General features: G+C 48.0%; 5 protein-coding genes and 1 long non-coding RNA gene across 7 annotated transcripts; 2 read left to right on the top strand and 4 right to left on the bottom strand.

The window, feature by feature from the left end:
• Positions 1-86,683: 86,683 nt before the first annotated feature.
• Positions 86,684-98,951, bottom strand: NUF2 (NUF2 component of NDC80 kinetochore complex). The gene is made up of 13 exons (XM_051624945.1): positions 98,829-98,951; positions 97,596-97,670; positions 96,602-96,678; positions 95,848-95,909; positions 95,561-95,658; positions 94,911-94,984; positions 93,866-93,962; positions 92,873-92,935; positions 91,967-92,104; positions 90,912-91,052; positions 90,078-90,253; positions 88,101-88,236; positions 86,684-87,166 (listed from the first exon to the last, which is right to left on the bottom strand). Exons 1-13 carry the CDS (start codon positions 98,949-98,951, stop codon positions 87,038-87,040), a joined length of 1,389 nt encoding a protein of 462 aa, XP_051480905.1. The 3' UTR covers positions 86,684-87,037.
• A 235-nt stretch (positions 98,952-99,186) lies between these two features.
• On the top strand, positions 99,187-105,290 carry LRRC52 (leucine rich repeat containing 52). Its single transcript, XM_051625607.1, has 2 exons — positions 99,187-102,034; positions 104,958-105,290. Exons 1-2 carry the CDS (start codon positions 101,410-101,412, stop codon positions 105,206-105,208), a joined length of 876 nt encoding a protein of 291 aa, XP_051481567.1. The 5' UTR covers positions 99,187-101,409; the 3' UTR covers positions 105,209-105,290.
• Positions 105,291-105,856: 566 nt separating this feature from the next.
• LOC127387268 (uncharacterized) lies at positions 105,857-106,312 on the bottom strand. Its single transcript, XR_007890077.1, has 2 exons — positions 106,227-106,312; positions 105,857-106,126 (listed from the first exon to the last, which is right to left on the bottom strand). It is a non-coding gene; the product is annotated as an uncharacterized LOC127387268 (long non-coding RNA).
• Positions 106,313-106,474: 162 nt separating this feature from the next.
• MGST3 (microsomal glutathione S-transferase 3) lies at positions 106,475-112,623 on the top strand. 2 transcript variants are annotated; one of them, XM_051625408.1, is made up of 7 exons: positions 106,497-106,581; positions 108,545-108,618; positions 109,401-109,542; positions 110,183-110,256; positions 110,934-110,991; positions 111,995-112,067; positions 112,408-112,623. In XM_051625408.1, the coding sequence occupies exons 3-7, from the start codon at positions 109,426-109,428 to the stop codon at positions 112,515-112,517; spliced, it is 432 nt and encodes a 143-aa protein (XP_051481368.1). In that variant the 5' UTR covers positions 106,497-106,581; positions 108,545-108,618; positions 109,401-109,425; the 3' UTR covers positions 112,518-112,623. The 2 variants fall into 2 exon arrangements, with proteins under 2 accessions (XP_051481367.1, XP_051481368.1); XM_051625407.1 differs by lacking the exon at positions 108,545-108,618 and having other exon boundaries at positions 106,475-106,581.
• A 202-nt stretch (positions 112,624-112,825) lies between these two features.
• ALDH9A1 (aldehyde dehydrogenase 9 family member A1) lies at positions 112,826-121,427 on the bottom strand. Its single transcript, XM_051625315.1, has 11 exons — positions 121,139-121,427; positions 120,243-120,388; positions 119,017-119,146; positions 118,590-118,724; positions 117,927-118,123; positions 116,975-117,115; positions 116,077-116,265; positions 114,972-115,059; positions 114,471-114,612; positions 113,823-113,935; positions 112,826-113,711 (listed from the first exon to the last, which is right to left on the bottom strand). The coding sequence occupies exons 1-11, from the start codon at positions 121,320-121,322 to the stop codon at positions 113,617-113,619; spliced, it is 1,560 nt and encodes a 519-aa protein (XP_051481275.1). The 5' UTR covers positions 121,323-121,427; the 3' UTR covers positions 112,826-113,616.
• A 750-nt stretch (positions 121,428-122,177) lies between these two features.
• Positions 122,178-140,959, bottom strand: TMCO1 (transmembrane and coiled-coil domains 1). The gene is made up of 7 exons (XM_051625223.1): positions 140,846-140,959; positions 139,373-139,450; positions 135,738-135,797; positions 132,215-132,261; positions 131,544-131,611; positions 127,819-127,963; positions 122,178-122,516 (listed from the first exon to the last, which is right to left on the bottom strand). Exons 1-7 carry the CDS (start codon positions 140,913-140,915, stop codon positions 122,418-122,420), a joined length of 567 nt encoding a protein of 188 aa, XP_051481183.1. The 5' UTR covers positions 140,916-140,959; the 3' UTR covers positions 122,178-122,417.
• Between the last annotated feature and the right edge of the window lie 507 nt (positions 140,960-141,466).

The following is a 141,466-nucleotide window of genomic DNA, read 5'->3' as shown; positions in this document are numbered from 1 at the left end:
GCCCTGTTGCTCTCTGCAAGGCACTGGGGTGACACAATGTCTGTGCCTCCCCAGCGCCGGGTCCCAGCTGGTACGTCTGGCCCTGATTGCATCCTCCTCTCCCGTGCTCCGCGCAGCTCTGGCTTTCAATCCTGTTGAACTTCAGGATGCACAAACAGCAGTGCCTGCTCCTCCTTGCCCCACAGCTCTGCTTATCTGCTGAGCTGACTGTGTACCTCCTTATCTCTGGGGAGAGCCTCTGTGTAAATATTGCTGTAAATTCTTTGGCTTCCCTTCCAAGTAAGCGCTGCTCTTTAATGCCTTCCTTGTAAGACCTGCTTGCCCTACCCCAAGCCATTAGCTGTAACAGGACGTTAATAAGGAGGGGGTTTGGTATCTCTCAGGGAAGTTGACCTCTTTCACTAGAAGCAAGGCACCCATTAGGGAGCAATGATAAATCACAAGCCTTCCACTTCTTCCCCAGCAGGCACTTCTTTGCATGCATAAACACACACAAGAGGCACATACGCTCCCTGCATTAACTCTGGCAACACCCAAAAGCTCTGCCAAGCCAACATGCACAGGATCAGGGGGCAGAGAGCCTCTCCTGTTGATCCCCACCAGTGCTACCCCACCACAAGGCACCCTCCAGCTTCTGAGTCCTGGTGAGGTCTGACCTCCCTTGCATGGGTCTTAGCTACAGCCCTGCATGGCTCCCAGAGCAATGAGCCAGGGTGTCGTCACAGCACTGTCAGAGGCACCACAGATCTTCAAGCAGAACCAGGTGGACACCCAGTGGGTCAGGGCAAAGAGATCATCATTGTGCCTCCTCCAGGGCAGGACAGCAGCTGTGATCCCAGCACCTGCACCAGCCATGCTGGCTGCTCCAAGTCCTGTAGGACAGAGCACAGACCCTACCCAAAGCTCTCCTAAGCAGGCAGCATGTCTCCAGGCAGCCCATTTTTCCATTCTACTGAGGAGCCATTGTGTTTCATGTTGAATACAACCATTACCAGATAAGCTGAGCCAGCAAGGAAGACACAGCAGGCTCTGTAATCCAGGTATAAACCTGTACAGGGAATGGGACACATAAACCTCTGGATGTCACCAGAGCTGGGCTGCCACCACCCCTTGTCCCCAAGCACTCAGTTCCATCTGAGCCACTCCCAGATTCCCAACTGCAGACCAGCAAAGAGACTTACAGACACCAAGCCTCAAGACATTTTCCCAACATCCTTGAACCCACATTTTCCCACTGTGACAATCAGTTCTTAAAAAACCTTCTTCCATTCCACTTTTTTTTTGTTGTTGTTACATAAAATCAAAAATACACTTGGAGACCTTGTTGGCTTGAGCCTTCAGATTCAGACTTCAGTAGCTGACAACCACGTTGTTTTCAGTGCTGCTATTTAAGCAAGCAAAAAAAAAAAAAAAAGCACCAAAAGCAAAAAAATTTGGCTGAAAATTGACATGTTCTGAGAAAAAAAATTCTGCTCTGGCAGAAAAGAAAAAAAAAACCAACAACAATGCCTGTTTCACAGAGAATTGCTTTTGACAGCAAACTATTGACCAGGTCTAACAAGCAGGGTCGGGCTTGTTAAAGAAGGAGCACAGGTTTCCTGATCCATCCCACTGGAAGCCCGGGAGTGTGGAGCCAAGCTGCTCAGTGCTGCATCAGCAGCCACTTTGCTCTCAGCCCTTCACGACGGAGCTGGAGGGCATCGAAGCACCACACGCATCCTGGCCCAGGGGTCATGCTCCTGTGTGGCTATTCCAGCAGGGAAATGGAGCATCTTCCCGGCATGCCCTCCTCCGTGCTCGTAAACAGCCACCTCTGCTCATCTCTTAATCAATTTAAGGGAAGATTCCTGCTGAGCCCAGCACGCAGCTGGATGGATGGTGGCACAGGGAGAAGCAGGGGCACCTCCTGGTGCTGGCTCCCTTTGCCCCATCCTGATGCCCTGCCTCAGTTTCCCTGGTTTGATCCAAGTGCTTCCTCACCTTCCAACAGCCACAGGCTGTGGACATCATCTGCTAGGAGTTAAGTACTAACCCACCCTCACAACCACTTATTTTTTTGCTCAGTTTGAACCAACTAAAAAAGCTCCAAACCATCACCAACCGCTTCAGAGCGACAAGTCTGCTCAGAGCAGTATTTGATGACTGAAGGGCTGGATGAAAACGGCCAGGGATGGATGGAGAAATCCACTCTATTTCTGCCCTGCTGCCATGGGTCTGAGCACAGCTGCTGCTCCACTCCAGCCCCCTGCTGCTGCATTTAAAACTTCACCACTTTTCTGTGCTCACCTCCCTCCTGGCAGCTCAAGGGCTCTGGCTCCCTGGGGCTGTCATTAATCGCTGGTGATCAGAGGTCGGCTATAACCCTTCCACAGCAGCCTCTTGACTTCACTCTCACCCTGGGGGATGCACTTGGGGATAGAGGAAGAAGCCTGTTGAACTATGGCTTTTTTCCCCCCCCCCTTCCCTTACTGTAAAGCCCTCCCTGTCACCAGAGCAAGGAGCCGTTCACACTCGTGACACAACACCAGGAAATCAGGGCTCTCTCTTACTCCAGGCTTTGCAGCTAGTAAGTGACCTTGGGCAAAGTGCTCTATTTCTCTGTGCCTTCATTTTCTGTGATACTTGGAGAAAAAAAAAAAAAAAAGACAGGGAAGAGAAGGATTGCATTTCTAATACGGGTACTGGCTCCAAAGATGAGACCTTGAGGGTGAAATCTGGCTGTGACACCACTAGGAAGCCACAGAGCTTTTTTGCAGGGTCAGAGCTCTCTTCTGAGGAGCAATGCAACCAGACCCAGGCTTCAGCCAGGCCCTAATGCAGTATAAATAACCACAGAGCCATCAGAGGTGCAAATCCACTTCACTCTTCTACATGATAACACCCTTCCACAGGGATAGCTCATTTGGCAGATTATTCCCAGCCACGATGAGAGGAATGATAAGGATGTTGGTTCTTCTCACTGCTGTTGGTAAATTGATGGGAGGTGGATTCCACACAAGCCCATAAAATTAAGACCTACAGATCAATCTTTCTTCATCTGTTTTGCTGTGATTGCCTGGTAGGCAAAAATATGCAGAAGTAATGATGAGGTGTATCCAATCTTCTGCTGGTGGGATACAGGCTTCCATTCAAGGCCAAGGCTTTGAGATGCCCATAAAGGCAAACCTCCAGCCTGGTGTGAAACAGCTCCTTTTACATCTTGTTACACAGACTGGTAAATCATCCTATGGTAAGTCACTGATTCTTCTTGCCCCTTGTGCTGAACTGCATGAGGTTGGCTGAGAGGAGCTGGCAGAGAAGATCACGTGGGGAAGGATGGGGAGAAGAAGTCATCACCAAGACATCGGCTTGTTCTCTGCCTCCCTTGTGGTGTCCAGGGGTTTCTCAGCCATGGCCCCACAAAGAGAGATGCTGCCAGGTCACAGTGTAAGGGCACAGCCAGAGCATCCTGCACCTAAGCACTGCAGCAATGGACAGCTAATGTATCTGGTTGTCATGTGGATTCAGGGTGTCTGTCGCCTACCCACACATTCAGTTGCCCAGCCAGATCCTCAGCAGGTGAAAACTGGAAGGTTCAAGCCTCGCTGAATGGAAAACTGGAAACTTACTGAGAGCTTTGTCCCTCCTGGACTCTTAAAATTGCACCACTGAGAGGGTGACACCATCACCCCCACTGTGAGGTGAGTGAAACTGTGGGCACCACTGGGCCCTGGTAACAGAGCTGGGAAATTATGTCCATAAGTTTTAAATCTGTTTTATCTGGACAGCTCTGAGCCCTGTTGCAGGCAGCAGAGGAGCTCAGAAGCAGGTTTAGCAGCGGGTGAGAAAGCCACTTGACCTAAACATAAATGCAAGGGCTTGTCCCTGGTACAAGTTCACACTGGTGTTGCAAAAGTATCAGGCACGATACCTGCTGGAGTCAGGGATCCCCTCCAAGAGATGGGGAAGGCCTCAGCACGTGGTCAAGCAGGAAGCTCCTTGTAGAGGTGTTTTTAAGTTAATGCTGTAAATAAATCGATTACTGGGTCACTGGTGGCTGAAAAGTTTGGGGATTGAGACAGGTATCAAGGGGCATGGGCACCACATGGGCAGAGCCAGGATAGCTCAGAATAGTGGCAGTCTACCCTTCTCCATATTGGAGCAAGGAAAGGAGGGATCAAGGCAGGCAGTAGGTAACAGACAGGCAAAAAAGCCCTGCAAAGGGGATGAGAAAAAGGCTAGGGAAGACAAAAGTGGACAAGGAGTAAGCAAAGGGTGCTAGGACCAGCTGGGAAAGGCAGAGCAGTTGCAAACCTCACTTGAAAATCCAGATCAGCCCTCATCCAGTCTTCCCACTTGCAGTTATTCCATGGGAACCTACTCCCAGCTGCCCGAGTTGGAGGCTACAGGTTGTAGGAAGTGTCCTGTAGAGTTGACAAGTTTCTTGGCTATAGCTCTTCTTAACTCTCCCTACTTTGTTGGTAGGAAAAAGCACAACTGGCAAATCCTGCTGCATATTCTTTCCCAGTAGCATGGAAGTATTTGTCCATCTGTACACATCTGGAAGCTGGTGGAGTTCAGCATCAGCTTCACTTCCCCAGAAGAAGAGGCCAAAAGAAGACAGGGTTTTGTGAAAAATGAGGGTGTTTATAACCAGGATCTCTTTGGGATCATTTAAACTAGGATCCCCAGGAAGCCCTTGCATGGGTTAAACCCCATTGAGCTGAGTGCCTCAGCTGGCAGGAGCCACTGGTAACCAAACAGAGGTGCAAGATCTCCCTCCCAAGCAGCCAGAATTTGGGCTTTTTAACAAAAAGTTGCTATTCTGGCCACAGTGACTCCACCCACTTTCCTGGCATGGAGACAGGACCTCAGCAGGTGCCCTCATGGAGACCCCCTCGTGGTGCAGCTATCAAGTCCTGAAGGGTGACACAGCTCATGGGCCATATTTTGAATCCTGCTTACACCAGTACCAGTTGCTTGGCCCCTGGAAAGTTAGACCCACTTTGCATCTGAGCTGAGCTTTCCAGAGCTGGGTATGAACACTTCTGTCCCTGGAGCCTCGCCTGAGCTGTCACCAAAGTGAGGGGGAAGGAGAAATGTACTGTCAGGAAACGTAATCTCTGAAAAGTGCAGAAATCCAACTGTGGGAGGATTTACAGGAGTTCAAAACTAAGGGACGCCAGGAAAGACAGCTAAATAAACACATAGATCATGAGTCTTGAAAGCTGATGTCAAGATCATAAAAAATCAACTCCATTATAGGAGCAGACAGGTGGCGATTGGTGCAACCCCTACACACCATGTCCTGGAGCCTTTGGCTGGCCCTGTCCACTGGAAAGAGCACCCAGCAGATGTTTTCCTCATTAGAAATACTGTATCATTTATAATCCACAGCCTTGCACTTAAAGTGATCCCAGAGCCGTATCAAGGGGTAGGGAGGACAAATCCTTCCCATCCATTAATGCAACCAGTCCCCACCACTTCCTAGTGACACAGAGAACGGACTGTTCCCGTGATGTGCTAGGTGCCCTCAGCAACAATTACAGGACCTTAGAGGATTCATTTGATGCCACAAAGGTACTTGCCTATGAGTGCTGCTCCAGCATCACCATGCAATGGCACCAGAGATGTGTTACTCCCAGGTAGAAAAAGCCTCTCTCGATGCTGTGCCAGGCTCTGCTGAGGGCATTTGTAGATGTTTTGCCTTCTTCTCCCTCTTCAGAAGTTGACTGCGTCTTGCCAACACGTCCATGAGACGTCACTCAGGGTTTGGAGAGCAGCACCTACAAATGGAAAACCCATCACTTTCCCTCCCCTTTCCAGAAATCAGATATAGGGGCCCGTGAGGGAAAAAACTGAGCTTTAAAAACGTTCTGAAAATCTCTCCTCATCTTGGCACAAAACCCTGCTCTGCGCTTTGCTAGCAACAGGAATTCAGCACCTTGCATGCCTGGTTTTGGAGACAATAAACAGACTTTCTCCTGGCCAGCTGAAATTGCTCTAGCACCAGCAATCCCAACAGCCTGATGCTCCTCAGCAGTTCTCAGTGCCTCCCCTTCACCAACGGCCGATGCCACGTCCCCTGGGCTGGACACGCAGGGTCCTTCCCCTGCTGTCACTCTGCAGCCACCTGGCACGGCCCAAAGGGCACGTTCCCAGATAGGAGGTGCAGGAGACTGGCATGAAGGGGGAGATTTCCAGCCAGGAGCCAGAAGACCTGATGAGGTCTGATGGGCACTGAGCTGCCTCAGGTGGTTTCAGACACATGTGCAAGCAAGACAGATACCTTTGGGTGACACCACTTGGCTTCCAAGCTACAAAGTGCTACTGAGGCTGAGCTGGTATATCTGCTGAGGACTTCAAGGACTCCCTGATAACTCAGTGCTCCCTACCCATGCATCCACATTCCCAGGGGTAGATGCAGGCAGGACGTCCTGGCTTGCAGCACTCACTTTCCCAAAGGAATTCCCACTGAGGTTGGGAAAGGTGCTGAAACCAAGCTCAGGGCAAAGCCAAGCTGCAGGTGGAGGGGCTTAGCCCGGCACCCTCACCTGGGCTGCCCCAGCCCGGGCAGCCCTGCTGCAGGCAGCCCAAGCCAGCAGTCTCTGACCCCCCTCTAGTGGCTATAAAACATAGCAAAGTTCACGAACCCGCTTCCCAAGCCGCCTTCTCCAAGCGCCAGGAGGGGTCTGAGCGTGGGGACACAGGGTCCCAGGTCAGCTGTCCCCAGGCGAGGCAGAGTCAGGGCTCTGGGTCAGGAGAGCGATGCTCAGCCCAGCTCCAGCTCCCGGCACCAGGAGGATGCTGAGCAACAGAGAGAAGGTGATGCCAGGGCCACTTTCCAGTCTACCTCCCCTAATTGTTAAAAAAAAACAACCAAACAAACAAAAAACACAATAAAAAAGAAAAGCATAGTCCAAGCCCCCACAGAGCAGTGTGGGAAGCCACTGGAGGGGATCTTCCTACACAGTAGAGAGCCCTATGGGGCTCTGGGGCACAGGACATGTGGTGGGGTTGGAGCAGCCACACCCGAGGGGTGCAGATGCCCCTGCTGCAGCCCAGGGGCACAGCAGCCTTCAGGGATGGAGATGCAGCCATCTTCAACTGAGTCAGGGCCAAGGAAGCAGGCAGGGCTTCCTGGCCGTAAGGCTCACAGGAGAGCCCACTCTCTGATCCTGAAGGGATACAAGCTGGAGACACAACCCTCCTGTGAGGAAGCAGTGGGCCTAGGACAATGTGGTAGAGAGGCAACAGCATCCCCTGGTAGCTTCTTCCTCCGTCCCCGAGGACACAACAGAGGGACCAAAGCCAGATTCAGAAGAGGCTTTAGGAAACAACAGGCACAGCCCATCAGCAGGATGGACAAGAGCATCTCTACAAGGCTGGGCTCCCAAATCCCAAAGGCTTTCCTGCTGCAGCATGCACACACCCACAGATGCCCTCCCAGAGAGGCCCACCAGCCATGTAACCCTCCAGCATTCCTGAGGTTCATGTTCAAACTGTACCATGATCATTGAACGAGCCACAAAAGGACTCTTACAGTAAGTGCTGTAAAACATAGTGATGCTTTTCAGTCTGGTTCCCAAGGAAAGGGGCTTATGCAATTACACTGTAGGCTTGTGTGTTCCAATCACTTTGGAACCTGTCAGCTAATTTTAACCCAATTTAGCAGAGAGGCAGAAAACTCAGCTAGTTTTAGTTTCACTGGGCTGTCAGCTAAAGGACAGACACCTTCTTAGTGTCCTCCCTTGAGCAAAGGCTGCAGCATAAGCTCAGCCTCTTAGTAGACACCAGAGGCTCTCCATGACTTTAACAACCAACCTAGTGCAGGAAAGCAAGTTTACAAGAGCTCCCATCCCTCACCCAACCTCAAGACAAACCTGTGGGAAAGCTCTTTCTGGCCTGGGCACTTGTCTCATTTCTAAACCCTAAAAACCATCACATTTAACTTTTCTTTGGGAAGTTTCAATTTGTTTTGTTCCAAGTTCCCTGAAACTCAAAAAGTTCAAGCTCCTTTCACCAGGGATTACAATCAAACACCATCACAAGAAAAACTTGAGGATGCTTTTCACTAGAAATGAAGTTGCTGGCATTTTTTCCTGGATTTTATTTATATTTTTTTAATCCCCTGCTAGAGAAGGGCAAGAAAAAGAACAGAGTATTTTTAGACAGAAATGGAAAAAAAAAATCTCATTAAATAAAAGACAATCCAGTCACATTTGGATGGAAAAAAACATTGTACCAGCTACAGACAGTTGACACCTGCCAAACATCTGACCTTGAAAGATCAGGCCAGGTTTAGTATGCACAGAACAGGCAGGGTTTTAATGCAAGAGTTTCAGCTATATATAGGAGCAGATCCATTCTCATTCTTTAAAATCAAATGCAGAAGAAAAACCTTGGTGAAGCCAGGATGCTTGGTAGCTAGCATTCCCTGGCAGCACTTCCAATGCAGGAGGGAGCCCAGGAAAACTGCTCCGGGGTACAAGGTGTGAGACCATGGTCAGTGGTCAGCTCTCCAAGCACACTCTGCTTGTGTTTCACTGTGGCTGTCAAGATGAAATTAATCTTGCCTGGACAGTCAAAGTTTGGATCTGCCTTCACTAGCCTCTAATGAAAAATGCAGAGTGGCAAGGATTGGAAAATCCCTGACACTCAGCACCAGAGGGTACATTTAAATAATTCTGTGAATATAGATCAATAAAACTAATGTACTTACAGCTGCTGTGTGAAGTATTCAAAGTAGAATAAAAGTCATCTTGTATTACAAAGCCTTGTATTAATTCTTAGCACCTATTGTTTTACATATTCAATTAATCTTAGTCAGCAGATAGCAACTCATACATGATATTAAAAGCACAAGGCATGTGAATCTGTACTAGAGAGCCCAGACATCTTCATCACCACGAGTGAGCTCAGAGGAAGCTGTCACCGCCTGCAGACTGGGGAATAGGACACCATGGGGGCTGGAGACATCAGGGGATAGCTACAGCCATGCCAGGACCTCCAAATCCCTGTGCACGGTCTCCAGGAGAGCACACATCTCTGAGGGCTTCTGCAGAGAGGGACCTCAATGTATCAAGAACAGGAACCTGAGGAAGAAGCAGCTTCATAACAAGGGTGGAGTTGAAACGAAGACCAAGAGCAGGCAACCCTGGCCTCCAGAAGACCCAACCATTTGCCCGTGATGTTCTTTCAGTGCCAGCCAGATAAGTGGAGGAGGAGTTAGATAATCTGTAAGGCTGGACTAAGAGCCTTTCTGAGTCTTTGTCAGACCAGTTTGCCAAAACCTCTCTATTGCCAGCACCTCTCTGAGCTTCAGGGAAAAGCTATTCATTGAGCAGTCATTTTGGAGAGCTCCCCAGGGAATTTGGAACAGAAATCTGTTGGATCTAATAAAATATTACATTAGAGGTCTAGACCATCAAACCAATTACTCTAAAAGCTGTCAGCTGAGACTTACCAGTCCCTGAGTTTTCAAAAACAGCTCTTACCTTGGGCAACTTCAGCATGGACCTGAGACCCCTTCATGCCATGTGACTGTTGGTATTTGAGTGCCCTGCTCTGCTGTCAAACCAGACCAGCCTCCAAGCTGGACAACTGGAATTGGAATGTCTTTGGAAAGGTGGGCCAAGGGAATTGAGAGGAGACAAAGAGCTCTCCAGTATGTCCCATGGACATACAGAGGGCTGGAGGTCTTGACTCTAGCCACACCACAGGTCCCCTTCTCAACAGGTCTGACTCCAGAAAAAAAAAACATCCAGCCCCAACTTTTTTCCCTCTCTGGTTTTTCAGAGCACCACGTCTGGAGGCATCGACCAGCTCTCCAAAGGAGGACGTGCACATCCAGCAGCCAGATGCTGCTCCCCCCCCCACCCCCACGCAACTACCAAAACACTGCTCGAGCCTCTTCCTTCAGCAGAGGCCACAACCTTTATTGACACCCTGGCTGCCCTGACATCCCTTAAGCTGACAGTGACCCTCAACACAGGCCACTTGCTCTGATGCATCTGGCCTTGAGGGGCTGCTCCGCTCTCCGCCACCAGCCAAGGGAGCTCCCAGTGCCACTGCTGTGACACAGTGACACTGTGTGACACCCCTGGCCCTGCCTGTCCTCACCCTGCTCTGCCACGGGTTTGCCCAGCACTGCACACCCCAGCCCTGGGTGGTTGACCAGAACAACCATGCAGCAGGAGCCAAACACTCAGAACCTGCAGAGTTGCCCTGTAAAACCCATCTAAAAGACAAAGGAACACTTCAAAAAACCAAAACCAACCGCACCGCAAAACACCCAAAATGCAGCATCCAGTGTGATTTAGCAAACAGAGAGCACCATTGATAGAGATCTATGTCAGCCTCTTAATAACACGATGCTAGGCTCGCATCTGGACTCATTTTGCTTGTGTATTAATCATGTACGTTTTATATAATAAGCCCTGTGTGTTGCCACAAGGTAGGACACCCCCGTTCCCACATGGCAGGTTTAATGACTTTGCAAGGCTCACAAAAGCTCTGCTTTCTGAAAGGAGCCTGGAGTTGGGTCCCTACCAAAGTGAGGTTCTCAGGAGGTAATAAAACACCAAGGAGATGCTATCTAGTGGATTTGGAGCATTTAACTCCCTTGAAAGTCAAGTCGACAGCTGATTTAAAGTTTCCAGCTAGGTCATACAAAAGTCAACAGCGGCTGCATCCAGCCAGGTTCAGAGTTTGAATATTTATGGTGTCAATCTGAAATCCAGATAACTACAAATAATCTAAACCCATTAACTCCCCCCGCCCCCCATCCAGAGGAGAAAGCTGCTCTCTGGACATTAATGCCTGTATTGCTGGGGTTACCATGGGATCGTGGACAGAAAGCTCTCTCTTTTTTTTTTTTTTGTCCTTTTTCTCTCTCTCTTTTTTTTTCCCCTTAAAGAAAGGTTATTACCCATTGATGGCGACGTGTCAGGCAGTTCCCGCCAGAGGAGCCTGCCTTCCAGGAAAGCTGGCGTGGGCACCACGTGAGTGGAGCTGGTTGGAAGCACCGGGACACAGTCTTAATGTTCAGGTCAAATCCAGCCCACCAGGGAATAGCCTGATAAATTGCAGTCATCACTACCAGGCAGTGCAGAAGGGCAAGGCAATAATCATCGGACGCTGGCCGCAGGAGGAGGCACGCACATCCCTCTGTGAATGTCACCAAGAAAGGGCCCTCACCCAGGAGACCAGGCGACCTCACTCCTCTGTCCCTGAGAAACCCATCTGCCCCCCAGGGCTGGGCAGCAGAGGCTGCTTGGAGCATACAACCAGCAGGTTGCATCCCATCACAGGTACAGCAGCTTCCCAAGGGAGGCCTAGAGATGGGGTGGAGTGGCAGGAGGTGCCAAAGAATAAGGGGAGAACCAGCCAGAAATGCCAAAAAATAGAGGCTCTTCCCCTGGATTAGCTGAGCCTGAGCAGAACTGGCATCCTAGCAGGAAGGCTCTTGCTGAACAGAGCTGCATGGGGAGCAGAGAGCTCCTTCCCCACCCACCAGCTGGATCAAGCTGAGACATTATTGGGACACAGCAGCCCCTGGGGAGGCCATGCCTGGATCATGGCACAGATCCTTCCACAGACATCTTGCAGCGTGCAAAACACTGCGGCGGGTTAGAACAAGGGTTTCACCAGCAGGAATCTGCAGTAACACCCCAGACAGGAGCCATCCAGGGAGATCTTGGCACACTGCCTTTGGCCTCTCTGCAAAAGCTCCTGAGGAAATCAATCTTGGAGCTTTCAGTAGTGCTTTTGCATCTCCGTTGGCAACTTGGATGGCCCATCCATGACATGAGCTGTTCAACTCAGGCTTTATGGCTTCTCGGTGCCATAAAGGCTTGGAAGAAAGTCTTTCTTAGAAGAGAGAAGAGGTGCTGGCTGGTTAGCTGATGTGCCGAGGAGACCTTGGCACAGTGGGAAGGTACATGCAGCCCAGGAACTGGAAGCAAACACCTGGAGCAACGTGCAGCGCAGGCACAAGCCGCAGCATCCCAGATTTCGACACAGCCGCTGCAGGGACAGCCCCACACAGATGTGTGTTGGAACAGCCCTGCAACACATCTGCTGGTGCTTGCCAGAGCCATGGGCAGCTCCAGGCATTTGCCAAGTCCTGGGACTTGCTACAGCAAGGTTGTGGGGACTGCCAGCCAAAGGAATCAGCAGGATGCTGGCAAGGAGGGCAGAGCAACTCCAGATAAGAGCAGAACCAGAGCGAACTGAAGGGGTTATTCTGGCAAGTATCTTCCTATCCAGAAATATCCCCCTAAAGACCAGACTGAGTTTTTCTCTGCTGCTGGAGAAGAGTTAGTGCCCCTTGGTGAGTTTTAGGAGGATTAGTACAGGCATTAGAGTTAAAAATAGTTTTGTGACTGTGTTCATGGACATACGGGAACATGCCTAAATATATAACATTAATTTCCATATGTCATCCAAATGGCTGCTTAATAAAAGCAGGGACTGAAACAACTTGAAATGCAGTTTTCCCAACAGCTCATGTGGACTACAATGAGCACCATATTGCACAAACAAAGCAGCTTCTGGTGAAGGCAGCAAAGCTGCTGAGGGCTAGAAACATTTTGGTTTTCCACCTTAATTCACGTATCTGGAGGGAGGCTGAGAACCTTTTACCTCCCCAGCTCCCAAGCAGCTTTGGGCACAGTCTTTACTGATATGGCCTTGGATGTTATGAATTACAACAGTTCTTTGGGGCTGCTTTAGGTACCCAAGAGAAGAAACTTGAAGGTTTGAGAAGGGATAAACTTGAAGAGAAAGGAAGGCAGAGCTCCTGCAGCAGTAAATCATTCTACCTAGTGCACGATTGTGAAATTACGTTGAAAATTGATTTATCTGAGAGAAAAGGGAAGTTTGTTTTGTCTCTGTCCTAATAACTATTTGCAGTGTTGATATGTGTCTCTATTTTGACAGATTTGCAGGGCAAAGTTAAGCTTGAGTGGGTGGCAGAAGTCATTCAGGGTGATAATGAACAAACAATAATTACAAAGGCAAGAGGGGGAATTGGCTGGATACCTTAATTATGCATTTCCAGACTTTATAAACATTAAAGGATTTTACTAAATCAGGATGCTATTTTCAGAAAGGAAAATATTATTGTGTGGTTGGAGTGCCATCAGAGGAAGTATCAGTAAGTGGTGTGTGACTACACCTTGTTCTCTTTGGGCCTAGCAACATTTGGAAGAATAATCTTCCCTGTTCTCTCCCCACAGGAAGCAGCAACACATGGGAAGCTACCAGCCTCTACCAGGGTTACCTCCTCAGGAAGCAAAGCAGAGCAGGGACAGATCACACAGACCTTAACCCTCAGATCCTGGGTGCTCAAAAGAAGGGTCAAGCAACCCTTCATAGAACCATAGGATGGTCTGGGTTGGAAGGGACCTTAAAGATCATCAAGTTCCAACCCCCCTGCATGGGCAGGGACACCTCTCACTAGATCAGGTTGCTCAAGGCCCCATCTTCAGCAGCTGAAAAGTTCAGATTTGGAAGAAGTTACCAAAAACAGCATTCCAGCCCAAATCAGTTCACCCACTGATTTGTTTTTCTCAAACTGTTAGTGGTAACACAAAGACTTTTTTTCCTTGAAAATAAACCAAACTCCACTTCAACTTAAAAAGAAACGTTTCCATCTTCTAATTCTTAATTTCCACTTAAAGCAAATCCTTCGTTTCCAAACAAAATGCTTCCTCTAGAGTGAAAGTTTTGACTTGCCAAAAACTTCTTCCCCAAAAAGACTGTTTCAGGTCAAGCCAAAGCATTTTTGGACCTGCCAGCAAATTTGGCGACACAATTCTTTGTGCTGCTGTAATTAGTATGAATGGGCTTCCTTAGCACCATTGTTTCAGGAGCAGCTGTGCTACTTTGATGAATACCCATATTTTTGTATGTCACATGCATTTGCTATGGCCTGTTTATAAACTTTCAAATCATACAGTCAGGGAGCAGAACTGAAGTAATATCAGGAGACTTGGGCAATTAATCACAAACCTCAGACAAAGAGAAAAGACAGGGATCTTGTCGTGGGACACAGGACAAGGACTCAGAAGACCCAGCTTCAGTTCTTGGCTTGGCCAAAGACTGAGCTGGACAAAAAAAAATTACTCTTTTGCTGGCAGGCAAAAGTATCCAGAGACTAAGTAGCTTGCCAGTTTGTCTACTTAAATTCTAAGCCTTTTCACCAAAGGACTGTGCTACCTACTCATTTGCTGTGGAAGCAGGTAAAAAAATGTTCCACTGCCACACATACTTCGTGTATAACCAGGAAGAAATGCAGATTCAGGAGCATCAAAATTCTCTCAAATCACTCCTGACTCCTTCATGAAATGTTTTAATTCTTCGAAATCAAAAAGTCTAACTGCAACATTTCTAGCAGTTCAGTTTTCCTCATCTTAGAATGCCTTTTGCTTCAGATTAAATTAAAATATTTCAAAGTAAGTATTTTAGTGAGAGTACTTACTCCTAAATATCAACAAAAATACCTGTGTTATTGCTTTTTCAAAAGAAAACCACAAAAAATCCTATTAATTATCAAAACCTAAATGCTGCCATTCCTTTTAGCTTTCAATTCAATTGTAAACCCTCAAATGTTTGTTTTTCTTCTGAGCCTGGAAAAATGTGTAAGATTCAGACTTCCCAGGGAGCCAAACTGAGGTTTGGCTTTACCAGAGGGGCTGCTGTAAAGAAGTGAGCAATAAACAGTGCAAGTCAAAACCTGAAGCCAGAAGGATGGGGGGGGGGAGGTAGGAAGGAGTCTCAGGATGTTGGAGACAAGAGGGGCTACAACACTATCCAAAACATCTTTCTCCAGAAACCCAGGATCTGCACATAACTCACACAAAAACTTAGGAAAGAAAAAAAATCAATAAAACTGACCAGCCCAAAATATTTAAGAAGAGCTTAAAGACAATAATAACAGACATCTGCTACATTATAACACCTTTTTTTAGCAGGAAAAAGCACTTAGCAGAATAAACAGTTATCAGCACAGTATTTTGCTCTCTGCAAGAGACCAACACAACTGATGGTCACATGTGTGTATGTCCATGGAGCAGCCCCTCCTTCTGCTGGGGAAATGGAGACACACTTGTCTTTGCCAAGCTTGCATTTGAGCACCTAAGGAGAGGTGAGTGCACAAGACTTCATCCAGAGCATCTTTCAGAAGCAGCACTCAATCTGTTAACAAAACCTTTACACAAAATACATGGCCCCATTCAGCCAAATGCAGCCTTGCAGCAGGATCCATCCTGAATCCTCACTACACACTTGGCTGTCAGAAGTCCAAGTCCAGCAAGTCACAGGATACAGGAGACTCTGCTTCTCTTGCCCAAGTCAATAAACCATGCAGATGTGGCCCAGACTGACTCAGCTGCAGATCCTCTGGCTGCTGGGGACTCAGATGTTGACACCCCCAGATCTCATAGGGGGACACAGAGTCAAGCACCAGCCAGAACCAGATCAGAGCTCTGTTAGTCCCACCCTAACTCCATGGAAAACAGCAGCCACAGCAAACAGTCGTGCAAATGGAGAGCCATTGGCCACTGCTGACAGCCACCCACCACCTCAGTTACACATCCAAGCCAGTGCCTGCCCTGAGCAAACCATCTTCCACCTTATAGTACAGCAAAGCTTCCCATCCAAAAAAAACCCCCACACCTCATATAATCTGTTTTAATTCGATTTTCAGCAAGTGTCTTCAGTTCAGCTGATAATTGGTTAACGATCCCCATTAATAGGAGATGCAGACAGCACAACTGGCAAGTATCCCCAAGCTCCATGGGAGGGCTCTACCACCAGACCTTCTCCTGATGTAGAAAGTTAGGATGATGGCAGGAGGTGACAATTTTAACGGATGAGGGGCCAATAAAACTAAAGGCAGCCACACAGAGCACACGGCTGTGTGGATAACATTTCATTTCCAAGCAGGATGTTTTCTCAGAGGGCCCCATTAATTTCTCCAAGGTCCATGGGCCTCACTGTCTCCCATCTGTCTAGCTGGGAAAGAATATAGTGCCCTGCCTTAAACACTTGGAGACCTCAAGTCCCCTCTTGGCTCTCTGCTCAACCCACTGGTTAAGTCACTAACCCTCTGCAATATGGACACATTAATACTCAGCACTATGAAGGGAGTTCAAGGCTGATTCATAATTCACCTGGCCCAAAAAGACACTGGGTTTCTTAGGCCTGGGGCCATAACTTTAAAATGTAGGAGCTGTCAAAAAAAAAGAAAAAAAGCAAAAAAAGCCCAACCACCACAAACCCAGAACAGTAAAAAGGCTGTGAAATTTGCACACAGCAAAATTATTCCCTTTTCGCAAGGTTCATTGAAGGAGTTACTGTAAATAGCTCCTGCAATTCACACACAAAACAACATTTCCAGAAGCATTAATGAAGCATTTTTTAAAGCCCCCCCCCCCCCCCCCCAAGTTATTCCTGGCAGAAAAGGGGAAAAGATGCAAGCTGTGGAGTCTGTGACTGCATAAGGGAAGAAGCTGTCGGATCCCATCTGTCGATGAGGAGGATAAACGACCGCACGTATCTCTCCTCTGTGTTAGCTTCTAGCTCGACTTTGAGGAGAAGGAATGCTCTCAGGCCCCAGCTTTCACCAGAGCAGGCAGGGATGTGGGAATTTAATCCATGTAGGTCTTCTCCCACAGTCCCTCCACCCACACTTGGGGAGCGAACAGACTCCAGATTGGGTGCAAAATGACCTGGTGGGAAGGAAAATGGGCTTTCCGTGTGGCAAGAGGGACAGTGAAAAATTCTCCTCCACCAAAAAACCTCGAGTTGATGAGAGGCAACCCCCTGGTGGAGCCCAATGGGCTGCACTGAAGCCAGAGCCTCCCTGTGAGATTCCTCCATGCCAGCACTGAGCAAGACCAGACCAGCAAGAGCTGCCTGGGTATTGGGTCCAGAGGAAAGGGTTCAACACCACATCCTCCAATGGAGAGATAAACTTATTGGGTCCTTCAACATTGTCAAATAAAGAGACCTGAAGCCATGGAGCAGTGCAGACAAGTGCTGGCTGGGACAACAGGATCAGTACTTTGGCACATGCAAGGCTGGTGTTTGATGTACTGGGATTAAGAGCCTGCAAATTGCAGCATTCCTCCAAGGCTGCTTCACTGGAAAAGAGCTAAGATCAAGACCAGGAGGGACCTAGAGGTCAAAGTGCTACCAAGAAAAATAGCTAAACAGAGCCCAGGATTTCTCCAGTCGATGGCCCAGTCACCTAAAGCCAGCATTAAACCTGAAATAATAAATCTGAAATTCAGTTCAGTCTTTCCTTCCCTTGTTTTTAGCCAGCTTTTCTCAGCACAAATGCCATTTTATTTCAGTATCCAGTTAAAATCAGCCTGGCTCTCCAGGTTCAGGGAAACACTCATCACCAACTTCAACTTCTGAGGGTGCTGAGAACTAGATGGTCCACAACTGATTTGTTTTCTTTCAGAATTATTTTTTTTAACGTGTAATGGAAATTTGACAGAGAAGTGCTGGTGGGCTTTTTGCATAACATTTCTGGTGTTTTGTAGCCTGCTCTCAATGCAAGGGCAAAGTAGGACTCTGTTCAAGCAAGAGGTGGCCAAAGCCTTGATCATCTCCACTCCCACATGCTCGTGGGCAGCTAGAGGTGAATCCTTGGCAAGAAGAGCAGCCACAATTCCCTACTTCTGCTAACACTATCTCAGCTCAATTTGTGGTGTCCCAGCAACACAGGAATTGGTTTAGTGACTCCTGGAGCCTCTGGGACCTCCCAACACCCAGGAGACATTTTAGAAGCCCATAACTACAGCTGCAACCCTCTTCCTCATGAACCCACCACATTCATACAATAGCTGCTGTCACTCCTTGCATGTAGTTAAATCAGTGTAAAGAGCAGGACATTTTTAAATAGCTCCCACTCAAAATCCTGCTTTGGGAGTGAGAGAATCTCTCACTAAACTCCCTTGTATGGAAGTTGTGACATCCCAAATATTCAAGTGAAAGTGTGTGCATAAATGGCAACAACAGGACACAAGACTCTCCAGGTTGTGGCCTCACTGGGACAGAGACTGAAATTAAACCAAGAACCGTTTTCCTCCCCCTATGCTTTTGCAGCAGTGACATAAATGCACTTTGCAGGTAGGACAGGCAGGGCATCTTGCTCCCTAATCTTCCTGGCCACTCAACACGGGGTTTCTGAAAATCTTTTTGCACACTAAAGACAATATCCCATCAGGAACCCAAACAGAAATATGCTCTTCACCCCATTTTGAAGGTTACCAGTGAATAGAATTAACCTTTTAAAGGGCTTCACTGGGTTAAAAAGGAATGCAGTGCCCTGTATTGCATTACCAAAGAGATCCACTACTAGTTTCCTGATGGCCCATCTACAACCAGTTCAGCCCAGTCCCAGCTCAGACAACAGAAGGGACGTTATTCTGCAACTTTGTGAACTCTGCAATTAGCCCCTGAGCCAGGGGAGAGTTTGTCAAAATCCCATGACAGACAAACAAAAACATAGGAATACAGCTTTGAGGGGGAGATGATTTATCAAGCTGACCACAGACATCTCTCTCATTTCTTTCTTTAATAAATCCAGCCAAGCTCTTGGCTGTGCTCAGTATCTTGTCGTTGCTTTCGTCTCCCTCCAGGAATGCCTCCCACCTGCAGTTTTCAGATCCTTTGCAACCCTGGAGCCATTTTTTCCCCCCCAACATTTCTCTGTAAAGAGATCCAGCCTTTTCTCATGCAGGGGAGGGAAACTGAGGCACAGTAAAGCAAGCTGCTTGGCCCAATGTCAGGGAGGGGGGCAGCAATACCCACTCGTTTGGACTGGGCTGATTTATACTGGCTTATTCCTCATCTGCATGGTGAGCATCCAGAGCCTTCGCTCCCTCTCGTGAATAAGCTGTTCGGGAATTACTCGGATGCTCTTTGCCATCAGATTTTAATCACTGGGAGTGCCTTCCTTGTGGGACTCCATGGGGCTGTCTAGGCAGCCAGCCAAGCTCCTGAGAGCCAGGCCTCATCTAAAATACATATGCCAATTATTCTTAATAACAGCGGGCAGAGACCAGCTCAGCTCTGATCTTAACTCCAACTGCCATTGCCAGTGCAGCATTTCTATCACCATCCCCACGTCCTGGTGGTCCTCCCAAGAGGGACACTGCAAGCTCCAGGCTCTAGTGCCTCCTCCAGTCCTTGGAGACAACCCTGGGAAAAGACACACGCGTTGCCCTCTGAGGTCCAAGCAGGATGGTCTGCTCAGGTGGCCGGCTCTCAGGAGCACCAGGCACCAGCGCCAGGATGCTGCTGGCAGCCACGGTTGCCTGTGCTAATTTCATGCCCGTCCTCTTCATTCTCTGCAAAATTCCAGGCAGGCCTTCCACTTTGGCTGACATTCAAAACTGTCACCTCTCCGCAGACATTAACTTGGAGGCCTCTGTCATCCCTCACATTAAAATGCTATCACGGGGAGTCAGCACAGCTTGACTCAGCCGGCTAAGGGGCTGGCTCCGGCCGCGCTGCGAGGACAACCGATTCACGCTTGACATCCATGGTCAATTTGACAGTGATGGACACACTACTTAGGAGTCATTTGCTGATCTTGTTTCCCCAAGTGGGAGGTCATGCCATGGAGCTGCCTTCCCTGGGGAGGAGAAGTGGTGATGCTCTCCAGCCTCTCCAGGAGCAGACGGGTGCGGGTGGGCTTTTCCATCTGCTCGTTGAGCAGGAGATGATCTACAGAGCCTGCCAGGGATCCAAAACGCAGCCACCCCATCCTCCACGTGGTGAGGTGCTCACAGACAAGCATCTTGCCCCTCCAAAACAGTAATGTTCATTTCTGTGGATCTTACCCACATCCTTGCCAGAGTACATGCTCCTGGCTTGCTTACACCCCTTCCCTTCTCAGCCAGGCCAGGGAAGAGGTCCTCAAGTCTTCTCAACTGCTGCTTGAGTTTTCTGAGCCTGCTTGCTCTTGCTACACATCTTGTCAAAGGCCACAACAGATTGCTTTCAAGCCAGGAGGCACCTTTGCTCCCAGATAGGCTCTAGTCACAATACCCTGACCTTCCTTACAGCAAGGAGAGGCAGAGGCATGGCGTTCATGATGCTCTAAATCAGTTTTTAATGGACACATGCATCCTCCTTTTACCAGGTCATATCTCAGTCTGGAGGTGCTCACCCTATCACTGTGCATCCCTCAGATGATAAAACAGCCCTGGCAAGCCTCTAGAGATCAACACTGTAGGAAGGAGAGGGCTTTACAAGCCTTCAGCTTCCACCAGGAGTCCCAGGCATTAGGGTAGGTGCACCCAGCCCCAGGGTGGGTTAGCAAGGTGTGTGCTTATTTCAGAGCATTAGCTCCTTCAGTGCCCACAGGCCTTGTATGCACACAAGCTGGGGGACTAATTCAGCAGACACTTAACCCAAGCTAAAGCACACTCCCTGTTTGACTGAAGGCCTCTCAGCACCTGCACCTGCTGATGCCCAGGCACGTTATTGCCACAGCTTATTCCCAATAAGCTGGAGACAGCAGCAGTCTCCTATACCTCTGCATGCATCTCTCAAAACAAAGCCCACCTGCAGCTCAGGGGGTGCCAGCTCAGTTATTCTGGTGCATAAATTCCAGTTAAACCAAGTTGAGTTAAACTAAACAAAAACGCACAGGGAACTAGTTAAAGGTGAACTGAAAAGACAAGTTTCCACACAGACATGAAGCCACAAGCCACCAGAGCAGTGGTCCCCTGCATCTTTGTACCAGGAGAGGACAAATCCCTTATTTTGTGTTTCTAAAATGCACGGCGCGGTTTAGAGTCTAATCACCAAAAAACTCCCTTCCACTTCTTATTGCCCTAGCACAGTATCATCACAACACACTCAAATCCCAGGGCTGCAAAAGCTAATTTCAGCAGGGGAACTCAGCCAGCTCCCACTGGGAACCTCTTCCCAGCCTTTCCCAGTTTCTGGGAAGCCTGAGCTGAGCCCCGTCCTAAACACCCTGTAAAACAGATGTCTTATGCAGCGTGCCCAGAAGGCCTTCCCCAAAACTAGGCTCTTTTGGATCAGACAAAGGGAGCAAATTCCAGCATCCTCCAGCCCCCGCTGCGAACATGGCTCCTCCGAGTGCAAGGCACGATCCAGCTTGGAGAGTGTTCTCCCCACAGCTGTGCCTGCCTGGCTCGGGGACAGGGGCACGCTTCAGAGCTGTCACCGGTGCCACCTGTCTCGGATGAAGAAGGAGACTGAGGAGTTTCACTCTCTCCGAGAGATGCCCACAGAGTTGATCAAAGCCCTCAAAGACCTTCTCGAAGGCCCCGAGGGTGCAGCAGCAACGTCCCTTCACAAGACAGTTTGGTCCCTTCCCTCTCCTCCGAGCAGCCGAGCTAACACAGCCACCGAGCAGACCAGGGTGGGTGGAAAGGGACCGACTGACAGACGAGTCACAGATCTGATGGCTTCACAAGCAAAGCCCCAGGCCCTGACATTGCTACTGCTTGCAAAGCCGGGACAGCCTGGCTCTGCTCCACCACCCCCAGCCCCAGCAAGACAAGGACTGTGCTCGCCTCCCGGTTACTCGTTCAGTCCTTTTATGGGGAAGATCATTTTATAGCAGGGTCTGGTAGAGTACTCAGCTCTCCCTTCCAGACTCCAGCAGAAAGAACTTGACCCGTGTCCTCAGACCCTCTTAGTCATCGGGCTGAGCCGCCTCTCCCCTCCTCCCACCACCCTCCTCTTTTATGGAGTAGCAGCAGCAGCAGAGCATGGGGTGAGAAGTCAAGGGAAGGACAACTTGACTGATGGAGCTCAGGTTGTGGGGTCAGCGCAAGGCGTCGTGATCCGGGCTCAGACAGAGCCATTTCCTCTGCGATTTTATCCGCTGCGATTTTTATCTTTCGTCTGTTCACACGTCACGCCACCTGGACATAATACAGAGCAAGCTGAGCACTGGGCTCCAGACTTAACCCCTTCCCTGCCTCCCGGGAAAGCCAGAGGCCCCAGGCACGGAGCAATCCTGCGTTTGTGGCTTTGCCTGGCAACAAGGGGCTTTTCTTTACAGGCCCTTTTTATTGCCTTGAACATCTGTAAGTGGCAGGTTTATCCTTCTCTGCTGACCCCACGGACAACGTTATGCTTTCCCCACCAATTTCACATTCTCAACAGCATTCATTAGATGTGACTTTGTTGTGTTTATCTTGGGAGAGACAGGCTGGTTTCAGTTCCCCCTCTCTAAGCCATGTGAGCACAGCACTGGTAGCTTGCAGTGAGGGCTCCTCAGGTGACAGTGAAGACAATGAAAGTCAGGCAGAAACAATTTCCTCTCTCACTGCACAAAAGGTATTCAGCCTTAGCAGCTATTTATACAGGGTTGGACTAATGAAGACCAGCCCTCTGCTCCACTGAGCCCAAACCAAGACTGTGGGTGGAATTAGGTGGCATTTGACATGAGTGCAGGTGTTCAAACCAAGCTACGCTGAGTTATACCAAGAGCAAAGAACATTCTGAATATCTACAGGGAAACTGGCAACAACCACCCTACCAAAATCTCAGCCATTGAGCACTTCAGATCTAAAATCCTTTAGAAGGCAGATGAAAACCATCACCCTCATTCTGTAGGTAAGGACCAGCCTGAAGAAGGAAGGGGAGGAAAGGGATATTAAAGCCAGGACCTGTCCCAAATGCCATGTCTGCAGCCATAGTGCATGATACCTCACTAACCACTTCATCACCAGATATCCCCTCACCTCCACAGGCTAGACAAGAGTCCAAACGTCCTCACACAACATCCACTGACCTTCCTCTCAGGTCCGTGCAGCCTCAAATCCCAAGCAGAATGCAGCTCCAGCAGGAGCCATATGGGAGACCCAGCCTGTGACACATGGTGGAGGGGCCCTGCAGGAAGCCTAATGACCCCCAGAACATGTACCACCGTTCTGCTGCAGACAGGACCCACCTTCCCAGCTCTCCACCTTTCCTGGCTCTGCCAAAGAACAGAGGGGGCTGGATCCCACATCCGCCTAATTCCACCGTGATAAATCACCACCGGATGGGACAAAAGTAGAAACTGCTCTGAGAATGGGGTATTTTAAGGTACTTACGTTGTAGAGGGTTTTTTTTCAGATGTCCTTATTTGTTTCCCTTCTTGCTCCTGATAAGATAACAGGAGAGAGAGCTGCAAACTCCCTATTGTTCATCTAAAAAGCCTAGGGAAAAATACAAAGTGCAGCAAGCCACAAAAACTGCACAAGTCTTGGGGTTATTTTTATTTTCATCTGTGGCTTCTTAAAACCAGTGACGTCACTTTCTGAACTGGGGAAAAAAAATCTGGACAAAAGAACACATTCCCAAATAAAACCTTTTTGGCCTTCATGTGGCTCCCAACTAAGCAATCTATGGGTGGCAAGGTGCAATATTTTTCCTGGCCCTTTAAAATCAAATCAAAGCATCTTAGAAGGAGCTGTATCAAGTTACAGTTCTGGTTCTCTTTCAGAAGGACTATGGCAGAAAGCAGGGATGAGTTGTTTTTCAATACACTGTATGCAGAGTGAACACATATGAATGAATTCCAAAAGGTTAAATAATTCTCATGCAGAAAGTCAACTCCCTTTTGACATTAAAAGACTCCTTTATTTAGGGAGCCTGTTCCTACAGCAAGGGCTGCCAAAAGCCAGGTAGATATAGTGGGAAGGATCTGTCCGCAACGTCCAGCTCTCACACACCCCCAAAGCATCTGGCCTTGGCTATTATCAAGAGGAGTTCTCTGTATCAGAAACAGTCCATGCAGTTCAGCAGTTCTTATTTCCTCACAGGCCTGAGGAGCCAGGCATACAACTGACTTCAAGAGAAATGGGCCCACTTAGCTACACATCAATGTTCACCCAGTGGTGCATCAGCTCTTTGAGACAGGGACCATCTGCCCTGTGTCTGTGCACCACACAGCCCAGGGGGACACAGCCACGAGAACTCCCACAGTCTCTGCATATGTCCAGGTGTATGAAACTTAACTGCAGGATAAGGGCTGAAGTCCCAAGTTTTACCCAACCCCAACTTCACACAAATCCCCATTTGCCACAAAATGAAAATACCTCTTCTCCCCTTGCACAGGACACTGAATGCACAAAGAAGTTTGACCTCTGTGTACCTGCTTCAGCATGGACTTCAGCCTCCTGCTGTCTTCAGGTAATTCCCTTTGGCATCTCCCCTGTATTTTAACTGTTTGCATCAGTTGTCCACTCACTGGATTTGCTCCTGTAGGACATCCCTAAAGACAGAAACATTCCTACCACTCTGCGCTAGTGAAGACACAGACACCTGATGTCACCTGTACCTGATGTCACAGCTCAAGTGCCTGCATGCAACATTTACATCCCCACACACACTTCTCTCCACACACAGAAAATAACCCTGAAAAAAAAAACAAAACCCACAAACAAAATGTAAGAACAATTACAACTCCTCCCTCTAGTCTGGGGACACAGGCACTCCTGTTCCCACCACTTATTCCCAAAACAATATTCTGAATTTATTAATTTTTTTTTTTTTCAAGAACCCTGAGTTTCTGAGACATCACAACTTCCAGATCCAGGTTTCATGGAAAGAACCACACCGTGCCACCCAGCTGGAGGTAGCAAGCACTGCTGTGTCTGCACGTGGGCAACACCCCCCAGGGAACAAGCAGAGAAGCCAACCCCAAACCGTAGACCATTGTTCGTCCCAGCAAGCTGCCACAGGAGCCCTCCAGCAACATAAATTTTGGGGTGCCCTTGCTCTGTGGTCAGCCTCAAAGACATCTTATCGCTGGCCGTTTCCCCATGCAGCACAAATTCATGTCCCTATCATTAAAGAGACACATGGTTTATTTACTCATTACCATATCCAGCTGTTGGCTTTCCTTCTCTCCATATTTCAGGGTAAGTAGTGACTTGACATAAATAATACCCCATTCAGCCATGGCCTGAAAGATATTGTAAATACAAAAAAAAGTCTTCTGCTCCAATAGCTCTTTCCAAGCGCTCGGTCCAAACCCTACCTAGTATGGGAGTGGGGGGAGGTTGGGAAAGAGAAAACCCAACACCATTACCTAAATAGCCCCATTAAAAATGAGCAGAGAGTGAATTAGGGCTTTATTAAACAGATGACATTACATCAGGAATGATGGATCATAATGTTGCTTTTTGGGATTACAATGGGCACACGACCTCTTGGGCTGTAACCATTTGCCTCCTACTCTGAGCCACCATCAGGTGTGCTGGCCCCTCTCCCCATCACATGAACACCTGTGCTGGGGACCTGCAGGCAGCTGTTTCCCCGTGGCTCATGAACTGCCACAGCTTGGTGTTGTAAGGAAAGGGACAGAGAGGGCAGATCCCACCAGGAAGTCTGGAGGGGATCCTGGTTTTCGTTCCCAGCACTGATGGGCAGGGAAGGGCTGGATGCCTCCACAGGGAAGCACAGGGGGTTTTGTCCAGGTTTTCAGGCAGGAGGGTGCCTGGAGGCTCAGGCTCACCCTCTTGCCATGGTTTCTGCTGTGTCAGAGGAGCTGAGCAGGGTGAAGCAAAAAGCCAGTGGTCAAGCTCACAGAGGTCACTGATGCCTCATCCATCTTCACCTCTCATTTTATCTCCCAGCAAGAGAGATCATAGTCCCTGGCTCCCTCCACACCTCTGGCTTGTGCCTGTGCTCCCATGCATCCAACAGCCCAGCCATCCTGCCCCCAGGGCCACAGGTGGCTTCTCCTGAGGCTGTGCTGGGGCAGAGGGACAAAAGAACAGACAAACACAGAGCTCCCAAAGCCTCAGGAGAGGAATCCATGATGGGAACTAGATTTCAGGGTTGTGTCTCAGGACTTTTAACACCCAATTCACTTCCTTAATGAGGGCTGCACTGGGCCATATTGTTGGGATTGCAAGAATCATAGAAGTATGGAGGCTTCGTAGTGCAAGACAACTGGGACCATGCAGGGTGCAGAAAGGGGGTGTCAGATAAAGGACTCCAGACTGCAGCAAGACATGATCCTCTGGCACATTGTTTACCCACCACAAAAGAAGTTCCTCACTCCCAAAACACAACACACCAATTTAGCTCTTTGCTGGCTCTGTCCTTTGCAGAGCTCCTCATAAACTCACTCAATCTACCCCTGTCTCTTCCCTCTTGTGTTTAAATCATCTCCAGGGCAGGTGATGCACATGGACCAGAAAGAAGACCCCCCTCTGAAGATGGACTCCCCTCCCTTTGCCACCCCTTGCAGGACTGATGGAAGCACTGCTTGGCGAAGACCCAGGCTTCTCAGTCCCCACAGCCCAGCAGGAAACACGCCGTGGCCCAAAACCACCACACAAGATATTTCCACCTTGTGTTCCTCTCACCCTTTCCCCAAGCTTTGCCTGCTGCCTATAAATAAACTGGGAGAGCATGACACCCACGCTCCCAGATGAAGCAGCGCTGCGCCGCAGCCCCACGCAAGCCAACAGCTTCTGGTTTTACATCTTTGGTGAGAACCCCGCATCAGCTATCGACAACATACACACACACACAAAAGCCCCTGTGCTCAGATCCCCATTCCCCCTCCACCTTCTGCTCAGGCAGACCTCAGACAAGCACCCAGCAGCCCCATCTGCTCGTCACCTGCCACCGTTCGGGGAGCAGATACGTCAAGCTCCCGGCTCACGTTTCCACACGTAGGAGTTTGCTGTCTGAGCAATGAGGCTGCCTGTCCTCCCGTTGTGCTTTGCCATCCCCAAGGTTTTCTCAGAGCCTTTACAAAACACTGCATGTGTCAGCAGCTCTTATGTAAGTTACCAACCTCCTTGCCCCCGTTTTAAAGACTGGGAAACTGAAATGCAGAAAGCGGGCAGAAAGCAGAGGCACTTGTGACCTCCTCCATCCCCAGCTCTGTAGTCCTCTGCCCCCCAGGAGCTCCATTCTATTCCTCCAAGATATTCCTCTGTCCACTCACCTTTACTACTGTAGCTGCTTCTGAAAACAAAACAACAAGAAAAAAAACAAACAAACCAAAAAGCACCCACCAAAACAAAAACACCACAACCACGAATTTCAACAACAAAATCCTGCCAAGGGAAGTTGAGCTCTGGCTTTGACCCACAGTGGTGGAAAGGGTCAGGGTGTCTTAGTATGCCTGGTCACACTGTGGGAGGCCAGGGACCAGGACTCCTCACCCCTGCCTTTGCAGTCCACCCCAAACAGTCATTGGTGCCTCTCTTCCCCAAGGCCTCAGTTTGACCTCTCACCCTCACCACAAAGTCCTACAAAAAACAAGGGCATGTCCCCAGAAGCAAGTCATTAGTGTCATGAGGGATTCAGCAATCAAGGTCTCAGCCATGGTTCCTACCCCATGTGGGTGGCAGCATCCACAGAGGTCTGTGACTAACAAAAAAATAAATCCAATAACTAGGAAACTGGTAAGTTGGACAACTTAAATTCAGCTTTTACATATCAAAACTGACAATGACAAGCAATTCTTCTTCCACTACAATTGTTGCAACAGCATTGACTCTAATCTTAGTTTAAAAAACCCCCACATATCCACTCTAGACTTCACTCTAGTCTAGAAGTGAGTCAGCTCTCAAACCTCAGCTAGAAAGAAAGGCACTTGCTAGAAAGGATGTGGGAAAATAGAGGGTTAGATTAACCAGGCTCCTCTTGGGTCATGCTAAAATTACTACGATTGAAGTTAATGAATAGATTTCCTTTTGTTCCAGCTCAGCTTCATTCTGCAGCTTTACAGCCCTTATCCCAAGCTGGAAGTAAGCACTATTCAAATAAAACAAAGCTCAGCTTCCCTTTAACATTACCACCAAGACTTCTTCATAATAATATTTATAAAATAGCTATTAAAATGGGATAGGAGAGTAAAATCACATCTGTAAAAGTCAAGCACTGGGGTTACCAAAAAAAAAAAAAACACCAAACAGAAGTTACATCTGCCCTGCAATGCCAGTTCCCTTCCTGCCCATGTGTTTATTGTTTCAAAGCATCTTTAATGGCAGGGCCATGTCCTGCTTACTCCTCAGGACCTCTGACTCACCCGGGCTGGGGACTGGGCAAAGACTCTGCTGCTGCATTTCCTGACACCTCCTCATCCAGCTCTGAGCCCCAGTCTCTGCTTAGACCTGTTTGGTAGTAATTGCAGGGACTGTTTGGGTCAGGGCACATCCATTTGGATAGTTCCCACCTCTCTGCAGGGCAGGGAGGCTCAACCACACATGGCTTGGAGCTCTCCAGGACTAAGGGGGAGACAGAGATAGAGGTCACAGCAGAACCACAGGGGACCAACATAACACGACTTCTCAGTTTGGCACCATCTGTGCTTCTTCCAGGAGGAAGGAAAGCATTTTTGGGCAGCCTTCGGCAAGAGCAGTTTTCCAGGGTTTTCCAACTCTCATATGCAGCATGTCCTGCTCCCTTATCACTTTCTGCTCCAGTGTGATGGAACAGCTCAACTCCAGAAGAAGACCTGAACTCTGATGCCTTCCCATCCCTGCCCCACCACCAGGAAACTGGTAACAAGGAGGAAAACGCCAGTTACACAGCTGCTCTGGATCACTGTGAGGCTCTTGGGAGCTCTTGGTAGCCCAGACAAGAAGCTAATAAGGTGGAGACTTCCCCAAAAAGGTTAACTTGCAGGAATCAAGCATCAGTGCAACCACCAGGACAAATAGAGAGGAAAAAAGCTCCCAGGCAGGCAGGTGGCTTGTGCCAGGCACTGGAGATCACCACATGGATCAGGTTAATGCACAAGATCACAGGGCCAGGCTGCAATGGCTGACAGGCTGGACCTTCAGAAGTCCTGGAGATCTGCACACCCAGTGAGAGACAGGGCCACAGCAGCACCTCTGATCCAAAAGTTTTCAGAGTATTTTCCAGCTCTCCAAGACCCCAGCTAACACTGAGGAGGATCATTTCACTGCAGCCAGCCTCAGCGCTCAGCATATCTGTCTTTCAGCATAACCTCAGCCGTGGAGGTCACCCAACAATGATTACATCAAGCCCCAAAGAGCTTGTCACATTGGGAACAGACAGAATTGGGCTGCAAGGACCAGCAAGCCAAGGACCTGGGAGGGAGAACTACCCACATTTGGAGTCTCCAGCTGCGATAACTTTTTGATTACTTTTTTCAGCATCTTGATGGCGAGGAAGGGATGGGAAAGATTTGTGAGAGCAGGACGAACCACTGACACCCTGTGTAACACCAGCCAGAGCCTTTTAACTGTAACCCCTGCACTGCGCCAAGGGTTGACACTAATAGGACAACAGCTGAGCAATTAAAAGGAGAGACAACAAGATATCAAATCAAAGAGGCTCATGGACGAGAGACAGAAAGACCTAATTTCTGCTTGTTTGCTTTGGTGAGTGGAATATTGTCAGACAGACACCACGCTCAGGAAAAAAATACATTTCTATGTCACCACCAATTAGTGCCTCTTCTTTAAGAGGCTGGAATCCTCCTGCCTTTCTGCTGGACCAGGTTTTTCACATGGACATTACACAAAATATGGCAGAGCTTGGAGAGCAGCACATCCCTCTGTGCAGAAAAGTGGCTGGAACGAGCAGCTGGCCCTGCAAGGACCCTCATTTAAAGACTACTCACAAACTGTGGGAAATGAGAATTTACAGTCTGTTCACTAGGGAGAGAGGCATGGGGAAGCCTCTGAATCAGAAGGCAAACTCACTGAGGTCCTGTTCACACACTTCTCCAGCAGAGGTAACAACCAGTACAGTGTGGGAGTGGTTGTACTGGGTTTGGGGCCCCAGGTTTAGCTATTCTGAAACCCCTGCACATGGGCTTATACAACCCCAGTTCTGTGGATCCATGGCAGCCTGGAGGACTCTGGCTAGTGAGGAATAGCCCTCTCCAGCTAGGCAGGAATGATATCCCTAACATCATCCTGTGACCCACTCTCCTAACAAAGCCCTGCAAGGACTCACATAAAACTCACGGAAAAAAGCCATTGTCAGGACTGAGGATAAGTTCAGGAAGGAAAATCAAGGGCAGGGGAGGCAGCCAGTAAGCACAGACAGCCTGGTAAGTCAGACATCAAACCTGGTGTATGGCAGCAATTGAGAGAGGAAGAAAACCAGGACCGGAGGCTGAATGTCCAATCATTGCTTTCACTAGATTAGAAATGTAAATTCCCTGTGTCCTAGCCTGCCTTGGAGATATTGAGAGCAACAGCCAATTAGGAGTAATGAAGTAGCAATGACAGCAGCAACAGGCAAGCATCTCTGGGAAAGGAGTGGGTCTGGGCAATAGGTGCAAATCTCCCTCCCCCCTTGGAGAGTGTGTGGGAAGTGGGGCCAGGTCCTGCTCTCGGTTTACTTCTCTGCCAGTTTCATGCTTCCTAGCAAGTAGTGGTTGTATTACATTTCATCTGGGTTAACAGGATGGCTGGCACAATCCAGGGAGACACTGCTGGGAAGCAGGACAAGCAACAAGTCCCATGGGCCTCTCAGAAAGCCACAGACACAGGCAGCTCTAGAGCCAGAGGTGTGCTTTGCAGCTGGATCCTTGGAGTGCTCATAAAGGTGGATCATTCACCCCATGTTTGCCCTTCCTCACGAGGGTGTTAACACTCTCCCCTTCCAACCTCACTCAGGCAGTTTAAACCTAAGTTTTAGATTGCACTAGTCTAAGCAAGGGAAGGAAAGTGCTGGGAAACATCAGAAATCTGAAAAAAAGTGCTGGAGACAAAAAAAAAACCAAAACCAAACCACAAACCTGGAAAACACGGGGCAAGGGGAAGCTGAGAAACAAGAGATACAGAAGGGCTGGTGGGAAGGAGATGGAGCTACGTGGAGGCGCCTGGGTTATAGGCAATCTTACATCAGTTTATTAAAATATCCCATTAATCTTCATAGCACAATCTTAATTGCAAAACTCTTTCATCAGCCTTGTTATTTGTGCACCTGTCACTGGAGACACTCGGAGTTGTTTTGTCGTCATTTCTCACACTAATTAGAGGGGCTTGGGGTGGTTGGTGGGGTGGGGGGGGGCTGTTGTTTCTTAATTGTCCTCCAGCATGGCTCAGCTATATGGCAACACTGCCAATTAGGGTCCTGCCCTGTGTGGGGCTTGTAGGCCTGCCAGGCACATTACAGAGGACTAGAGGGGTTGTTTTAATTAAATACCCCCAGACTAGTAGGGAAATATTTAGAGCAATTTACCAATCTGCTGCAGAGTTGTTAAGCCTCCAATATATCTGCTTAATGTTCATTTGGGTATTTAATAATCTCCCTACCTTATCTAATCCTGTTTAAATCTAAAGAGATGCATCTAAGCTGGTGAAGTAGCTACTGCTTATTAACAGCTGCTGGTTATTAAAACATATTTGAGATGTCATCACCAGAGAGCAGTCCCAGTAGCAGGCAGGAGACCTGGTGCCTGCAGATGTATTTCTTTCTTAACTGGGGCTGCCCAGGGACAAAACTCAGTACTTTCATAGCAACCTCTGCTGTCACCACACTGGTACCCTTCATTTCCAACCTGCTCCATCTGCCTACAAAAGGAAAGGTGATGGCTTTATTGTGCAACTAGTCAAAGCCACAGGTTATTTATTTTAAGGTTGTTTTCTAAGACTTCAGCTACTCAGACTGGGGCATTGTTAAAGAACTGGATGTTTTGTTTTCTCAGCTTAATGGCAGTTGTGTGTTGTTTTGCTCAGCCAGTTCTTCACAGCTCTTCTGTGAGGCCCACAGAAAATAATTTGCCTGAGGACAGCCTGCAAGGCCAGAAAGGCTATTTTGCAAGGTTTTGTCCAGCTATCCTTACATCATTTGTATGTTACTAGGCTGGCTGTCCTGTTATTGGTAATCTCCTTACCTCAATCAGATGCACGGATCATTTCCCACAGCAATGCTCTCCAAGTTGCCTGGGCAATCTCTCCTTCATTCTCTCCAGAACAGGTAGCTCCAGCACACTTCAGAGGGGTGCCACCCAAAACTGATCAGGGCTGGTCCCAAAAATACTGCTGTTCCAGGCAACAAGAGCTTGTTATAGAACACACAGCTCCCAACTCAAACAACTTACACAAAGGGAGAGTCAAGCCAGCAATTTAACTGTGAAATGGCCTTCAGGCAACACAGACAATTTTTCTAGCACATTCAGGACACAAAACAGTAAGTCAGTCTTAAATCCTATGAAACAGAACAGCCTGGACTATTTCACAAGCACTAACCCACCCAAGTTTAAAGTACCCTCACTGCTGAAGCTAGAAAATAGCAGCTGTCTGTGTAAAGAGAGGGGAAAACTCTGCCAGCCAATTTAAAACCAGAAAACACATTTGGGAGAAATCTCCTTGCCCAGTTGAATGAGAGACACTGCTCTTGGGGCACAGTGCCCTGATGGTTTAATGTCAGCATCCTCAGCTGGGCGAAGTTCCCCATCCTTCTTGTCCAAGCAAGAGTACCTCAGGTTCTCACCACAAAAGGCTAATTTTCATCTTAAGCCTGGTGCTCTGCTTTTGGCCACCTTGTTTGGAGACAGAAACAGACCATTTGGAGAGAATGAGCCCAGAGGTGACACATCTGTCACACACGTTGTGCAGGAGCACAGCCATCCCAGTTGGTCCTCATTGATCCAAGAGCAGCTTTCTAACAGCCTGCCAGAAACGGGCAGGGAAAGGTTTTTTTCAGCCACATCCACCACAGAATACAAACAACAGGCTAAAAACTGAGGCAAGGAAGACTAGGTTAGACAGGGAGGAAAGAAAAAACCCAACACACTTTCTGTGCTTCTTGTGAGAAGCCCTGGAAGAAGCTGAGCAACCTCTATCCCCAAGGGTCTTTAAAAACGGATTAGTCCAGAAATGACATGGGTAGAGTTGATCTCCCTTGGGGCAGGGAGAGAGACTCACACGACCTTGGCAAGGTCTCTCCAACACCTCTTCTTCTATGGCTCTCTGCTGTAGCACACACAATGCTGAGCCCTGCCCCATCCCCTCTTTGCCCTACTGCAAGGGACTGGTTATGGTACAAGTCGGAGGATCCTGTATTCTAGAAACAAGCTAAAACCAGGAACGGTTAGTCCAGAAAAACAGTCCAGATAAAAAGCAGTGTCCTGGTCTGCAAGGATTGTTGGTCTCACTTGAAAAAAAGCTAACCCATTCCATATCCCCAGCAGAACCCCCAAACCCAAGCCCTCCTCCAGGAGCAAAGCCCAGAGTCCCCACTCCAGATCTGGATGACAGATGACTGGAGGCAAGCAACATGAACAGTTCTTTTTTGTTTGTTTGTTCTTTGTTCCTCCTCTCTCAGACCCTGGTGTTGTTTAGGATGTTTTGTGGAGGAGACACATCAGCACGGTGACGGATCCTGTCTGGTCCCATCAGCAGCCAGGCAGTGTGTCCCCAGAGTAACACGAGAGGACTGCCATTCCTGCAGGGAATGCTGCTCAGCAGGAGGTGTCAGCCTGGGAAACACAACAATTGTTTCTGTCCCGTTGGTTCGGTGGCACTTGGGAACTTTCAGGGTGGGAGAGAGGGGGAGAAGGCCAAGTCTGAACCCAGAGGTGTGCCAAGGACTTGCACTGAAGGAGAGGGAGCAGACTTCACACCCAGACATGATGGCTATGCCAGCTGCCCACCATGTCAAGGGGAAAAGGAAATATACTTCAAGTGGCTGTTTCCTACCGGACGTGCCCCACAGGGGAAGGAAAGGGACTTCCAAGCCCTTATCCCATTAGCTGAGACTTCCCACTCCACTCCCTCGTCACCTCCGTGTGCAGAGCTGCAGTCACAAATCATGGGCTTATTTAGACCCTTAAAAAAAAATAAAAGGATGCAACCGTTTACAATGTGATTTCCTTAATTCTCAATAAAGGATCCGATTTGCTTCCTCCATCATTCTCCTCTGGCTGAGCAGTGGTAGCAGGATGAGGGGGATGGCCTGAGTTAACACTCCAGTGCCCTCTAGCAACCACAGCTTTCACTGTAGCAGAAGAACTTCACATCTTCTTCCACAGGAGCATCAGAGGACTTCAAATTCTATGTGGCCACGTGGAGAAAAGCCTGGTGGAGACTGGCCATGCTGTTCTGCCTGCAAGTCAACAGGGATCCTGAGTGCAGAAAGATTGAGCTCTGTGCCAGACACACACAGAACATGAAGAGCACCAGCTCTCTGGAGACTCAGCCACCAGATCACCCATGCTCAACACCCTGAAGATCCCAGCTGAGCCTGTAGGTATAATCTTTGTATAACGCACAGGGAAAACTGCCTGCAAAAACCAGTCTTTCTGCATTTGGCTTACTGGGAGAGAAACTGGGTTCTGGGCTCCTTCTCTGCACAGGGAAGTGGGATGTGCTGGTATCAAGTACACATATACTATAAAGCCACATTCTGTGTCCTCTCTGCTGTTCAGAGCTACCCAGACCTTGGCTTTTGCCTGCAGGAGATGCCACAACATGGCTCTTCACCAGGTAGAAAGAACTAGAAGGAGCTGCTTGTGAACAGCAGGTTCAGAGGGAGAAACCAGCAGAGGCAAGCACAGAGCAAGTGATAATTTCTGTGCTGTGCAATTACAGCTGGGAAGGAGTAAACCCCTGGTGCACAAACCTGCCAACAGTTTACTGCCGACAAGGAAACAAACCCGACAGTTGACACTGGAACAGCAACTGATACCCTGTAATCATCTTAAAAATAGACTCTTCACAAACCTGCTTGTTAGCAGTGAGAACATATGCTGGTTTTAAGGCGGGGGGGGGGGAGGCTGAGAAAAACCTCTCAGCATCTCCAAAGTAACATTTGCATCAGCCAGAGCAAGCGTTTGGTGAAGCTGAAGCTGCAAGCATCCCCCCAGAACTTGGCCCAGGGTCCTGCTGGATGACCAAGACATGTTGAGATCCTGCATTGCTACAGCACATCTCCCAGCATCAAGCACACTTAGTCCTCTGAGCCCAGCAGCAAGGGCTTGCCTTGCTCTTGCAGACACCAGCTGATTCCATCTTATGACACATCTATCCCTAGCTGTGCTATCTAGCACAATGCTCTGTTCACCACCCTATTCCTGCTGCTCTGTGGCATGGAAATGCTTGGTGACCTGACTTCTCCTGCCTCTTGGCATGAAGTCTGAGCCCATTGAGGTATGAACACATGCGAGATTCCCCACATCCACATTCCTCCAGTAGCTAACATCTGCCGTGGCATCCCTTTTCACAGGGATACAGTTGATACATAAACATCTGACACAGGTGGAGACTCTCCATTACCCAGACAGTAAGCCAGGGTGAAGCACAGTACTTCAACTCCAAACTAGGCCATCAGACACCTCCTCCTGGGTGATGGAGCAACATGATCCTGGTGTATGGGCAGGCAACAAAACCCAGCAGCTGATGAGGCACTGCCCTTCCCCAGGCCCCTGGTACACAGCCTTTATTCATGGTGAGTAATCCCTTCGTACTCCTTTTATACAAAGCCCCCAGGTTCCCAACTGTTTTTCCTCCAGATCAGGGTGGACAGAGGAAACACTAAGTGTTCTGGAATCCTACCCCAGCCTGGAGCACTTCCCATCACACAGAGCTGGTTGACAGCACAACCCCTGTGCATGGACTCAGGCATCTCAGAAAGTGCTGAGCACAAAGTATTCCCATGCAGGACAGCACAGCTCAGGACTGACCCAGAGTCCATCAAAAGAAACTTCAGTCAGAATCTGGTCTGGGTTTTGTTTGTGGGGTTTTTTGTCATTTTTGGGTCGGGTTTTTTCTGTTTTGGTTTTGGGTCAGTGTTTGTTTTGTGTTTTGGTTTGGGTTTGTTTTGTTGGTTTTGTGGTTTGGTTTTGTTGAGGTTTTTTTGGGGGTTGCAGGGTGGTTTTGGTTTGGGTTGGATTTTTTGTTGTTGTTGATTCCAGCTCATTCTTGTCGAATCTTGGTGAAGACATAAAAATATTCATGGAGAAAGGAGAGAGGGCTGGTTTGGTCCCTACCAAACAATTCAACACAATTGATCCACCTGCAACTCGCTGTCCCCTCTGTGCTCAACACATCAACACTGCAGGGGAGAGAGGAACAAACGTTCCCTTGTAAGTGGATTTCATTTTGGTATGAGCCATTTAGAGATTATATCCATTTCAATTTGGGCAGGGATCCAAGGTTAACATCTCAGCTCTTGTAAACAGAGCTTTGCTTGCAAAAGCCCATCAGCTCAGTCTTACATCTCATTTGGAAAAGTCAGTGCAACGTTGCCCTGTGCCCCAGGGCAAGGAGAGAGGAAAGGCAGATCTTGGTGGGGCTCTACAATTGCTGGAGCTAAGAGCAGTGTCCCTAGGACTCTTGGACATATATCACTGCCACCCATGAACACATACATTGCAGACTGTTATTGTCCAGCCCTAGGCTGTTCAGTCACATGGAAACTTCTGAGACTTTCCATTGTCTCCCCACAGTCAATGAAGGAACCTCTGCCAACCAGGCACAACATACTGCATGAAGGTAGGAACCTCCATCCAGGATCTCAGCAACATTCAAAGCCAGGAGTTCCTTTAAAATCCCTGTTCATACAATCACTTCATGGTGGATGTGACTCCACCAGGGTCACGTTCCTAGCCATGTTCCCAAGGTCCTCTCTGGGTCCTTCAGTAGATTGGCCAGCCAAGTTCAGTCTGTGCATGCTTTCCTGCCTTGGATCCCTCCTGGGAAGATCACAGACTGTGCCTATGTGCAACGATGTGCCAGCAACTGCAGAGCCAACCCAGAGATCACCCTGTCACAGGAAGATTTCAAACCCCAGCATTTCTGGGCCAGCAGGCACAAGAGCCCATCTGCAAGTTACAAACTACAGTAAAAACTGGTCTTTAACCATCTGGGTCTCCAGCCACCTTGAGACACCCCAGCAAGCACAGCTGTGGCTGCCACCACTGCCAGCCTGGGAAGGATTTGGCTGCACACCAGCAGCCACCTTGCTGTCAGGAGACTATCCCCAGCACCTGAGCAGGAAGACAGTTTCTCCACCCAGGGCAAACGTACTCGCGTCTTGCGCCGCCACGTTCTCAGATTAGCTCCCAACCCTCCACACTGCCAGCATGAATTATTAATCAGCATCTCATCCAGCCTCCAAAGCCGATATATCCACACCACACAGGGGAGAGGGGGGAAAACCTTTTAGCAACACACCCGTGTCAGCAAACCCAAGGTGAGGGTGCCGGGCACTTCCTCACACCTCCCTGCCGAGCTGTGGAGAAGCAGCACGAGGAAACCCACCGTGCCCTGGTGGCTGTTGGCCCTGAGCCCCCAGCCCTCCCAGTATTCCCAGTTGTAGCCTCCAGACTTCCTAGCCCCAGCCCCCAGACCCTCCCAGCCCCTCGCCCAGCCCCAGCTCCCTGCGTTGCTGCATCAGCTCAGCACATCCACCTGTCACAAGAGCCACTCGCTTGGAAAATTATTCTGCTGGAGCATTGCTGAGGACACCTTGCCAGCCAAATATCAGACAACATCAGGCAGTGTTTACTTGCTCCAGTGCAGATACTACACATTTATTATTTACACGTTGTGGCGTGTTTTTTCTTTAGAGTTATGTCAATAAGACTGAGAATTATCGAGTCATCTGTTTGCAGTCAAAAAAACCTGCCAAGATTCCCAGTTTGCCCAAGGAATTTTAGGACAGGGATTTACACCATTTCACATGGGCCTGCTCTGCAACACCAGCAACTGGAGATCTGAGAGAGGTTTGTTTGGATTTGCAGGACTTCAAACAGAGTTTGGACTGGTTACCTCCTCAGCTTCCCACGGGAGGGTGCTCCAAGGGGAACCAGCCCCAGGGGTAAAGGAAGGCACCTGAAATGGTGTAGTAAAGTGTAGAAGGTCTCCAATGCTCCCAAGCATTTTAAGAGATGGTTGGGTTGATTTTTATAGACTGTTCCAACAATACTAAAAACAAGACAGAGGTGGAGAAAGAGAATTAGGCCAAGCTGAACATGTTGTCCTAGTTTGGAGGTTGTTTTTATGTTGTCCTGGTCATTTGGAGACTGATCAATCCAAACTGAGGCACTGGGTACTAGGTGTAACTCAAAAAGCTCACAGTTCATTTGTGGTGAACAAAAGAGAAGTATTTCCCAGGTGACATCTCTTGTACTGCAGGGCTTTGTGCTTCCCCTGAGCACAGAAGCTCCTTCACGTCAGGACACCAGCTGTATCCCACTGGGCCAGAGCCATCCAAGCCCCACAGCTGCCCACATCTACCCCAGAGCCAGAGGTCAGCTCTCCTACACAGCACCCCAGCAGAAGGATGCAGCCTGGAGGAATGTGGGAAAGATCAGCCCAGCACAGTCAGTGACTCCCCCACACATGGGCAGCACGGATGGCTCTGAAGAGAGCAGGTCACAGCTGTCCCAGCTGCAGATGTCACCTCCTGACCTAGTCAGTATTTTCTCCCATCTTTTCTACTGTCATCAAAAGCAGGGAAAACAATGAGCATTTCCAACCCAATCATGGCATAAGCTCTTTATTCCCCTTGCTAAAAGTTGCTTAACAGTAAAACTAGTAAATATCCTCCCTGAAACCCAAAAGCATTTTAGATTTCTTTTGAGCTGCCTTTTGAAATGAAATTGGTGTATCTAGAGGAAACAACTTCAGAGAAGCTCACTGCATGGTATGCACTCTTCCACTTCCACCAGTAACACAGACCAGCCACTGTTTCCCTCTTCCAAATCCAGACGTGATGGACCATTGAGTGCCAAAGAGCAGTAGCTCTCACAAAGAGCTTAAGACACTGTGCAAGAGCTCAAATTAATAGCCAGGCTCCAGGGGCCAAAGGATGCATCCTCTCCAGCAGTAGCTCTCTGATGTAGAAAGATTAGACAAGGTCCTCTCCCCATTCTCAGATTTCTGATTACCAGAAGTGCCTTCACAGTTCTGGCTGAAAGATCAAAGCATCCAACCATACATCTATCCAAAGCCACCAGGTATTTTAGCTGCCATGCTCTGCTGCAAATCCCTTTTCCACAATGGGAAAGGTTTAAGATTCGGTTCCCAAAACAGTCCCTTTTCATCAGGCCTTAGGCAGCATTCAACCCAACTCGGCAACCTGGTGGCAAAGATCTGAATTCTTGGCCTGGTAATGGGTGCCAAGGCTGTTGGTTTTTATCTTATTCAGTCAACAAAAACATGGAAATCAATTTTTCCCAATCTCACTTATGGCTAGAAATCCATTCCTTTTAGGCCAGCTACAGGATTAATCTATTGAATGGTTTGCAGGCATTTTGCTGACATACAAACATCTGAAGAATACATTATGCTTCCCCCCTCCTAGTACAGCATTAGCACTTTGGTCTTGGGTTTTTTTTTTTTCCTGTAAACATCTTTGTTCGGGAATCCACGAGACAGGATGTGGAAATGCATCTCTGTCTTGCAAACAAGCCTTGTGTCTGCAAAGTTTTGCTCTGCACTTCAATTGCCAGTGCTTAGTGACTTCAAAAAAACTAATCAGTGATGCACAGGATGTGCCAGTGACACAGAGCATGGGCTGGATCTGCCCTTACAGAGCCAGTTCTGAACAAGAAGCAGCAAAGTGTCCATGAAAGAAATGATATAAACTCCAACTTCCATGGAAGCCTTGACCTAAAGACCTGCCAGTCTAACAGCCAGTCTCCTCTGCTGGCTTCACAGCATCAGGACGTGCATCTAAAAAGCCAACTCACATCTATGATATTAGTAGTCTAGTGCAGTTCTGTTGCCCAATGAAAGGTGGTAGCTCACCAGAATTTATTCTCTTTTCATAGAAAAAAAAAAAAAGAGAACCTCATCATTTGCAGCCCTTACTTTGGTTTCCAGAAAGTTTATTTGCCCTCTTAGCAGCAGGACTGCAAAGATGCTCTGCAAAGTTCCTGGAAGAGTGTGTTACATTTCGTGAGATGGCTGAGCTCTGATTTCTTTTCTCATTTTAAAGGCATGGAAACAGAGGCAAGCTTTCCTCTTTCACCAGCACAAGCAGGCTTTCCTGAAAACACTGTCCTTTCAACACTGGGACCTTTTCAACACCTGAAGAGGTGTTTCCCACCCAAATCTGGTGATACATTGCCCTCAGTTCCAGCATCTGCAGCTTACCCAGAAGAAACAGGATCTGAATTTCCATTTGTCCAATATCACAGCTTCTCCACACCCACTCTCCAAATGTCAGGATTGCTTGTAAAACTTTCCACAGGTGATGAATTTCAGGCCAAAGGCTAAGATTTGTTTTAAAATGTTCTTCACAAAATTTTATCTGGGCAGCAGTATCGAAATGGTTTGGGAAGAACAGAGAGTGATAAAGCAATTATACCCCATGCAGCAGGAGAGCTGAGAGTGAGGGCATCCATCTCACCACAGCTGTCCTTTCTTCCTCCAGCAACCTGAGTCCAACAGACTGTGCAGATCTATTTCCCACCACCGTGGAGGGCACTACAGGTATTTCCAAGTCAGAAAACACTCCCCATGCTGTAATGTGTTATCCTGGCCAGAAGGGACATATCTAGTTATCTGGAAGTGGTAGCCTTGCTTGCTTACCTAGAAAAAGGCTCTAGCCTCCAGGGCCATGGGGGGAGAGCAGAGCTGCTCCAGAGCTGTCCCCACACCTGGACACCCTGCCTGATACAGGGGAGACCTCAGCATGCACACAGAAAAGCTACCCTTGTCCTGGCCTCAAAATGCCGTGTTTGTGGCTGGCCCTTTTAAGTCTTTGTTGCCTTTTCTTGGATATAGTCACCAGTCAAAGCATGAAGACACCTACACCAGCCTGGGAAGCGAGTCCTCTTGGAGGCAGAGCAACGTGCCCATTCTGTGCATTGTTGGGAGGGGAGCAGGGCATGCTCAAGGACTCCTCTGTAGTACCCAGAGAGCATCACTGGAGAGCTTCCATCAGGTTCCCTCATCTTGCCAGGACATCTAAGACAGATCCACAGTAACTGAATAATCAATTAATCCTCCTGTAGAGCTCCATTTACATAATGAAAACGCAGCCTCCCAGTATACCACTATTTTTCAGTTGTCTAGACTAATATATCTGTCCTGTAGTTGGAGGGGGGAGACCTAACACAGCTTCTATTACGGGTGGCAGAGTTCCAGCTGAAATCACGTGGTGGCCATAAAACTTCTATTGATTTCATGTAAGCATTTAACCCTAGCAGAGCACATATTCCTCCAACAGCCCACAACGGACTCCACGTCCAGCAACCCAGACTGAATTACAGTTGCACCTCACAAGGAGCCTGGGGAATCCTTTCTCTCTAGCTCCAAAAGAAGTCATGGACAAGCAGAAACCTGACAGGCTTGACTGTGCAGTAAGTTTGGATTTTTCCGTTCATTATGACTCGTCTCAGGCTGCAGAGGTTGGTCACATCCTATAGACCTCAATGAGAGAAAGAAACCTCAGCTATAATTCTAGATCCAACTCATTCAGCAAAGCAAGCACCTAGGGTTGGGGTGTGTCCTCAGAAGTCTTCTCTGAGACTGAAGACTAGGACCACTGATGCTGGAACAACCCTTCTTCTCCACTCTATACAGCACTGGCAAAGTAACAGACAGCAGAGGCCCCAGAGCTGCATTAAAGCCTTTACTCTTTCTTCAACTTTTGCCTCTGTAAATAGGATATGAAGAGCAAACAGTAGCTCACAGCAGGGCCCATTTGCAAGCCCTGGCTGCCAGCCAAACGAGACTGGCTGCAGATGGGCCATCAGCAGAGAAGGCTGAGGGTTCAGCTGCAGCCTTTAGTCCTGCCACAGGCTTCTGCAGGTCAACAGGCAAGTAATTTTGAAGTCACCATCAAGCCCACAAAGTCAGTGCAAGGCTCCCCTTTAATCCCAGACGTTGGAAAGTGAACAACATGTCTGGCCTGCAGCACCAACAGCACAGTTGGCCCCTGGAGATAGAGACAAAGCTTTGTCAGAGATTCTCCTGGATAGGACAGTCTCTGAGTGCAGTAGGACAAGCCCTGAACAAGCATGGAAGGCTCCCAGTGCCTTCAGGAGCAGCACTGTACTTATGCATTTCCATGAAGGTGGTTTAAGTGAGCATGCTCTGCCCTCCTCTGCTGGCTACAGGTTCTCCCTTCCCATCTGCAGATGTCTAGAACTCCTACCTCTTGCCTGAGGGACCACATGGTGCTTTGTTGTTGACACAGCCACCTAACAGAGCAAATGACTTCTGGCCATTCCCATGACCAGGGCACAGACACCCATCAGCCACTAATTGCAGCAGCCTAACGCTGCAGCTGGGAATCAGGACACTGCTGCCACACCACAGGGATCCCCACAATGAGCTGACAGCAACGCTGAGCACAACTTGTCCCCATCTGAACAAGCAACTGTTCTGCCAGCCAAGGCAGCTCCCCCAAGGCACTGTCCTGACCCATTGTCAGAGGAGACAAAGTCTTCAGACCACACAAAGCACCAACACATCTCTCACGGAGCATGCTGAGAGCCATGAACTGCCACACTTAGGGACACAGAGGTTGGGCAGACCCTGTGGGGACGGGACGGTCACCAAGCCAACTGGGAGTCAGGGACATGTCCTTAGTCTCCCCATCTCCTCCCACTCCACCAAGCACAAGGCCAGGAGATTTTGCTTTCTGTGCAAGCAAATACCAAGATTTGCCTTGACATTTGTAGGTCACTGCAATAAAAAGGTTTTGCAAGGAGAGACTTCAAAATCCTTGAAAGTTCAGCCCTTGCCAGCACACCTCAGTCTCGAGCTGCCATGCTTCCTTCTGGCCTTTTCATGTCCCCCACAACATCCTTCTCCCTATTGTCTTGGGACAGAGCTTCTCACCTAACAGCCCTCTCTCCCCATAGGATGAGGAAAACCAATTGCAGCAGCACCACGGCCTCAGATTCTTCTGACCTTCCAAACAGAGACCAGGTGGTGTTTCCATGAAACAAACTGAAATGAACAAATCTCCGCTCTGACCCAGGTGAGCTCTAGGCCTGTTTCTTCTCCAAAGCCACCTCAAATGTCCTTTGAGGAACTCTGGACTGCTTGACTTTCACCATACCCCTTGCTTCTCAAAATGTGAATTCAAATTCTTGCAATCAGTGGTCCCTCCAGCTTCTCTCTGAGCTCCAAGGGAGGATCAAAGCACAGAGTTAATTAGATTTCCAGAGCCAGCTCCTCTACATTTCTTGCAGAAGCACACCCGTGTCTGGGGTCACATAACAAGGTGTGTGTCCGGTGGGTTTTGTGGATTTGTTTTGCCACTTTCTTCCCAGGCATCAGAATAGAGGAGCCTCCTAGGAGCCATATCACATTACTAACCAAAGAGCTCCTTGCTTCCAGGGCATCCCAAAGCTTCAACCGTGAGGAGAGCCCGGGGCTCCTTGTTTTCCTCACACAGGAGGACTAAGGCCCAGAGTTCTCCATTTGCCAGGGGTTCCTCTGCATAGGGCTGCCCAAGGGTGACAGAGAGCAAGTAATTCAGACTTGGCAGCCTTGTATGCCCCAGCCATAAGTTTTGGCACAGACTCCAAAGCCCAGCTTGCTAATATCTTCCTAGATAGCAGTTATGCTCCTCAGTGCTTCTTCTGTCAAGGCTTTCCCTGCTTTGCCCCTCATATCCTACATCCTCCCTGGGGACCGTGGCAAGCCCAAAGACAGCTCCTCTTTCCCACAGCTCAGGAAAATCACCTCACACAACTTTCCCTGCAGGTCTGGAGCTCTTGAGACCAGCCTACATCTGGTGCGATGCCGCGTTTGGAGTCATCCCTGCTCCCAAAGGACAGCCTGAGCCAAGCTTATGTTACCAGCACCAGAAGCATGTTTCCCTGCTTCCTAAACATTGCATCAGAGCACAAAGTGTCATTTGGAAACGCATCGAAGCTGCCTCTGCATATGCGTGTCAGAGGACACGCACGCACCCCGTCTGGAAGCGAGGAGAAAGGCCATCTGCCTTTCATGGGAAGCTGGGGATGGTCGCAGATTCTCCCTGTCGCTTTGGCTACTGCACACTGAGCTGTGCCCAGCTCCACGGCGTGCTCCAGAGCCACCTCCTGGCTGAAAGGATAACAGGCCTGGAGAAAAGCAAGAAAGGGAAAAAAAACCACAAACAAACAAACCCCAAACCTAACAAACCCCAACACAACCCCCCGGATTCCAGTGTTCGGTTCATAGCTGCAAAGCTCCTCCCTATCAGGGCTCAGCATCTCTCTACCCCAGACAGAGATGCTCCCCTGCTCCTGCTCCTAACCCTGGTCCCAAATCCAGGACAGTGCAGGGATGTCACTGCTGGAGGCAGGTCTGCCTGCCACGCTGCCCACCCTGGCTCCACTGCAGGCATGGCTGGTCTATGTGTGCTCATCCCTGACTTCCCGGCAGATTCCTTGGATCACAGACACACAGCTGGATGCAGATGCTGCAGCGTGTGCCCAGCACACTGTTTCCCTCCTGCACTTGGCACATGGGCAGTTGAGACCCACCCCTACTCCTCCAGATTAAAATATTCATCTGTTTCAGCCACTTCTGCACCTGTTTACACCAGGGCTCTTCCTTTACCAAGCTCTGCTCAGCTCAGATCACACTGGGGACAGCCAGGAACTGCTTCCTTCCAGGCCACGAGGAAGGACAGGAGACAGAGTTATCCTAAAAGAAAGGTCCTTGGGTCCACCAACACAGAACAGGGAAAATTTCTCTCAGTCCACAACAAGGCCAGACCCTGCTATTTAATTGAGCTTGTTCTCCAGCAAGGCTGTGCAACACACCCAGGCAATTGAGCTGCCTTGAGGAGCTCAAGAAGCAGTTTACAGGGCCAAGTGTCCTTCCCCTGTCCTACCAAAGACAGGTGAAATAATTACCACCAGGATCCTTCTCTCTGACAACCAAGTAATGCACTTTACACTTTGCACAAAGGGTGTGTTACCAAACTCCAGAAGCACAGGCTGTAGACACAGACCAATTCAAGCACAGACTTCAATCTAAGCCAAGGCTGTGCACACACAAAAAAAACCCTGATAAAATATCATATTGAACCCTAATAAAAGGTTTTCCCCACTGTAAAGGTGTTAACATCAGGTAAAGGAAAGGTTATAGCAATTTATAATGATCTCTAGCCTGGATTTCTTTCCTCTCAACCTTCTTTCTTCCAAGATGCCCCTGTCACTTCCAGCTCATCCAGCCCAATAGAGGACAATAAACTCAAACACTGAGCATGATCTCCAGCATGAGACAAGACTGAAGAGGCAACCACAGACCTCAACAGGTTTGGTGAGAAGAGGCAGTGCCCAGCTATAGTGTCACTGCAGGGAAACCCAAAGGCAGCCAGAAACCCACCCACCACGTCCCCTTCAAACAGGTAGAGACGCGCCAGATAAGCAGCGTAGCCAGGACTGACACTGGAGTCCTTATGATGTAAAATCTCTTCCCATGTTGCAGCATGTTGACCTGACAACATGCCATCAGAATTTTAAATTATGCATCTGAAAACCCTTCTCCCTGTCAGCAAGTGTTTGAACCTGAAGCGAAGCCGGCAGCGGAGAAGAGCAGACAGGAGAGGTAATTACCCGCAGCCTCCTCCAAGAGCTGACAGAAAGCAGGCCCCGTGCTGGAGATCCTGGCCTCATTACGGGCTCTCCTGAAGGCTGCAGCTGCTCCTCTCCACGGTCAGACGTGAGTCACAGCATTTCAGAGGAGACAGAAGCGTTCCCGCAAGCTGCGGGGCCCAGCAGCCGCAGCAGAACCACAGCCCTGCTGGTGCTTGAAGCCAGAGCCCCCGTGCTGCTCTCAAACTTTGGAGACTAAGGAACAGCCAGCCATGAAGCTGGCTTGCTCACCACTGTGGCGTTTCTAATATGGGAAGGGGCTTTCTCCTGAGTCACTGTGTGTTTTAAAGGGAACAGAAAGTGATGGAGCAAACTCTCCCATCTTTCCAGTGATGAGCCTTACACACCCCAGGCCTCCAGTTTCAAGGAGGGAAAGACAAGCACACAGCAACACCCGTCTGTCTGCAGCACCAGTGACCTGAGCTCTGTCTCTGTCCACCCATCAGCCCTACTTGGGGGTGTCCCTCCAACGTGCTTCTGTAAATGGCCCCTCCTGGCAGTGACCTTTGCCAACCTGCTGATCCCCAGGGGACAGGAAGGTAACTCCAGCTCCATTCTCCCGAGCTGCTGCTGCCCATCACCCCAGCTGTGCCTGCACCGGGAGGTTGTAGAACCCTGTCATGGACTGCTGAGCCTGTTTGATAGAGAAACTGCCAGCTGGCCACGAACTACAGATTCAGATAGCAAGGAGGTGATCTGCTCCAGCCTCCTCAGCTCCTTCCCTGGCTGAGGGAAATAAATGTCCTGGATATCAAAGGAGCAGGGAGAGACACATAAATGGCCAAGTCCTCCACAGGCAAAAGAAAAGCCCCATGCCAGTTCACTGCAGGGGAAAGCCACTTGAATACCAGAAGTGAAGCCACATGAATACCAAAAACGAGAGGCAATAGTGATGGACAATTTCCCTCAACACACAATTTCCCTCAGCGCTACCTGCCTCTCTGGCTGGTGCCTCAGGCTGAGCCCCAAGGGGGGTACAGAGTGAAACGTGATTCACTCTCTTGGTGAAATGATGCTGCAAGGCTGCAGCAAGTCTAGAGCTTCCCATGAAGCCAGGAAAGAGGAGGACAGGAGGGGAATGTGTAGGCATTAAAAGGATAATATTGGCATATTACAGTCAGCAAGTTTAATGACATCTAATCATAATGCTACAGAATTTTGGAAGGGACATAAGCCCTTGGGCTTCAAATGACCTTTGAAAGGCAGGGAAGAATGGTAGTAAGTCAATCCCACAGCCACCTGCTCTACAGTTTTCTCCATCTTCCACTAAAACACCCAGTGCTGGAGCCATTATGAACACCAGACTCAGTCAAATGAATCTTGCTGCAACTCCTGCAGTCCCTTCATGACTAAATAATTAACATGGCAAATAATTTCCTTTCTAACAGGCCTTTTTTTTTCAGTTGAGAGACATTTTCTGCCTCCTCCTCTCCTCTTCCCAGCTCTTTATCTCAGCCGCTTTTCCAGTGCAAGCCAAACCAGTTTGAGGTCCAAGCACCAAGGCACAGGTAGATACACACCGAGCTGTACTCATCACACCTGAGTCTGCTCTATGTGCACCAACAGGTTTCCCACCAAGCTCAAGGGAGCAAGATCAGACTTCAAATCCCTCCAAGAAAGCCTCGTATTTTTCCCCTGCATGTCCCACGAGGATCTCTTAACACAGGCAGCTTCTGCTGCCATCCTGGTTAGGGAGTCTTAAAATGGAGCATAAACTCCAGCCTCCTCCTCTGGAAGTACACATCCTCCTAGAGGGATCAGTGGGAAATTTCACACAGGGTTAGTTTTAATGCTTTGAATGTTCTGTGAGGTTTGTGTGCAATTTCTCACCATAAAGTTTTAATAGGAGCTCTGAAATTGCCAGCTTACCTGCTACATCTTCAGGCAGAAACTGTCTGTCTATGCAAAACTTGGTGAGGTGCATCCTGTTTATATCTGGGGCACTGTCTACAGTCTTAAGCTTAAAAAAGCACATCAAATAGGGAAGTTTTAGCAACATTTTTAACCATGATGTGTCAACATTTGTCCCACACTTGCAAACCTGATCTAAATTCTTGGTTGTGGGATTATATAGATTTGATAAAGGTGATTTTGTAGCTGTCTCCTGCAACAGCAGACAGGGAGCCGAGGGCAGACAGAGCTCAGAGCTGCCACAGACTGAAACCCACTCTCCCTACAGATCATTCAGCTTCCTCTCTCTTCCATAAACATCACTGCAAAACTCTTGGAAGCACCAAGGAATTAAAAAAAAAAGCAACAAAACAAACCTTTGTTGAATAAGCTGCTCTGCTACCTAACAAGCTTCCAAAAGTAAATCCATGTCTTCTCCCCCAAGACCTAAGCATTGCCAGCATGAGCAGAGCAGTGGACAGAAGATTACAAAGAGGCAGTGGGTGGTTTTTCTTAACACACATTACTTTTCAGGACTGGATTTGCATACAGAATCTAGTCCTAAGCAGTCAGGGTCTTTAGATAAAGGCAGAGGTGAGGAAGGACATCTAAGAAAAAGTAGGGAAATAAAATAACAACTTAATTTGGTCAGGTAGAAGAAGTAACCTTGGTTTTCCAGTGCATCAGTTCACCACAAACAGCAAACAGGGAGAACACTCAAAGAAAGTGATTTACAAGACAGGATGAATTTTGTAAAATAGAAACAGAAGTGATGATTCCTGCTCCAAGGTGGGTTTTCTGCCCCCTTGCACTGTAGCTCCTGCATGTGGCCCTTCCTCTAGCACACTGAAGGACAGCACATCTGCCTTGCCTTCCTGCCCTGCACAGGACACCCCTTCCAGCAGCCCGTGGTGCAGTTGCCACCCGCAGGTCTCAGCAGCCACCCCTGAGCTGCAGGATGTGCCACAACAGCTCTGTCCTTGGGCAGCAGGCACAACCAGACCACAGCCTGGTTCCTACACCTTGCCCCCAGCTGTAACAGCATCAGCCTAACTTGGGAGGGGGATTTTACAGTCTCTACCTACCCACTGGCCCTGCTCAGAGCTGAACCTGCCCCAAGAAAGAAGCAGCCTGTGCATCCCTGGACCACCTGCCATCCAGGCAGTGGGACATGTCTTCACAGAGCTGCATTTCAAGAGAAACTGGTTTCTCTCCTTCCCTCTCTTTACCAGAAAGACTTTATGCAAATGAAATCTCTCTGGCTCCCGCTGTGCTGCAGAGGGTTGGTGGAGGGGAGGAGAGGGGAAGGGGTGGGAAGGAGGGGGGAAGAGGATGGAGCCTTGTTCGCTATCAGCTGCTCAGAAGAGCAGAGACAAGATTGATGATGCTCTCTGGATATAAGATCTCCTCCTTGTGAAAGGCTGCTTATGAGGCCTGATAGACTTGTCATCTCTTAATAAACATCGCTGATATGTCGGTGAGGAGAAAGCAGGAGCGAGGGGAGGACGCACAGAAAGGCAGCTGACAATTTACTTAGGACCACGCTCTCTTCTCGCCTTGGCCCTCACAATGTGCTCTTCCCAGGGAGGAACATCCCCAGGCCAGCCTCACCAGTACATCCCACCTCAGCAGAGCCCAGGGCCAGGCTGAACCCAGTCTCTGGGCAATTTCCAGTGAAACAGCCCCTTTCCCTATGAGCCTGGGGCCACCAGCCCTTTGCATGTACCTGGTCCTAACCCTTGACAAAGCCAGCAGGGTTTTCAGACAATGTACACAGTAGCTATGGGAGCACATCCCAGTGGGAAGAGAGTACAAAGGGAGGCATTCATCAGCACCTTGCAGAGTCCAAAGTTGTTTCATTGCTGTTGTGATCCTTCTATAAATTGCTCTCCAAGCATAAGTGGCTCTGCTCTTGCCCACCTGGCTGTAAATCAGAGGGACTTGCCTGTGACCAGGAAACACATCCCTTGCTTTTGTTTAATCTCTGTAAAGCAGCAAGGAAATTTTTAATGCCTGGAGGGAGCATTTGCCCTACCCAGTTCCAACAAGGACAATCACAGGTAGCAAGTGTGACACTATCACCAGGAGCTTGCGTGGATACAAAGCACCCACTTATGGTCACCCTTGTCTAGCTACAGCATGCAGATTTGCTGTGACTACAGCCACATTTTCCTTGCATATCTGCCTCAGTTTGTATTTAATCAAGATATGCATGGTTAAAAATCCTCCAGAGCATTAGCAGGTGCTTAGTGGTGCTGTGTAAGTGCAGAGCTAAGGAATAACGTGCTGTAAGCACAGCTAACATAAGTGTTCATAGCTCCCTGTGGGGCTAAGAATGACTGCAAACCAGCTTCTCCACCCCGGGCTTACATGTGCAATGAGAAGAGCCTACACAGGCTGCAGAGACCACAGAAGAAGCAGTCAGGCTGGAAGGCAGGTCTTCTGCATGCCACAGCTGCTCCCTTGTGAGGCTCAGGCTTGCTCACAGCTATGGGGACACTTCTTCAGCAGTGCAGGAGGACATCAGGCTCATCAGGACAACCAGCCCACGAACAACCAGACTGCTCCACTCCTGCAAGCAACCCAGCCAGGCAGGCTCCTTCTGCTAGTGCTTTTGGCTCCCTCCAAGGGGTCTTCCCCTGCCTACTCCCCTCACTCACTGCTCTCCTTGAAACCTGCCCCAGGGTGCCAATATGCTTTACAATACTCTTCACCCTACACTACTTCTCTGTAAAATAACACCATGTGTTGACCTTCCCTGTCTTACACCAACTCCATCACATCTTTATTCTAACACAACTATCAACAAGCCCTAAAAAAAAAAAACACCTCATTGAGCTATGAGGACTCCTTACATCCCCAGCACCAATATTTAAGACTCTTAGCAAATTAAGTCCTTTCAGGGCTTGGATTAATATTTTTGAGGACTTACTATATTTCACCATGGCTTGTATGTTTGCAAGAACCCACAGCCATGCTCAATGCTTTCAAAAGAAGTTCATATAGTCCTTGATTGTTGTCACTTTGGATAAATGTCCCCTGTTGCTACACAGTGTGCCTCTGTAGTTCACATTTTAGTATGAAACAGCTTGTTTTGCAGTTACTCCCTCTATACAAAACATCACAGCCTTCTTACTCACTTAGGCACCCCAGGTGAAATCCAAGAAATTGAAGTTCCCCAGCACTTCCAAAGAGATAAAAGTTCAGAAGCCTAACATAGTATTCCCATTATTTCCTTGTCTTATCATATTTTAGGAGCTTTTTTTCCAAGTCTCAGCTGCTGGTGGCAAGTGAACACATAATAATTGTGCTAAAGGATAATTATAAGTTTAACCTCTGTGGCTGTGAAGTCCTTGAAACCAGCAGGCAAACAAATGGCAAGTCTCAAATGGGTTTTTCCTTCGACCTCACTCTACCACATCACCCTCAATGGCCCCTCTCCTCACCTTAGGAGTTAAGAGCCATGACTCAGAGCTCAGCTGGAGTTTCAGATTCATTTACACATGCTTGCTTCTTTGGGATTTTTTCATTGCACTGGAAAAATGATTTTTTGTTCAAAATCCCCACCAAAAAAAAAGGTCCCTCTTAAGAAGGTAACACTAAAAGAAGAGGCTGAGAGGTTTTCACAAACAAAAAGTAAGAAAAAAAAGCTTTGCTGAGGCTATAGACAATAAAGAACCAATTAACTACCTCATCCAAGAAACTGAATTGCTTGTCATTAAAAAAAGATAGTACCAATCTAAACTCTGCCATTGTGATTAGAAACTTAAGGTATAATATATACATTTTGTCCTCAGCACTTAACCTAATGGTTATAACAAAGACATCAAAGTGGCTGAGAGTATTATTTGGTCTGAGGGTTGTCACAGCAAAGGACAGATACAGCATAAATAGAAAATATAAGGGTATTTCCACATGACATTTTACAAGTGGTCTTCCAATACAAATGCAGGCAGAGAAGGAAAAATAAAAATAAGACCTTGCTACACATTAGAAATTCTTCATATCAATAGAAATTAAAATAGGCAGCAAAAACCCAGTGAGAAAAATACTGGATTCATGACAGATTAAGAGGTCAAGTGGGAGTATAAAACTTAGCATTTTGGAAGATACACTTTAAGTAATCTGAACATAATCAAGATAGAAAAAGCAACCACAAAGGAGAGGAGGAGGGATTATTAATGCTCAGGAACTGTTTGCAATCTTCCATTGCTGAATGCCCTTCCAGTGCCACCCCATCTATGCATCCCCAGTTTTGTGCACGGGGCAAACACAGACACTTCCTTCCAGGAGCTGTGGTTTCCAGCAGGCTGCTCTGGGGAGTGGGAGGGGGTACAACTGGAGGATCACAAGTCACGAGAGACAGACAGAAAGGAGGAAAAAAGAATATTTGGAGAGAGAGAGAGACCTAGAGGTCCAAGGACAGCCAGGTGAGTGAGTGCGTTTCTCCAGCACAACCCTGGGTGAACAGCAAAACTCTCATCAGAAATACAGGATCAGAGCCCTTGGAAAAAACTCTGCCTGCAGCAGCTGAGATTAAAACCCCACCAGTTCCCATCTATAACTCACCCCCAACGTGTGGCAGGGAGCAGCACAACCACTGGAAACGAGGAGACAAACGGAAGGTGTCAAGTTAGTCATTTCCTAGCTCTACAGTGAGCAGCATGGAAAATATGTGAACCTGTATTTCATCTTCCAAATCATGTAATACTCAGGTCTCAAGCAAGAGATAATACAGGGGTAACTAAAGCTGTCCTTGCCAATATTTTGAAGCACAGGGATAGAAATATAACACAAGCAGTGTTTTAGAATATATATTAAACTACCAAGTGGAGGGTGGAACAAAGTAAATGATGACACCTGAACAAGTGAGTCCATTACCCAGATTCCAGCATGCTCAAAAATCATATATCATTTGCTTTCACATAAGTGTCCATTATCTGTTTGCTTGGGGTTTTTTTATGTAGCAAGACATTATCCCTCCTCCTAAGATCCCCTGACAAAGATTTAATGCTGCCATTTTGTACCCACATCTCCTTCATCTTCCCACCAAAAAAAAAAAATCATCTCTCCCCCCTCCCTGCTGACACAGTGTAATTCTCCAAATTGGCAGTTTTAACAGAAAGTGAATCTGATTTTGACTCAGGCTCCAGATGGGCATGGCTGTAAAGATATTGTCATGTGAAAGATTAGATGCTAACTCAGACAAAGAACTGCTCCTCTGCGGGCTTCACAGCCCCAGAAACAGCAACTGCCACGGAAGAGTCACCAGGTACTGCTTTCCATAATAACAAGAGTGTTGCAACAGAAGATGGAAGTGCTGGAAACTCCCAGTGGCGTTCAATGCTCTGCACAGACAGCTAGTAACCCCTGCACAGACAGCTAGTAACCCCTGCACAGACAGCTAGTAACCCCTGCACAGACAGCAGGGAGTTTCCTATGGGACGGTTGGGGGTGAGAAGTGGTGATGGAATTGCACGTGCTGGTGGATCTGCCAACCCTTCAGGGCTGGGGAAGCTGTTGCACAGGTGCCTACCTGTTCTTTCCCCTGGCAAACACAGACTGCAGGAGCAGGGTTAATCCCCCTCTCAAGGCACTGACCACCCACGGTTCACTCGGTGCTCTCCTCACTGCTCTCTCCCCCTTGCACAAGGCTTGGCACCGAGGTGGCAGGAGCAAAGTTAGGGGGCACAAGTGAAAGAGAGATGGAAAAATCAGTAAGTGCAGCGCTAGGTTTGGAATTAAACAGCCACCTCCTGTCCCAGAAATCCCAGAACAGGTCCCATCTGGGGATCTGGGAAGAATCACATCCCATCTAAGAACCGTTCCCATGTGCCTAGTGAACTGACCTCCAGGGCCCTGCAACTCTGGGTAGTCACACAGGACACTGTTTGACCAACTATTCTGCCTCCCCAGACATTATCTCACTACCCACATTAGTGGAGGCCAATTACATCCCTGCCTACTCCCCTGAGAGCCTAATTCTGCCTCCACTTCAGCCAGCAGGAGTTTCGCCATCATCTTCCCAAAAAGCAGTTATTACCATCCCTCTGAGAAGACTGTGTCAGTGCCACACAGTAGAGACCAAGGCCAACATGGCAGACCATGCTACCAACACAAACAACTGGCATCTACTCACCTCCTTCTGAGTTTCTCCAACGCTGCTGCTCCTTGGTTGAAGTCTTCTTCTCCAAGAGACAGCAGGAACCAGTCTCAAAAGGGCATACAGAGAGACTCACAGACCAGGCAACTGTGCCGTGAGGAGCTCAGCAGCAGGCACGAGCTATTTCCAGCTGTGGGAAAAGAGCAAAACAAGACAGCTTGGTTAGGTGGTGCAATAGGGAAACCACAATGCCCATCTACCCTGGACACAAAGAGCACAGGCACGTGGATATCTAGCTGCCAGCTCAGCTACTGGAAGCAAGAGCATCATGCTAATGTTACTGTGAAGTTTGAAAGTGAGACCTTCCTCCCACCTAGTGGAGACACAAACCTAAACCCTTGGAAGCAATGGTGAATTGATTGAATGGTTGCACCTCGACAGATTCTGTTGAAGGGAGATGAGAAAGACCAGGGAAAGTCAAAATGCCCCCCCAAAAGCTGGAGCCCCTCCGTGCAGCTGCATACCTGCATGACAGGAGGGCAGCTGGCTCTGCTGAGCTTGCTGGCTACCCCTGCTGCTGCCACCCAGGCAAGCCCTGTCACTAGATGGCTTGGAAGCTTGGACTATATTTGTGGAAAAGAACAACCCGTGGGACTCTGTATGCCAAAGGGACTGAAACGGATGAGCAGAAGTAGCCAGGAAGCCAGAACACTGCATGAGATGTGATGTTTGTCAGAGAGGTGCCAGCAGTGCCTAAGGAAGCTTGTCAGGGTCATCCACAAACCCAGCAGCCCAAGCAAAGAGGCACACCAAGCCCCACCTTCAGAAATCCCAGCCTCCCACCCTAACACCCATAGTTCTGTGCTGGAAAAACACACTTCCTGTGGAAGAGACAATGCAAAAGGGACAAAGTCCTCTGCTACATGCCATGGGTCCTCCAAGGAGGACATGCATCCTGAGAGATGGAACAGGGCCTTTGCGTGACACACAGCAAACCTATCTTGATCTGCAAGGTGTAGGGAAGCTGGTGTAGCCAACTTGCAGAGGTAAGCTATGCCTACTGATGGAGAGAGCTCAAACTGGAAGACACCTTAGCACTCAGCCCTGAAAAACCCTGTTGCCTGGTGCTCCTCTGGCTTCTCTGATGCTCAAGAAAATGCCACGGTGGGAGCTAAGAGACAGGTTTCCAGGGGACACGAGGCCATGTCACCTGTCACTGCAAAGACACATTCCTTAGATTCACAACAGGGACACAGAAGTGACCAGTGATTCCCACGTCACCATAATCCACCCAATTAACAACATCCCTTCACCCAGCACCCTTCCCCACTTGTTTCACATGAAGCAGCTCTGCCCAACCCCACAGAACACGAATGTTTAGAGGGAGCTGGATATTAATCAACCTCCTGCCTTCATCTCAGATTTATTAATCCTGATTCTGCTTGCTCTTATGAGGGAGCTGCTTTGCTGAGCTGTGAGGAGCAAGTCATATGTTGCACATGCCATGGTGGGGGTCAGCAACATCCCCTGGCACAGCCACCCCAGGTGAGGCTGGGGAACCACAAAATTAACTCTCTGACAACAATTTGCACTAGGCAAACACTGTGATTCTGGGAAACAGGAGAGCAACAGTTTCAGGAAATGCTAAAATAGGACCAAAACATGCAGACCTGGTATCAGTCATACAACAAAGACTGTTTTCCTCTCTCTATTCTACCCTGCTCTGGTGAGCCCCCACCTGGAGTATTGCATACAGCTCTGGAGCCCTCATCACAGAAAGGGCATAGAGCTGTTGGGGAGGGTCTAGAGAAGGGCCATGAAGATGATCAAAGGGCTGGAGCACTTCTCCTATGAAGGCAGGCTGAAAGAATGGGGGTGTTTAGACTGGAGAAGGCTCCAGGGAGACCTTACAGCACCTTCCAGTAGCTGAAGGGTACCATCAGGAAGAAATTCTTCATCATGGGGGCAGTGAGGCATCGGAATGGGTTGCCCAGGGAGGTTATTGATGCCCCCTCCCTGGAGGTGTTTAAGGCCAGGTTGGATGAGGCTTGTGCAGCCTGGTATAGTGGGAGGTGTCCCTGCTCATAGCAGGGAGGTTGGAACCTGGTGATCTTTAAGGTCCCTTCCAGCCTTAACCAGTCTATGATTCCCTGTTACACATCTTGCCTCGTGTTCAAGAGCCCAGAAAGGATCAGGCCAAAGGTACACAAGCTTTATTTCCCCTGACAGGTCATGCAACTAGAGCATTGCTATTGCCAACACGTACACAAGGGTAGTTGAGTCACTTTTTAGCTAGACATCAGGAGGAAAGTTTAGCTTTCCTAAGCAAACTCCAGGAATCCAGACCATAGATCTGATTTGTGTGTGCCAGGCTCCTACCTGCTGAAATGCAGGATAAGCTTCGTGCTGTGAGAAAGAGTTATAATAGATGATGAATAGATAATGGGGTGTAAAGGCTCTGCAGAGGTCACCTGCACCAGCTCCTTGCCCTAGAACAGGAGCCATAAACTATTTCCATGCTTCCCCATTCACACACATATTTGTAGAGCATCCACACAAAAGAGCCCTGTGCTGATAGACACTTGGATGATTTAAGTCTTATAAAACAGATAGGTGCTATTTGTGTGGAAATTATTCCTGTTGGGACAGAGACATGAAAGCAACATTTTCTCCTGTGCCTCTGCCTGCCTCACCTGCACTCTTGCTGCTCATCCATCTCCCAGGATTGCCTGGAACATTGCACATGGAGGAGCATTTTCAAACAGCTCACATTTTCTTTAAAAAGTCAACCTGTTCAGTAATGGCTCATCCTGCTCCTCCCACCCCCTGCTACACACTCCCTTGGGGGCAAAAGGGGAGAAGATTCAGCCTGTACTGGAAAACAGCTTTATGCACATTAAAATATCACCACTTGCAAGTCTAATGCCATTGCAGCCTACAAAGCCAGAAATAGCAGCTTTGTCCCAGTGGACCAGAAAAGGACAAATTTCCAGCCTCCCCGAGGGCTCAAGGAATGCAGGTGCACTTAGTCCTGCAGTAACAGAATTTGTAACAGCAAAAATGTAACAGGGAGGATGAAGCAATATAGTTTCAGGATCTCATATTTTATGTGATGCCCTTGCATACCTGTACAATGAACCTCTAGCTCAAAGATTAAAATAAAAGCATTTTACAGATATGAAAGTCATAAGCCAACATTTACAGCTTTCCAAAATACTGAAACAACTTTTTGGTTACTTCAAGGACCTCTACAGGGTACCCGGGTAGGAAACAAAGAAATACTCCCTGCAACCAGCTATCACCTCAAAATGACTAATAAAGACCCCCCCAAAAAAATGTTTACATCATCTTCTTCCCCACCTTGAGCAAAGTAAGTGTTTCCATTTTCAAGCAGAAACATGTTTCTGCCCATCAAGCTGCAGGATTCCTGGCTCCACCACAGCCATCCCCTACAACTCAGCCAAGCCCTTCCAGCCCAGATGTGCAGAGGCTTAGACGTTTCCAAAGGTATGCAGAAAGAACAGGGGGAACCAGGCAATTACATCTCTTCAAAAAACAGTCTGGAGCCTTGGAGCATCAGCAGAAGCTGAAGGCAGGAGCACAACCCGTCCCTCCTGCGGCTGCTTAGAGAGGACCACAAGTTATCACAAGGGTAAAGTACCCACAGGGCTGCTGGCAATGGGAGCAAGGACAAGAAATACAAGGATCAGGCTTGCACCAGCTTTTCCTCCCCACACTGAAGGAATTTTGTACCAGTAGAGGATGCCTACAGGGCTTGGTGGCTCCTCAGTTTACAGAATCACAGCCCAAAAAGTGGGTGTGCAGGAAAAGGAGGGAGCAGCTCTGCTCAAGGCAGCAAGGTGAGCCAAGTACCCAGGACACAAGCAGCAGTTCACACCCTCTTCCCTCAGGGGCCACAGTCTGGTAAAAAGCACCCAAATATTTGTCTGTTCCCAATGAGGAGGGATGCTTCAGGAGGATGCTGGTCAACTCCAGCCACCTAGAGACACAAATGTTTTGGAGGACAAACCAAAGCAAGTCCTCTGATAATCCCCTCCCCCTGTTGCTTGCCAAGCTATGTGGTCCCCCAGAAAAACACCTGCAGACCAGCAGCTGCCTCCAACCCTGGGACAGGAGACACCTCAGGATTGCCAAGGATTGCCAACCCATCACAGCTCTTCGTGCCCCAAGCTTTTGAGATGTTTGAGATCTACAGGGCTACAGGAGCACCAGCCAGGCCCCCAGAGGGATATGTCGAGTGGCTATACCGCCTCATAGGAGGCCTTTCCTGCTCTTTGCCTCAGGAAACCTGGAGGGGCCAGGGCTCCTTCAACACCACAGTGACTGAGCTAAAGCAAACAGCCAGATTTTAGGCTGAAAGCAGCCAAAAGAGCCCCAGGAGTTACTAACTCCAGCTATCATCTGCCTCTCGGTGCCATCGCAGCAGGAAATGATTTTGTGTTTTGCTGGCGAGATGAAAGCCTCAGAGAAGCCAAGCAGAAAGAAAAGTATTTCACCAAGGAGAGAAACCACTCTTGGATGGCTTTCAGTGACCTTCCCAGCCCTCCCAGAGCTACACAGGTGCGTACACACAGATGCACACACCATCACACCTCCCCGGCTGGGGCTGCTGTTTTGGTAGCCCCCGGGATTCCAGCCGACGGGAAACGCAGGGGATGCAGGAGGGCCGCGCTCGGCGCCGAACACGAGCTCGGTGCAGCAGCAAGAGCTGAATTCCCATTTAAATAAAATGCCAAAAGGCAGTCAGCGAAAGTGACATTTATGGTGTTACTACAAATGCATTCAGTGGGAAGCTGAGTAGCAGAAGCAGGTTGGGGGTGGGGGGGTGGGGGGGGAAAAAACAAGCTGTAGTGAAAACTGCCATCTGTATATTGCGCCCCATTTTTAATATTCTGTATTCTCATAAAAAGTGTTGTTTCTGTCACTATTCAATCTCCCAAACTCACATGGAACACTGTTAAAAGTCAGCAGTGTGTGAAATGGTATTTTAAAATAAATGAAACCCGCTCGCAAAGCTGCGGAGGAATATTGCAATGCCAGGGTGCTGACAGACAGGCATTGAAAAGTAACAACCGTTATCATCTTAAAGCAAAGCGGATTAAATAAAAACCCACAGCTAGTGGTGCATTACCAAGTCTGATATTGACACAGCTGCCGTGGTGGTTATTTTTCATTGTCTCATCAAGACAAAGCATCATGGGATATCAATCTTCCCTCTGTCAGGCCATGCCTGGTGTAAAGTTTTTCGTTTACATTTTCATTATATCCCTTTTATCTCAGCTGCCAGCAAAAATATATATACATATTTTATATATATATACACATAGTTTTATATATATATATATGTATAGGTACAAGCATGCATGTACATATGTACTTTGGGGAACCCTGAGACCTGCTGGCCTCCAGTGCTTTGCCAAGCCACAGCCTCCAGCCATGAGGATCCCCCAGGATAAAGCCAACCCCTCGTTGTCCACGTTAGGGCTGGCACGTGGGCAGGCTGCAAGGAGCAGCTTAGGTTCTCTCCAACCAGAGATGGGCTTAGTGGTGAACTGCTGGAGGTGTGATCCCCAAAAAGCTTTAAATCCAATCCACTCGGCTGCCAATGCTTCCTAAGCAGGCCCCTTCCCGTAACCAAATGTCACTGGATAAACTAGCAAAGTCTGTTCTGCTCTCTAGCTCACTTCATTGCACAGAGAAGGAAAACAAAGCAGAAATCCCAAATCTCCACGGAGGGCACTGGCCCTCACATCAATACCAGGAGCTGTTACATTTCTTCCTTTGCAGCTCTTGCAGATTGATCTCTGCATCCGATCATTCCACACATTTCTGTTCATGACACGTCTTTAACTTCTCCAGCCTTACAGCGTGAGCAGAGCACTGGTCCTGGTTTTTAGGAGGCTAAGAGGCAAGTGTTGCTAGGGCAGAAACCTCTACCCAAGTACCCAGAGAGCCTCACAGTGCTCACTTACAAACACAGCCTCATAACTCAGCCTGCGCTTTCACTCCCACTGACAACTCTGCAGTTTCAAGGCAGAAGGCAGAACCAGCTGTTTGCAGCTGGCTGCAGCATTCCCCAGAGCAACAAGGACTGCAGCAGAAAGAAAGGGTTCCTTCCCTGATCCTTAAGAGAGCCTCATCTTCCAAACCTGCTGCAAATGTCTGCTGTGGCTGCTCTTCTGTGCTTTTCATTTAATTAAGTGCAGCCTCACTTCCAACAGTTCTTGCATCAGATGTAGCTCAGTGCTGCTGGTGACAGCACGTCAGTCCTTTAAGAACTCTGGGAAACGTAGTTCCCAGTGGAAAAACAGAGCTACAGCAGCCACCGAGGGCTGAGAGTGCCCTGGGAGAGCTACAAAAAGGGCAGTAAAACTAGTAAAGCAAGATCCCTTAGGAAGGGGCCACAAAGGAGCAAGTAACCTAAGCAATCAGACACCAGAACTCCCTGCCTCACATGGCTCCTCTGGCAGGTGCAAAATGAGCTCCTCAGCTCCCAAGGCAGGTAATTCCCCAGATCCCATGCAACACAGGACACACACAGGTCCTCAATGGTCCATGCATGCTCTGTTTATACCCCACAGTGCTGAGCAACAGGAGTAAAACATCAGTTACACCCTTCCTAAGGCAGGACAAGGCTCTCTGCAGTGGCCCAGAGTGTTTCCCCCATCCCAGTGGGTATTATCTCCACCGTGCCCATCAGCTTTGCTGGCACGTGTCCCACGGTCAAGCCTTTGCTGCTGCTCTGCAGCCCAGCTGCTGCAGGAGCAGGGCTGATCATTTCCAACACACAGCTTCAGAAGCTTCATCACCTCCCTATGCTCCACTTTGACCCTGGGGAGCTTCACATAGACAGGAGGGCAAACATTCCCCATGGCAGAGCAGGTGCTCCCTAAACAGAAGACACCTCTGCAGGAACAACACAAAACAACCTGTCCTCTCACCTGCTTTCCCTGCCTTTGCCTCCAGTGCTAGGGAAGCTATGTCCTTGGGCTCTTCACAGTCCCTCTCTTGCAGCATCTCCCAGGCTATCCACACCATTGTCCCTGCTCCACCACCACAAATCAAGATCCCCCTGCCACATCCCCTCCACTGAGGCACGTGGGATGTGTCCTTTATCCTGCTGCTAAGGACACACCCTCTCCACCCCCAGAAATGCTCCTTTCCTCCAAACAACAGCCCTTCTTCCCCAGGTGTATCCATTGAAAGAGATGACCATTAGCCCTTGCAAAAGGCCACTATCTGGACACCTGTGGCAGTTTTGAGACTCCAGCCTTGATTTCATTCCCCCTGGGTCAGCTGCAGCTGTGTTTGCCTCCACCCAGCCTAGATGTAGCCTGTAGGTCCTGCCCTCCCAGCCTGCAGCCCCAGACCCACAGCAGTTCCACTTCTCCCCAACACCCAGCACAGCAAAGGGTTACACCAGCTCTTCCAGCAGCCTTTCCTCTCTCCCCCTCTCTGCAAGCAGCAGCAGCAATTGCCATTCTGCATCCTTAATAGCAGCGTAATCAAAAGTTATGATGCATTTTTCAGTAATCACAAGAAATGATCCCCACTTAGCGTTAAGTAAAGCAAATTTGCCACTGGAAGGATGAAGGAAAAAAAAAAAAAAGAAGAAGAAAAAGAAGAAGTCAAAAGCATTTCAATTTTCATTTGAAACGAATGAGTCAGAGTCAATTTGGTAAAGCAGTTAACAGCAGCTGTGCTCCCCTTCCCAGCCCCTTAACAGGTACAATTTGCTTTTAACAAACAACCTCACGGAGGTCTCTGGCACTGTGTTAACAGAGTGGCATTCAGCCCCTCTTGCTGTTGTGTATTTAAATTGGGTAATAGAGTCAGGCAAAGGAGATCCACCATGAATCTTAAGAAGTGCAATTTGACAGCATCTTTAAAAAAAAAAACCCACAACAAAACAGAAGAGGGGGGGGGGAGCCTTTTTAAAAAATAATAAATGAGTTTGAGAGCAGGTTTTGCTGGGTTCTTTCAAAGCAGTGTGTTAAAAACAACAAAAGTCCTAGAAAGCCCCAGCAGGGTGACAAGACCCTAGACAGCTTGGAGCCAGGAGCAAGCAGGGCCCTCTGCAAAACAAGCCAAGAGGTTTGACAGCCAAAACACCCTCACGCAGCCTGGGAGCACTCAGGATACTTCGTTCCACACCAAGAGTGGTAGGGGAAGGCTGTCCATCTGAAGCAAAAACCCTAAAAAAACCACAACAACAGCCCTGCACACTGATGCTAAGGTTGCCCTGGCACCTCAGGGCATCCCACACCATCCCATAGTCTCAGCTGTTGCTTGGAGAGAGGGCCATCCCTGGGCTGGGAGGAAAAGCCCAGATGTCTGGTGAGCCCAGACACCCCTTCTTATCCCTCCTGACCCCAGAGCACCTGTCCTTCCCTCACCCCAAAGACAGGCCCTTGACAGTGCCCTCATCTCACCAGGCTTTTGGTTCATAGTCTCTCCTTCATTTGTTCTCTTAAGAAATCTCATTTCATTACCTTCCAGGTTCCTTGGCTTTGTGGGGAATTACAGGAGGTCAATGAAAAATTCATGTTCTCAGTCAGTAATTGGCATTTTTTTGTTCCTTTTTTTTTTTTTTAGAGGAAGGAAAGCAAAGCAAAGGAGGTGGATGGGGCAGACAGCAGGGTGAGTGGGTATCTTCTGCCAGTTATTAAGATAAAGTCTCTCATCTTGCTCCTGTCTGGTGTCCTCTAGTGCTTGCTCCAAGCAAGCCCTGTAATCCTGCATATTGAAATTTGAAAACATTCCTGGTACTTTTATTAGAGGGACAAGTAATGAAAACAGACTGGACACGTGCAATTACTACAGTGTAATCCACTGGAAATGAAGTCAATCCAATCACCCAGCATTCTGCCTTCTTCTCATTTTTTAGACTTCTAGTAAGCACTTCCCAAATTCCAGCTGAAGTTCCTGTTACAATCAATAGTGCAAGGGCTCTCAGCTTAAGACTTAATTAATATGATGCTAGCAAGTGCTTCCCTATTGATCTCAGGCTGGTCTGAAGCACCAGCCAGCAGTAGCACCAACTATTAGCACTAGCAAGGCAGACCAGTGCAAACCCAGCAAGCTGCAAGGAGAAGGAGACCTCTGATTTTTCAAGGTTACCCACGAAAATGAGAAACCCAGAGCATGCTCTCCAAAAAACCCAGGCTGTCAGTGGATTTGCCATCAACAAGCACACGACCAGGTTCCACCTGCCCAACACACAAGGAAGAGAAACTCCAGCCAGCCAGCCTGGAGGTGCTGCCTCCAGGAGCTGCTGCTTCCTCCGGCTGCGGGCGCTGCTGGCAGCGCTGTCAGCAGGAAACTGATTGTTCCACGTGGCACGACCAAGGCTTTGCCATGATTAGATCTATGAATGCACTGCATCTGATTCACCTCCAAGGCCCTGACGCTGGGTGACAAATAGGGACGGGCTCTTCTGCTTTGCTGAGAGGGGCCCTGTGACAACCACCTCCTCACCAGCGGCTGCTTGGAGCCTGGATGGGCAGGACCAGCAGAGAGCAGGAGAGCAGTGTCCTCTCTGGGCCGGTGGGTGCCCTGGGAGGAGCTCCAGCAAGGGTGGAAGGTTGACTGCTGGAGGAGCTGTCAATCACAGGTGGTGGTCCCAGAGCTTATGTCCTGGCAGGTCCTTCTCATTTTGAGAATGGAAAGGGGTCCCCACTTCCTGCCCTTCCTCTGGTCTCTTTCATCCAGAGTGGGTCCTAGTCCCACTGGAGAGATTGCTCTGGTGGCCCAGACCCTGCTGCCATGAAAGGCCCTTGGGGGACCGTGCACCCCCATCAACTGCCACCTGGGACTTGGGTTTCCCCTGAGGCCAGAGAAGGACCTGTTTGTCTGGACCTGTCACCTCTTCCAGGTTCACTTCTCCCCACCCACAGGCCCCAGGAAGAACACCCAACCGCTGAGGCACAGCAAGGGAGCTGGGATGGGCAATTCCCTGCAACACAGACTCTTCCCTTGAGCTTCTCTGACCCCACACCTAGACCCAGGTCCCCTGGTACCCAAGCATGCCCCACAGCTATCTCCTCAGAGCAGAGGGAGCATCGCTCCCTGCTTCTCTACCCAACACTTTTTACTTCCTAAGCAACTCCCTCTAGCTCTCCTTCATCCATCACCTCATGCACCTAAAACAAAACAGGAAAGATCACCATTTTCACACCTTGCTGAAAAGCTGAAGTTTTTCATGACTAAATGAAACCCTGCTTATTCCCCATCACAACCTGCTGGGTGACTTGTAGAAACCAGACAGGTCCCACTGCCTGAAGGGCTGATTGACACAGGATGAGGCTTTCAGGCCCTGACCTGCTTCCCCCACCCCACACATTGCCCCACAGAGCTTGTGCTCTCTCCTGCCATACCTGTGGCAGAGAGAAAAGCCAGACAGCTCTTGCTCCAGCAGCCTCACTTCAGCTGCTTATCAGGCAAGGTGATGTCTCCTCAGCAGCAGCTCAGGGTCTGCCTCTGTAGGAGGCACACAGGCAGGTGGACACTTAGCACATTTATTACCTGGGTATTGGATACCAGGCTCCTGTTACAACAAGCTAGCTGGGTGATGAGTCCCACCAGCTCCCAGTGCTCAGCCAGGCTTTCCAATCCATTTTGCAAACCCTGGGCCAAGGCAAGATTGTTTCCAAGAGGAAGGAAGGAGCAGTGGTTTTCTCCTGCCTCCAGAACAATCTGAACATTTTGCTCAGTCTCAACTGGACCTTTTCTTGATCCACTGTCTTTCTTCCTGACAGAGAACACCCCAGCACAGGGCAGGTTTTGAAGCCAAACTCTACCATCTCCTGAAGGTTCCACAGAGCCCACACAGCACAAAAGGACTCACGGCAACTTCTGCAGTTCAACACCACATCTGTGAGTCTCCCAGCAGGAAAAGAGCAGATAGGGACAGGTATCATTACGTTAACAAGTCAGTAGATCATGCAAATGCTTTTCTGGGAATGGAAACTGGCTTGAAGGACATTGTGGAAAACCAGAAGCCACGAAGGAGATGTTTTTGCAAGGCAAATTGATCAGGAGATAAAGAAGTCCAGCATTGTTTCACATGGTGACTGTTCAGCTCTTCCGAAGGCAGGTGTGAACACCACAGCCAAGAGGCTGATGGCTTTGGGTGCCCTTCCCAAAGGCAGGGAGTGCTGTCATTCTTTTTTTGTGATGATTTGTCCTGTGTCCCTCAGTTCTGTAGAAACCTGTTCTGTTGCCCTTTATCCCTCCCACAGGCCAGATTGAAAACCACATGAAGGGGTGAAGGGTTCAAAGGATTTTTTTTTTTTTTTTTGCTCATTTTGATCAGCAAGAGCAACCCTTGGAGAATGCAGCCAGCAGAAGTGATGACCATGCTTTGCTATCTAGAAGTGCTTCACCACCCATTCACCTCTGCTGGCAGGAAAGGCATTCCCCAGGCTGGCTTTTCACAAGTGGCACCAGCTAAGGGTGAGCAGCAATGCCACACTGCAATTGCTCTGAACGACCCACAGCAGCTCCCGTGGCTGAGGGAGAGAGGTTGTGAAGGTAGTTTGGGGGCCTTGGAGGAGGGCAAGGGCCACTTCTTGGTGGCCAAGCTGTCAGCAAACCAAGCACTCCAGCAGACAAACAGCGCTGCAACGCCAGAGAGAACAGCTGGTGGGCTTTCATCTCCCTCAGTCTGTACCTGCCAAGGTTCTGCTGACTCTCTTCTGCCTCCTCCCCACTGCTGCACCCTTGCAAGGGGATAGCCAGACAGGATGAGGAACCTCATCCCTATGGAGCTGAGGGGCAGAGGGGCTTGCTGTAGGGTCAGCTGGCTCTGCGTGCTGATCTCACCGCTTGGCAGGAGCCGAACATCTTCCCCTGCTTAGGGATGGACTCAGTGCTCAAACTTCCCCTCCTCTTCCACTGCTGGAGGGCCCCTCAGCCCCAGCCCGGGGGAGGGCTGCACATTATACACATCCCAGCTGAATTGTGACATGTTTCTGCCGTGTTCCTTCGACGGAGGACTTTGCTACCAGCGAGAAGGGAGAGAAGCTGCCATCTGGGACCGCATGTGCTCTCCAGACAGATGGCTGACTATTCTAGTCCTGTTTTATTTCTAGCAATGGTTCATACAGCAACAGCACTAGTGTGAAAATGGGATGTGACAAGATGTGTATTGCTTACACCTTCTGTAAAGTTCGGATAAAACCGGGATGTACGGAATGTAAAAATCAATATAATTAGGTAATTAAGAGGAGCGAAACCCTCTGATTTAATGCTGCATTGTGTGCATGTCTATTGCAGATCGTGTATGTGTGTGTGATATGGAACATGCATATGTATGTTTCCACATTTATGCATGTACACAAGGCAAAATAATGAATGTGTCTATTCAGGCATTAAAATAAACACAGTTACCTGTTCTAGCAGGTGTTTCAGACAATTTCTGACAACCACCCGCTGTTTCATCCTTCAGCCCAAAGTTCTTCAGGGCAGGAAATTCCCTCTGTTGTGCTCAGATGGGACATAGCCCCAGGTCCTGGTTCTGCCCGTGTTCCTTGGGCATCATTTATCCTTCATTTTATCCCTCAAAGCAGCCACATCTAGAAAGGACAGGGGTAAGAGATGTCAGCATCACACATGCACAGGCTCTTGCTTTATAAGCACAGTTAAGTGAGGATGATTGCTCTGGTTTCTGCAGAGCCAAGAATTCATCCCTGCTGCTCTGAGGAAGCACATCCACAGAGAGCTTGACACGTTAATGCACATAGGAGTGGTGAAACCTGGCTATAAAACCCATTTCCAAGTTCTTCTGTAGTTCAGGTTGGAATGAAGGCTTGAACTGAATGTGTTAAAGGCCACTGGTCACACATTTGGAGCTGGCTTCCCTCACACATGGAAGCACCCTGCAGCTCAGCTGAAGCACTAGCATCTCCCACACACAGGTTTTCACACAGACTCAAAAAGAAGGGAAAAGACAGCAAGAAAAGTATTCAAGACAAAAATACCTGTCCTCTGGCTGCCCAGTGCAGATGGAACGAGCCTGTGGAAGAAGTGGCTGCTGGACTGAGGCACGTCTGAAGCTGCTCCTTCCATCATGTCCTGCTTCTTGAGCCTCAAGAGCAGCAAGGGTCCATTTCATTTTGCCTCATGTGAGACAAATATGGGACTAGAGAGATGCAAATAAGAGAAAGACATTATTTGATCCACACCTCAACACACAGACCCTGTGCTCATGGGCTCACAACCCACCTCCCGTGGGGCTGAAGACGAGCAGAGGTGTCCTCTGAAATAGCAATGCAGACCTGGTCCTATAATCAGATATTTGTTTTAATGGGACACAGCAGAGCAGCAGTGTTAGAGAGACCTGAATGCAGTGCAGAGTGCTGGGCTTATCAGCACACAAAGTCCCTGTCCCTGGGAGGGTATCATCAGGTGGGCAAGAGCCAAAGTATGCAACTGTCCAGACATGAAACTGGAGGGCTGTGGCTCAGTAAGCATTGGGTGGCAGCACAGGACACCCATGCACACAAGGCCCAGGATCCTATGCAGGGACACAAAACCCACACTTGTAGGTAAGACTGGAGATACAGAACAGCGAAAAATTCATCTCAAAGAGGAGATGAGCCCCACGCTCAAACCATTTGCTACAGGCAGGGATCCAAGCCTGCTCAGACAGACAGGTGAGAAACTGCCACCTCTAAGAACCCCCTATGGCTCTGACTCAGCAAATTAGTTTTTGCACTTTCAGGCCCAAAACGGAGTGCAAAGGACATTAGAGAGAAACCAGAGCACAATCAAGGGAGTTTTGGCAAGGACTAACTGCCTTTTTGTCACTTTGCAGCTCCCCGCGTGTCAGTCAAACTGGAAATCTTCCCGTCCAGTTCCCATTAGGTGAAGATGTGTTTTCACACTTCTGCCTAGCCAGGTACTTTCTGTACTGCTGATGGTTAATTACTTGACTGATGAATCACATTGCTCAGCAGGGAGGTGGGGCAAAGAGTGTTATCTGAGCAAGTCATGGAATAGGGTGGCAGAGAAGAAAACATCTCCTCAGCGGGCGGGTGGGCACACACGTACAGGATTTGCAAGGAATAAATTCAGAGAGGAATATCAATAAATCTCCCAGCCTGGCCACTGGGGTGGGAGTTTCTTTTTCTCCTCCCTGCAACAGGGAAATTCTGCTCTTTCCATGGGGGTGGGTGGGGGGTGGGATGTGGCACAGGGCTGCATTGAAATGTAAATTCGCTCAAATTATTAAGCACAAGAGAGCAGCTCCTGCCAGCCCTTTGTTCCGCAGTCAGAATGTGTAATCTAGAAGAATAAATATAGTCAGATATCAGCTAAACAAAGAGACCCGGGGCCATGCATATTCAGCGACCCTCTCCCCCAGGACGTCCCTTCCCCCTTTATCAGGGAGGCTCTTTCTGCAGTCAACAATTGTAGATCAAAATGCCCTCATTAACCAGCCTGAGATGAAAACCTCTCGCTGCTTCATACTGAGGGTGGGGTCCTTTATTTTCCTCCAGGAGCAGAGATCTCCCTGCCCCTCCTGGTTTTCCCCTCTGCCCCTTTTCCATCTTGGGAGGACAGGGCTGGGGTGCCTCTGACTCCCATCAGACAGGTGGGGAAGCTGCAGGACCAAGTCACAGGGCCCAGCAGCTAGAATGGCTCCAAGAACTGCCCCACACTTTGCTGCCATGTCCACCTCCATGGCACCAAGGGGAATACCCCTGGGCAGGGTACACAGGCTACAGGTCTATGCAAGTTGCCTTAAAGAGGGCAAAAGCCACCAAATACACCCCCTCTGCCACTTCTCAGAAAGGCTTATCTGGACTGAGCCTGACAATCAGTGGAGACTCCCAGAGATGCTTAGATAAAAAGACCACCCAGAACAACTGTTTTGTGTGTTTCCTCCCACCAGCTACTCATCTCCTGCAGCAAGGAGAGCTGAAGCCACCTGAGGGGCTTCAGGTCCAACAGCCTTCTCCACTTTCCACCGGTCATACGAGAGCAGGTGACCACACTGGATGGGGGAAAAAGCAAATCAGGCTCAGTTTCTCAAAGCCATTCCAGCAGCAGTGGAGACCAGAATATCAAGCAAGCAGCCAAGGGTCACACCTGCCCCAAAGCCACCAGGAGAGGTGGTTGGAGGCAAAGCATGAGGAGAGGAGGAGAGGGTGCTCTCCCCACCCACGGCTGGGGTTATTAACCGAAGCACAGCTTCTCCATCTCAGTGCTGTCAGTCTTACACCTGTCACTACCACTAAACCTGCTGCAAGATTTAAAGATGAGGTGAAGAAGGGGGGGGGGGGGGGGGGGTGGAAAAAAAAATCAATTTGGCTGTTTTTGAGTTATATGAATATAATAAACCCTGAGTGTCCCGCTTTTGGATGCAGTGTGCGCTTCCAATAACTCAGCAACATATTCATTAAACAAAGAGAGGTAAAAGCAGCAAGCCATTAAAAATAAAGCACCAGGAGAGGGAAGGGCATGCAGGCTGTAAATATCTTTGACTCTTTTTCAACCTCCATTTTCTTATCCCAGCTCATTCACTAATTGACCACTGGGTCCTGCTTCTCAGAACTGTTTCCGTCACTGCGGTTTGTCCTTCAACCACAGCTTGTGACAAAGGATCTCGGGCACTCTCTGTTGCAGAATAAACTCATATTGTAGCCCTCCAAAGCAGGAGAAAGGCTCCATCTCACTAAGCACCCTAGTGCTGTAACTCAACACCCCCTGCACAGGGCTGCAACAACCACAGAGCCGAAGTTCAGGTGCTCCAGGTGACAAAATACTTTCAGATTTCTTCTGTTTATGCACCATGCTCAGACCCTCTACAGATACAGAAGAAATGTCCCAACCTTGGGTACTTTAGCTTCATTATGTGAATTCTACCCGTAGCTACAGAGACAGACTGTTCTTTCCCACTCAGATGGAAGCATTCTGGACAGCAGGCACTGCTCCCTACCCTGGTCCAGCCAGGACTTAACTCCAGGTGGCAGGCACCAGAGCCCCATGTGCTGATCTGGACTGAGGACCAGCACACATCAGCAATGAGCCATCTGGAAAGGAGGGTGCCCACTCCATGAGAGCCCATAGATTTCAGCACTCCTCCTCTACTAAACCCAGAAAGGTTGGGCTGATCACATGTAGACCCTTCCAGGCCTAACTCGGGGACATCCAGCTTCTCAGTGTAGCTACCAAAAGGTTATCTCTGCCCCAGCATCTGAAATCTCTCTTCTCTTGACTAGTGTGAAGGCCATCCCTAGTACCAGGTGTTTAAACTCCCACATGAAATACTACCTCCCATCACACACCACAACAGAGATTCAGAAGACAGCACCTGGCTGGCTCAGCACCCTGCAAAGGTCTCCTTAACAGCTGGGAGAGACCTCATGCTGATATGGAGGAAAGTGGTTACCCAGCAGGGGGCTCAACTCCATCTCTGCAGCATCTGGCTGTTCTTTGGAGTTCATCATCCTCCACATGGTCTCATTTCTTCACAAGTTTTGGAAGCATCTCAGGGCATGACCTAGTATGACAACAAAAGAGCAAATGAGACTTCCCTCACTTTTCCCCTGGTTAGGAAAAATGCCTGCTGAAGGGGACAGCCTTAAGTTGGCAAAGGGTACAAGTTTTTGTCTGCCCCAAAACAGAAGTTATGAGATTCCTCTCTTCCTTGCCTGCAGGCACTTAAAATGCCATGTTTCCTCCTTCCCGTGGGATTTAAAAGAGCAGCCTTCTCATGTTCTTAATCCCTCCCAAAGCTCACAGCTCATGGCAGTTTTGAAGGAAATTGGGTTAAGACCATAAAGGCTATTAGAGGAGTTTTGCTAAGTACTGCAAAGTACTTCTCTGCAAGCCAGAAGCTACAGGAGAGGGACAGCCTGGGGATGCTACAGCCCTTTCTGGGCCTTGGAGAGCAGAAAGCAGGGCCAGGAGCTTCAAATCACACACCCCCTCAACAAGTCATCTGCACCCAGTCCCTGCTAATGGTGAGCAGCAGAACAAAGAGGTCAGACAAGTTCTCCTCCGTGTTTGCTCTGAGGAAAAGACATGTTCACTGCAAGGAGGGAGGGAGGAAGGATGGTACATCTCTGGAGGTCATTATCTCCCACATGGCCCAGGGTTGATGGGGAACTGTTCAGGCAACCTCTTGCCTCAGGCACAGCACAGGACATTAGTCAGTTCAGCTCAGCCCAGCCTGGGAAGGAGAAAAAAAACCTTAAAAGCAAAGATGTCCAAGGCTATTGTTGCAGGTGTCAAGGAATTACTCTCAGCAGCCAACACCCAGCTGTGTAGTGGGCAGTGAGTGACACTACATTTCCTTGGGCAATGCAGTTTAAGTAGCCACTTCTGGCTACCAGTATGTTAGACAGAAGCCCCCTCTATACAGCCTTCTTCTGCAAGGAGGGGACTTGCCACAGCCAGCAGCTTTCACTCAGCAAGCATGTTTATAGCTGCAGAACAGGTAAAGAACAGTGCTGCCTTCCTCTCCCCAGTTTCTCTCACTGCAGTTTTACAATGGTGCAGCTCAACTGGGTATAAATGAGAACAGGAGAGCAGAATCTGGCCTCAGCTGCTCACATTTTTCCCCCTAAACAAAGCCACATTTGATCAGGGATCTCCTTTTCCATCTACTCATTCGCTGGTACTAGAAGTTATTAACAGAACAGCACAGTACTTGGGCTCTTTCACACAAGACTTCTGACATTGTGTTTTCCAGGATAGCCCAAAAGTTAATCAGATGCTACTTATCCCCAGGTACCTTCAGATCCATACACATGAACCCAGCCACAGATTTGACAAAACCATTAGAGAGGGAAAAAAAAAAAATAGTCAAGGCCTCTCAGTTGTCTCATCAGTGAATATTAATTTCTATTGTCATGCAGTTGACTTGTAAATCAACTGGATCATTAACTCACACCTTTTGTGCAGTAGTATTACAGGATGTTGCAAGTTATTGAGACACCAGTGTTTCCTGCACTCCCACACTGCTTTGACTGCAGAGTTCTGCTCCCAAGGAGAGATGGGCACAACTCAAGCCCACCCACATCCAGGTGATGCTCAATGTGGCAGCTGTGCTGCTGTGGCTGTACTGGCTTTTGCCAAATACAATATTGGCATTTGCCAAAATAGCCACACCATGCTCACCTTCCTAGCCAAAGAGTGCCTTCTGCTGGATAGCCCATTGCCCATGTGTACTGGGCTAGCAGAACTACTGAAAGACCCATTTCTGCCAAGACAAAAGGTACCCACAAGAAGTTTACAGGTCTAGGCAAAAAAAAACAAACAAACCTGAAGCTTTAACTAAGGATTTGTAGCTCTGCTGAGGCTGTACTGCAGTTTTGGGGAGTGAACAGATCTATATTGATTTACAACATCAAAAGCCTCAGATCTTGTCTGTTTCATATCTATTAATAATAAGTATTGACTGTAATAAACCAATTGAGAACATACTGCTGGATCTTGGTCTGCTGTGCATACTGAATGAGTGGGGTCATGTGCAGCAGTTTGCTCACTTCCCAGGCTGTTGCTACCACGAATGTCCCATCTTGCCATGCCTGTGCATTCCTGGCCATTCTCCTGAAGAAAGGAACAAGTGCCTATTGTCTCTGCTAGAAATTCTCACCGGATTTCTCTCTAGAGAGAAGCAATGCAATTAAAAGCCAGGGTGTTTTCAAGCAGTAAGGAATGCTGACGTGCTAACTCACCTGTGCAACTTGCAGCAAATTGTGACCTCTGGGATTTTATGGAGATTCTTAAAAGGAGCTGAACATTTTCAGGCAGCTCTCCTTGTCTGGGAATGGGAGCCTTACAGGGGCTACAGGCTTGGGGCAGCTCCATGATCCTGCCAGAGGCCTGCCCAGGAGAGGACAAAACCCATGTGCAGGAGTGCACTTGTGTAGCAGCAGCTTAAGCTCCAGTACAGCCAAAAGGGGCTGGTGAGCTTCAAAGTGGGTTTCCCTGGGGTGCTGGTGCTCAGAACCAAGCTTTACCCAGGACTCACACCACTGCCACTTGTCCATGCAACCAGGCACACCTGACACGCAGCAGCTCCAGCAGAGTGTGGCTGAGAGGGACTCACCTGCACAGCCCATCTCCAGGGAGGTTCCTGAGCTGCAGCAAACGATGCACAAGCAATCCAGTTCCACTGTGTGATGAAGGGCCATGGCATGCAGCCTCCTCCACCCCACCATCAGAAAGTGCTGTCCAGTCCCCCTAAACACCAACACTGAGCATTGCTCCTGTATGTGCTCCCTTCCTACAGCATCTCACTTCCAGGCTGGCCACGTCACCCAAAGGCATGTCTGGTTCCTTCCTATCTCACTCCTCCAGACTTGCAGACTGAAGGAAGATCACATCACCAACAAGTCCATGTCCTTCTCAGCCTTACACCCCCACTAGCACATCAACAGCCCAGGGCTAAACGAGATGTCTGCTATGAACAAGGCTATGCCAGGCACAAGGAATGGATGAAAGGGGGGGATTAAGACCAAGGGGTATTTGCAGGACACGTTGGTAGTAGGTGCACAGGGCACGAGAACCAGAGCCTGACCACGCTGTCCTGCTTTCTCCCCTAGCTACACCTCTTCAGGCCCTCATTAGCAGCAGCCTGGTCTTGTGCTTTTGAGAGAACAGTCTTTTTTTTATTTTTTCCCAGGAGGTATGCCAGGGCAGGTCAAGAGCGGGACACAAGAGGGGGAGAAGGTGGCTCTGGAGCAGCGGGTGGTCTCCATTCCCAGTTCAACAGCGACCTCTGCTCTCAGCAGACCGAAGCGCACGCCTGGCTTCCCCCCGGCTCTGCTGAGGGACACCTCAAGGGTAGATCCGTTTGGTCCGCTTTATCTCTGGGAAATAAGGACACCTCTTCCACACGTGGGCAACCCCCCTGACCTTCAGACCCCGTCAGATGGAGCCGAGGGCTTCACAGCCTCAGCAAGTGTTAAAGCATCCTAGGATTTACCTTCTCCTCCTTGGCTGATATTTAACCAGATGCCAGGAGAGACAAGGACACCTGGTTTCTAAATGGATTGTTTCCAGCGTGCCCCAGGAGGGAATATAGATACACGTGCACTCTCACACACACACACGAGACTTGCATGGAAACAGACAAAGCTACATAACTCAGGCAAAGCAAAAGAAGGGTGCAGCTACCAGACACAACAACTGGCCCCCAAAGGCTGGGGGGAATTAGCAAGAGTGGTAGCAGAGCTGTGACACTGTGATGCAGCACTTCAGTACCACCCGCAGGGGGTCTGCTCTGTCCAGCCTGCAGAGCCCTTCCCAGTGTACCAAGGCCAGAAGATCAGTCTCACAGCTCCTCAACACAAAGCATCCTTAGCCCTCTCTGCACCTCTCCCCCTTCTGGTCTCAGCTCACCTTCATAGATCACAAGGCACATGATGTCTAGGACTCTTCTGGTAGTCCACAGAACATCGAGCCAGGTCACAACTCTCAGCTACTGGACTTTCTCCCCTCCCACAACAGCTGAGAAGGCAGAATCCCATAGGAAAGGCCACCTGTGCCAAGCCAGGGGTCCAGCATCAAGACCCCCTGCTGGGCTGCAGGAACCCAGGATGCAGATCTCACTCCAGCAACTGACTTAAATACACGTGGTCCTTAGGAACCTGGCAGGCAGCAAAATACCTTCCCTGTCTGTCCTGCATGGGAATGATCCACAGGAAACTGGGATTCAAGCACAACGGGGTTTCTTGCCTCATCCATGAGGATCAGCTGGCAAACAGGGGTTTTCCTTTGCTGGAAACTGAGGTTCATGGGAACTGAGCCTGTGGTTAGTGCTCCCCTGGTGCCACCTGTGCCTCTCCACCCCACCACACCCACGCAGCAGCAGATCCACACCAGCCACTCAAACGCTACAACCCCCAGTGCCCAGCAAGATAAAAGGACAGCTCCAAAAAGCCCCAAGCACTAGAAGATCTGTTTTGGGCTAAACTAAGACAGAAAAGTGAGAATCTCACCGCTCGCAAGCTCCAGTGGTGCTTTAAACCTCCCCAAAATATTAATGATAAGCTGAATATCCTAACACCATCAGATCAACCAGCTTCTAGGACTGCAAGGGGAGGCCCCACTCTGCTCCTTTATCCAGGCACTCTTACACAATCTGCACTGTGAAGTCATTATGACATTTCTTAGAAAAAGCAGCAAAGAAAATAAAGGTGAATTTAAAAATACCCTCTCCGCAATAGATAAAAATCAGGCTAAAATTAACCATTTTGAGTAAAACAGAAGTTCTATTAAGCAACTTTAAAAATTGCTGCAGCCAAGAACGTCCAAAGCTTGGGCAGAAGTTGGCAGAAAATGGAGAAAAGGTCCCAGCAGCTCCTGAGGACTTTATTCTCCTCACACAGAAGTTAAAAAGAATTAGCATTGCCTTACATGTACAAACCAGGAGTTTATACAGTGTTTCTAGGAAGTAGTCAAATCAACTTTAAAGACTTTGAAGTTTGTCTTACACTTTTACAGCTCTGAGTGGCTTCATTACAGCTCTGTTTATCCTCACAGTGTCATTTCAGACAGAGCTCCAGACAAACACACCCTCCAGAGACCAAACAAGGGCAGGGATCTGCAACAGGTAAAGTTGTTCAGCCACAAATACTTATGCACAGGCTTCTACCTAAGTTTATATGTGTTACTATCTAAAGATCCTACATAGATAAGTCCTCACAGGTATAAATAAATTCCTAAATAAAAGTTTCTCACAGCAGCCCATACAAACAGCATGAGCAAGAACCTCTGTGCTCAGCTTCTGGGCTAGAACCTGGACATCATCAGCCCATCAATCCTCCCTCTGTTCCCAAACACTAGTCACAGTGACCCTGTTGGGTGCCTGCCCTCACAAGCAAGTCTCCAGGTGGTCACAGCCTGGACTTGGACTCCAACCAAAGGCCTAGAAGGAAAAAAACCTCCGAGTCCCTTAGTTCTTTCAGAGATCCACAGCCAAGGGAACACGTTCTGCTTCACTAAAACCAAGAGCTTCCCCAGGTGCTCGTGCCCTTGTCTCAACAGCCCTCACCATCTCTAATGGGAACAAATTCAGGTGCATTCTCAGCACTTAGACTTCATAAGTCTTCCCATTTTGTCACACTTCATATTTCTAAAGACATCTAGCAAATGATTGATTTTCCTTTGGACCCCTTGTCATTCACAGTTGCTTATCTCCTGTAGGTGGGGGGCAATCAACAGATTTATAGCAGCCCATAAAAGTTGTTACCAAAAGTACAGTTTCTTTTTGTGTGTGATAATTTCTAATAACTCTTATGCATGATAGCAATTACTGACAAAATTCAGCCTCTGTTAATAGAGTTTATCTCAGTTCATCATATATCCTTTGTCAGTGGAAGCATTTTGACAAGCCTGGGGTTAATTAAAACCAAGAAGACAATAAAATACACCTAATCAAACATTACAGGTACAGAAATCAATTAGCAGATTTATGGCACTTTGGAGCCCTCTATAACGTGCAAAATTCAAAGAAACTGGCAGTTCCATCCCCCCCAAGACAGTGTAATTGAATTTCTAATTTAAACTATTTTTCAATAGGTAACACAATCTGCAAAGTTTGATTTGCATGAAAGTGGCATCTGCAGAGGACAGAGAAATCTAAAAAAAAATAAAATAATAAAGAAATCCCCATGCTGCTTCCACCATTACCAGCAATAATTATTATTATTTGCATATTCACAATTTTGCAAAAGCCCTTTAGAATCTATGGAGTGGACAATTCTTTGCCAAGACAGCTGTAGACATTGAGATTCCTGTAGAAAGTGTTCATTTGGATAAAAAAATAAAATAAATAAATAAAAAGCAAGAAGAAAATTCAGGGTGGTCAGAAATAAGAAAAAAGTTGGACAGAAAACCTGGAGGCCAGCAGAACAAAGTCCAAAGGGTGGTCTGTTACTGGTGGCAGCCCTAAGGGATGGACACTGGGACCAACACTGTTCAGGCTGGAAGGGACCTTACAGAGACCCCCCCATCTCCAAACTAGACCTTGCTCAAGGCCACAAGAAGAGCAGAATAGATTTTTGAAAGGCCACAGTAGAAAAACCTTGAGTTGATGGTTAGTGTTTCTCTTTGAAGTGCAATGAGGGAGCAGATCTGTGCACAACTACACAGTCTAATTACACACAATACTGTTCAGTATATTTTATCTATATCATTTCCTCTGCTGCTCATAAGCTGGGGCAAGAAGCCATCTCTCAGTCATTTACTAGGAGATGGGAAAGACCAGAAATGAAAAGTCAGAAGAAATGAAGATCCAAGGCCAACATAAAGCTTTCCAGTACCTCCATCTCTTTGTGTAGTGAGACAGTATTTTCACTTCTGATTTCAGCACTCAGATCTCAAGAATGGGATATTTAAAAAATATTTGAAGTTATACATGACATTTGATATTTATGACCATTTTAATTAAATTCATGTTACACAATGAAACAAAAAAAACCATTGTTTTTAACCAAATACCCTGCCCTGATGCTAACAGGTCCAGACTCCATCTAGCTGGGTCCTGCTTCATGAGAACCTGAGCAGAAATAAAAGTAGAAGCTAGTGGACTTTAAAAAATATATATCTGGGAAAACATAACAGAAAAGAATAAAGACCAAAGAAAAAACAAAATGAGACTTTCCAGTTACTTTTCTCCTATTTTAAGGAAACCATGAACAAATGGACAAGGTCCTCAAATTCCACTCAGTTTTCCAGAGAAGACATAGTCCATCCTGCACACCTCCCTGGTGCACACACCTTTCTTATGCCAGCTCAATTCTGTCTGTTTTATCTAGTATCTCACCAGTATCTCCTCTGGAAGAAATCTACAGTAGCTTCACAAAGCACTAAACCTTATCCAAGAGAGGAAAGACATTCCCCAGGCAGCCATCTCTGAAGGATCATTCAACAAGTGAGACTCAAGGGGTGGGGATCTTCTCACAGGGAGAACAGCCACCTGTAAGAGAGATCTCCTTCACAGGAGAAATGCCCTGTGTTATCAAAGGCAGCTTTTCATCTGGGTATCACTTGGTGTGAAATTAAATACTTGTGCATTTGGGAAATTGTCCACAGAGAGGTGATTAATTCTATTAGAGGATCTGGAGGGAAGTCTCTTATTTCCTTTGTTAAGGAACAGAAAATGAGTCCAGATTTCAGGTTGTGGCACGGCTTCTTCTGGAGCTGGTCCTTGAAACTGTCGCTTTCATTGACAGAGTTACTATTACATGGGTGTGCTTGGAAGAAAAGCACTTTAAACTCTGCATTTCTGAACAGTTTGGAAGTTTGAGGGCTTTGCTCCAGCTCTCCCCCCCCTCCCATCATGGCTCCATGGAGATGGACCTGGAGCTGAACCCTTCCTGGCACTGCAGCATTCACCTCTCTTCATTCAATAGGATGAAACAAAGGACTGTCCTGGTTTTGCCACTTGCACCATCCCTCATTAAAAGCTTTCTAGTGGTCCCACTATGCCCTTCATCAAATAACCTGAGATGCCACTGAAGCATCACCTTGACATCAACCATAGGAAAGGAGCTGGTCTCTGTTTTGGGTGGGTTTTTCGTTGGTAGTTGGGTTTTGTGTTGTGGTTTTTTGTTCTTTGTTGTGGTTTTGTTTGGTTGGTTTTCATTTCCCTTCTGCATCTTTCATTCCCTTGCACTATAGAATAGACAGTTTCACAGTTGGAAGGGACCTAAAGTGATCATCTAGTTCAATTGCCTGACCAATTTAGGGCTGACCAAAAGTTATAGCATGTTGTTTGTGGCATTGCTCAAATGCCTCTTACATACTGACAGGCTTGGGACACTGACTGCCTCTCAGGAAAGCTTGTTCCAGTGTTTGACCACCCTCTCCATAAAGAAATACTTTCAAATATCCAGTCTAAACCTCCCCTTGTGCAGCTTTGAACCCTTCCCACGAGCCCTAGCACTGCGAGCACATCTTTTTGCTTAGTCTGCTCCTTGTACGTTTACACACACTGCTTGTTCCAAAAGGAATGCAGGATTTCTGGCATTCAGGAGTGAAAACCTTTCCCTTAGTCATCACTAGCAGCAGCCTTCATTAGCACCCCCCTCTGGAATTTGCTGGCAGAGTAGAATGAAAAGAGGTAGCAGGAGCTAAGTGAAGATGAGAAAGAGGATATGAAACCACCTACCCCTACAGGCTGCAGGAACACAGGGCAATGGCAGGGTAGAAGAAAGCTCAGTTTTGCTGAGTTAAAAACAGGAGCAAGTGGAGTTGGAGGACCAAAGGGCACTTCCACTGGGTCCAAGATTTTTTTCTGGCAGATTGATAAGTATAGTATCTCATGGTTAAGGTTTTCCTGGTATCAACTTATTCTCCCTTGCCATGAATAAGTTTGTTCTTCTCCCTCTGCAAGACTTGTCACTACATACCCACAGGTCATTATGTCCCAGTTCTGTCCCATTTTTAGCTTTTGAAGCACAGCCTGGAAAAATGGATGCTTTCTGCCAGTCTGGACTTCACCAAGTAAGACAGCAGTCTTTTCTCCCTGATGCCACAACTTGCACATGACACTGCTATTAATACTTCCAGGAACAAGATTTCTTTTCAAAAGAGCATCTCTGACTCACTGAGCTGTGATTCACTCTGAACCCAAGTGCTTTCCTGCACTACTGCCTGCCTAGGCAGCTGGTTCTCTGCTTTTTAATCAGATGTTTCCTCCCTAAAGGTAACATTTGTTGTGAATTTCATCTTATTGATTTCTAACCATTCCTTCAATTTGTCTAGATCATTTTTTTGAACTTGAAGGCTGCTCTGCAGACTGCTTGTAAACTCACTCCCAATAGCAGCATCTTCAGGCATTGTGAGATACCCTGTCCTGTACAAGCCAAAGTATTCAAGGAGAACTTGTACCCCCCGTGCAGAGAGCCTGCAGAACTGGAATAAATAAATAAATAAATATTTTACAGAAAGAGCAACTTGATTCTTGAAGAAAGCTTCTTCCAATCAGCGTGGTCCCGCTTTCTAAGGAAATTCAGACCATGCTGCTTTTACAGTGGTGTCCTTAAGGATAACACCAACAGCTGCAGTCAACAGGCATGGCACTAGCTACCCCACCACTCACCCACCCAGCTGCTATCCAGCCTGGGAGGAAGATTGCCCTTAGATGATCCATACTCAAACCAAACAGGCCCAAGGCACTTTCTTGCCCCATCCAAACCATCCTAGCTTGATCCCTCCTACCTGGCAGCGCAGAAGCCACCCTGAATCCCAACAGCACAGACCATTCCTCACCCAAAGCACCACATACCAAACCCAGACCAAACTCTGCTTTTCCTTTTTGTTATTATTTCCCAACCATCTGACAACAGCACAAGAGTGCCAACAGAGCAAACCCTGACCAGCTGACACATCTCTGTTGGTACAGGGCAGGACAGCTCAGACAGAGCTAACACGTGCTCCACAATATGTTCACTGCTGTTTGAAAACAGGAGATTACACCAATGCCCCATTCAGAAGATGTCAGACTGTGTTGGCACATGGTCACAATGTGTTGTTACATGGTAATTTTCCCCTCAGCCCAAATATCACTAGCTAGTGTTCTGGCCAGCCACTCCAAGGTAATCCCAGGCAGAAAGAAAATCCCAAATTCTTTCCCTGTAAAGCTCATGTCCAACATCAGACAGATTTCTTTATTTTTCCCCTTGCCTTCCAGCTGTTTGCCTGGCTGCAAGGAGACAGAGGTTTAAGAAGAATACATTTTAAAAAATTGCTTTCTTTACAAATTCACTTGTCTCCTCAATGCTGATTCATTTTCTTTCAGAAGTTCACATCCTTTGACATCTTTGCAGTCCACCCCCCCCCCCAACATGTTCCTGCTGCTGTTTCTCAGCAATAGATAAGAAAACTTCAAAACCTTGCTCTGCACTGGCAATAATGAGATTCAAAAGAATTTTTTCCAATCTTCCGACATAAAAAAGTCCTGAATCAGAGCCCAGCAGTGCACAAATATTACTCATGTCATTGACACTAAGAAAAAGGGAGCTGTGAATAAAAAATGAAAAAAAATGAACACAAGGAGCATTGTTTGCATATCAGAAAAATTAATCTACATAGAAAAGTGTAAGAGCCTGCAATTCAGAAAGCAAAGAATTAGGACAGCCCAGCTGAGAATAATTTTCTAGCCAGTTAATTTAATTGCATAAATCATTCCTTTGTTAGCAATAAAGAGATATAATTAAAATGAGATTGCTTCTCATTTCTATTCTCTGGAAACTAAAAGAATTGATTCTGGGGAAAGCATTCTTCCAAATACCAGATCTGCAAATTACATTTACCTTTTTAGAAAGGCTAAATTATTTTGCGCTAATATCATGGAGGGTTTAATTAATTATAGATCTGCCATATGATCTTAAAGAAATAATTTACTTAATGCCCAGAGAACAGAAGTTTGTAAGTGCTCGTTTCCCTCTGATAGATGGTGTGCAGGTTTTTACAAACAGGTCAGCAGTTGAACAGGTGGCTGTCAGGAGAAATACGAGGGAATATACTAAGTGTTTAAAGATGGAGGAAGGTTTGCTCAGAGATATTAAAGTACTGCTTCCTATTTATTGGGACATAACTGGATTACTGTGCTTTGAACCCCTCTGAACTGGTTTTCTCCTCCTATTGTAACCATGGTTGTTTCTAATGCTGTCGTGATGGACCTTTGGGGCTCAATAAGCATTGATGGGTTAATAACAGAGCAACAGGCAGAGCAAAAAAACCCATGAAAGCCCACCCATTCCAACAGAGCCCTGCTTTTGCTGGGTGCTGCAGGGGATGGCCACAGTCAGGCCCTTAACAAGGCTGTGACACAATACATCTAAATACAGAAGCCCCGTGTCACACTGTACGTCACACTCTGGAGGCTCTGCTCTCCTCCCAAAGCCACCAAGAGCCACAGCACCAGGGAGATCACACAGGCTGTTGAACTCCTGCTGCTGCACTCAGGGCCAGCCAGACAACAGGTCTCCCAACAGAAGAGCCTGACAACCTGTGCTGTGTGCAACCACACCACACCCCACAGCAATTCACCCTAAGACCTGCAGTACAAACAGAGGCCAGAGCAGCTGGCAAAGCATCACTAACACTCCAGCTTTCACCACCAGAAACACAGAAAAGGACTGTTCCTAGAAACAGGTGGAAGTCTCATCAAATCTTCTTATGCTCTCAGCTTGGACACCAAGGTAGAAAAGGGTCCAACAGCAGCTTGCAAGCTGGTCTCCAAATTTCACTCCTTTGAAGGTGAAGAACTCTTCCACCTCAAAGGGAGTCATAAAGGTCTATACACACCCTGCCCTGCCTGCCAGGGGCTGCAGGGTGATGGAGCAAAGGGCACTGCTGCTCTGGGCAGAAGGCAGGGAACGGAATCTGTTTCCTCTCTTTTGTACCAGGACAGAGTCTTTCGCACCCAGTCAGGGCTTGTCTCCACAAGAGAGGGGAAAACAGACACCTTTTCCACAGTTTTTAGACCCCTGATAATTTCATGGCCTTTTGTCACGCTGCTTACTCTCTTAACTGTCCTTTTTATCAGGTAAAAACTGCTGTGCTTCCACTTCCCTCCACAAGAAGAAACAAGAAGTCCCTGCTATCAAGAATTCCCAAATCCAAGGCTCTTCAGATGAAGGACAGACTGCCTGGTACAAATTTAAGTTAAGCTACTTTGATGAACATTCCCAACACCCACAGAAAGTTTTCCACAGATCTCAGGCACTAAGCTGCATCATCTCCATGCAGGACACAGCCTTCTGCTGTAAAGCCTGCAGGGCTGTGGAACATCTCAGCAATGCTGCCAATGCTGGCAGCTCTGCTCTCAGCACCACCTCAGCCCATCTTCTCTGGGATCTGCAGGAAACAGAAGCTTCTCAAGGTCAGGGTAGGCAGTCAGTCATTCGTCCACATCCACACAGAGCCCTTTCCATACATGCTGCCACTGCTTTGTAAGAATTTCCTTTTCTGTGTGTTTTATAACAGGGGAAACAGAATGGGAGCAGCCTTGTCCCAGGAACACCCTTCCCCATGCAGACCACCACTGCATCCTGACAGGACACCCACCACCAGGGAGGATGCCACCAAGGACAGAAGGCAAGTTAAAAGGGAAGGCTTTGCATGCAAGAGTTAAACAGCAGATAGATTAGATCTCATCAGTTGAGAATTCCAGGAAAAGTATTGTGTTGCTATGGAAACCTCAACATAACCCAGGTTTTCCCTCCTTTTGTTTGTTCATTTTCTACAAACACTGGCCTCTCCCAGTCCCTCCAGTGGGGCTTGCAGCTCACAAAAACAATTCTTGTTCTAATGTCCACTTCTCTTTGCAAGTGTATGTTTTGGTACACAGCCTTTCACACTATCACTGCCACCACCCCCAAACTCTTCTTTTGTGATGAGTTCTGTATAATTTGCTACCCATTAGGAAATCTAGCTCCCAGACACCTCACTCTCTTTCTGCCTGGGGAAAAAGAGAGAAAAGCTTCGTGGTAACAAAACTGAGCCTACTTGGGCTTCATTCCAGGAGAAATCACTGCCTCCCTTCTCCCAGAGTCACCAGTGTGCATCTCTGCTGATTGTGTTTTAGTGCTTGTAAAGACCTTGTCTCACTCTAGGCACTGGAGCTGTTCCTAAATTGCAACAGCTCTACCTGTAAACTTCCCATGTAGAACATGAGAACAGACCCAAGAAGCAACCTAAAACCCCTAGAAACTAGATTCTATGTTTGCAGTAGGGTCAGCCAGCCACCTTAAAGCAAGGAACACAACAAGGAACAAGGCAAAATCCTGTGGATTCTTCTGTGTTAGACAGCCCAGGCCTCAAGACTTAACAGCACATGTACAACACGAGGGTGCCAGAGTGAGAAACTCTACAGAGCAAGCGCTGCTACAAACTGGCAAAGAATCTCACACAGGTGGTGACACTGGGGACACCCTGGAAGGTTTGTTTCCATTTACCTGTCACACTGTCCTCTTAGATTATCAGCAGTGCAGGGCCAAGTCCATCAGGGACTCTTACACAACACCTGCAGAGCTGGAGCCAAACCTGATTCTGGCAATAAAGCAAGAGAGGAACAAACCCGATCCAGTCCTCATCAAAACATGCACCAACACAAAATGAAAGCTTGAGCTCTACCTTGCAAGACACCAGTGCCATTTTTAAGAACTGTTGCTGGGTTCTGCCACTCTGGAGTCACTCTGCTGTCGTGGAGCAACAGACTGCAGACCAGCACAAGGGCACTCAAACCTTTTTGGGTTGAAGAAACAAACATACAGGAGCAGTGCTGATACACACCATTTATTTTCTTGCATCCACTGGCATAAATAAAATCCAGCATGATCAATACTCTGCAAACATTTCCATCAAAATGTTAGCACTAAAAATACCACAAATTAGCAGGGTCCATTGAATGCCACAGAGGAGAGACCAACTGAGTGTGAAATGCCATAGTCAAGTTTCATCATGTCACAAAGTTCTGTCCCAATTTAGAAGGTTTCAAGAAGCAGACCATTTCCTTTATACTTTGGAAAACAAGGCATTTTGCAGGCAAGGATAATCTGGAGATTCTGCTCCTAGTTTTTCCTTCGTTTTCCTCCCTGGTATCTCTAGCCATGTATTTTACCCTGTCTTTATCTGGACTGTAAGCTTTGAAGGCTCAACACCAGCTAGAAGGTGACTTTAGTGCCTGAGCAAGCTTCACTAAAGGTAAAAGTACTTCAAAGCTGAGTCCCACTACTGTACAATGCAACATGATTTAATGGGTACTGGCAACCTCCACCCTTCACATCCCCCAGTCAGAAAACACCACCACCAAGAACACAGAGGCTTTTTATAGTTGTTTGGATAGTGTTCACACCGGTCACCAGTTGCCTGAAATCTCTCTATTAAAAAATAAAATAATAAAGTTTTAACATCAAGCTGCAAAGTTGTTACTCTGGGGCTGCAGATTCAGCAAGTTTCCTTTGGCTTCCTCGAACGTGGATTCGCCACCAGCGCCTGTGCCAACAGCCCCACCAAGCGACCAAGCGCACCTACAGCTCCTCCGCCTGCTCCTCCTCCAACCACAGCACAAATGTTTAGCCAAGAACAGCTGTAAAATCGCCAAGCTTGCTCAACTAACCCAGCCCTACTCGCTTTGCCCAAAGCCTACCTGGAAAAGAGCTTCTGAGACAAAGTTCTACAGATCTTCTTTCCAGCAAGACTTTTGAGTGAAGGTAAAACAGGGGAGTGCAAAAAAGGCTGCCTTCCTTTACAAGGAAGGACAGACAAGCAGGGGAAAAGGTCTGACAGCCTCTGAGTTTTGTGCATGACAACATACCATGCCAAGAGACTCTAAGTTACCCACCCATTTCCCCGTCTTACCCATTACTACTTTTTCTACTTGCAGAGATTCTAAAGTTGGCTTAAGTTCTTCAAAAAATTAGCACAAAGCCCTGTCCTCCCTCCAAGACAACATACCCTTTTGGGCAGGAGACACCTTCCTTTAACAATTTATGACATGGGATCTGTGCAAAGGAAGGGTGCTCACAAGTAACAGGAAGGTCAAGCTGTGTTGTCCTTACGTACATTCTGGATGTTTTTATGTCCAAGCTTGTAAGAGGAGGAGGCATTTTAATCTGTGTTAATGTATAGCTCCCTCCCAGCTGCAACAACCCTGCTGAGAAGCTCCACACCCTCTCCTCTAGCCACTCCCCCCCCCATATATGTTTTTCTTGTTTAAATTCTCAGCTAAAACTGTTCAGCTCTAGGGAGGTTTAGGGACAGGCTATGGACAAGCCGACAGACAATCCATCTTAAACTTCCTGCTCCTGGAAAGTGACTTTGAGTGGTGACCTACATTCACAGTGATTTTTTAGGCAATCTAAGCTACTGCCTGATCTATGCAAGTTGCCTAAAGAAAAGCTCTAGTAAGACCCAGACCATGCTAATTAGAGACCAAAGCAAGTGACAGGGCTCTGCTCTACATGAATCTGAATCAGCAGAGTTACCTTGTTGCTCAAGCAGAGGTGTAGCCTCTCCCACACAGGTTCCCATGTTCAAGTCAGGGCTACATCCTGCCCTGGTTTCCCAAAGATCACCAAACTTAACTGCAGCTCAAGCAGTACAATGCAAACTTGCTACAGGCTCCATGTAGTATATCAGTTACTGAAGCACATGCCAAAAAAACCAAAACCAAACACGTTTAAAGTGTTAAGCCAAAGTATAGAGCAGCTACTGACATTCAATTATTCTCACAGGTAGACCACAGAGAAGTCTAGCCTGGCTATTCATTGCTATCAGCTTCATGACTGATAAATATATTCTATCTATAATTCCCTTATTTCACATCAGTCTCAAAACAAACCCCACAAAAACAGGAAAAACAGACAAAAACCAAAAGGTTCTGTAATTTTCTTTGCTTTAGGCCTTAGCAGAGGGCTCTAAGCATTTTGACAGAAGCACTTGCAAAAACAACAACACAACTAATCAAGAACATTTTGAATGACACTGCCCTCCTGAGGGACACTCAGCTGTATCACCTTTTGGTTGTTTCACGTCTAGGCACATTAAAAAAGAGACAGGCCACTCTGAAGGCACACAAGCCTACTGCAGATGCATAAGCCTGCCCTTGGAAATGAGAAGTTTTGTTTCTTCATGAATTGCAATCCTTTTATTTTACCCAACAGCTGGTGTCACAAAACCCATAAGCAGGAACCAGAATCTAGCATTTTCTTTGTCCAGCAAGTTTCTGATCACTGGGCTACACAAGCAGGAACTCTCTAGCCCAAGAATCTTGATCCTTGTGTCTAGTTTCCTTAAGGATAGTAAGCTTATCCCATCAAAATCATCTCCTGGCTGGAGTAATTCCTTGCAGTATCTATTTGAAGCTTATAGGAAGCTCTTTCTGTAGCATCCAGGCTGTCAAATGCAATCTCTAACCAGTCTTCATGAGAAATATGCTGCTGTTGTAGCTACAGACTGCCCAGTCACTTGAGTTTACTTTGAATATCTACAGCATCACCAAAACAGAAAAAGATAAGCCAAAGTAGTTAATTGTCAGAGAAGTTAAGAGAAAGAACACCTGGTTTCTTGTATCTTGCCAAGCTAGGATACAGGCTAGACTGACATGAGAAGGAAGGATCACTCAAGAATACACAGGGAAAACACTACTCAAGCTTTGTCTGCCTGTCTAAGAATTTCATAGTATCATAAGTCTAAAAAACTACAAATTGTGACAGTTTTGCAGACAAAGTTTATTATTAGCAAGTACTGGAAAAAAGCTGAAGTCAAAAAATTGAACAAGACAGAAATACATGATCTATATCCCTATATCAATCAACTATTTTTAAAATTAACACTATTCTTGAAATAATTTAAAAAAAAAAAACTGTGGCCAGCCCAAAGCACCAGGGATCCATCTAGGTTGCTAAATGTGTTCTGACATGGGTTTAGAGAAAGGTGGCTTTTGCCTGGAGTAATTATCTATCTCATGCAAAGCACAGGCCCTTGAGTCCAGATATGAGGCTAAACATACTGAAAGTGGAATACAAATGAAGACAGGTCTAAGAACTACTTCCAGGAGCCTAAACTTTAAGCAGTCTCTTCTTCAGTTCAGCAATTTGGTCTTCCCTTGAGGCTGCATAACTCTTTGCTGTCTTAATGAGAGAGTCGTGATGCTTCTCCAACGCAGCCTTCAGGTTTAGGTATATTTCCTACAAATAGGAGATAAAAGGGGGAAAAAGCCATCAGCAAAGTTAACATTTGTGCTTGATAAGGAGCTAAGTGAAAGTGGTCTGGTGGTCTCAAGTGATTTCAAAAGGTACCTTGTCCTGGGCTTAAACAGCAGCATTCAAGGAACACAGGGAAGTTACAAAACATCAGAAGAGCAGCCACAAGCAAAATCCCAATGTTAGGATTTACAGTATTGTGACCACTGGAATTACAACAAAGGTGGTCAAAGATCAGCACTAGCCCAGTATTCACACTCCTACTGCCCTCTTGTGTTAACTTGTGACACCAATGTCTCTGCCACTGTGACTGCTACCACTGTCTTCCCAGCATGGACAGTACTTCAGTCCAGACAGGATGAGGGTTGTGATCCCCTACTCCTAACCCATGAGAATTTCTCCCTCTTTCTCAAGCTGATCTGGACAGTCATCTTCCCAAAACCCTAGGAAGAAACTGTCTGTGACATGGCAGGTGGTCCTGTGTTTGTGGCACAGTGTGGAGAGATTACAGTGCTGCCCATCACAACACAAATGTAGCCTCACAGGTCCCAGGGCCAAATAAAAACCTTTGGACTGCTTAGAGCAGGAAGTACCATGATATAAAAAAATGGACATCATGGAACTAGCCTAGTATCTGCTACAGGCACAGGTGGGAAGGCAAGTTTAATTTCACCTCCCAAAACTCTAAGCAATCTCACCATTCCAGTCTTTTCTCTCAGGTCTACAAAGCCCACTTCTCCTGTGGGCCATCTACAGCCTGTGGAGATGACCAGAAGTAGGAAGTTCTCTGCCTCCCATCATCCACCCAAACCACCACCTACCCACTTTTAGGACAAATACATGTTCCTTTACTTACACAGCCCACATGAAAACTCAGCTTTGAGAATACCAAACAAGATTCCCTTAGGGAAAACCTCACCTTGGCTTTCGTTTCCTCTTTTTCAGCATTCTCATTCAGCTGCTGAATTTTTAACCTTGTCTGTTGGATTTCCTTGCGAATGGCTGTCACTTTATCATATCCAGCACCCCTCTTCTCCTGAACTCTCTTACAATATCTAAAGGTGGAAGAAAAAAGTTAGTACTGAACCATTTAACTAATTGCAGATTGAACTTAGCCCCACCACAAGCTAAGCTTGCATCTTATGAACATGAAGCTAGCAGCTTCTAGAAGCAATGCTGTACAGAATTTACTTGGTTGGAAATGTGTCCAATTTTTAAACTAGAACTTGGATATAAGAAGTGAAATTCAAAGGAGAGTCTAGAGGATTATATTGAAGATTCTCAGTTATTGCCTACCCTGGCAACTCAAGCAGCTCCAGTGGAACCAACCCAACAGACAGCTGGACACTGCATCTTCCTGCCTTGGAGTAATGCAGTTCAGGAGTCAGGGGAAAGCCCTAAAGGGCAGTCACTGGACCAGGTCAAAAGCCAAACAGCTGCACTTGATCTTTCAGCATAACAGGAAGCCACATGTTTTGCTTAGCCTCAGAACCCCTCCCACCAAGTTAGAGCTCTAAGCAGCATTACTGGTCTTCACACAAAGCTATGTATGTTGTCTGCTACTTCCAGGCCATGATTCACTGCATCTCAAAGTTCAAATAATGTTTGCCCAGCTCACAGGGAAATTCAGGTAACTCCAGCTGTGAGCTGCCGTGTAATCAGCGAAGGGTTAGTGTGGGACCAGGAGATCTACTCTGACATCAGGTGCAAAAAACACCTACCAGTTTACACTAAGCACTGGTACAATAACTACAGTTGGAACTGTAGCAGCTGCTTTCCCTTAAAGGATGGCTGAAATCACTCATACTTGCAAGAACCTACTTATATTTTCCTACATCAAGGGAACAGTCAAGACATATTGTCTTACTCACCACCAAAATCTCTTGTTTTCAAACCAAGGTTACCTCTCCTCCCCCCTGACTTATCAAAGCACCTAATTCTGTCACTCAAAGGAAATATCTAACACTTTAAAACAGATAAAGTGGCAGCAATCTTGAACATAAAGGAGCATTAGATTATGTTATTTTCATTCTTTATTTGGAAGCAAAAGTAGCTTTTTAATTAATCTCCTTTAGCTGGTACAATACACTAAATGAGGAGTAAGGGAAGCCTGGGAATCTTGCTGCTATTTTACACAGCACACAAGCCCCATCAGCATGACTAAATCTTAGTTGACTCACTCAGCTGTATGGAAAAAGCTCTCTTCCATCATAGTTAATCTACCCAGCCAACAATTTTCCATACTACCTTTCCCATCTGTGTATTAAAAAACATGATATAAATAGAAGCTTTCTCTGTAACAGTTCAGCACTTCCAATCTCACAGTGAAGCCACGACCTTAAAGCAGAAGTGGCTGCTGTGCTGTAAACACTGCCATGCCACTTGCCTTGAGCACATGGCAGGAAGGAAGATGGGCTAAGAGGCTTTGATCAAATGACACTTTTCCTTTTGTTTTAGAAGCATCATGTCAGGATAATACTCTCCTCTGAGATACGAGCCCCATTTCCCCATGGGTCTTGAACATCTTTGATAATGAGCAAAAGTGGCAAGGGAAATTATGAAAAATTCATGAAAGGCAAATGGGGCTTTGTTGAAGTCTGATAAGTTGGAAAATTATCCCAATGTGACATTCTCTTTAAGAAGATAAAAGAATCAAGAATAAGCATTATAAATTAAATTAGTGCTCCAATAAAAGAATTGCTGTCAAGTCACATTGCAATTACTGATTTGAGACCCTAAGTCCCTGCCTGAAGCATTACTGGTCTTCATACAAAGCTTTCCCACATCACTCATTTTCTTCTTACTGCCAAGCTACAGTGTTTAGACCAGACAAACTTTGGTAGCACATAACAAAGACATAAAGTGGCATCAGGCAGAAATGTCAGCTCATCCATACTCAAACACAGTTTGTTTTTGCTGTTCAACATCTTCCCGCTTCTTTTTGATCCTCAGCTCAGCTATAGCCAACTTCTGCTGTTTTGCAGCCACCAGTCTCTTTAAGGTCATTTCATCTGTTTTTGCCTTTTTCAGCTCTATCTGAGCACTCTCAAGCATGTCCTCCAGATTTCTGACCTAGAGGATGTCAGAAGTATTGAAATGAACTGGGGGAAACACATCATGGCAACAACACACTGTTAGTTTATTAAATATTAGAACTAGTTCCTGCTTTTTAAAGATCTGATTGCTAAGTAATTCTCCCAGTTAAATGCCAGTTCCCCAGTCCTCATCCTATTTTAAATACATCCAAATGGGCAAGATCCCATCACTTAGAATTGTCTTTCAGGTGTTACTATTGTGACAAAAATTTCATCAGGGAAAGGCTGACTTAACCCTATCAATAAGGTTAAAAGCACTTAGGACATGAGTCTTCCTGAAGTAGTAATTTTTTTGGCTCTTAAGTTTCTGCTCTCTAGGCAGAAGAAACTGGATCTCACTTTTCTGCTTCCAACATTTCCTACCAACAACCCCAAGACAGTTCAAACTATTTTAGGTCAGGTTTCTATGGCAACAAAAGCCCTGACTATTAAAAGTGGTCAATAGTACATTAGCTAGGGGCATGTAGCAAAGCAGCAGCTGTGTTTTAGGATGCTTTTAAGAATTCCAAGTTATCCAAATTCTCTTTTTGGGACAGAGGACAGATAGGAACTTTCAAAATACATTTACTGATGATCACCTATCTTGCTTAGACATTAAGTTCTCCCTAACCTGATATAATTTGGATAATACAAACCTCTGATAATGCACTGGCCAGTCTTTCCACATTTGCTCCCTGTCTTTCCATCCTCTTTTGATAAAACTGCACCTCCTGTTGGCATGATGGCAGAACCTCAACTAGGTCTCTGTAACATTCATATTTCTCAATAATTTCTTGCTTTAAAGAGAAAAAAAGACTTGTTAATAAAAACAGCTTTGGAGTTACCAGTTATTCTGTACTGTGTTCATGCATATTGACTTTTATACCCATTCCCTCATTGTTTAATGTACACTGGAATTAATTAGGACTGAAATGAGAGCTTTGGTTTGTAAAAAAGGCATTTATTTGGAAAATAAAAGTGTTTGACACTGAACTAGCTAGCTTGTTATAAAAGCTTTCAGGACAAAGCTATACAGCCAAGAATTTCTATAAGGGTAAAACTGGAGTTAAGTATCAAAAAACAGCAATAAATTTATACCTTTGGAACAAACACATCTAGGAAAATAAAGTTATGCAGGTTTCACTGATGTGTGAGTGATCATGAACTACAAATATTTAAAGCCTGGTCATTACTATTAATAAAAAGAACTCTGAAAGTTAGCAGGGGAACTCAGTGTTCAGCATATTAGTGGACACAGCCAGCAATTCCAGAAACAGGGAATAAAAGAGACATGATGAGACACACGTTCTAAACCCAAGGCAATTGGCAAGTTGCCAAAATGTTGTCATTTCTTGAGAGCAAATGGCCAGACAGGTAGAGATTCAAAAGTTCTACAACTAATTTCACAACTAAACAGTTACCCTGCAAAGACAAAGCAGCAGTGACTGCAAACCTGCTTTTCCAAAAAAAAAATAACACAACCAAACAAAAAAGCCACCTCCAAAAAGTCAACACCACAAAACAAAAAAACCACCCTCACAAACAATCTTCAGTCTTCTCTGCAGTTGTGATGTCATTTCAGACTAACCACTCACTGTTCTGTTAACTTTTGACTAGAAGTCATTCAAGAAGCAGTTCTAGATGATGACAGCTCAGTAAAACATGATTTTTTAGTACAATACCTCCTTGTGTGGACAGAGGAAAAGCTCACCTTGGATTTCTTGAGTTTCTTAACAGTGTCTTTCATCAGTTCTTTCTGATTTTTCAGTTCATCTGGACTCTCCACAATTTTTGATTTCAGCTGTTCTTGTTCTTCTTTCAAAGCAGCCATTGTCACTCTAAACTCATTCTAGTTAGGACGACAAACACCTTTTCACTAAACAATTTGGTGAACAAAGATGAATTGTGCAGCATGGTTTGTCAAGATCTTAGGACTAAAAAGGTTCTTTCCTCTGTTCTACATCATTCCTCATTAGGAAGTTGGTTTTAAAAATAAATTCCTCTGAACAGCACTAATGTTCCCAATGAAAGTGGTTAACAGTCCAGTTTGCTCCCTGGACACATGTACAGGGGTGCAGTGCTAAGTCACAAGGGCAGCATTTCACTAGTACTCCACAAGAAGCCCGCTAGCTAATACAGGTTACTAGCAGCTCTCTGACCTTCAGAACCCCTCACCTGGGGCAACCCAGGCAGTCAATGCAGGGTTTCAGAGCTTCAACCTGGTAGAAGAGCAACAAACTTCCCAGGCAATCTCTCCAAAACCTCCTGCTTTGTCCCCACCAGCTCAGTGGCTGCCTCATTAGCCATTCTATTCACCTAAGGCAAGCCCAGAGCTTCTCAGAAGTCCAGATGTCTCACCCTTTAATAGATCAGCTTCCCAGAAACAGAGCTTTACATTGCAGAGTTGCATATTTAAAGTTGACAACAAAACAACCTTCTGCAGTAAAGCTTCCAGAGTGGGAGGGGGGGTAAGTGAAGCCAAGTTTTTAAAAAATATAATAATCCCCACCTGAACATTACCTAGCTTCAAGAATAATTTGATCCTAGAAAGAGAGATGATGTATTGTTTGATCTGAGATGCAAGCTACAGCCTCCACCCATACAGAGGTGTACTTACCAGTCTCCGGGTTCTCTCTGCAATATATGACTTCTTTTGCAAAATCACTTCTTGCAAAGCTGCCTAAAAAAAGGCAACAAACTTTAAATAAGCATCTCTACAACCACCAGCTTCTTTACCCTTCTATCACAGATCTAGCTACAACAAAAATCCCATTTATGGTTTCCAGAGTGTCAAAACTAGCAGAGAAAATTGCAGTCTGTAAAATTTAAAAGACAGGAAAGGACATTGTCACAAGAATCACTGGGAACAGCAGGGAGCACCAGCCAGCAGCAGGTAACTGGGAACAGGGTGAAGAGTCAGACAACCTCTATCTTACTGGTCCAGTTATACACACCACCTTCTTCCCTAGAAGCACCCTTCTTGATAAAAAACCCACTAAGTTAACATAGACTCCCAAATAATATAGAATTCAAGCACACAGTTAATACTAATAATAGAAACATGTCTTAAAGTCACAAAGGAAATCCCACTGATTGATTGATTTATTTTCCTAAACAGCTGAAAAGGCTACCTAAGAAACATTAGGGGCAAATTGCCATTGCTGGAAGGTTACCCCTGCAATCAGCCCTACTCTTTTTGCCAGGCATTCCTTTGGGTGACCCCTTCTTAGGTCTCATCTCCTGCCATGGCTCACTTCCAGTTCCAATTCTTCCAATTCAGGTGGAAAACAAAGCAAAAATTCAACAGGGAAACACAGACATGGCAGTTCTGAACAGTAGCACAGATATCCCTCAAGTCTTTGCAGCAAAGCACTTCAACAAGAGAGCACTGAATACACTTTTGTATTCCCCAAGGCTGATTCCAAGTGTGCTTCACATTCCTTACATTGAAAAGAAGAGTAGACATTGTGTTGTAATGACCTTCATTTTGAATCAGGAAAGTCCCCTTTATGCTTTTTAAAAGTAGGGGTAGAAGAACAGAATCAAAGTTAAGGAAAACCCATGATCAGAAGCCACAGCAGCATTCCAAAGAAACATAACAAAATCATACTTGTTTCCTACGATAGTCCTGCCTCAGCAGCTGCTCCAGTTCTCTGATGTCTTCTGTCAGTTGCTTGACCTCTGCTTGATGTTCCACAGGAACAGTGCTGAGCAACAAACAGATATTGAACAGTTTCAGCTTCATTATAGCCAGGCCAACTGAGTATCTTAGACAAAACTATTACTCCCTCTGAAGAGCTTACAACCAGCAATCAGGACAAGACAGTCTCAAATCAGTGTGTCTTATTTTCCTTTGCTTGTAAGATTTTGTAGTTGAAGCATCATCTAAAGAGTTATTTTGGCAAGAAGTGGTACAACACAGGACTAAGATTAAAGATCATGATAGGCAAACCACAAAATACCACCACCACAACAAAATAATTTTTTCCCAAGATCCAAACCAAACCTCCCCTGGCACAGCTTGAGGCCATTTCCTCTGGTTCTATTGCTTGTTACTAGGAAGAGAAGACCAACTCCCACCTCACTCCAACCTCCTTTCAGGTAGCTGTGGAGAGAGGTCTCCCCTCAGCCTCCTTTTCTCCACACTAAACAACCCCAGTTCCCTCAGATGGCCCTCAAAGAACTTGTGAAGGCTCCAGAGCCTTCACCAGCTTGGTGGCTCTTCTCTGGACTCAGCCCAGCACCTCAATGTCCTTCTTGTAGCAAGGGCCCCCAAAATGGACACAGTACTCAAGGTGCAGCCTCACCAGTGCCAAGTACAGGGGGACAATCACTGCCATAGTCCACCTGGCCACACCATTTCTGTCACAAGCCAGGATACCACTGGCCTTCTTGGCCACCTGGGCACACTGCTGGCTCACGTTCAGCTGCTGTCAACCAACATCCCTGGCTCCTTTTCCTCTGGACACCTTTCTAGCTCCACTTCCTCAAGCCTGTAGAGTTGCAAGGGGTTATTGTGACCCAGGTGTAGGTCCCGACACTTGGCCTTGTTTCATCTCATACACTTGGCCTCGCCCCATCAATCCAGCCCACCCAGACCATGTGCACTGACCAGGAAAGTAGCACATTCCACAGGATTTACTCCTCACACTTACTTCAATTTCTCCAACTTCACTACTGCCTCTCTATTTGCTGTCTCCAGTTGTTGGTGTTTCTCCATAGCTGATTTCTGCAAGTTAAATATTCAGAGATTATTTTTTTTTTCATTTTAGAAGAATATGGTTTCACTCTTGGTTTCTATTAGAGCCCTCCTCATCATTATTTCACAGGAAATCCACCACCTCTGAGGTATTCAGAAGAGAATCCACCTGCAATTCTAGCTTCAGTTCACTGACTGTTACATTTCTCTTCCTCAGAACCATGTCAAACTGTCACTTACCAGGTTAAGCTATCAAATAAGTTACTAAAAAAACCTCAGTAATAACTTGGTCATGGTCATACAGAAGCCTTTATGATATTGACAAGCTCATCCACTCTTCTAAACTGACATGTTTCCTTAAGGGATTTGCAAAGGTTTTTCTTAAACTATTTAGAGTAGTCACATATGCTTATAACTTCTAATATAGTTGTACCTAATATTAAACTGACACCTTCCTGTATTACTCAGCTACATTTAAGACTCTGATGTGTTATTTACACACGCAGTTCAAACCCCACCACCTTTGTGCTCCAGTTCTAGGTTAACATGAATTAAGATGAATTAAACTTCAGCAGGTATCTGGAGGAACTTGGCCCCCAACCTTACATAGTTCCTCTGTAACTCCAAGTAGACCTCCCGTCGGCGGTCTCTGAAGTTGACAAAGTTGAGAATGCCACTCAAGAAACGAGCTGTCCTCTTGGTTTCTGAAACAGGAATTGCAAGGCATCACTAGCCTGGTTTCCATACGGATTGTCATTGCAAGGGACAGAAGGGTAGCTGGAAGCCAGGGACAGTGCTGTGGATTAGATGCCCCTCAGGCTATGCCAGATGAGAAGCACTTGGCTGTCAAGTGACCCCAGGAAACATCAGGATTACACAGTGCACTTGCTTACTTGGGTTTAACACATCAGCAATTTGAAAGTCATGAATCCGGCACACTGGAAGGAAGCGCTCCCTGCAAGGAGAACAGAACAGCCTTATCTGCAGTGACCATGGCTCAGCTGCTGAGCTATGTCCCTCTGCTACAAAACAGATCCTGCCCTCTCACCCCAGAGCACGTGGCACAGCACGCACGAGACAACAGTAACTCTCAGGAGAGCAACACAGTAGGACTCCACACACAGGGCAGCATTCATGTTTTGTGTTCTTAGAGCATCTGAGAAAGATTTCTATCAACAACATAATTGCCTGTAGAATAATTTTCCAGCTTCATTAGGGAACTTGTACACTTAACTGTTAGTCAATTCTCCCTTTACAACTGGAATTAATCTTAAAAGTCCAACACTCAGTTCATTCCAATAAAGGTACCTACACAGAATTCAGACACCATATTTACACAACAGCTACTTAAGAATACTCCTCTAGGTGTAATGAGGACTCTCTAGCCCTTCAAAGTACAGATTTTAACTCAGTCTTGGTGAGGCAGGATCACTTGGTTAATACATTCACTTTGACATGATAGCTGCCCACAGAGAATTTAACTCAATCCAACATTGCTGTCCTCTGCTCACCTGCAAATTTCACTTTGCCCAGAGCCAACAAGCAGCTGAACCACCATCAGCAAACAGGCATGACGCCCCAATACTTCTAGTAAATTGCACCTTCACAAGGAATAGCAACTCAAAAGATGTGGCATCTTCTACTTACATGTGAATATACAAATTACAAACAGGTAGGAAGCCTTCATAGATCTGTGGATATGTAATGTCAACGTTGACTGGCATCTAAAGAGAATCAAAGTGTAAGTAGAGTATACTTCAACAAAAACACATAGGGCTGTTTCCACAACATAAAACCATCCCAGTAGGTTAAACACACTGAGGATGCTCTCCTCATTCACAGAGAACAGGTCAAAGGCTGAAGCATTAATCAGCAGACTGTTTTGAGAGTCAACTTCAGCTAGTCAAAATCAAAAAAGTCATTAGGAACTCAAGTAGCAAAATTACAAACTCTGGAATTCAATCTAAACCCTCTGTTTTACTTTGTTCAAAACTGGTGCAGGATAGTCTCTGCAATACACACCTAACAAGAAGCTCTTTCCTTAAAGATCCTGAAATTCACACACTCCACTGTTTTATGAAGAATTCAGAAGGAGAAGGAAGGGGTACACTGTTATCTTTCCTGGTATTTTAAACCTCACAACACAGTATCCCAGCTTATGTCATCACCTGTGAAGAACTGGCTATTCTCATGTACATAGGACCTTCTCTTTCAGTTTATCCAAAAACGGCACAAGACTATTTATTCTCATTTTCAGGAATCAGTTCTTATCTAACAGAGACAGAAGTTAAATGACGTGTTAATCAACTAGGTATCAGTTAACCTCCAGCTGCACTCCTCCTTAATTTCCTCTCAGTTAATGGAGAAGTGGAAATGATCAAGCAACATTTACTTTCTTTCTTGACCAGTCTAACATCTAAGCAGAGAGTTGCCTTTCTGAACACAAATGCCCATGAAATAGAGCATCTCACACACATTTTCTGCAACAGAGGCAGAATTTCTAAGCTCCTATTCATGCAGTTGCAACATAGAAAAGAGTAAACTACTTATCCTTTGCTAGTGAGAAAGTGGGGGAGACACTTCAGCATTTCCTTTCTCAAGTGCAATTATTTTCTCCTTCCACCTCTCAGGACAGACCTACCATGTAGAAGTGCTCCAGGCGGATCCCATAGACCTTCTGCAGGATCCTCATGAAAATCATGTGTAAAACTTCAAGCTGCAAGAAGAAAGGACATGAATCAGCATTCCATATGTCTGACTATTCAGGGTCCACGGAGACCAATTGCACTGAGACACCAAGATGAACAAGCTTTGCTTTCCAGCAGTTTGCAGTTCAAGCATTACTATCTCAGAAGACAATTACAAGAGACAACCATCAGCTGAGACAACTACAGCCCTAACTGCCACAGCTGTGCATTAGCTTTCACTGCATTGCTGCTCATGGAGGAGCTTTAAAAGAAGTGACATCCAAAAAAGGGTCACAGACACTATAAATCCATAGTAGAGAGTGACCTTCATCATGGTATTAAAATAGAGGGGGAAGACACCCGCAAGTCAAAGTTATTCCTTTACAATAACAACCCACAATCCAAAAGACTCACATCAGAGAGAACATAAGGGACACACAGAATAAAAACAGGGCCTAGACAACAGTGAAACAGTAGGAATTAGACATTCTAAGATTCCAGTTAAGAGAAAACCACACCCCAAGTAGTCAACAGCCCAGCCCTGAGACAGGCCTGCAGGACAGATGAAAGGGGGGAAAGGAGCACAGCCCACAGCTTGTCTTGGTGACAGCCTTGAGCACTGGGGAAAAGCACAAAAAGTAACTGAAATCACTGTATTGCTAGATTAACGAGCCATTAGCATACTGAAATCCACATGCACAGTCTCGGGGGAGGGGAGAACCCTACTAACAACAAACCCTTCACACTCTGAGCAGGCACGGTGACATTTTTGAGCGCTGCCACCTCCAAGAGCAGCGAGGAACGAGGGTGCCCCCCGTGTGTGCCGGCGACAGAATAACGTCGGGGATCAACTCCTTCCTCACGTTTTTGGGGATGAAAGCGGCACTTGCGTTTGGGGACACTGGAATCCCCCCCACCCTGCTCCCTTTCCTGCGCCGAACCGGGTGGGAAAGCAAAATCCCTGGGCTCGGAGCGCGGGTGACGGACCCCGCGCTCGGGAGAGCGGCACCGCAGGCCACAGACCGCCCCAGAAACCAAGCGAGGGGCCAGAAACCCGCCGGCAGGTTTCTGAACCCAGAAACCAGGGCCTCCCGCCCCGAGCGGCCGGCACCTCAGCAGGGCGGCGGCTCCCCCGCCCGGGCCAGCGCTAAGGCGGCGGCCTGGCCCCTCAAGCCGCCCTCACCCACCTTGGGGCTGCCGAACACGTCGCCCTTGACCAGGTTGCGCGCCTCGGCGCCCGCCAGGACGTGGCTGCGGAGGTAGCTGATGATGTCGTCGGGGCTGTAGCGGGGGAAGGTCATGGCCTCCATGGCGGCCCCGCCAACCGCCCTCCCGCCGCCGCCGCCGCTTGAATCTGCCGGGCGACGCCTGACGTCACGCGCCGCCGCCGCCGCGGCCTATCAGCGTCCGCGTTTGAGGGTGGGGCGGGGCTTTCTGAGGCGAGGCCACGCCCCCCCGGGCCGTGGCCGGTTGAGGCGGCGGCGGGAGCGCGCGGGGCGGGAGCGCGCATGGGGGGGGGATGGGGGCTGCCCGAGGGACCCCCCCGGGTCTGGGTCACCCGGCACCCCCGGGGGGGCAAACAGCGGCTTGTGGGGAGCTGAGCTCCTCCTGCAGACGGACCTGGGGCTGGAAAGCCTGTCCCGGGTGAAGAGGCCGGAGCACCCGGGTCAGGCCTCGCCGGCAGGTGGGAACGGCGCCTGCAAACCAGCCAAGAGTCGGGGAAAGGCGGAGAAGCGGAGGCTGAAGATCCGCACGAGGACGTTAAGCATCTTCTGCCCAGGGAGAAGTGGGATCCTGACTCCTGCAGGGCCCTGCAGAGGCCGAAGGGGTGACAGGGGTGAGTTGCGTGTGGAGTTCAGAACGGGGCCCGCCGAGGGGCTGAGGTGTGCGGTGGTTTGGTAAGAGAAGAGCGGTCAGTGGGGGCTTCTTTAACCAGCTCCCGGTCACGGGGGAAGGCTGAAAAGTCTGGAATTCACAGGGAAAAGCTGAAAAGTCTGGAATTCACAGGGAAAAGCTGAAAAGTCTTTCTGAAGTTCACGGGGAAAGGCTGCCGGAGCGAGTTACTCAATGTTACTCACTGGCAGCTTGGAATCCTCGTGAAATTGTGCAGGGAGCAAGAGATCCAGTTTATAAACAAATTATCATTTGAACTGGGTGCTAAGGCTACAAGCTGTCCTGGAAGTGATCCCTAATCAGGCAGCTGAAGCTCTTGATCTCCTTGCTGACCGTGCGAATGAGAAGTGCAATATTCCCACGTGGAATGGTCTCATTTACCAGCTGAAGAAGGAGGAGGATGTGGGAAATTAAATTAATCTAATTGCTGTTTAAATTGCTGTAGGAAAACAAATAACCAAGGAAATGTGAAAAGCTGCTCATGTAGCAATCCAAACTTGGAAAGGATTGGAAGGGGATGTGTTTTCATGGTGGAGTACAGATTAAATTAATTCTGTTTTTTTCTTCCTCTGTGCTATAACTGCTTCACTGTTCTTTGTCTTGTATGATACCGTGTTTTATCCAACTAATTTAACATGCAGCTCAGAAGATGCAAGGAGCAGCTATATCTGAAATGACACAAAGGGGACAGAAGATCATGTCCCTAAAATTGTGTCTAATCCAGAGAAAATCCAAGAGGAGGAAATCAGGTTGATGGGAACAAAATGTTGTGAAGACAATAACTAAGCAAATAAGAGGAGGGATTGATAAGAATGCCAGTGTCTTTCCAAAAGGAATGTCTTTCCAAGGTAGTGCAATCCCATCAAGCAGCTTGCAGCCAAGTCCCCAAGCCAGTTTTGACTGATAGGAATACCAGATGTGTCTTTACAGAAGTGGTGATGAGTCTCCTGTGTGCCTGGATGAAAGTGACATCCTGTAAACCCAGACTTCAGAACCAACAAACAAAATTTGACTTGGCATAAAGTAGAGTTAATGATGTGTGGGATGGATGAAGCAGGGGGTACCTGTTAGGGGGGATATGCAAGCAGGCAGATTGGGAAATCTGTACCTCCTGAGTCCCTCAGCCAACGGGGAATGGAAGAGGGTCTTATGTGACCAGGACTCCAGGATAAAAGGCCCTGCGACCCCCAGCAATGTGAGAAATCCTACAGGGACATGCCCTAGGGGATTTTCTCCCTTCATTCAAATAAAGTTTACCTATTTTTCTAGCTCTTCTGTCTCCTTTCTCAACACTTGACCTCTGACAATGAGGTTTTCCATACACTTGCTATCTCCTGCTTTCTCAAAGGAGACAAACCCAGCCCAGGGCAGCGCTGCACAGGGATCTTGTTTAGTCAGAACAAAGTGACCACCTCTTGGATCTTGTTCAGTCAGAACAAAGTGACCACCTCTTGGATCTTGACACCGTTTGTGACAAAAAGAGCACGGTTCACTCCCATCCTGCACAGTTTTGATGCCCGTGACCGATGCGCACCTCCCCAGCCCTCCACTCAGCCAAAAGCAGCTCCTGCTTGGCCAGTGAGGTCACAGCACTGTCCCCGAAGCCAGGCAACTTCTGCAAGCCAGAGAGGTGTCACCTGGCAGCAGCATGACACGGAGAAGCTCCAGCCACCGTACTGCACTCACCAATGTAGAAACCCGGCTCAGTTTCCAGCCGGGCATTCTGCCAAGGAGTCAGGAGAGTCACAGACTCTCGGACACAAAGTGCTTCCCCACAGCCTTGCAGCTGGACACCTCCTTGAGTGGCTGGGAGGCAGCTTGCACAGGGCTGCTTGCAGCCCCCCAGGGGCTGAGCGGCCTGGGAGGTGTTAGACCATGTCTCCTTCAGGTGCCCCACAGCCCCTGAGCCTCATGTTTCTTTTGGGGATGGGGATGGCATCGGAGAGGACCAGCTGCCCGAGCAGGTGTAGCTGTCAGTACCTGGAAGTGAACTGCACAGGGCAGCAGTTGCAGGAGTTCCCAGAAGCCATCCCACTGGACACCAGGCAGCTGATTCTGGCGGCAAACAACGTCTCTTACCTGCCAGCAGTGGAGCTGAGCTTCTTGGCTGATTTGGTCTATCTGGACTGCAGGAAGAACCTCTTGGGGGATGACCTGGATTTCACTTTCACTGGTGTGGCCAAGCTTGTTTATCTGGACCTCAGCTTCAACAACCTCACACAGGTCACCTTTAGCACCTTCTCACACCTCCTCAGCCTGGTAGTGCTGAAGATCTCAGACAACCCCAACCTTGTGGCCATTGAGAAGGATGCTTTCACCAATAACACCTGGCTGAGGCACCTGGATGTGAGCCGGACGGGATTAACATTCCTGGACACCAGCACTGTCCAGGACCTGCCCAACCTGAGGTTTCTGGGGCTCAGCAACAACCTGTGGCACTGCAACTGTTCCTTTTTGGACTTCATCACCTGGATGACAGAGAGCGACGTGCACTTTCCAGGTGAGGGCTGTGTGAGTGGGACCTCTCTCCTGTCTGCTCCTGCAGGTCTGTGTGGGATGGACAGGGCCCTGTGTTCTCTTTCCCAAACTTCAGCTCATGGTGCTCAACTGTGGCTCCCATCTTTTGGAGTTGCAGAAAGCACAGATCGGAGCACACGTGCTGCAACAAGGAGCCACCCTTGCTCACATCCTTAGGGCAGTCATGGAAGTGTAACCTGTAGCTAGGACATTTGCTGCTGCTCAAAAACTCCAGGCTCAGCCTTCCCTCTCCCCAGGCTCTGGGGACACCTGCACTGGGAAAGCTGCTGCTCTGAATTTCCTGCCTTGTCTCCATCTGCTGCTGTGGTGCCAGAGTGTCCATAACGATCAGTTAACCCCCCTCTGTCTGTGCAAAAGCTCTCCTGCCTCTGTTCTGACCTGCTTGGGGCAGCCTCTCCAGCCCTGAGCTCTCCACCCTTCTGTCAAAGTCCCCTTCACCTCGATCCCTTCCTGCTTGCCTCTTCCTGCACAACGTGCCTGGCAGGCAGACCTCATCCATGTGACATCTACAGCAATTCTGCTCAATACTGGAAACAAAGGTGGGCTTAAAGCCAGTCAGCTCCTCTTCTGCTCTCAAATATCCCTGGCAGGGTCTCTGGGAAAAGTTGCAGTCGTGTGGGCGTCACCAAGAGTTTGCCTGCTGACTTCTGTGGGGCTGTGGTCACACCCTGCTGCCCACCAACCCCTTTCTGTAGATGAAGAGTGCACACAATGAAAGCCCCTTGCTTTAAGAGCATGGCAGCTGACCTGCTAGGACAAAGAAAAATTACAAACCCTGCAGCCTCCAGCTGTGACAGTGCACCTCAGCCCTCAGAGCAGGAACATTTGACTCACTCTCTGTACCAGACTGTGACCCAATGCTCAGAAGTCAGTGAAAAACCTTTTGCTGCTCCCATGGGAGCTCTGGTTTGGGTCCCAGATCACATTTTATGGTCCGAGTGAAATACAACACAAGTTGTGCTCAGAAAAGTGTCTGTATCCTAATGGCTGGGAGGCTCCATATGTTCCCAGTCTTCCTCCAGCACTGCAGAGCAAATTGGCTCCCTTTTAAGTTTACCAATATAAGAAAGGTAGGTGCAATGCAGGTGACCACTGAGTGCCACAGGCTGCAGCAGCACAGCTCAGCTTCCTTCTAAATAGAAGCCATTTCTTGAAAACAGGGTCTCCAAGACTTTCCTTACATCGTTTGAGATGCAAAAATCAGCTTTTCCCATCAGATCGAGAGATTCTACAGCTGGGCACGTGGACACAGGGTGTTCATGAGGCAGGATAATCACCAGTTAGTTCCCTTTCCCAGAAAAGCATTGGTCCCAAGGGCAAAGCTTTGTTCTGCAGCTGCAGCACATGAACTTGGTTTTCCAAATCCAAGGAACACAGCACAGCACGTACCAGTGATGAGCACCTGGTGCTCAGGAATGCAGGGCACAGTGGTGAGAGGGCTGAGAAAGAGGAATTATTTGAGCAAGTCTGTCCATCCAACAAGAAAGGGGTACAAAAAAACTCAAAGGGAAGAAAAGAGAAGTGCAAATGGAAGCTGGTGTTAGGACAGAACCGAGTTCAGGACATGTCTGGGTCTTACTAGATGTCGTAAGCTCCCAACAGACAGTGAAGTTCTTTATTTTCCTCATACATGTTACAGTTATGGAACTGTAAAAAAAGTACTGTTCTTAGCAGTAAGATAGGAGGGAACACTCTGAACCCTGGAGCAGGAGAATAAAGCTCACAGCAGGCAATCTGGGAGTGTAGGAGCAGCAAAGACTGGGGGATGAGTACGAATCCCTGCACTGTGCTCTGAAAAACGGGAAAACCAAAGAAACCAGGCAGCCCACAGAGGCTGCTCCACTTCCCTGCTGTGTTGGGCTCTGCTGTGTCCTGGAGAGCTGCTGTGGGCAAGCCTGCAGGTGGCTGTGTGCCTTCCAGGACTGGTGTGAGAGCTGACAAAGCTTTCATGCTGCTGCTAAGTGTAGGTAGGCTGGACACCCTGCACCAGAAACACCCACTGGCCTTTAGGCAGGAAAGGCAGCTCCCCCCTCATCAGGACTAGGTGGCCCTAAACTGAGGGTTGTGACAGGAGCTGACAGCTCCAGTGCAAAGGGATATTGGGACAGAGCCCTGAAATCTGCTGGAAGCAGATCCCCCATCCCAGCCTTTAAAAAGCTACTGCTGCTTCACAGAGCATCTTTGCACCAGTGTTGTGTGCTCAGCTGGATCTGTGCAGCTTCAGCACTGACATGAAGTGGCCCAGATCTAGATGGACCTTCTAGAAAAGGAGATGGCCGTGGCTGAAGGTGCTTTCACCACACCCATCCTTCTTTATTTCAGAGGGAAAGCCAGCAAGTTTTTTCTCACTGCATATATTACAATGTGACAAGGCATAGTCACTCTTTCAGAACTGAATCACTGATGAGTTTCCTCTTGCTCTCTGGCAGAGCAGCTAGAGGCTATGCCCAAGTACAAACCACCCTCAAACACAAGCCTCATTATTCCAGCATGATTTAGGCTATATCACTCCAGAGGGTGTTTGAGATTTAAAAAACAAACAAACAACAACAACAACAAAAAACCAAAACAAAAAAACCCCACAACCAAACACAAGTGCTCTTATATTAAAATAAAAGAGCTCAACCAGCATAGATGAACAGCAGAGACAGCAGCTTGCCACAGTGACATAATCCAACAAGGCCATGTTTTCCTATGGAGGTAACACCACTGAAATCTTTCCAGCAACCTGGCTGTTGTGGTTTAGCAAGGGTTACCTCAGCCACGGAGGGAGAGGGGTGTGAAGACTGTAGGCGTTTTTCACAGGTTTAGCAAACTCCTCCATCCTTTTCTAGCAGGACCAAGACACAGGCAAGAGAGTCTTGCTTTTGCTTTTCCCTCTGCAGATGCTGACAACATCACCTGCTACACCCCAGGAAGCCTGCATGCCCTGAAAATGCCTGCAGTGGAGGCACAGCTCCACTTCAGCTGCCTGACCCAGCTGTACAAGCAAGACTACATCTTTCTGTGCCTCGTTGGCCTCTGCATATTCTTTGCTGGCACCATGGCAGCCTGGCTGGCTGGCATCTGTGCTGTCCTCTACAAAGCCCACACTTCCAAGGCAGGGGAGGAGGAGGAGGAAGACACAGTTGCTTAGGATCAGCCCTACAAATCTGAATGTCTGTTGTGGAAACTGAAGGCAGGCCTGATTTCCCACATTATGTCCCACTCTAGATGTTGTTTTTCTGACATGAAATAAAGCTGTGAGAGAAGAAAAGTCTCTCTTCTCCAGTTTCACTCCCTGTTCTTCCTTGCTACCTCCACCTTTCTTTTTCCACTGGGGCTCAGGACATTGGCAAAATATTCAACTGGGGGGCATGAGAGGTGCTCACAGTGCCCTTACTCTGAGACCACAGAAAAGTGAGGTCAGTGTAGGGCCTGTATTGTCCCAGGGACAGGTTTAAGAGGTGCAACTTGAAATATGGGAAAGGCCCCAGCACTCTGCTGTAGCCAGGGACTTCACCCAGCCCTTTCTGACCAGAAAGCCCAGCAGAGCTTATTGGGACCAGCCCAGATCGCTCACTGGAGCCTCAGGGAATCCAAGAACTTTCTGCTGTGTAAAGGCAGGTATGTGAGCAAAGAGATTAAACCCAGGACTCTTAGGGGCCTGGGATCTCACTGATACCTGCTATCTGCCCCATTACACCAGCGACAGCTAAAGATGCCATCTGTCCCCCTGCAGCCAGACCCCCTGTACCTCCACTGGCTTATGAACATTTACAGAACTGGGAAGTGCAGCTCCAGCTTTGTGTCAACCCTAAAACTCGATTTATTTATTTTTTAAATGAAAAAACAACCCTATTGCTTACGCACACTCCTAGTACTCTTGGAAATGGCTTGTGCTTCGATGCCAAAGTCCCAGGTTTGCATGTACAGACCCGCATAAAGGGAGGTGTAAATAAGATCCTTCGTATCACTAACACTGGTAATTGCCAAGAGCAGGATCTCCTTACATGACCGAGCACAGCAACTCCGCGTGTGAAGCACTGGCTTCTTCATCCGATACTGGCAGGCTCTGGGGAAATAAAAGGGAGAAGCAGGTGAAGATTTCAGACAGCAGGGTATGAAGCACCATCCTGCCTCGTAGCCTGCAGGCTGTGAATCAAAGCCGGCACCTTTGCCATAGGCAGAGCCAGCAGGACGAAGAGCGGATGTGGCAGCGCCAGCTGCTACGGCTACGGATGCGCTGGGCGCAGGTGGGGGCTGCAGCAGGATGGACGCCCCTCAGCAACCCCGGCAGAGCCTGGCGGGGGGGGGGGGGAAACCCCCTGCAGAGCCACACCAAGCCGAGACCACCCGCCTGTCGAAACACCGCCGGTCCCCGCCGCGGCCGCTCCCGAGCTCCGCCCCGTCGGTGCGGGGTCCTGCCTGGGGGCGGTGCCGCGGGCAGAGCCAGCCCCGTTCCGTCCCGTTCCGCCCCGTTCCGACCCGTTCCGTCCCGTTCCGCCCCGTTCCGCTCCGCGCCGGAGGGTGAGTGCGGGCCGGGGACCCCCGGCTGGACCCTCGGGGGTCCGGGGAGGCGGCGGGGCAGGGTGTCGGGCGGAGCCGATGCTGCCCAGGCGAGCTTACGTTGCTGACCTTGCTAGATGGTGCAGAAAATATGGAGAGGGCTTTGACCTTCTTCCCGACTTCCCTTTTGCTCGCCGAGCGCAGGCGCCGGGGAAAGTGCCGGCGGGATGGGCAGGGACCCCCCCCCTGCACCCCGGTTTGGGCAGGGACCCCCCCTGCCCCCCGGTTTGGGCAGAGCTTGACCTGGCAGGGCTTGCGGGGAGCTGTGCCCTGGAGCTGAGCCTGCGCTCCCCTGGTCGCACCCTGGATAAAACGTCTCTCTGGGCTTTGAGAGAGGCTGAGCCGGTGTCTGGTGGCCCAGGCAGGACCCGAGCGTGGGTCTGTACGAGGAGGCGTAACCAGCTTTGCGGACTCATCATCTCTGTAGTTAGGGCGAACCCTCCTTGTGTGGAGCAAAAGCACCCCCGGGGAGCAGTCCTGCTCCCAGCCTGCGCTGTGTCATGCTCCAGGATCTCCTGGTCCTGTGTGTCCAGCCTGAAACATTGCTGCACGGAAGATACAAATGCAGCCGTGTCCACCACGCCAGAGCTCGTCCCCAGAGCCCTTGCAGCTGTGGACAAAGGTCGCTGAAACACCAGCCTCCTCTGCTGGGTGGGAATGTGTTGTGTTTTCAGCGTCTCATCTGTCAGGGGCTTGTCGTTGTTCCATGTGGGTGCAACTGACATTTCTTAATTAGTCGAGGTTTTGAATGTTCTTACTGATAATTGGTGGCCAAACTTCACGTGGACAAAGCGAGCTGTTGTCATCAGCTTGCTCCATCAATAATGATCCCTTTGCAAATGAGAAATAAAATGCCTCTGGTCCCTGAAGATCCCTTGTGAGGGGTGCTGGTGCTCTTGCAGTAGGAAGGCTGTTTGCACCAGGCCTGTGATGTGGCACATTTTCTCCTGCACTGACTGATTTTGTTGGTGGGACAGTGCAGGAGACATCTAAACCTTGCTACACCCTGGAGGCACCGGATGGAAATAGGCACCAGCTAGAGATGGTTTGGAGAGGGAATCAGCTCAGTGCTGGAGTGAGGTGTCTTCTGCTGTGCTGCATCATGCAGCACCATCTTGGGTCACACGGAGAGGCAACATCTGAGGTTTGGGACTGTGCAAGAGAACCAGTGCCAGAGGATTGTGGGGAAGTGCTCTTGCACTCCTTTGTATCTGGAGGAGGTGCTGGAGCACTCGGAGCAAGCACCTCCCAGCAGTGTGGGCTGGCAGCAGGTCTGGTGGACTGGGAGCAGGAAAGAGGGAGAGGCATGCAGTGCAGCCATGGTGGAGGCTGCTGGATGCACCTTCTGCTCTGTGCTTCCATCAGTCCTGCACGAGGAGGTGCAGAACTGTTAAATGCAAACCACACAGGCCCTGGTGCCTCCTGGCCAGCAGCCTTGCTTGTGCGGATGTTGGTAAGTGCCAGCAGCTGCGTGTTGCTGGGGGCTGTTGATGGACCTGCGACTCTGAGAGGGTTTGTTGAAGCCACAGGGGTGAGCACTGCTCATCTTGCCAGTCCCTCTTTACCAGAAAGGCTCGGTTATTATTGCTATTGTGGTGGGTTTTATTATTATTTTACGTCTGGATGTCTTTTTTACAAGGGCTCGTAGCAAGAGGACAAGTGGTAATGGATTAAAACTGGAAAAGGGGACATTCAAGTTAGACATTAGGAAGAAATTCTTTAGTGTGAGGGTGGTGAGACACTGGAACAGGTTGCTCAGGGAAGTTGTGGATGCTTCCTCCCTGGAAATGTTCTGTGATTTTGATGGTTCTATGATTCTTAGTGGTTCAAACTAACCATGTGTCCCAGCCTCATTCAGCTCGGGATTGCTGAGGCAGTTTGTGTTTGCCTGTATTAAAATTCCCAATTTACACCTTATTCCCAGAGCTTGCCCAGTTTCTCCTGGAGTTTATGAAAACTGCCTGAATTGAAAACATCCCTGGGCAAGGAGCTTCACAGGTCTGTTTCCCACTGCATGAGAAAACACCTCTTTTGTGGTTTTTTTAAGTCTGTTTCCTGACTTCACTTGGTGGTGCTTAGTTCTGGTGTTGGAAGTGGCCGTGAACAATCAGTGTCATTCCACCCCTCCAGAGCACACCTGCAGGCACAGCTCTGTGTCAGTGAGGTCGTGGGACTTGGCCAGCCACAGCTGGAGCTGATGGGACCTGCTGCTGGCTGTAGTTCTGCTCTGAGCTGGAGACTGGACTGGGGTACTTCAGACACCCCCTCCCACCAGCACTTCAGTGATTTTAAGGCTCACTTGCCAGGAACTGAGCAGAGAGCCTCTGGTTTGTGCTACTGAATATCCTGCAGGCACCAACAGGTGAAAAGCCCCCAACTCGTTATTTCTCCCTTCCTTCAGCAAGTCCCCATGCTGGGAGGTTTTGGGTCCATCCTCAGCAACTGTTCCACACAGATATCTCTGCATGTAGGGAGCTGCCACTTCTCCAGTCACACCCTGAAATAGAATCATAGAATCGTTTTGGTTGGAAAGAACTTTTAAGATCACCAATTCCAACCATTTACCCAGCCCTGCCCAGGCCACCACTAAACCAGGTCCCTCAGCACACAGCTTTTCAGTCCCTCCAGGGATGGTGACTCAGGCACTCCTCTGGGCAGCCTCTTCCAGTGCCTGACAACCCTTTGGGTGAAGAAATAGTTCCCGAGATCCAATCAAAACGTCCCCTGGCACAATTTGAGGCTATTTTGTTTTGTTTTGTCTCGTTTCTTGGGAACAACAGGCTCTGTTTTCCTGACACCAGCGAGATGGCTGTTCTCTCAAAGGAGTATGGCTACGTGATGCTGACAGGGGCTGCCAGCTTCATCATGGTCATGCACCTTGCAGTGAAAGTGGCCAAGGCCCGCAAGAAGTACAATGTGGAGGTGAGTGCTCAGGCTGAGGGGACGGGAAGGTCAAGGCCAGTAGCCTGCAGGGGATGTGGAAGACAAGCTAGGTGACACCTTTCTTCTTTTTGGGTGACTCGGTGGTATTTCCTGCCATACTACACGGATGCAAAAGGGATGGAGCTGCTACCCTGGCTCTCCAGAGTGTGCTCTCTGGCACAACAGAGGTTGGGGGTTGGCAGATCAGGTGCTTGGCACCGAGCCGAGCTGAACCCATAGCACGAGACTCTGAGCTTGGAAACACTGATTGAGCAAGAAACCACGGAGCCTTTTGTCCTGCAAAGGTGGCCAGTGTCACATCGAGGGCAAAAGGATCACAGTGGATCAAAAGTGACAGGAGGTTTTCTTGAGCTCAGAGGGAGCCCACAAGCTCTATGACAAGAAGTATTTCAAAGTGACCTTTTCCTCCATGGAGGAGCCTTTGAGCTGGGTGGGGCTGATCCTTCCTGTGAGTCAGGGTGACAGCATGTGGAGGCTGCTGTGCCAAAAGCTCTTTTCTCCTTCACCTTGGGCTCCTTAGGGAGAGGTGCTGCAGGGCACACTTTTTGCTGCTGGAGAATGCCAGGCTCTGGAGCCCAGACTTGCTCATGTTTTGTTGCTGGTTTTGTTTTTTTTGCAGTATCCAACCATGTACAGCACAGACCCTGAACACGGGCATATATTCAACTGCATCCAGCGTGCACACCAGAACACGTGAGTACCACGTATGAATGTGGACCCTGAAAACTCACAGGACTGTGGAGCAGGGCCTACAGCTGGAGACTCACTGCTGCCGAGTGCTTGGGGTTCAAGCTCAACACCTGAGGAAAACACACAACCATGTAATGCTCAGCAGTGAGGCTGTTCTGGCTCTTTACCATGTCTTAAACCACAAGGTGGGACTATGAAGCAGCCTCCTCTTCCCCAGTGCCTGGCTTTTTGCCTCTGTGGGTGGATCTTAAGACACTGGAAGTCTTGTTTCCAGAAGAGCCTGTCTGAGGGCTGCTGATCTGTTGCATTGGCTAGATCTCTGTTGGGAGAGGCTGCTGTGGACCAGGCTGCAACAGCCCACAGAGGGGTACAGGGAGGAACAGCTCCTCCTGGATTATCTGGTGGCAAGCAGTATTTAGTAGTGGCTTAGGGCACCAACTGGCAAGAGTGGGTGGGTGCCTTGAAGAGAGGCACAGGTGGGGGGAAGTCCTGAGAAGTCTGTACGTGCTCAGATTCCCTCTTTCTTCCATCTGTGGCCACAGCATCAAGCACAGAGCCTCCTAACAGTCAAGCCTAGCAGAAACCTTGGCAGGGGAGGCTCACAGCTTCTTCTGCATTTCTGGAGTTTCTTCTTTGTGAGCAACTTGAGGACCAACACAACCTCCTCACTTTTATTTCAGATTGGAAATCTACCCCCCCTTCCTGTTCTTCTTAGCCACCAGTGGATTCTACCACCCGGTGAGTGAGGCTAGAGTGCAGGTCTGCAGGACTCAGCTCTGGCAGGTCTGCAGGACTGGCTCCCTGACTTGGGGAGCATGGGGGGCTGTGGGCCAAGCTAGTCCCCCTGGGACAGCAGGCTGCTTCACCAGCCACATCACACTTCACAGCTGTGCCCCTCTGAAAATGTAGCAGCAGCAGGTCTTGTGCAGGGGCAGGGGGGGGGTCACACACAGGGAATAAGGTTTTTATTGCTGCTTCAGCTTTAGACCCCTTGCCTTGCCCCAAGGGTGCCTTGTCAGACAAACTGAAGCATTTGCAGCCTCCAGTCCATGAGCAGGAAGGATCCTTCCAACCCTGCCTGGTTCTTCCAAGCCCCACAGGGACATGCTGGGCTTACAGTGGTGCTACTCAGCAGGTGGCAGCATGGAGGATGTGGACTTTTTTTTGCCTGTCTAAACACACTCTTATGAGGAATTTGTCTGATAAGAACAGATGGGGAACATGGTGATCTTCCCCCTGACTTCCACCACCAAAGGAGGCGTGAAAATGATCAAAAAAAGCCTGGCTTATTTTTAACTGAAAGATACAGGCAATGCATGAGGAGGCAGGCATGTGGAAGAGGCCAAAATGATGAGCTCTTTCTTTGGCATCAATGGACAAATCAGGTCCTTCTTGAATATTCCTTGTCAGAGAGGGAAGGAAGCAGCACAGGCAAATCTGGCTAACTGGAGCTACATTTCAGCAAGCTCTAATTTAAGTGGAAGTTTCTAACACCTGCCACAGGAAACCCTGTACAGCTGCTAGAGACAGCAGAATGGGGCTTGGGACAACAGCTGCCTCCAAGATCCTGGCACATGGTCTCTAGGTCACTAATTGGACAGTGGTAAAATGAGATTCAGCACCTGCAGCTTGTATGGCTTCAACATTTCTTGCTTGGGAAAAAGTGCTGCAAAAGGGCTGCTATTACAGCAAAGCAAGTGCCAAGTCTCCAAAACCTTCAGTGCTTCTCCTTTCTCTCCAGCGTATTGCCACAGGGCTTGGCATCACCTGGATCCTTGGGAGAATCCTTTATGCCTACGGCTACTACACTGGAGGTAGGTCTTTACCCTGCAGCACGCAGAAGGTTCTTTGGAAACTCGGGTCTCCCACAGTGGCCTCAGGGTGCTCTCCTCCAGTTCACGGCAAGGAGGCAGCACAAAGCTTCCAGTCGGGGTGTGGAGAGAAGGGTGCAACGGTTACTAACTCTGCAGTACACTTTTCCTACCGACAGGAAGAGCACTGGGCCAGTAATAACACAGAGGACAGGTATATGGCCCTGAGCTGGGTGCCTGCTCTTCTGCCTTGAGATTTGTCTCGAGTTCCTGCTCCCTCTAATTCTTAGGACGGGCTGGTCTTTCAGTGGCAGGCTGCTGAACTGACGTCTTTTTTTTCCAGATCCCAAAAAAAGGGCGAGAGGGGCCTTTGGTTCAGCTGCAGTGATTGGGTTGATGGGCACAAGTGTGTACTCAGCTTGCCAGCACCTGGGCTGGATCTGCCAGGACTAACCTGCATGATCATAGTGGCTGCCTGGGAAACAAGAAGGATTCTTGTTGCATTTTCTTTTCTTTTCTCCTCATTCAATAAAATGAAGTTGTTCATTCTGTATTTTCATTCTGAAGTGACAGAGGGTTTTCTTAATAAGTTTTGCTAGAACAACTGTGGTTTTGTAAGAACTACAGAAATCTGCCCATCAAGCAGAAAATATACTAGATTTTATGATTTAAGGGACCAAAAAAAGCCATCTTGCAACCTGTTTAACCCATGCAGCAGCAGCATTTCTGGACCCCTTAATACATGTCACTGCAATAAGACATTCTGAACAGGGCTCATATTTATTTGATTATTAGAAACAACATGGGTAAACATTTAAAGTTGTTTATAAAGAATAGGAGGCCTATAGGAAGGAAGTCAAATAGCTTTTGCTTAAGAGCAGCAGCACTCTATCCTATGCTGGAATGTGCTGCCACTCTGGTTGTGCTCCATACCTGTGTGTGGAGACAATTCTCAGGGCCATGCCTGTCCCAGGCAGCATCAGCTCACCCTCCCCACACTATTTTGTCCCACCTTGGAGGTATGGTACAGATAGAAAAAACAAGGCTTGTGTTTACAAGGGGGCTAGAGGCAATAAGCAAGCCTACCCCTCAGGCTTTTATGTAGTCAGAGAATAGACAAGAGCCTACAGCTACAGGATATCAATGTGTCCAAGAGTTTGCACACGCATTGAGTAGGATCATTGCTGTTAAGAAGTCAAAACTGAAGTTGACTGAGGGTGGAAGGTCATGGGGTTCGAGGCACACAGCAAGGGAAGCAGCAGGGGCTAGGCCTCTGCCACTGACAAGCCTCTGGTAACACCTACATAGCTGTACATGCTGCTACTAAAAGCTGCCTTCTACTCTGAGGGTCCCCCCTTCCACCAGACAGGGCAGAGCAGGCCCCCAGCCTAAGCCTTGTGTGTACATTTCCCCTTGCAGGAGCAGGGTGGAGAAACGCTGCTTCAGCAAGGCTCCCCTGCAGGCACTTACAATTTCAGAGCCCTTTATTGCTGTGTAAATGATCCGCATCTCTGGCTGACAGGCAAGAACTGGCTGATGCTCCCCAGAGCCACTAAAACACAGATTCCACGTCACCCATCTCCACACAGACAGTTTTCAGCTGTGAGTAGCATTCCATGGCTGCCCGCCCGTTCTCCCTGCCAAATCCTGCAGGGAACAAGTCAGAAGTGAGAACTCAGCTCCAGGCAATGCCAGGCACCACACTCCCCCCCTGTAACTGGCATGTCATTGTACCAGGGAGAGTCAAACAGAGCTCACCTGATGCCTTGTATCCTCCAAAAGGCAGCTCCACAGGGCTGACATTGTAGTTGTTAATGAAGCACATCCCAACCTTGAGAGCAGCCACCACCCTATGAGCCTTCTGGATGTCCCTGCAGAAAAAGGGCAATTCAGCTGGATCCCTTCCCATTCATGCCCTCCTCCTCTGCCAGCTGACATCCCACTGGGGAAAATCCAGCAGGTCACAGTCATTTCTGGAGCCTCACCCACCCTACTTCATGTCCCTGCCTGCTCAAAGGATGCAGCATCTATTCCCAAGGACACTCAAGACTGCATGTGAGGAGAGGGCAGGACAAGGACACCAGCAGACCACGGCCAAGAGCCATCTTTGTGTGCTTTCAGCAGCACAGCAGGCTCCTGGTGCCCATCTCCTGGAGATGCAGGAAGGCAGGCAGCAGGCCAAGCACAGCCTGGAAGGAGTCTGAAGGACAGCTGGGCCCACATAACCCTTCAGGAAAAACTGAGAGGAGATGCAAAGTCATGTACAAAAAGTTCCCTTTTGGCAAATCTTTGCTCCGACTCTTCCGGAAGAAAATATCCATGCCCACCCCAAACACCACAAGAGAAGCATCAAGTTGCTGCAGTACTTCCCTTCCCCTTCCCTTCCTCGACTGCTTCCAGTTGTACCTGGTAAAGACACCACCTGCCAGGCCAAATTTGGTGGTGTTGGCTCTCTCCACAACCTCCTCCTCTGTGTCAAATGGCAGAATGGACATGACAGGCCCAAAGATCTCTTCCTTCACACAGGTCATGTCATCTGTGCAGTTCCCTGGAAGCATGACAGAGCACATGTGCTTCAGGAAGCAGAGCAAGCAGAGCAGTCTGTGCTTGCAGCAACCCACACAGCCTCTGAGACAGCACTCAACACTGCACTTGGCTAGCAGAGGATTAAGTCCCACCCTGTAACTCAAGGCAGCAAAGGCACTAACTGCACTGTCAGACCTTCCAACAACAGAGATCTCTCTGGATGGAGTTCTTGAGTGGCTCAGCTCTCTCTAGTTCACCCATCTGAGTGCTGGGCTATGCTGTGGACATACACAGAGACAGGTTACACTGAACACAGCTTCCTCTAGAAGAAAATCAGCAACATCCACCTAGAAGTGGATGCAGTAATAGGAAGGCCCATACCTAACACACAGGGTTGCATGTAGTAGCCGTTCTTTAGCTTCGGGTCATCTGGCACATACAGGTCCCCACCACACAGCACCTTTGCCCCCTGAAAAAGAGCCAAGCACAGGGTAGGCAGGCACGTCCAGGGGCAACCTGCCCAGCTGCCACAGCTCTGGCTGGCCAATGCTCCCTGCTGGGTTTACAGTCCTATCAGATAAACCATGCCTGTGACCCTCCTGCTGTCTCTCCAGGTGATAGATCAGGGTCAAGGTGAGACCCAGCCTGTAAGCCCAAAGAAAGTTTGGAGAGCAAGTGCCACAGGTGCCAGTGCAGGTCAGAGGGAAGGAACTACAACTAGAAGCAGATACTCAGCTGGCATCACATTAATTTCCACACGTGGGGTGAATTCCCTCATTAGTGAGTCAGTCACCTGGCAAGAAACAACTACCTCCATCAAATGTCCAGCTTTAGAGACAGGGATTTCTCCCTCATCACATCTCCTTCCACACTCCTTTTCCTGTTTCCAAATCCTTGTCTAGCCATCCTGGCTTTCACTCACAGTTCCCCTTCTTCAGCTCAGCCCCAAATCAGCTACACCCAGTCATATGCCTGCCACTGACGTTTAAAACATCTTCACACTTTACAATAAAACCTGGAGAAAAAAAAAAGCCTGGGTAGATCTTACTGCTCTTCCAGAGATTGTTTCCAGGAGCCTGTAAATCTGGCCTTTGATCCTTAGCAATTTCTGCCATCAACAAAATTGGAGCCAAAACAAGGTAACAGCCAAGCACGCAAGGTGTCACCACAACTTAAAACTATAGCCCCAAACTTTATGAATTCTCCCATCATACACACTGCCATGCTGGGTGTTTCACAACATTAAAAGCTTGGCAGCATCAGGATATGAAAAACCATGTTGCCTTCAAAGCTGCTTCAGAACTGGGCACTGGCTCACTTCTCATTTAGTGGCCCAACACACCTATCAAATAATCCAACCACAAAATAAAAATCCAACAGCTTAACTGGGAAGGCACGGGGGAGGAGGGAGGCAGCTGCCGGTCTGTTTGTCTAGTAAGAACAAGACACATTTCAGGGCAGTCACAAGGCAGCATCACCACCTCACCTGCTCCTTTGCCTGCTTGATAAAGCCCTGGACACGATCCAGGTGGGGCCGGTTGATCAGGGCTCCCATCCGCGTATCTTCCAGGAGCGGGTCTCCGATTTTGATTGTCTGGGTGCGTTTCACCACCTCCTTTGTGAAGGCATCCAGGATCTTCCTCTCCACAAACACACGTGTGCCATTGCAGCATACCTGGGACACAGGACAGGCTGCTCAGAATAAGACACACAGCACCCCCCAGTCCTCCCCTGCTTGGGTCCTGCTACAGATGCTCTCAGAAAAGCCCCTCCACAGCTGCTAGAGCAGCTAACTTGTCTCTAGGGACAAAGAAGATTAGACTGCCCTGCTGCTCATGACTGCACTGAACAGTCCATGCTGGACACAGTGATACTGATGCCACCAGGTGGCAAAAAAAACATCAAGTCACCAGCAGAAGAGAACCTGAGCTGCCTGTTCAGTTCCCAGAGATGTCCCTGTTAAGCCGACTTGGCAGCAGGATTACACAAAACCCACAGCACGTGTGGAGATCCCAAACTTGGGATGGAGAGAAAGCACACCAAATTGGAACCTGCTGCCCCTCCAGAGGAAACCAGCACAACTCCTGACTTGTGTGCACCAGACTGGAGGCCAGGGCACAAGAGCAGCTGCTCTGAGCTGGGCATTGGGTGCTAGGGGCTTCACTTTTGGGAAGGACGGGGCATTGGCTAAGGAATGCTCTGCTGGGATGCCCTGCATTGGCTTCTGCAAGGGCATTCCTTCTGACCCCTTGTGACACCACACCGGGAAGTTAGGGGGGAGGTGGGAGTTTCAGGGCATCCCTCTCTAAGCCAAGTCACAGGCTGGGTCTGCTGCCCAGTTCTCAAACCACCCTCCCACAGTGGGGAGGAGCAGATTCACACACCTCGCCCTGCGTGAGGAAGTTTGCCATCAGGGCTCCCTTCACGGCGTTCTCAAAGTCACAGTCCGAAAAGATGATAAGGGGGGATTTGCCCCCCAGTTCCAGGGTAACTGGTTTGATCCCTTTAGATGCCATCTCCATGATCTGAAGGAAAGAAGGACAGAAGAGACAAGTGACCCACTGGTAAACATAAGGCTGGTGGAGGCAGGTAAGAGACACCCCAGGGGAGAGTTCCTGCAGGGCCCTTCACAAACAAGAGAAGTAGCAAGCATGAAGGGCAAGCTGGGGTTCCTAGAGGTGTTTAGTTCAGACTGGGGCCAGTCTCAGGTTTGGGGTTTGTTGGGTTTTTTTTAAAGATTCAAGCAACAGAACCTGAGGAGTCATTTACAAGAAGTTTCAAGCATAAGCCCCAAAGCTGTAACTGCATCTGTGTCACTGCACCCCACAGATATACACGTGTAAGGAGAGCTCAAGGGGCAACATTCCCTTCTTTCAAATCAGAATTGATATTTAAGTGTCTTTTTAGAGACTTAATTTTTTGAAGAATAAATTGAGGGCGAGAAAACTACAGAAACTAACTCCTACCTTAAGAACAGCAGGTTGTATCCAGCCACACCAAACTGTGACTGCCAGAAACACATTTTCTCAGTGCTGCTCTGTTTTATGTTCCCTCCTCCCCACACACACACCCACTTCAGCAGCTCAGAGACTTCACTGGAACCAGGGGCTGAAGAAGTGAAGATGACCAAGGGGTTCAAGCCTGTGCCCAGCAGGCTAACTGGAGCCCCAGTGCAACCCTGCAGGTGCAAGCCTTTTGCTCAAACCCAGAAATGCTGACTAGCACCTCATCTTGACAAGCCTCATGCACAAAAGCTCGAGGCCTGGATGCCTGCAGCACACCAGGAAGGCTGGCACCACAGACCCATCGTGCCCTTGAGTGCAAAAGTGCCTTTACCTTGATGCCAGTTGGCACACTGCCAGTAAAAGAGATTTTGGCCACATCTGGGTGATGACAGAGGAACTGGCCTGTGGCTGCCCCACCCTGCACCACGTTGAAGAGCCCCTTGGGTACACCAGCCTCTGTGAAGATCTCTGCCAACCTCACCACTGAAAGTGGGGTGAAGGGAGAAGGCTTGAAGACCATCGCATTGCCTAGGGGAACCCAGACAGAGGCAAGGTGGGGTTAACAGCCAAGCTGCTTTAGGGAAAAGAACACAAACAAACAAACCAACCAACCCATACAATGAGCTTGTCTCAACAGATCTCAGAACATGCCCTTGAGAGTGGAGGAAACAGTTTGAGCTGAAGATTGCAACAAGGGAAAAGGAAGAACTGCACCTTCTTCTTGGGAAGGGCTGGGGAACATGGTTCTACACTGCAGACATTCCCAGCAACCTTCCAAATCTGATACAAAGTAAATCCATCAACCTGTTTCCTGACACACAGCCACTGTCAGCATCTGTAGCGTTTCCACTTCTATTTCCACTCCCTTCCTGCTAATCCTTCAACACTTCCTTCCAGGTAATCCCAGGCTTTATTCCCCAAATCACTCTCCCCACCCCCATCCCAGGATCATTTGGCTTTTCAGAGAAGATTGCATGGGCAGAGTCTCCGTTACCACAAGCCAAGGCTGGGGCAGCCTTCCAGCAGGCAGTCTGGAAAGGGTAATTCCAGGCTCCAATCCCAACACACACCCCAAGGGGCTCTCTCCGAGTGTACCCAAAGGATCCTCCAGGAAGTTGGATGTGTTCACCTGCAAAGAAGAAGAACAGCCAAAGGTAGAGAAGAGCAGAACCCCCTCCTGTCTTATCAGAGCCCCAGGGGCCAGGTCGTGCTTTGCCTGGGAGCAGAGACACCAACAAGCTCACACAAGGTGCACAGGTGCTCACAGAGCAAGGCAATGTTAGGCAGAGATCTCTGAAAATCCTTCCAAGATGTTAAAAAAAAGGAGTTGTCCCAACTCTTGGAGAAATCAGCAGGGAAGTTACCAGGCCATACAAGTGGCTGGACAGAGAGTAAAGAGCAAACTCCAGTAGCATTCTCACCAGCTAGAGATCCTGCCAGTCCTGCATAATACTCCAGGCACTGCCAGGATATGTCAATGTCCACTCTGGCTTCAAAGATGGATTTCCCGTTGTTGATGGTTTCCAAGGTGGCAATTTCTTCCCTCTGCTCCTGTGAGAGGTGCAGGACAATATGACAATGTATTAAAGAAGCTTGCAGCAGAACTCCACAGGGAGATAGCTGCTTCCCAAGCACAGAAGTCCCAACCAAGGCCCTGCCATCAGTAAGACAGGCTCTGCCATGAGAAAATGCCACCTCAAAAGGTACAGTCCCAATTGCTGTTTATCAGTTTCCCAGTGGTGACTGATAGCAGGGGAAGGTCAAACAGAGGCTGGGGTTCATCCCTAGTCCAGTCTTGTTTAACATTGCTGCTTATCTAAAGATGAGCAACCCTGAGCTTCCAAGCCAGCTGGAAAACAATTATTAGAAATTCACAGAAATAAACTGGGAGAAACTGCAACGAGCAGGATCAAAATGGAACCAGAGGGCTCAGTGAAGGACAGATAAAGCAACACAGCTGGGAAGGGTCCTTGAACAGGCCACCTCCCAGGCAGGAACCTGCTGCAGAGCTCTGGCAAAAGCAGAAGTCTGGCAGAAGGAAAACCATCTTCTCATCACATAAGCCACTGGGGAAAGAAGGTCTGGTTTCTTACAGATTTGTGCCTTGCATGGAGACTAAATCTGGTGTCCAAGAACATGTTATCTCACAAAGCAGTTTGTTCTCAAGCTAGCTTACTTGTAATCCTCTCTCAACCATGTGTCCAAGATAAAAAACAGCATTCCTACAATTTTTTGTTGCTATAACAAGACACACTCCAGTCACGTGACAACAGCGTGTGAGAAGCTGAAAGTTCAGCAAAGTGAGAGTTACAGTTTCAGCTTTGAAATCCTGTGCAGTGAAGCTGAATCTTTGGACTTGTGGAAGGAAGCACAAGCGCTTCAAGACCTCAGCCGGGTGGCTTCAGTTTTATGTCTTCTAACAGAACTAAGCAGAGAAGGTACACACTGTCCTTGAATACAGTGATAAGACCCAAGCCCTGCCCAAGGCAACCAACTTGCCTCTTCTGGTCAAAGGTAGGTTTTAACTCTTTGCATTCCTCCCGGGGCTCTGGAAGTCCTGCTGGAAGCCACATTAACTCACAAGAAATCAAAAAGACAGGAAGCAAAAGTCCCCAGAAGAGGGGACTTGTGAGCTCCCACAACATACCCGAATAATTCTGGCAGCCTCCAGCAACACCCTGTTCCTCTCCATGCCCGACATCTGGCCCCATATTTGAAAGGCAGCTTTGGCACTCTGCACTGCCAGATCAACCTCCTTCTCCCCAGAGCAGGGCAGCTTGCTTATCACACGACCTGGGCACGTTTTAAACAGGAAAGAGAGAAGACGGAGATCTCAGAAAAGGGACACAAAATAACATGGTTTCTCTTGCATCAAACCCCAGAGACTTTGGTCCAGCCTCCTAGACCAGGCTACAGAACTGCATGCTGTGGTTTCCACGGATTTGTAACTGAGGATATAGAAGAGGTGCTGCAATTCAGCTGGACTAAACCCAAAGATCTGCTGCTCTCCATGGTGAAGCTCGAGTTACTAATTAGCTCCAACTGTTACAAAATTCCTCAGTTTCCCAGCAGAGTTTGTTACCCTTCTACCAGCTTCAGGCCTCCTGTTACACATTCCTCAAGGTGGTTCAACTCCCTCCTTCTTGAAGCTCTTCCTGGCTGAAACCCAGGGGCCTCCAATGACAAAAAGAAAAAAAGAATGACTAGTTTTAGGAAGGTCTGAATCGTGTCCTTTGCCAAGATCAGGCACCACTGGATTTTTCTGTCCGACTGAGGGTGAGAGCCGAGGACGGAGCTGCAGGGCAGGAGGCAGAACCCGGCCACCGGGGTGCTCAGGACCCCCGCCCGGGCGGCATCCCAAGCCAAACGCTCGGTACAGCCCACGGGGGAACCGGGAGAAGCCCAAGGCCGCCGGTTCCTTGCAGGAAAACCAACAAACATCCAGGCAGCAGCTCCCGGGCGCCGGCCCCGCGCCTCGGGGCGGGTCTAACCCCCTCCCCCCCAACACACACACACACACACATACACCCCCCACGCCTGTACCGGTAGCCGGTTCGTACACCTCCTCGGTCTGGCTGACATCGGCGGGCTGGACGCGGGCACCCGCCCGGTAGTTGAGGGGCTGGTTGCTGGTGAAGGCGCCGGTAACGCCGCTCATGGCCAGGCTGGAGCGGAGGGTGCAGAGACGGGGTAAGAGCTTCGGCAGGCGGGACGGGGCCAGCAGCATCGGCTGGGCCGGGGGAAACAAACAAACAAACAAACAAACCCCGCCGAGAAGGAGCCGCGTCCCCGGGAACCGCGCGGGCACCGGGACCTCCCCCGGGAGCGGCGGGCGCGTCACCGGCGGCGGCGGCTCGGGCGCCCCTTGGCGGCTGGGAGGGGAAACGCCCCCGTTTTCCTCGGGTTTCGGTCGATTTCGTTCAGATTGGAGCAAAAAAAAAACCAAACAAACAACAAAAAACGACGAAAAAAAAAAAACCCGAGTCGGCCCGCGGCAGCGCCAAGGCAGAGCTGCAAGCAAGAGAGAGCCCGAGGGGGGTGTTTGGCCACGGAGACGCGTCACGGCAGAGCTCCTCTGGCGGGAACCACCGGTCTCTGCACCAGATCCATGATTTTTAGATCATCTCTGGATGTGCAAACGCTTCCCGCTCCAAGCGACACCGCGCGGTAGGTGTGCTGAGGGCAGGGTTGCTGGCAGCAGCGCTCCTGCACCGCGCAGGAGCCTTCCAGAGCGGCCAGGCTGCGCTCTGCCAGCGGGAGGGATGGGATCCAGCTGTTCTGCTGGGATCCGACACCCACGGGCTGCAACCTCCACCGGCATCTCCTGCTGCCTCCAGCCACCTGAGCCCATGAAAAACCTGGAAGTCCTGCAAAAGGAAGATAAGCACAGCGACCTGCCCAGCTCCACAAGACCACAGCCAGCGTGTTCAAGCCAAGAGTCACCTCTCAGCACCATCACTCTCAGTTTTCCAAGTCACCTCCTCTCACTCCCCAAGTTGATTTCCATGTCACAGACTAAACCGACTGCACTACATCAAGGTATTTCTTACTTGTCCTACAGCACAATCAAGAGACATCTAAATCAGCATGCCCATGCCATTTATTTATCAGAAACACCAGAAACAAAAGGTCAAGTTATCTTCTTTCTTGGTTTGATGAGCAAACAGCCACTGGTAGAATACTCTGCATGGACGATGTTTCCAAGTTCATGGCCAATACTGCATAGGCTGGTTTTGGATACTGCTGCAGAGTCCCATCCTGATACCTCCTAAAGACAGTCCTGTGCACTGGCCAGACCTCCTGTGAAGGCTGTATTTGTGCTTTAGGAGAACTTCCCTGCCTGAGGTGGGGGGCCAAGGAAGCCTCCTGCTTGCTTGGTGGCAGCCCGGGAAGGAGCAAGACCCAGCATCTTCTGGATGTTCTGCAAAAACAAGAATAGAAGAGCAGGGTAGTGTCAGACTGTGATAAGGAAGACAACAAAAGAGGAAGAAATCCCAGCTCTGCTTACAAGTACAACTTTCCCACTGGTTTCAACAGATTCAGGTTCTCACCCACACAGCCTTACCAGTCTGGCTACTCTACACTGGACCTCTATCTCTATACATTCCAAAAAGCTTAGCACAGAGCCAGCCAGCCATCCACAGTGGCTGCAGCAAGAGCTGGGCCACTCTTCCCCCACCTCCACAAAAGCCAGCTGATCATCAGGCCCTGGAACAGGCTGCCCAGGGAAGTGGTGGAGTCACCACCCCTGGAGCAATTTGAACAACATGTAGATGTGGTGCTGAGGGACACGGTCCAGTGGTGGACACTGCCTTGGCAGTGCTGGGTTAATGGTTAGACTCAATGATCTTCAAGGTCTTTTCCAACCAAAACGATTCCATTACTCAATCCACATTTTGGATGAGGGCTCTTTTCCTCCTCCAGCCACACCACACACAGCCAGCAGGCAGATACCTCGTTAACATATTTGCACACAAGTTGGTTAAAAAGCAACCCAGGACAGTCTTCTTTGCAATTTAACTGCAGTGCACAGAGGAGCAGGTTCCTAACAGCTGCTGACAGGTGGAACCAAAGCAGCCCTCATTTCTTCACACACTCCAGAAACCCCTGTTGACAGCAGCCATCAGAGCCTGAGGGTCTGTAAGCTGGTGAGGAAGGCTCTCCTAATGCAGACAGAATTTGGGTCAGCAACATGGCAACCAGAGTGTGTGCCAAGCTCAAGTCAGGAGCTTAGGCACAGAATTAACATGAATGCTAGTGATGCAGCTAGAACAATGGTTTGGTGGAGATGTGCAATATAACAGGACATATGTAGCAAAACCCCCAAACTGTCTACTGAGATGACCTCATCTGCATCTGAGCAGGGTGTTTTAGTAGACAACAACAAACAAGGAAAGAATTAAGTAGCAGAGGCAGGCATCAGCTAGAAACTCACTGCAGAATGTTTAAAAGTTAGATGTTTTTTCTTGATCTTTGTGACATTTCCTTTTAAATTTTACAACAGTGCAACTACAAAGAGCTACCAGCCAGTTCTTTCAGTTCATCCTTCCCTGTAAATAACTACAGATCAAGGTGCTGCTCATGCAGTGCTGATGAAACATCTCATGTGAGGGAACGAAGAAAACAACTGTGACCCCCTCACGTCACCAGCTACTGAGGAAACAGAAGAAGGAAGGAGGTTTCTCTTCAAATCTGAGCACCTCTCTGAAAGAACTGTCAGGATAGGTCTGAAAGCAAGGTCAGAGAGTTCTTTCATTTTCTGATCATGGAATTAAAACAAATTTGAAAAAAAAAATAAAAGCAGACAGAGCTTCGTAATTCCACAGTAGTTAAATGTTAAAAAAAAATAATCAGGAATCATTCTAGGTGGAGACTTTGAAAAGGAAGGTTTCAGCCTTCATACACAAGCATGAAAGTAAAGAAGGGGTACACCTGGAATGGAATTGTATCAGGTTTAGTCCTATGTAAACCAGCCACTTATTCCTTAGCCAAGAGAGGGACGGAAGGGAGAAAACAAAGGCAGCTGAGGGGCAGACTGGGCAACACCAGAGGGTGCTGCAGAGTCAGCAGCAGGCAGGACCGAGATCCTACCAGCTTTGTACTGGCTCACCCGTGGAGCAGGGGAGAGATCCTAGCAGAGCACCCATGGAAGAAAACCCTGGTGCTAAAGTCTACTCCATCTGCTTGAACAGTTGCAAGAGGAAGACAGATGGCAGCTTATCTGTCATCCAGCATTATCCTTCCATAGGAGTCCTCTCCTTGCTGTGGAAGGCTGCTACCCTCCTGTGCTAGCTGAAAAACAAGTTCTGCTGGACAGCAATCCTGAAGTCTAAACAGCTGGAAACACCAGGGCTGGGGTGAGGACCAGCAGAAACCTGTCCTGTTTGATGTGCACCAGGTTGAACAAGGAAGCCTGCCTAGTCTCCTTCCAACACAGACAGGACCATCAGCTTCAGGAGCAGGGAGGGAATACTCAAGACTTCAGGATGGAAATTCCTCATCTAAGCTATTCTGAATGCTCCTCATGTAACTTCAGGAAAGACAGAAGCTTCTTCTGCTTTTGTCTTCAAAGCAGAAAAGGCCTCAAAGACAAGGCAGCGAGCAGCTCCCTGCCCTGAGATCAGGCTGTGTGGGAAAACACACTCCTGGCAGTAGAGATAACTGCTGGCTCCCTTTCCCACTGGGACCAGGTTTCAGAGAGAAGCAGCCTGATCTACAGCTCAGGCATGTGAAAAGGAAATGAAGACCAGCAACTGCCTGAGGAACAGCAGCTTATTCCTCTCCACACAGAGCACAGGTGAAGGCTGGGAGCTCAGAAACAGGAGGGGGGGCAGAGGATGTAACCCTGACATTACACCTCCCACCCAGCCCAGCCACAAACTTTCCCAGATGAAACCCAACAGCTCAAGGACCCTCAGAAGGCCTCTCCCAGCAACCCTCCTCTCTCCAAACAGGAAGGCAAGAGGAACTAGGGGACAGGATTTACGTGCCAGGGAGAGCTGGGAACAGCGCAAAGGAAGTTACTCATGGTGAGTTGACTATTTTGGGAGATACTGGCCAGGTCACAGGCAGCAAGCTTCCCAGTCAGTGTCTGGAGAGTTTATCATCCCCACATGCCTGAGGACCACATGAAGAGACTGCCTGATGCTCCTACTGCCTATGAGATTTTAATCACCGTCCAGTTAACCTCCTCACCCTCATGTACTCCCCTGCATTTCCCTCCAGGTTGCTGTTTTTTCACACACACTAGAGCTCCTTTACTTCTGAACTCCACAGGGACATCTCTCTTCCCAGCCTCTGATCCTTTCACAGGCAGCTCCAGGATTTAAGGGGAGGCTGAGAAATGGATGGTCTCCTCAGTTTGTCCACAACCTGTTCCCTGGCTTTTGGTACATCTCCACTCCTTCTCCTCTTGTGTTAGCAGCATCAAGCCAGACATTAACTCCCACTAACTCCCACTGGCACTCCTCCCTGGGGCTAACAGACATTTAGAAGCTGACCTGGTGAGATTTCCCCTTCTGCACACAAACACCAAGGATCATACAGCTTTCACCTCCAAGGTCATTGATAACACTGAAAGTAAATCCTCAGCACCATTTTAAGCCCTTAATTACTTTCTTCCCCTCTTCCCTGGCCTCTCACAGCACTTTAAAGTCCTCTTCCCAATGCTGTTATCACCTAAATCCTTTCAAATAGTAATAAAGGCAAGAGCAGGATGCCAGCAATCAGCTTCAGTTCCCAGCTTCTGGTCTCTGCCCTTCCCTCCACATAGCCAGAAGGAAGAAGCTGAGCTGCCTAACAGCTGGAGAAAGCAGGTATAGCTCACCACCATCACGTAGACAAGGCAGCACTGTGAAGACTGCAATCTAGCACCTCTGAGCAAAACTACCCTTCTCTAAAGCAGTGAAGTAACATCCATCCTCCAAAGGGCCATCAGCATGAACTCTCAAACACAAGGGCAATTTTTTTTCCCAAAAATTTCTCTTGAATGCCCAACCCACTGCAAACAGCTCTGCATTTCTGCCCAGAACCAGACTGGACCATCACTCAGTTCATAATGTCTACTGATTTTGCAATAGGAAAGATCCTGGGACTAGAACTAACCACAGGAATTACATTTTCAGACAAAAAAACCCACGGGGGATTTTTCAGCAAGGGAGTTCCCTGATCAGCCCAATGGGTGCACAAAAAGTCTTCCTGATGGTGCTACTTGGCTTCATATAATAATCTGCAACATCCGAAAGAAGGGACTTTCTATGCAACAGGTAACACAGAGCAGTTCCAGACAAGTCTGCCTGAAGGAACTGCATCAGACCACAGCACCTTAGGAATTCAGGAAGGTGCTCCTAAGAACTAAAAAGGTCTCTTTCTTTCAAAGCAGCAAACACTGCTCCAGCTACTGGGAAGTGAAACAAGATTTGTCTTGCAGCAAAGAGAACAAGGAAGCCCCTGGCCTTTGGTACTTTGAAGCTGCCCTCACTTGGAGTGAAGGTTGTGGGCAAGATGACCTCCAGGTGACCCTTTCAACATAAATTATTCTACAATTCATTATCTGCTCTTACATAGGACCAGACACAGATCCATTTCAGCCCAAGCACCCAATGCAGAGGGCTATGGAGAACTCAGTTCACGAGGATGCACTTTGTGACTGAAGGAACTCTGTTATTAAGCTGCTCCATCAAGCCCATCCAAACTTCTGACAGCAGAAGGCATAACACACCACTTCCCTTTAAGGCTTTCTAAGTCCCTTGGCACTCCCTGAGGAAAAGCAACAAGTCAGTCAAGGAGAAAAGGGGCAAGAATTCAGGAAGTGCATCAAAGAAAAAGGAAATATAAATACAGAAGATCAGATAATTTTCAGCTAGTTGCACCAGCATTCATCCAGCCCCTAGAGTCTATTAACCTATCCTCAGCCCCCCCTGGGGAGATTTGACAAAGTAGACTTCTGGCTGCACTGAGAAGGCCCACTTGACCTCACCAGCCATTTTGCCACTTAAGCTGCTAGTGAATCTTCCTCAACAGGCACTTCCCTCGTCCTCCCTGATGCATTTCTTTTCAAAAGATGGGACTAACCAGCTTTGCTTGGGAGCCCTGTGTAGCCTACTCCTGGCTTATCATGTCAGACCCCTTTCTCTGTCACAGCTCCTAACACTGGGAGAGACTCAACAGGTGAAAGTTCTTAAGAGTTTGAAGAAAAAAAATATATATATATATAATCAGGCAGCCAGCAAAAACCCCAGAAGAACAGGCTTAACTCTTTCCTCAGTGTTCTAGCTTATCTAGGGACTGATTGAAGCTTTATAGAACCTCAAGCCACAAAGGAAATTTTCCCTGGTGATGCTACACTTCTCTTTTCTCATATTACTGTAAAAGTCACAATTGCTAAAAATCAGTACTTCGATTGAATTCTGATGGAGACAATCTCTCAGTATGGAAATCCACAAAGTGATCTGACACACACACACACACAAGGAAGGAACTGCCAACTCTGTCCTAGTGCAGGTCTCCTGTCAAGTCTTCCACACCAGTCCAGGATAGCAGCTGTTTTTATGATCCCAACCTAGAATTGCTTTGAACATGAAGCACAGGAACCAAGACAAACAAAACCCACGAACTCATGAAAGATCATACATGTGAAACTGGACTGCAGTAGTAGATTCCTCTTTATGGATGGTGATGTGCTTTCCCTGCTCCAGGCATGGAGAAGACAGCAGTGTACTCACCTGCCTGATAGACATTGTGCAGAGGATGTAGAGGAAGATGAAGGAGCAGTCAGTGTAATCCTCACCCAGAAGGTTGCGGTGGGAGAGACCCTGAATGTAGGAGAGGGGGATAAACGGAAGCTTTGCCACCACTCGGCCATCAAATCTGGAAAAGAGAGCACTGGATCACAACTGGGGACAGCAGAGGAGTCTTTGGCTACAGAAAGAACCAGTGAGCACCCTGAACATGCCACCAGAGCAGGTAATACCATACAGAAGGCTAGAAAGCCATGCTGCGTTCTCCAGCCCATCTCTACATACACTACACCAAGGAGACTAAATACATTCCCTCCCACCCCCCTCCTCACAAAACCCTCCACAGGGGAAGCAGGCTTCCCTCAGGAATAGTTTTGCTGTAGCCAAAGTGTTTCACAGTGATTTAAGTGACCAGCTGGACAAGCTGTTGGATCATAAAAATCTTGGTTGGTGTTTTGCAGTTTACTGGTGCATTTTATTTAAAAGTCAAATTTAGCAGATAACTTGCCAGAGCACAGTCAGCACTGGAATGAAAAGATGGATGATGATAATCCTGCTGTATTGCAGATAATGCAAGTAGATGGACTCCCTGCTTTAAGCAAAAGAGCATTTTCAAAGGAGAGCATTAAACACAAGCACCTTTTCCTTTCCTAGAGCAGCTATACTTCCCAGCACAAGAAAGATGCATGAGAGCCTCCAACAGAATGTTTTTCAATACCAACAGTCTCCCGGCATTAGCTCTGAAGACTAAGGCAGTACAGAGGCAGGATGATACCACATATTCCAAGCAGCCTGTACTGCTTCTGGAACTCCTCCAGGTCCACATTCCAGGGCATCAGGCAGAGTGTGAATTCTGGCCAGTTTGCAAAGATTTCTCCCAACCCAGACAGTCGATCCAACCTTTTGAAGTAAGTGTGTACGATGCCTCATCAGCATGTATATATTTGGATGTTATTTTCTCTGCATGTGCTGATTTTCTAACAGGTGTTTCTTGTTTCAAGAGATCCTAAATGAGCATTCTTTCCTGTGGAGATGCTTTCACACAGCTACAGCTCAAACACACGCCAACTTTGTTTACATCTCACAGGCAGTTTGGCAAAAGTGCTAAGAACGGATGTTTATCTCCCTGTAACATCCCCCAGTGGCTGAAAATTCTGCGTTATTCCTGCTGTGAGGGTGACAAGTACTTCAGCAGTAACACCCCAAGGTACCTGTTTTTAATTCCACCAGGTTTTCACAGCTATCATGAAGGGGTACTGAACTGCACAACTCCTGGAGCAAAACAGGGAATTGATTGCACTATAAAGTTTCTGGCAAGAGAGAAAAATGGAGACACACAGAAGCCAATTCCTCTCCCAGGAGAAATCCCATCTGCTCAGAGGCCACCACCACTACATATTTCACTGCCTTAGTGTCCCTTTTAAGCCACAACAGGCATTCAGCTGCTCATCTTCAGCACAGCAATCTGCTCTTTGTATTTCAAGCAGCCTTCTTGACACTCACATATCCTTCCAGCACGGTCTAACCTGCTGCCCCATTTCTAATGACACTCTAAGGAGAAGAGCCAGTCATCACAGTCGTTTCCATTTTGGCTAAGCTGGCACTTGGCAAAGGTGAGGTGCCCAGCCACAGAGCAGCACTCTCTGCACAGTACTTGTCCAAGGAGCAGCACATCATGCTTACTCCTATGTAATTCCTGCTCCTTTCTTCCCTCAGAGCAATGAACTCATTCAAGAACAGGAAGGGCAGGCAAATGCAACTACAGCCATTGCAGGTGTCAGCCATCCTTTTCCTCCTTTTCCTACCACACCCACAGTGCCTCCATAGATGACCTGGCAGTCACAACTTCCCAGAGAGAGCCTAAGAGCCTCCTGAATTCCTAACTGAAGTACTCTCCTCTTGAGGCAGGCAGCTGCTCTTTATGCTATGTCAAGAGAATGACAGTAGGTGAGATCAAACCATTCTATCTGCTTCAGACACTGCAGGTACAACCCACCAAAGATGCCGCCTACATACAAATGCACTAGCTACCTTGTACTGAGACCAGGAGCAAAAACTTGGCTATCTATCCCCAAAGATCATAGAGCCAAATCTTTAGATTTTAATTCAATAGTCTCAGCTATTTTCAAGAAACTTATTTCAGTCAATTTTTGTGGTCTCTGGATACTCCTGCTCTTCATGTGCATGTTCCCTCTAAAGAAAGAGGCAGCTAAAGGAAAGATATGTCCAAAAGTTTCTGTGTGGCTAGTAAAATGGTCTTTGCAGGCAGGACTCCTCAAAAGAGGAGCCAGACAAATAAACCTGGTGGTCTTAAAGGAGAAGAAACCCGTGAACTCATTTTTTTAGGTTAAGATCCGTGGAACAAGGAGCCACACAAGATTTAACCAAAATTTAACCAAACCATAATTTAACTAAATTCCTAAAGCTCTTAATGAACTTACAGCCCTGTAACACTTGCCAGCCATAGCATAGTCTGAACTGTCACTTCCTGCCCTAGAAAAGTGGACAGAGTAGTGTGGGTTTGTTTGGGGTTTTTTACTTTGTTTTTCAGTTTGTTTCAGGGGCAGCAGAAGTGGTGTTTGTATTGCACCCAAGGAGCTAGACAAGCACTTGAAGGCCTCAGGTGCAGCTCTATAAATGCCCCCACAGACCCTATGATGCTTGGCACATGACTCACAATGCATCTCAGGGCTGCAGTTAAATGAGACACCAATGACTCAAAATTGTACCCAAATTTTGAAGACCTTTAGCGCTGTGTTCCTCTGCTCATTTTCACAGCATTCCAGAGAAGGCTTGATGCTGAAGTCTGACTAAGCTGAAAAATAGTTCATACAGTGGCACTTCTGTTATTATGTTACCTCCTGTTTGCAATTTATCCACCCACAGATCTACAGTAAAATAACAACTGACTGTATCCTGGGGACTGCCAGCACAGAGGCCAAAGGTTTTGGTGCCCAAGAACGTAAATTACTGTTTGCAGGACAAATATATTGCCCACATACTAAGCAGCCTCCCAAAGGTTATACTAATCATGTCATCCTCAGATTTAAAAGCCAAAAGAAAGTTCTCATTTCAAGATCAAATCAATTTTTAGAAGTCAAGAAGTCTTTCAGTTTTGCATGTCTGAAACAAAGCTGTCTATAAGCCTAAAAAAAAACAGTTTGGGTTGTTTTTTTTTTCCTTATGTGTTGTTGTTTTTTTTTAAACCAGACCTATCCCAGGTTATTTTGAAAGCAAAGAAAGATTCCAGCCCATGCCTGGACCTGTTGGTAACTTGATTCTGATCAGTGTAAGCAGAGCAACAAACTCTGCAATTACAGTTCACTTCTAAGAGCCAGGGAGCTGACCCAATTTTGCTTGCAAGAGCATTCTTTGGTCACACCATTACAGCAAAGCCAAAGAAGCTGAAGTAGCTGCTTGCCTGCCCTAAGCAAGACGTTCCCAAGCAACAAGGATGTTAGAGTTGTGTCTAGATGAAATGCAACTTGTGCAATTTAACTGCCTTCAGCATGCAGTGTTCCCTCTTGAACAGAGCACACACGTGGTGGCCAAACAACTGCATCTTCACATGAAATATTGATCCATTTTTTAGACAGGTTAGTTACGGTTCTTGGAGGGACTCTGTCACTGTGGCACTGCAGATGAGAGAGGGGAGGTAGAGACTACAATCACCATGAAAATTTAAGAAAAAACACAAAGTTGATACTTACATGGAGTTAAACATTCCCATCAAGGCAGTGAAGCAGAAGCCAATGGCAAACATGGATTTCATCCGAACCTGTAAGCAGAAAGATAATCAAAACAACAGGCCTACATTGAAGGATTATGGGCTCACACCCTTAAGAACAGACTTTGTACAGTATCACTGGAATCTAGAAGGGAAAAGAGATGTCCCAGAAGGCCAGAGGGATTGTAAAAGTGACCAGGGAACTCCCAAAGAAGAGTCTGGTCAACAGCTGGGCGCAAAGGCAGCCACAGGGTGGACCCACTGATGTGAAGAGCTGCTTCAGGGAGAAAAAAAAAAAGTGCTCAAGAATTGTCCTGTTACCTTCCACAGGTTGTTTTTCTTCCTTCAGCCTACACAACTGTTCAGCAGGGGATCATTATGTAGCCAGAACTTACAAGAGGAAGGCAGAGAAGTGAATTCTACTTTAAAAACATCATGGAAGCTTATAAAGATGAAAACAGCTAAGGCTGGGCATGAGATGAGGCAGTAACTGCTGGAGAACTCTCTGGCTCATACAAAAATCTGCAGTTATTAGAGATATTCCAGAAGGACACGTCAGGAGGCAAAGCCACTATTTTTGCCAGTTGAACAACTTTTCTATTGAAAAGCTGACTGAAATCTTCAGCAGTCTAGAACTGGCTTTAATTTTCTTACCATTGACAAGTCTCTGTTGTTATTCTTCAGTTTCTCTTCTTGTCTCTCTGGGAAGAAAAACATCAACAGTTATAATCAGTTATACCAACCTAGAAACCAGAGTGTTTTCATTTCCAGGAAGACTTAACCTTCTTGGCTCTCCAAACAAGTAACACTTCCAAAACCAACTCCAGCTCTCTATGCCAGACAGAATAAAGTGAAAAACTGTAGATAGCCAACTGCTTCTCCATCACAGTGACATGCAGCAAAGCAGGCACAAAAGAGGAGGAGGCTAAAATCACACGTTCAGCACTTTGGAAAGAAATGCACAGAATGTCAAATTTGCTAACTCAACCAACTGACACAGCAGCATGAGCAACGTTGCCAGAAAACAAAGACAGTGCCTCTATATCACACTTCTGAAAGAGAGCAGTTTCAATTTACTGCACACCAGGCTCACTGTTTTAAATTTATTATATAAGGATTTCATTTTGGAAGTGCCAGAAGGGACTCTGAAACCACACACAGAGCAGGGAGCTGCACCTCAGCAAGGTTAACATCCTGCTGGTCTTAGTAATGAATTGTGGACCTTTGTCACAACTAAAGGACTCTCCAAAGAGGAAAGATGTTTTCTACATCAATTTCAGCAACGTGTGTATTACTACATTTTATAGAGAACACTTCAAAATACTGCTTTGGAAATTTAGCCTGTCCATAAGTCATCACAAACTTCAAAGATGCACAATTTTCTAGGAGGGCATTTTCCACTGTGCTTCTCTCAGACTGCAGATCCAGAGGGGCAGCCAGGGCTTGAAACCAACATCTAGTGAACTAAGGATGTGGACAATGAAGAAATGTCCAAAGAACAGTGTGAGCAAAGGAGATGAGGAGCAGAAGGACTGTCCAGGACTATCCAGCATGGGAGCTGCCCAGTGGATCCCTGCTGAAGTTTCAGTACAAAAGGCTCATGGCACAGAAGCTCAACACTTCTCCTCCAAGACCCTGCCAAATACAGGGACTTGCAGTAAGTGTTATGAGAAGCACCAGCAAGACCCCTCTCTGATTTCTTAGAATCCTCAATTGCTCCCAACCATAAACCAGCCCCTCTGGCAGGAACTTTCCAGACACCTGCTTCCTGACCCAGGTGGAGAGTTTTGTTCTAGGACATTTCAGCAACCACAGGCCAGTTCTTTAGGAATCACATTTGGCACAAATACTTGTTTTTTCCCTCTGCTACATAACTAACCATCTATTTAGATGGGCTAAAGGTTACATAGAGATACAGAATAAAGCCCTGGTCCCTCAATATACGTGACCAGTTTCTCACCCAGTTTTACAGACTCAAAGCAAACAGGCTTTGGGTGTCCTACCTAACATTAAAGGTTTGTTCCTGCTCATGTCACACATAAGCAGCAATTCAGTACTTTGCTATACAGTCCAGTAGAGAACAGAGAAAAAGAGTTCTGGGTCAACAAGCAGCACCCTGGAATCCAAAATCATCTTGTTCTGCTTTTTGGAACACAAACCACAAGGATCCAGGGATACAGCAATAATCTTATTTGCCAGCACTGGGGTTTCTTTTGTTTTCTTTCGGGGTTTTTTTTGGTGCAGTTTTGTTTTGCTGACTACTCAGCACTCATCTGGACTGCTGGGAATATCCCTGTCTTTTCTTCTAGGGCCACATGGACACAGAAGCCAAAATGACAGAAGGCTGCACCATGATGTGAAAGGTGAGCTGTCTGAGCAGTGTGAAAGGTCATTTAGACACAACCTGACTCGTTCACTTTACACTTCAAAATAAAAATTTTGATAAGTAGGAAGCACCAAATTAAGCCTTCCCATGCAGCTTTCACCCTACCTCCTTGTGCACACACAGTGCATCCCTTACAGAGCCAAGTAATCACACCCCCACACACCTCCTGCCTTATTCTGTGCACAAAACAGATGGCAACTGGGGCAGGTCTATACCATGGCTGGACTTATCCGTAAAGACTCACCTCACTATTTTATTACTTAACCTGAATGGTAGGAACTCCAGCACATGTTCAATTTGCTGTTACAACCATTCTATACCTTGCAGAATGATTTCACACCCAGTAAGTCACTGGGATCAGAGATTTTAAAAGCAGCTAACAGCTAAAAGCAGTTAAAGCAAGGCATTTTCTTGACATCATGCTTGACATTTAGGGCCCGATTTTCTAGAAACACTGAGAATTCAGCTGAAATTCAGCCTGAAAACAAATGAGACACTGAAGTTATGCAGCACTTGCAAGAAAAAAAAACAAAAATGTCAGTCTTGGTATCTTAGGCTTGGCCAGCAAGCACCACAGCAAACAAACTCAGTGGTCATTTCCTAAGTTCTTTTCTTAGTCCCTTTGTGCTTTGTTTTTCATTTGCAAAACAAGATTATTTCAGCATATAAAAAAAAAAACAAAACACAACTGGTCAAGCATCTAAATTCCTCAGATTCTATTGTTTATTAGTTTAATCCAAGCACAAGTAAAATATTCTCTGCTAAGAACATAGCTTGGATGGTGCCCTGCAAGAAAAAGTCATTGCCACACATTCAAGAGCAACCATATGAAACAACAGCACCTAATGTTAGAAAGTTGCCTTGTCCACCAAGTAGTATTTTATCCCCTGCAGGGGTTATTCAAGATTAAGAACTAAAAATGCACAAGAGGAAGAGTTTTGGCTCCTGTCCCTTCTGGAGTCTAACGATAACAGGTTTTTATACCTAGGAAGAACTGTTTGAAGATATTTTTATCATTATTCCCAAGCTTTGTACAGATCAAATGACTAATCCAGCTACCTGGCGTTACAGAGGAATGAGGAAACCAACTCCCAGGAGCTCTCAGAAGTGTTCCTGCCATGGTATCTGTAATAATTAAACTGCACTTTGCTGCACGTTTTAGAGTCCTGCAGATAACAGGACTTTCCAAAGCACATGTCCATTAAACATCTGCCACGTTGCTCTTGCACAGCTCAGAGTTACCTCCACCCAGAAGGACTTGAGCTTATTGACAATGAAAAAGAATGAAAAAACCCCAATACTTAAAATTGAGCAAAACTAATTTAGTCAACTTTAACTCTAATCAACTTTAATCATCTCTAAGAGTGCTTCTATTTATTTCAAACCCCTTCAGATCTGAAGTGTTCAAGTGAGAAAGAAAAAAAAAAAAACAACAAACCAAAGAGAAAGATTTAGAAATCACCACCATGTAGCCACAAAGCTATTGTAAGCTGAATGTGCAGTGCAGCAAAGAGCTTTGACAACAGAAGTTAACAACAGTCATGGCTGTAAAGGCTCAAACCAGAGAGAAAGGCAACCAGTTCTACTAGAAGTGCTGCTCCACTCAGTGATGCTGCCCTTCTCTGCTTTTGACTAAAATCATTGAGAGGTTAGATACCTCCTGCCTTGGGAAAGCAGGGCAAAAGTATTCACATTCCAGTCATCAAGAAAAGACTCAGCTCTAGTACCACTTCTATAAGTTTACCCACCTTCCCTCATGCTTGGGACACCATGCTCCCCTCCCAGTCTTACCTATTTTCTTTTTCTGCTGTCGACCTGCTGATTCAGTTATTGTTTCTTTCTTCTTTTCCACTGCCAAGTGAAAAACAAGATATTCCATCATTTCTGCATAGGGATACCACCAGCCCTTTTCCATATACCAAACAAAACATGTTATTCCTTCAGAGAACAGGGGCACAAAAGGAAGCTGGGTATAACTAAGAACATATTCAGAATCAAGAAGTTACAAACCACCAAAGCTGACCCCATTGAACATTTATTAAATTAAAAAAACCCAAACAACCACATCCAAAGCCTGGATGAGATATAGGAATACTTAAAGGGTTAACTTTAAACTCTGTCAAGAGCCCATTACATTGTTAATTGAGCAGTCTAGGGACAGTTTTGGCTCAAATGACCCTTGCTGATTTGTCATTAGTACTAGACAGTACTTTTGATTCAGCAAGTGCAATGAAAAGAGCTTTGTGGCCAGCTCTGCTCCCAATTATCTGCAGTGGGAAGCAGAATACAGGAAAGCCTGTGTTCTCACACATCCCTTCTTCACAGACAAGCATTCTCAGGGGAAATGCTGCCCAAGCAGTCAGCCACAGCCTCTCTGTTCTTCAATTAATCAGTACTGAAACTTTTCCAGTATTTTAAAGTAGCAGCCTAAGCTCAAAGTTACTAGCCCTCCAAATCAGACACACTCACCAAGCATCTGCAAACAACTACCACGGCAGAGAAAAAACATGACACAAAGCCAGCACAGTGAACTTGTAACACAGTAAATGGGCTGTTCATCTAAACACACTCTTCCTCTGACAGCAAAAAGCTCTTCCAGGAAGTAAGAGACATTTTCATTTAAGACCTATAACAAGAGTCCTACAAGAGGTGAGGATGATGAAGCATGGCTAAGGTCTAACAGGAGATAGCAGCCTCTTTTCCTTCTGTGTTATCTGGACCATACCTACTCTAGCAATGAATAGGCTTGGCTCCTTGTTAAGTTAGCTGACGAGCCAGCTTAGAGCTCTGAGCTTTAGGACTCTTCTTCCCTGTGAAGAACAACCTGAGCACAAATCTAGCCCCAGCTGCAGCATAGGAGGTTTAAGGTGAATATCAGAAAAATTTTTTTTACTGTGAGAGTGACAGAGCACTGGAACAGGCTGCCCAGAGAGGTTGTGGAGTCTCCTTCGCTGGAGACATTCAAAACCCACATGGATGCCTTCCTGTGTGATGTACTCTAGGTGACCCTGCTCTGGCAGGGGGGTTGGACTAGATGATCTTTTGAGGTCCCTTCCAACCCCTAGGTTCTATGATTCTATGATTCAATTTCAAACCACGGGTAAAACTGAGAGAGCCAGCCTCTAAAGTCAGACAAGGATTTGAAGTGCTGGCTTCTGAAATGCCTGTGATATGATAGTTGGTCACACCTGCTAAGAAAACCACACCAGCCCAGACAAGACAGCTAGGTATGTTTTCCTCTGTGGTGATGTAGTAAGACAATTGTTCCAAAGAACCAGCAGATCTCTAATAGGCAGGCTAGCACAAGGGAAAAACAGGGAAGTCTGCTCAGAGGGAACGCTGGAGAGAGGTGCCAGATGACACAACCCACCCAGTGCTCACATCATGCTCTCTCCATAACCTTCCTTATGCTAAATCCAGCTGAAGCATCCTGATCAGTCCATCCCAACCCTAGTCCTCAGAACCCCACAGCCCCCAACTCTAAACTGGAGAACTTTTCAGGCCTACCTATTGCTCCCAGCCCTGGCAAGAGGGCTCCTCCAGAGCCCAGCTTCACTCCAGACAGTGCTGTTGAGCATCATGCCAACCTAACATACTCCACAGCCCCACTCCCCTTCTGGTTCCAGCCCAACAAGTAACAGCCTCACAAGCCTGTTCCTGGGAACACACGATGACACAGCAGCAGTTCTAGAGCTGGCCTTCAGCCTTGCAAATTTACCATGACATTTACCCCAGAACACTCACTGCCACCTCTGCAGCAGCCTCAGACAATTCTGCAGGATGAAACTCAGTAACAATGTCTGCTCAAGCAACACTGCTTGGCAGTTGTTTTTGCAAATGCTTAGGATTGCTAGGACTCCCGTGGGAGAGCTTAAAGGTCTCCAATGTGTTTTTTCCTGTTTCAGATGTGTTAGACAACAGTGAAAGGTGTGGCTCAAGTGGTCCACTTTGCAAGTTGTCTGTAAACCAGCGGGTCAGCCAGCTGTCCTTATCACAGGAGGGGGAAAAAAAAAGCAAAGCTGAATTTCTAGTGACTCCTAATGCAGTTGTACTTGTTGTTGTTGTTAGGGGTGGGGAAATCAAACAATGTTAGAAACTAATTGAGATGCATGAACCTCACATCTTCCCCTTCACAGATTATAGCCTAGATACCAGGAGGGCTATAAAAACAAACAGCATTAAACTCTTACAGCAATCATTAAGCCCCAGAGAGTAAGCCCTGCTAACTGCTTGCTGAGTTCCACAGCACAAACACACCAGGACATTAACTCCAAGTTTTCAGCTGTTTCAACTACTGCTCCAGCTTGCTCTTCCAGGGATAATTCAACCCTCCACATTTTTGTCAGCCAAGTGAGATTAAAATGAAGCAGGCAGAGCTGCAATCCCCATCTGATACTGCCCTGATGACAAAAGCCCCTAATTGAGGAGCTGTGACACAACCATGACTATACTTCAAGCCCCTCAGTTTATTTTGCCCAGGGGAAGGCTGAATAAGCTAGACTGGAAAGAGAATGCTTGGATCATGCTGGTCTGTCATGCACTAAGAGCACTGACATCGTGGTGAAATGTTTGTAAGGTAAAACCAGCTCAGGTTTGGCCTCAATTGTTGTGTGATGGCTCTTACTGCTGCAACTTGTGTAGGGAGCATGCAGTTGAGTTGGAATTCCTCCCTCTGCTCCCTGGCTTCTAATACAGAGAGATCCATTGAAACACTCCATGCTCAGACCCTCCTGCTCACCATTCCTCTCAATATCTGATGCTTATCTTCCAACTGCTCACCTTGAGCTCCCTTTTCCCTTCCTCCTACATCCTTTGGTCAGCCTCTCTCAGATCTCTCTATGGAAGTAACCTGGGACATTTTTCCTAATCAATTCTATTTGTTCCCAGTACACATCAATGTAATTTATTTTTATATCAGCTCAGGCCTTTCTGTCTCACCCCCCTCCATTAATCACCAGTTTCCCTCTTTATGTATAATGTTATTCATTATTCAACCCTAGATCTTTCTTACTACTGATCTCAGATTCTTGAAAAGCAGAAAATGCATCTTCACACTCATTTCAGGCACCTAAAAGAATCTAGAGACAGGCTACTCATGTTCAGAAAACAAAAAAGATGTCAGTACTGATCTCTTACTCCCTCCTGTCCTTCACTAGAAGGTGATTCAGACAATTCAACACCTCTTGGTACAAACCTCCCTTCCAACAAAAGGCAAGAATTACGGACACAAAAAAACCCCTCTAGTACAGATTTGTGTAACTTGTAAAATTAGGCCCCTATGAAATCCAAGCTGAAGAAAGTTCTCTGCTGTAGCATAAGGGGCAGCAGGAATTTCTCAGAGGGCAGACTATTGAATTGGACACCTGCTGAAGGAGGATGTAACAGGAGCAGCAAGACAGGTTCTCTAATGTCTGAAAAGGACTTACATTTCTTGCTCTGTTTTTCCACTTCAGCCTTTAATCTCTTGTACTTGTCTGTTCGATACACCAGCACCCAAGTTATACCTGAAACAAACACTCAGCAAGTAACTATGTAAGTAAATCCTCTGGTAGTAACAGATACAAGTTAGCAAGTATGTAGGCAATAAAACACAAGCCATCCTTGCATACAAAACATTGTAACACACCAAAGTTACCACCAGGAAGTTGTATCATCACTTCCCTTCAAATTCCCTTCCCAAGTCCCATGTAGCAGCAATAAAATAAACGTCTTCAGAAGTTGTGTGTGATCTCACCGAGCTGTTCTGTGGGACCCATTCAGGTCCTTCATGCTCCTGTTTGCCAGCTGTTGCTCACCTTCAAACCAGGAGCTGATTCAGGCAATCAACATCGTGGTGTTCTGCCTTTTCCTAGCACCTGATGAAGGCCTGAGGAACAACTCGCACTTCTACCAGGACTTCTCCATTAGTAACACTTTTTGAAAAGGCAAATTGATACAGCAGGCTAGAAGAGAGCTTCAGAGATTCCCCAGGCTAACTCCTTGCACTCAAACATGATCAAAACAACTGCAGAACCAGTGGTTTGTGAGAAGCTTAATCTGAGCTCTCACACAAAGCTTTTGGCACTTTTATTTTGGCTTTGGTTTGACAACAGGACTGTGCTACTGAGACCCAGGGATCACCAGCTGCAGAGGAGGAAACCTTGTAGATGCTTGTGAGGTCAACACAGCTTTGTGCTGTGAAAGGCAGGGGGTGTGGACACCATCCAACCCCACATCCAGTGCAGTAGGGCACCCAAAAAGTGATCATATTCCACCTGGGACTCTGTCTGCCCTTGAGTGCTCCAAGACAGTATCTTGCAGCTCTTGCAGGAAGATGATTAGAGGATACAGCTCCATGTCAGGAAGAGGGAGCCAGCTCCAACTTTGGTTGGTCCAAAAGGTATCTTATCTAACTGTCTTTAAAAAGCTGCATCTATTTCAACACCCTATCATTAAAAAAAAAAAAAAAAAGCCTTTCCAAGCAACCATCATTGCAAGTCCAGGCGATTTCTTCACATCCTTCCCATGGGAGCTACAGGAAAACACCAGTGTCCTCTTCCAGGCACCCTGTTCTCCCATCCTCCCACAGCCTTCCTTCTTCCAGACCAAACCACGCCAATTCCCACCACCTGGAACGCCCACGGCAAGCCTCCAAGCGCTGGGCCTCCGCTGACCCTGAGAACCGAACGTCGTTTCTCGCTCTCCAGGCTCCGCTTTCCCCCGCCCCCCCCCAACCCCGCCCCACTCCCTCCAGCTCCCACCCCCCTCCCCAGTGACCCCCGCCATTGCACCCACCCCCTCCCAGCGCTCAGGACCGGGCCCCTGCCAGCCCGGAGCCGCTCGGGGCCCTCCCCAAACAGGCACCAAGGCCTCCCCGCTCCACCGGGGCCCGGCCGGGGCCCGCGGCGCCCGACACTCACCCTCGGCCAGCAGCGCCGTGCACACGGAGATGAAAACGATGAGGACAGTGTCGGCGAACATGGTGCTCATGGTGATACCACCCCCTTCCCCCCCCCCCCGTGCCCGGTAACGCCGCCGCGCTCCCGGAATTAGGCCCCACCACCCGGAAGAAGCTCCCGGGGGCCACGTTGCCTAGCAACAGCCGGAAGAAGAGACCCGCGCTTCCGGGAGACAAGCCGCGGGAAGAGCGGGGGGCGGGGAAAGCGCGAGCAGGCGCGGCTGTGATTGGACGAGGCGGCTGTCAATCCCGGCAGGCGCGGCTGTGATTGGACGAGGCGGGTGTCGGGGCCGGGCTGCGCGGGCTGGGGCCGCCGTCCGGCCTGTGATGGCGGCGGGGCGGGGAGCAGGGCGCGGGGAGCCGGGCCTCTCAACACAGCTCCTCACAGCGCAGACAGAGAGAAGGGGACGTGGCTACTGAGCGCGGAGGCGTCGTTGCTGAGATCCGAAGCCGGGGGCTTGGCGCCTTCCCCCAGAGCGAGCGCGCCGGGCGAGGTGTTTCCTGGCGTGTTTTACACAAAAACTGTAAAATGAGCCAACTTCCTGCTCCGTCCTCCTCAGGGTGGTTTACACATCATAGAGTT

This window comes from Apus apus, chromosome 7 (assembly GCF_020740795.1).
Source record: "Apus apus isolate bApuApu2 chromosome 7, bApuApu2.pri.cur, whole genome shotgun sequence".
NCBI lineage: Eukaryota > Metazoa > Chordata > Aves > Apodiformes > Apodidae > Apus > Apus apus.
This window is presented reverse-complemented; position numbering and strand designations above follow the sequence as displayed.

Excerpts from the sequence above, each read along its gene's own strand:
- NUF2 (XM_051624945.1), bottom strand. The coding sequence starts at position 98,951 with ATGGAGGCCATGACCTTCCCCCGCTACAGCCCCGACGACATCATCAGC. Across the intron at positions 95,659-95,847 it reads TGCTGATGTGTTAAACCCAA|AAACCAAGAGGACAGCTCGT; the intron begins GTAAGCAAGTGC and ends TTCCTGTTTCAG. Across the intron at positions 92,936-93,865 it reads AGGACTATCGTAGGAAACAA|GCAGCTTTGCAAGAAGTGAT; the intron begins GTATGATTTTGT and ends GCCTTTTTTTAG.
- LRRC52 (XM_051625607.1), top strand. The coding sequence starts at position 101,410 with ATGTCTCCTTCAGGTGCCCCACAGCCCCTGAGCCTCATGTTTCTTTTG. Across the intron at positions 102,035-104,957 it reads GAGCGACGTGCACTTTCCAG|ATGCTGACAACATCACCTGC; the intron begins GTGAGGGCTGTG and ends TTCCCTCTGCAG.
- MGST3 (XM_051625407.1), top strand. The coding sequence starts at position 109,426 with ATGGCTGTTCTCTCAAAGGAGTATGGCTACGTGATGCTGACAGGGGCT. Across the intron at positions 109,543-110,182 it reads GCAAGAAGTACAATGTGGAG|TATCCAACCATGTACAGCAC; the intron begins GTGAGTGCTCAG and ends TTTTTTTTGCAG. Across the intron at positions 112,068-112,407 it reads CTACGGCTACTACACTGGAG|ATCCCAAAAAAAGGGCGAGA; the intron begins GTAGGTCTTTAC and ends TTTTTTTTCCAG.
- ALDH9A1 (XM_051625315.1), bottom strand. The coding sequence starts at position 121,322 with ATGCTGCTGGCCCCGTCCCGCCTGCCGAAGCTCTTACCCCGTCTCTGC. Across the intron at positions 118,124-118,589 it reads TGCCCCAGCCTTGGCTTGTG|GCAATGCGATGGTCTTCAAG; the intron begins GTAACGGAGACT and ends GGGTTCCCCTAG. Across the intron at positions 117,116-117,926 it reads GTGTGCCAACTGGCATCAAG|ATCATGGAGATGGCATCTAA; the intron begins GTAAAGGCACTT and ends TCTTTCCTTCAG.
- TMCO1 (XM_051625223.1), bottom strand. The coding sequence starts at position 140,915 with ATGAGCACCATGTTCGCCGACACTGTCCTCATCGTTTTCATCTCCGTG. Across the intron at positions 132,262-135,737 it reads ACAGCAGAAAAAGAAAATAG|AGAGACAAGAAGAGAAACTG; the intron begins GTAAGACTGGGA and ends TTTTCTTCCCAG. Across the intron at positions 127,964-131,543 it reads ATGGGAATGTTTAACTCCAT|ATTTGATGGCCGAGTGGTGG; the intron begins GTAAGTATCAAC and ends TCTCTTTTCCAG.